The following is a 131,885-nucleotide window of genomic DNA, read 5'->3' on the forward strand; positions in this document are numbered from 1 at the left end:
AAGTCGTCATGTCAGGGCAGAAGCTCTCTGAGAAACCATACCGAGGCTTCAAAGGCGACATGGTAATTCTGCAGATATTCGATCAATCTCATTTAGCGGGAAAAAATCATCAACGTCAGCATGCAAACCTGCAAGTATAGTTGAAACCAAAAGATAATGAAATAACATTTTCCACTGGAAAATTCTATCAAAAGCCAACAATATTAAAAATTCTCCTAAAATTAGTGGTCTTTAATAATAATATTAGCATATAAAAAAATCTTCTCAACCAAAGGCCAATAATATTAGAAATTCCTTTCATGTCTTTCAATCAAAAGAAAACGCAATTTTAATTCAACTGCCTTCTAAAAATTCCCCAAATTTTGTTTTGAAAATTCGAAATTTTAATCCTGATTTTCCTAGCTTCTTATCGATACCGAGTATTTTGGCTGGTGATGGTAGAGGCAATTTTTTCTGCGTTATCTGAGGCGGACCCAGGCGTCAACACAGCTGGCAGCGGCGCCTATATATATCTTCTCAGCTCCTCACTATCTTCATGGTGTAAATGTTTGCTAGGAGGGAATGCCTCTAGCGGGCTACAATAATTCTTGAACTCTTTACTGAACCTTCACTGAATCATACAGTATCTTTAACTCAGGAGAAAACTGATCGTTATAGAACTGTTCAGTGAAAGTCATAGGTAAGTTCAAACACAAAGTAGTTTTACATCATTTTTACGGTCGGATTGTCGGTGATTATCCGTTATAGGATACAGGTTATGTCACTCATTCATGGTCAGATGCATTTTGCTTGAAATTTTGGTCATCAGCGCGTCAGTTAAGCTTAATTATAACTGGTTTCTGCTCAATACCGAGTAATCTAATGCAAAATAATATAAATTCTAACATTTTTTCGCCAGACATTGCTGTGCAAATCAAGATGACACGCAAATATAGCTGTTAAAAATATTCGTGGCTGAATTTACCAAGTCAAAGCTCATTTTTTTCACTTTTTGAGAACCTGATCTCAGAGTTCTACATTTTAACTTAGATGCATTGGTGTCTTAATGATTGATGTGACTGTTATTTATTATTTTATACATTTTGGTCCTTATGCCGAGTTAACAAAGAAATACTGAATTAACATTTTTGTCATTAATGGTTTTTCAGGAGGTGAAATTTTTTTTTCTTCTCGGTATAAACACGAATTAATTTTTTCCGAACATGACTGCAAAACTTGTTTAGTACGTGGGGAAAATTACGGAGAAGAGGCAATCGATATTTGATCTCATTATCGGTGCTATATAGATTATTTTATGGTGAACTACCCTCGCGTTTTCGTCACAATTTAAATAATATTTAGTAATATCCTCTAAATGTATATGCACTAGAAATAGAGTAGAGTGAATTGCTCACGTGTTTTCGTTACGCTCTAAATACTTTATAGCAATATCTTCTCTTGTTTTCATTGCGCAATAAACATTTTATAAAGACGCCTTCTCAGAGAATCTCTGCAGAGCGCTAGCAGCATGAGAGACGCAGACAGGTCATAAAAGATGGCGCCAGCGTAAAACTAACGCGAATTCCTCCTATACTACTTGCTAACAATATAGATATTTGTAATATCGTTATTTAAAAATTGTACAAATAATACTTTCGGCGTTCATTTATATGGTGTTTGTCAGGAGTGAATATACAATTTCATTTTGACATTACGGATCTAGGGGTATTATATTTGTATTGTCATCATGACGGGAACGTGACATAATGATTTGTGACACGATCGATGAATTACGTGTAATAGGTATATGATAAATGAGTTTATAAGAGGTTTAATTATATTATGTTGTTCATAGCCTGAAGTGAATATCGTTTACGTACACACGAGATTTTATTCGGAGAAAACGAAATTAGAAGGATATTCGCAGTCATCATTGGCTAATTTTGTATTCATATAAGTTCACCAGGAGTAGAAATCATTTTAATTAAAACGATGATGAGAACATTAAAATATTATCCAATGTAAAAATATAAGCACCATATTTTCAAATGTGGAAAATTGGCCGTGCTACAATACTCATTACAATGCTGGACTAGGACTCATGACTCTTGGCTACTATAATATCAATGTTACTCGATTCGAAAATTACGCAGCAATATAAAAACAAAAAATATGCCGCGCTTATTCAGTATATATTTATAGAAACATCAGTGGATCGATATCAGCGATCTATCGTTGTCAGTCAACAACACAAAAAATCTTCCAATATACTTGCCGTCAAATGACCTCTTTGAATAAAAATACTTTATTTATCATGTCCATCATAAAATTTTTGTTCATTATGGAAGCGATAAATTACATAAACATTTGGGTAAGAAAACGCGCGCTCACAAAGTTCAAGGGATGAAAACCATAGCCGTGAACAAGCTACACACTCCAAAAAACGAATTGGTCAATTTTCAAATAGTGACTCACATTCTTACCCGCAGGACGAGCAGAGACCAGAGGTAGCCCTGATACGCTTTTTTGCCTGCATGTATATACTGGGTCAGGATGACTCACATAGTGGGCATCGTTAGTGGGCATAGTTGGGGCGTTATTTAGTGGGCAACAGCATCGTTATTTTGTGGAAGACTCGGTCATTTTTTGAGAGCACGTGGTCGGATGAACTGCCAGACCAATTTGTGGCCACGCAAAACTCCTTACAGACTTTTTTCTCATTTGCTCGCAGATTTCAAAGAAGCGAACAAAGTTGACTTCTTCAGAGTGTTCTTAGTTACTCCTTTGGCATAATTTTGAGGTAGGAGTGAGAGACGGTGGAAGAGAAGAATGCTTTGCTAACTCAAGGTGCAATTAAATCATCTGGACTGGAAAAGGGTCATTAAAAGAATATGAAAAATTCGGTTACCGTTTTAAAACATATGAAAAAATTCTACATGTTCAAGAAAAATTTCAAATTTGGTTAAATTTTTATCATAGGAATTGAAAATTGAAAACTACAATAAAACTAAAATTGAAAACTGCAATACATATATGTTTTCATTAAAAATTTTTTTGACGTAAAGAATTGCATAAAAGGCTGAAACCTTCAGTGGTTTCTAACGCATCTTAATTTTCTATAATATTTACATATATTACTATTTACACCTACTAATTTATTTACATTTAATAATCAATAAATAATAATAAATTCTTAATAATTTATTACATTCTTCACCTACTAATTGTGCTTGTGCATTGAGGGGTTCAATGTAAATGCAAATATCATATGAATGAGTTGACGAGTAAGAATGTTGGTCAACCCCTCTTGTATACTTGGCATTAAAATAGCAACACACTCAACCCTTTAGCAGCAAATTTTTAGCAAGTGCAAAATACCACATTGCATCAATACGACATTGCAGCACCTATACCATCGCATTATCCATTACATAGAAAAGAATATTTCTTCTGGTGATAGCTCATTCTGAAATTAAAGGCGCTATATATGCATGTTCAATTGGACGAATAAGCTTCATACATAACCAAAAAACTCAGTACTCACAGCAGTGAGTGACAGAGAGCGCATTTTCTCACGACCGTCCGTCCGTACGGACGGACGGACATCACGGGCGGACATCACGGACGGACGGACATGACGAGCACAATAGCGCCGTTTTTCACTAAATGGGAAAATGCGCTAAAAATGCCATTTTTGAAATGCGACATATACTCGTAAGTAGGGTTAATTAAAACGTCATTGGGGGAAGAAGCGTTCCGGCATGACATCGTGTCACTGACACGCTAGTAAAAGTAACTTGATATTTCATACTTTACTTGTGAGGAATTCTTTTCGTTCTGCTTCTAAAATAATCTAATACCAAACTCAGATAATATATTCAGGTTTCTTCTACATGAGGAGTGTTTCTAAAACAAGAAGTGGCACAACTTTGCAATATATTTTAACCGAGTTCATCCAGAGCATCAGAAAGAGACGCAGCAATTCATTTGCTCGAATTTTGAGTTCACATCACTCAGATTGCTATTATTTTTATAAAATTTACAGTAAACAGTTGCAAGTAGTTAAATTAGTGACAGTTGACGCAAATGAAACCGTTTAATATTTTCGGTTATTTCTTTGCACGAGTGGTGAAAAATATTCATGTCAACCCAATTTAAAATTTTCGTGAAAAATTATGTAGTTAGTTCAATTATTGCGATATAACATTGAAAACTCTGTGATGTAAACACCTAATCAATCCACGAACTAATGTTCCACAAGATTGGCTAGATAATTTTGTTCACATTTGAAACTTTTTATTTTCTTAACATGAAACTATATGATGAGCATAATTAATTTTCTTGACATAAAACTATATGATGAGCATAGTAAATTTACAAGGACTTAGATACTGATGAATATCATGATAAAAATTCTAGAAATGCTAATCCAGGTGTATAATATTGAGTGTACATATGGTGCTTGCATTGAAAACAAAAAATTAATAAAACTTAACTAACATGAAATTATGAAGTAATACTCATTGTGTGTGTAATTTAATTCACTAATGACAAATTTAATACCGTCAAATGATCACCATATGAACAAAACTCTTAAAAACCGTCTCTTCAATGTCGCATTCTTCACGACTGTTTTGATTCCGCTGAAACATTCATTCAGCTAAACTACTTTCGAAATAAACGGCTGTGACGAACGAAAATTATTAAGTACTCTACTAATATTAACTGTAAAGTACTAATGTTAAGGAAGTAGACACCAAGTAGTGAATATGACAGTATTCAAGATACTCGACTCTGCGTACCCTCTACAATACTATGATTGTGTTAGAATGAATTCGCGAAGACGGTTAAAAATAAGTCGGGGCTCAGGTTACGAAGAAGAACGGGTATTTACACTCAGTAGAAGTGTACAAGCAGACGAGCTAGAGAAGAGATTCAAATTTCCGCAAGGACCATCGCTTGGTGCTCAAGGGCAGCTTGAAAAATTTCTTACATTGAAATTCAGTAGTCATTACCTTCTTTTCCTTGTATATCTAGAGGCGCTATAATATATGTAATAAGGTACTGTGCAAATTTCCCACCACTGACTATCATTCCGCAAAGATTAAGCAGGACCAGCTCTGACGTGGGCGTTAAATTTGTTGTGACCGTCAGATAAGCTGCTGATCCCGACTTGCCCACTGGTTCCTCTAAGAGGATTTTGACTCAGACGCCAGGTTGAGTTGCGTGCGATAGCGGTGAGATTTAATTAATTAGTAAAATATCGTGATTTTTGTAAATATAATGATTTGTTACGTGTAGGTATATACTTTCGGTTTTCTGTTCTAGGATAGTGCGTTTGTTCTCAATACTCTATGCTTTAGCTCTCACTCCCTGCATTTTAGCTCTCTCCCCTCATTTGACTTAAATTAGCTCTTGTATTCGATTTTCAATTATTCTTTAAGGGATCCTGTTTGTTAATTTGTTTAATTCTATGTTTCGCCCCCGTTGTATTTGATTTGCTTTAACATGCCGTTTATCTTCAATACATTGAATTAAGCTTGATTTTTTTGAGTTTCCATCCGTCCAGCCTAAGCCTTGCTGATATAAGCCAATTGGGAAGTATTTTTCAATTTACGGTTATTGTTAAGTGTGACAATTAAGACCATCCGAACTTTCAAGGGGACCCAATTGGTAATTTGGAAAGTTAAGGCTATTTCGTCACAAATTACAATTACTTGTGGTGTGACATTCAATTTTATTAATCAAAAAGTTACTATTGTGTCTTGCTTGTCTATAAAAATTCTCTCAAATGTAAGCAAGTCCTTCTTATTGAGTATTTTCTTCTATTGGAAGAAAACTACCAATCATAAAAACATTATTTTTCAGTCATGACGTCCAAAAATCAAAACTGGGAATCAGTTCCATGTTTACGGTGAAACTCCATCAGATTTATTTTATAACCGCAAACTTCAGAAGGTCAAGGAGACTTGCCAGAGATGAACGAGTGAAGTTCTCGTGAAAAATTCCTCGAGATGATGTAAAGATTTGGTGCTGGCGAGCAGCTAGGAAGTTCTTAAAGCTCTGGGACGAGAGCAAGAACCATGCTACGTTTCTGGTGTCAGGCGGAAGATGTAGGACTTGTTTCTCGTTCATAAAATAGAAATTTTAACACAGCTTGAAAAACTACTTGCTTCTATTGTAATATTAACTGGTAATGCAGAAATTCTAATTCTAGACAGATTAAAATGAGGGAATCAAAATCTTATTATGCGCAAGTTATCAGGATTAATTTTTGCTTTATTTTAAAGAAAAAAACAAGGAAATATAGTTAGGCATTTCTGTTGCACTGTTCTTAAATACTATTGTTTAGAGGCAACATGACACATTCAATTCATTACTATTTGCTCCAGGCGATAATGCAACGGTTAATTAGATTGTTTGGTAATGACATTAACGGAACTTAAATTGAATATTCGAAGCGATGGATTGTATAGAACCACTCGTCTCGTCACTATCTTGCATTAAATAAATCTCCATTTAGGCAGATTGCCGTTTACCAAATTTCAGTTATGGAGAAAGTGAATGAACAAATTGTAAATTATTTGTACTGGAAATGTTGTATTGAATTTGAAAATTTGATATTAAAATGTATTGCGAATTAGCAACAAGTTAATTATTAAAGGGAATACTAATTAACAATAGAATAATTGAAAATGATCAAGAACTTAGTAACGTAATGTACAGGTTATTATTCGTATGAAAAATTTCTTTCTTTTTCATATACACATTCGCATGATTGTTCAATTGTGTTCCATCGAATTTCTGACCACTAATTTCAAGATGCACTTCGTATAAATGTTACCAACTCTCCACTTATCTTTCTTTTAAGAGCCAGCTTGTTTTCAATTTTTTTTTACAAATTGCCTGAGACGGAAAAGCTAACAAAATTGAAGCTACCATCCTCGACATAAAATTTTTTCTGACAAAAAATCGTAATAGCATAAATTATCGATCGCAAGTTGGCACCAATAGGCTTTTATTTTCAATCGTTTTCGTCTTGTATTTAAACGTAAGGGAGAAAAAATTACATAAAGTAAAAAAGATTAGTAAGTACCATAAAAATTAGATAACTGTATTTCAGAATTCACGATCAGTCTCCGAAGTCAACCATATTGTCTGCTTCACTGCGTGCGTAACTCAATATATTAGTTCAGGCATTTGTGCCGTCGTGGGAGCTGCCGAACTGTCGGTAGTTTTTGACATCTTTTGCTGAGTGTGCCGCAGCTGTATCGTGGATTGTGCCTCAGCTGTACCGTGGATTGTGCCGCAGCTGTATCGTGGATTGTGCCTCAGCTGTACCGTGGATTGTGCCTCAGCTGTACCGTGGATTGTGCCTCAGCTGTACCGTGGATTGTGCCTCAGCTGTACCGTGGATTGTGCCTCAGCTGTACCGTGGATTGTGCCTCAGCTGTACCGTAGATTGTGCCTCGGCCGTACCGTGGATTTTGCCTCAGCTGTGTCGTGGATTGTGCCTCAGCTGTGCCGTGGACTGTGCCACAGCTGTACCGTGGATTGTGCCTCAGCTGTACCGTGGATTGTGCCTCAGCTGTACCGTGGACTGTGCCACAGCTGTACCGTGGATGGTGCCTCAGCTGTACCGTGGGTTGTGCCTCAGCTGTACCGTGCATTGTGCCTCAGCTGTACCGTGGATTGTGCCTCAGCTGTACCGTGGATTGTGCCTCAGCTGTACCCTGGATTGTGTCTCAGCTGTACCGTGGATTGCGCCAATAGTTTTATTAGTGTAAATTTTCGTTGCTCACAAACTAAAAATGTTACACGTATTAAACGAAATTAAATACCATTTGCCTGCAATAATGAAGTGCTACAAAACAAAAAATATGTTTTTGAGAAGATAATTTTATTCATAAAATAAATGTTCAAAATATCCTTCGTTCTCTGGCATAATATACAGAACGTTTATAAACCTGAAAACGTCGTGGCAGAAATCTATCGGGCAGCAAGCGCAGGTCGGTACCCAGGCATCTAAAATCATTCTCCTCTCACCTCGGAGCTCAGAAACAGTTTTACCAGCGCAGTTTAAACACGACGAGCCCGACAAAAGCGACTTACAAGGACATCTCCTCGTTTATTTGAGTGGTGCTGAGCAAAGAGCGGCTGCTGCAAATACAATTGTGATATAAGGCAGTTTGGAGCATTTCCTAAATTATATTTTTACTCGCAATAATGACCAGCTTTATGCTATGGAAACATTGTGCTTATAAAATTTTGATACTGAATCAGAAGCAACGAGTTTGACAATCCATTGAAAAGTTTTATGTTTTCAATCCATCGATGTTTTAAAACGACTGATAGTCAACGGTTTTAAGATGTTTATTTTTATTCTCATCAGCATTAATCACGATTGTTATCAGAGCTCGTATCGGAAGTCTAACAGCTAAAACTGCATCTGCCCAGGGAAGTGAAAATGAACTCGGAATTGGAAAACGAACGTATAGATTCCTATAAAATAGACTACTGATTTACGTAGGTCGTAGCGTGTGTTAATTAATTTTTGTCCACTCGTCACAGGGTTTTATTAATTTCTGTGTGGCGCAGATGAGAGTCGTGCTGTTGTCCAGCCTTGCCACTAATCTTCCCGAGAAGCATCGCAAAGTGACAGTGATGGTGGAGTGGGAGTGACAGCCGAGTGGAGTGCCATTTGTGTTTAGCAAGACAGATTAATAGTATATGTTTTAAATTCATAAATGCTTAAACAAATAAAGCAATGTAAAGGCTCCTATTGTGAAGTGCCGTTATTGACAACCTTCATCCGAACAATAATATTACTGTGGAAACTTATGAGTACAATAAGAATACTTATGAGTACAATAATGATACTTATGAGTACAATAAGAATACTTATGAGTACAATAATGATACTTATGTGTATAATAATGTTACTTATGATTACAATAATGATGCTTATTAGTACAATAGTAGCACGTGTCGTCATTTTGTAATTTATCCTTGTTGAACGTAGACCGCTGAACCATTTCTTCCGCTGCCATTACATGTTCTTTTCTAGAAATTTAAATTAAATTCGTTTGCGTTTGCAAAATGTAAATACCTTAATTTTTATTAGAATTCTATCAAAATAACGCCGCCCTGCACTCCTTGTGAAACAATGATAGAAACATTTTCTTAACCATCACAATTTTAAATTGTTTAAACCGATGTAAATTTTACCTCTAGAGGAGGTATCGATCTTTGATAAATAAAATTGACATTTTATGGACGTAAGAATTGACGTATAAAAGTTTAGAAGATATCGAGTTCTGCTAAGTAATGTTAAGCAGCGAAGTGCACAGGATAAGTAAGGAACACTTTAAAGTGAAACTTTTATGTCTTAGATAACCTGATTGGAGGAACGGAGTGGGCTTGGAGGTTTAAAAATTGCGTTGCGAGACTTGCTTTCAAAAATAATATGAAGAATTTAATTAAATTTTGCTTAATTTGAATTCATCTTCGTTCTGTCAAGATACATTGTTATTTATGACATTTTTAATTATTATAAAATGATGGAAGATCAAAGATCATCTCTCCATAGCAATAGAAAATTATTGATTTTTTTTTAATTTTTTAATGCTTAAAATTCACTTCGAAATCATCATTAATTGAAAAATGTATAACTGTAAGTTTAAAGAAACTTATAAATAATTTTTAGACGAGTACCTTTCTTAAAAATTTTTCAATTTTTAAGTTAAAATCTTTTACATTGCTTTCATTTTCAGCATTTCACCTTATTTAAAACCACTTCCCTCAAAAATTTTAAAAATCAAATTCCGTTTTACTGTGAACGAGATTATTGGTAGCCCTGGCTCCATGCCTCTGACTTTGAGATAATAACGGAGCAGCTGCAGAGGCTTTTTTAAGCTAAGCAGTGTAGAGATTAGGCCGATATCAAACATGATGTAGAGGTTTGGCCGATATCAAACATTACGCACGAGTTAGCATTGCCTCTGAAGCCACAATTCTAGGTGAGGAAACTGAATCAATTGTTGGAGTTGAGCTAAAGGATTTTCGATTATTTGGATTTGCGTATACGTAACTCGTAGATTGGAACTATAATTGGTTAAATATCAGTCCGGATTCATGAGATAAAGTTAAAAAATAACAATTAATTTGTTATTTAATCGAGAAATTGTTCATTTAAATTATCATTTATTACATTCTCAAGCGCACTGGAGAGAGTTCTAAGCTAAAGCCAGTGACTGCAATAACGCGTTTTTATAGCCGCCATTAATATTGAGTTTTATCCACGAAGTTTTTAGTGAGTATAAGGCCGCGCCATCTGTTCACCTGAACAGAGCGTCAGGACAGCCAGCACGCCAGGCTTCATGCAATGTTGAGTCCTCAATGCGTTTATTACTTTTACGAGTTAATTTAAGTTCACTACTCTGACAAGCCGACTAAAATTATTATCCACTCATAAATTTATTTATTTGTATTGGATTTATTTTATTTACGATCCAAATTTCGTTCCTGCTCTGTCAAACAAAATAAAATTGTAAGCCTATCATAAATTTTTACCGAACGAATTTTCCAATGAACAATTTTACCTTTAACTTGGTATCACACGGAGTAGTTTTAACTGCGCTCAACTTAATTTTTTCATTAGAGGATTAACTAAGAAATAGCTGAATCATTCCACGGCACTTAATATTTTTTCGTTTCTTGTTCTGAGCCAATCACCTCGTTTTTCATCATCAATCGGGACGTTCACTTTGATTACGAACCTCGCTTCAAAGACTTGAGATTAGCGGCAAGAAGCCGATTGCACCATGAAGGAGACTTGAAATTAGCTGCTTGATATTGAATGAGCTTGGAAAAAACTCGGGATAAGAGGTTTGATATTAATTGCATTAGGAAGAGAAGAGTAATTAGCTGCTCGATATTGATTGCGTAAGTAATAGACTATGACATCAGCCGAGTCAAATTTTTAGTGAAAAATGCCTCATTGATCTAAGCCTTCTGACGTTCTTGTCCATTTCGAACAGGATTTTCGCAGCAAATTACGAGTTACGAATCCCCAAATTGCTGTTTCAATCTTGATGATCTTCACCACTCAGTCACAATTAGCAAAAGACTATCTATCTATCTAAGGCGGCTACAGCTATTTTAAGGCTTAGCCATATATTCAGGGGGAATTTAAGGGTAATTCAAGGTTGATTTAAGGCTATTTTAAGGTTATTTAAGCTATTTTAAGGCCGCTTCAGCTATTTTAAGTCCAATTCAGCTTTTTTATGGCCGATTCAGCTATTTTAAAGCTGTTTAAGCTATTTTAAGGCCGATTATGCTATATTAAGGCCAATTAAGCTATTTTAAGGCCAATTAAGCTATTTTAAGGCCGAATAAGCTATTTTTAAGGCCGCTTAAGCTATTTTAAGTCCAATTCAGCTATTTTATGGGCGATTCAGCGATATGGGCTTGCCTCAACCCAGAAATGCAAACGAAATGGCTTAGGGAACCATAAGCAAGCCTCGGGTCATTGCTTATTTTTGAACGGCACGAAAAGTCCCGGTCAAAAAACGTCAAATCTGCAGTTTTGGACGTTGCTTGGTTTCCTTGCTATTATGCCCCGCTTATCAGGAGGCCGGGTAGTTTCCATCGGTTAAGTTTGTTACGGAGCAGCGCCTAGAAGAAAACTGTCAGGTTGGCAGACTCGAGAAATCGCATGTATTACAGTGGAAAAATTCTATCACTTTTAGATCGGAAAAATGCACGATTCGACACAAACTATTTTGTGTATAAGAAGGTTATCTTAACTTCTTGCAAACTATGCACTACCTTACCTGCTTCTTTCCAATTACTATTGATTCAAATTCAAAGCTAAAAATTGGATAAGCTAAGTACACTTGAAGCGGGCATCGTAAAAATCACCCACTAACGTCCACAAAAAGTCTTTTAAGTAAATCATTCATTTAATCATTTTTAACGTAATCATTTTTGTAAAAGTAGAAGTTCAGGCTGTCACAGAAGTAACACGTGGTCAGAAAAAAGTTAATAATGTGAAATCATTTTCTCTATATAATTTCCTCGAGTTTTAACGTTTTTTTAATCAAATGCCTGACGTCAACCGAGCTTGCATAGCCAAACAGTTAAAAGTTTCGTTTTTTTCCTTGTCATAAAATTTAGTTTCATTTATTCCTCCGCCTGAAAATTACATTTTGATTAGCCTTCGACATGGAAACTTTCATTTGAAACTCTCTTTCATTTCAAATGAAACTTTCATTTTTCGTTTCATTTATTCTTCATAAAATTCTGTTGATATTCACAGCTAAAATTTTGCATCCTATAAATGCTCTAACGGCATTCAAATCCCACTTGAGTCATGACGTTGTTTTTTACTCACCGCCGTTTAATGGTTTATTTCAACGAAATAGGCTCGTCAACAAATTCATATATTAGACTTCGCGTTTAGACATCGGCGTCCCATGGAGTTTTGTAGCCAATCTAGGGATAATTTGGGATGATGGATTCCCTTCAAGTCGAGGCTTTCACTCCTGTTATCAATTAATCTTGATCAGTTCATCCACGCTGGACTTTCTTAAAAGATTTCTAGAAGCGAGAGATTGAGCGACGAAATTTCAGCGGGCGAAATTTCTTGTTGGAAGTTCGAGAAAAATTTTAAGGGTGGTATGTGTGGTTTTGTGAGTTATGAGAACCGCTGTGGTTTTTTATCAAAATAAGTTGTTCTTATTTATCAAGATAGTTGGAAAAAAAGGTTGTCATCTCATTAAATTTGATACATTTTTAAAATCAAACCTGAATGCCTTCTAAGTTTTTCAATCAATGTTGTGATGTAAGAGTTATCCACGGCATTTTCAGCGAAAAATTTACCTTGACTTTGAATCAAAAGTGTTCAACATTGTAGAGATTATATACGAAACCTTGTTGCTCGTCAAATAAATAGAGTCAAATTGTAAGGAACCGAGACTTTCAATCAATATAGTTTATCATTCAAAACATCAATAAATCTTTCCTATTTCCTCGGTAAAACCAACAAAATTCATGACATTTTACGCACCAGTTTTATGCCGGACACAGCGGCGTAAAATTCTCACCGTAAAACTGGGCGCGAAATTTTACAGTTTATAGAATCAAACTGCTAATGAGCTTGCAGCAGCGGTGGCTGAATTATGGATGAGGAATAATAATTATGCTGGTGCCTATGAAAACAGCTCGGGAGGAATCTTCAATTAAGGCAAGGAAATCATTTTTTAAAATTCAAGGTTGGCTTCTCGTTCCAGAAAATTTTTGATGAAGACGACAATACTTTCTTTGATTTTTATTCCCAAGGCAATCCAAAAGAGAAACAAAGGATTTTGACTGGAATAATTTAAACTAATAATAAAGTTTTAAATTCTAATTTCAAGTCATATTTTCAATCCATAGATTAAAATTTTTACAAATAACACAAGACGTTGGTGTTAATTTTATTTATAACACATAAATGACCACCAGCTGCCCTATTTTCAAAACTCGCTAAGTGAACGTAAGTACTTACGCTCTATTTTCTTGTCTATGATTGGTGGATTTTGCTTGAAAGGCCGTCAATGATTGGCTGATGAACTTACGATATCTTGACTTTTTTGTAAGTATAGGCCCAGATACATAGGTGAGGCGGTAACGAAATTAAAAAGAGAGAAAGGCAGAGAAGAGTTCCATTGAAAAATTATCTCCAGATGCCTGCCATCTCCTCAATGCCTAGCAGTAAACGGAGTGCATGACCGTCTTGATTGTTGATTTGGCTTCATAGGTTCGTGCGCTGTAAGGCCTGAGGGCTCAAGTTTGGTGCTACGGACTCCTCTAATGAAGCTCGCTGCCTTTCATTGTCTGACTTCGGTTCATTGACGGCTGAATTCTGTTCAGTTAAGGCTGACTTCGGCTCATTTAAGGCTGACTTCTGCTCAGTTAAGGCTGACTTCGGCTCAGTTAAGGCTGACTTCGGCTCATTTAAGGCTGACACCGGCTCACTTAAGGCTGACTTCGGCTCATTTAAGGCTGACTTCGACTCAGTTGAGGTTGACCTCGGCTCATTTAAGGCTGATTTCGGCTCAGTCAAGGCTGACTGCAGATCAGTTAACGCTGACTTTGGCTTTGCAGTCTTTTGGAGTCTATGGTTCTAATGATTCGAGAAGGATCAATATGCGTATTTTTCAAAATTTTTATTTTGAATTGGTCAGTTTACTTAGAAGCGCACTGTTATACATTGTGCGTACAGTTCCTTAATTATACTGAATGGAGCTTACAATGCTATGGTGCGTTATATCTTAACTGAGGCGCTTTCAATTATTTTTATTTCTAGAATACTTATACCTTATTTTTAATGAGATCGTGTAATCTCGAATGACGAGAATAAAACCTGAAATCAACTTTTCATGCTCCATTTAGGGTTACGTGGAAGATACTCGGTACTGCTGTCGGTTCTTGGTTATCTCTGCAATATGTTGAATGCATAATAACTATTTATATTGTAGTTCTCTCATCCTCGTTGCCCACTACCATTGTGTGTCTCGAGTTGCTATACTCAGCTTCTAGACACTTCGAAAAAAGAGAGGCGGTCTTTTAACTTCTCGCAAGGACCGCCAAATTCGTTTTCATCTCCTGCGACCACTTGGTGTATATCACCGTACTGAGCGTAGTTTTCTCTCTAGGTTCCATTGGTTCAACATTACTGCATGGCCGAGCATTTCAGGGCCATTGCAATTGGGGGTTTAACCTCACTTGTTCTGCCGCGGGTGGCATTCATCACCCAACTGATAAAATCGACGCCCCAATATTTTTAAAGGTTTACCATACTTTTCCTACCTGATCTCTTACCTGCATGGCCGAGCATTTCAGGGCCATTGCAATTGGGGGTTTAACCTCACTTGTTCTGCCGCGGGTGGCATTCATCACCCAACTGATAAAATCGATGCCAAGTTTTATAATGTTATTCCTACCTAAACTCTTAGCTCGCCAAACTGTAAAGTGCTTTGACTATTTACCATTGGTCGCCAATTTTCACCGAGCAGCCCAACAATGTTTAGAGGTTTATAATGCAATTGCTACCTGAACTCTCAGCTAGCCAAGCTTTAACGGTTTTTTTGGCGCTCGTCGTTACCAAGCATCACCAAATCGCCCAATGCTACCAGCATTTCATTGTCTACAATGCAATTCCTACGTGCACTCTGCACAAGTCAAGCGGTAGAGTGTTTTCTCTATTAGCTCATGGTCACCATGCATCACCGAAACGCCCAATATTGTTTCTTGGTTCACAGGGCAATTCCTACGCACACCCTGAACTAGTGGAGCGGTAAAGGGATTATAGTGAGCTCCCCTTAGGGGGATATTGCTGCGCTTGCTCGCCCGTAGCCGGCGGTGCGATCAAACCCCTTTAATGCCAGGTAAAGGGGATGGAAGCCAGGCATTGCGTTACAGGTGGCAAGTGAGCGAAATTTTCATCATTTAACTTTTGCGATCAGATGCAAACGTTGGAAGTACATTAGGGAGATGTAGGATGCGTACAAATGTATTGATGTATATTTCTTGGTTTTTGCAAAGAAATACAGAAATGTTAGATTTGGCCATATATGAAAAATTACGGTTTAACGTCCAAATCGTTGGCAAATCGCCTGGCATTATATTTCAATAGTGATATAAATCATGTATGAGCAGCTAAAGCTAGGGTTTGCCGAGCAAAACTTACAGCTCACACTTCGTCGTGTGCAGTCTAACTTAGTGGATGCATACTTCAATATTTTAAAACCTTTCCCAAAAAAACACAAATTATGTTCATTTAACATCAACATTAGAAAATTATATGCATTTGATATAAGCTTGTTCCATTTGGCTCAAGCTCCATACGTAAAGTATAAAAATATTGTGCCAAATGTTCCAAAGTGGTTGGCTAAATTTATTACAAGCGGTGAGAATGTGATTAATTAATCAATTACTTAGGTAGTACAAATTACAAATGAATAAGTGTAACCAATCCATAATACAATGAATCATGTCTTCAAATACCATCAATGTCTATCATTCGTCTTCCACGCTGAATTGCACCTCCACTTCTTCCTCTGATTATCGTTACAGTTGCGGAGAGAAATTCTTCCATGAAGTTTGAGTTTTTTATGATTAATTTTAATTTTCTGGTTTTTATGATTAATTTTAATTTTCAATCTTAATGAAACAAATGAAAAATTCATTCATGTTCAATGAAACTCAACTACTGTATGAATACATTTAATCTTACGAAATATTGCGCTACAAATTTAGTATTCGGTATTGAAATTTATATGAATAATTTAAAAATTGCTTGTATACCCTTACAACTTCATCCATTTCCCCAATTTAGTTCAAAGACTCTATCTTATACAGAGCTCCCAATAATAACAAATTATTTTCATGATTTTAATTGAGAAATTTGTAGACGAAGAGGATTCAAAAGATTCATTTTTAAGATTTAAATGAAGAAATCTGTTGTCTAAGAGCATTCAAAAGATCCATTTTTTAAGATTTAAATGAAGAAATCTATTACCTGAGATGATTCAAAAGATTCATTTTCAAGATTTTAGTGAAAAAAAACGAAGAAAGCTGTTGTAGAAGAGGATTCAAATTATTCTTATCATGATGATATTAACAGTAACATTCTTTACATCTTAGCCCGAGATACGCAATCACATTTATCGTAGTCACCGCATAGTGGCAATTGCAAGGCCAGTGGCAGCATTAACGTGCAAATGGCAAGTCGCTCGAGTTACACAGCCTAATGGCCGTGCGTCGCTGTGGCTTGCACAGCCTGTGGAGTGCACGGCGCTGAGGGGTCTATCGCGTTTCCATTAACGTAACAATTGCATGTATGACTCATATTACGAGGTTCATGTAACTCAGCTGAATAAAATGCATGATATGTGAATATGAAAGACGCAACTGCACACAAAGATGTATTTTATTCCCATATGTAAAATTATTTGGAGATGAGAATGAAACAAAACAACATATAATGTAAACATTTCACGCGGGGATGAGAAACTGGTGAGCATTTCTAATGAGAAACTGTGCACAGGATTGCGCCAATTCTTAAGTTGAGTGTGATGCGGTCATATAGGCCTAGTGGCGTATATTTCATGTGATATGTTTGGTGTAAGCCGGCCTATGTTTGTCAGTACATGCTATTTTAAAAATTGTATATTCCACTCTAAATTACAGGCATAATTGAGATTCTTGTTTAAAAATATTTACGGGAAAAAATAATAAATATTTATCAGTATAATTTGATGTTTTGATAAGTTGTATCTCATACATTATTCTTCAAGTTAGTGATGAATTCAGCGAAACATTTCTTCTCACAAACGATATGCGAAAATTAACAACGCGAAAAGTATTTATCTAAAACTGGGTTCGAATTAGCTAAGAAAAATGTTATTTCCATCTTAAAATTTCGTCATTCTCTTGGCTTCATGATTACGACATATAAGAAATTTCCTGGATTTGTAGGATCAAAAGTTCTTCAATGTGATCGTTGAGCGAAAAGATCATTAGTCGTAACTTTTCGGAGCTGTTTTATCTTCTTTGATCCTCGACGTTCAATTTTTGGAACATTGCGACCAGAAATTTCATGGTGCGGTAGTTGATCCATGTAATTTAATTATATTGGAAACTAAATCTCATATTCATTACAGCTAAAGGGCTTAGTTCTTCCAGGGTATATATTAGTTTAATTTGTCATGGTATATATTCATTAAATAATTAAGGGTATATATTAGTTAGTTTAATGTGTGATGCCGCATTTTTGATCCTTTAAAATGATCTTGGTGATCATCCAGATTTACCGGTAATAAAATTAATTCCAGAAAAGAAGTCTTTGCCTCTGAGGCTAGCCACATTTTCCTGATGCACATTCACGACTGGTTTAAATTTATTTTTACTTGTGTGACGAGTAGTGCAGTGAAACTAAATTTAGTCAATTAAGAGTTTGCATTTTATATATATACACTTGCGTGGGATATATGTACACTTTCATTCTATGGATACATTAGCTGTACTCAGCTATTCGTATTCAAAGGCCCTATAACTAGAATTACAGCCTACCGACAAAGAATTAAAAGATAATTCCCAGTGTTTTTTTAAATTGCTTAATTGTACAATTTGGTTTAACAAGTGCGTGGTCTGTTGAGGCTTCAAAGCAATTTTGCAGCCCCTACAGCTGTAATACCGAGGCTATAGCCTCCCTGTTTCTGTGTAGAACACATGCATCACAGAGGCTAGCCTTCCAGCCTCCTTGCAGCACACATGCAACACCGAGGCTAGCCTCCCTGCCTCCTTGCAGCACACATGCAACACCGAGGCTAGCCTCCCTGCCTCCTTGCAGCACACATGCAACACTGAGGCTAGCCTTCCTGTCTCGGTGCGACACACATGCAACACTGAGGCTAGCCTTCCTGTCTCGGTGCGACACACATGCAACACTGAGGCTAGCCTCCCTGTCTCGGTGCGACACACATGCAACACTGAGGCTAGCCTCCCTGCCTCTTTGCTGCACGGAGGCTAGCCTGTGGCTAGCCTCTGCTGATGTGTGGCTCTGCTGCTGATAACTGTAACTGATGAAATAGCTGTAACAAGCCTGTATTTGTTGCATGAAAATCGGTACACTAGCGTAAATAATATCGAAATAATATGACATTTTCCCGCCGAGCTTCTCCATAAATTTATGACAACAAGAATATTATGGAACCACGGAACACATTTATATTCGTGGGATTGAATGTATGAATAGTTCAATATTTTGATTAGAATTTTTTAGCTTATGCTCAGTTAGTATTAAAAATTTTGTATGTAAACGAGATAGAAACTAAAAAGTTTTAAGGAGGTTAATTGTGGATATTTTTATTTCGTAAAGTTTAAATTATTGTGTTTCTACAGATTTAAATCCATGACAGGATTTTATGCTAGTTTGCTTTTCCAAGTAAAAATGAAAATATTTTGCGTGAAAAATGGAACGAGTTTGAAACCTGAAATGAAATTAAATTTTATTGCAGTTTACTATAAAATCGCATGGAATAAAATATGAAAAATTTTCTTAGTTAATAAACGAGAGAAAAATGAGAAACTGATCGCAAAAAGCATGGCAGATTGTATTATGGTTTTAATGGTGAAGATTTTGATTTAAAAATCGGATTTAATTTTGGTATTGACAGATATGTGAACAAATTTGGAAAAGTGTGCTACGCTTGTTTTGCTTTGTGAAAAAAGTGATTGAATAGAAATCATACTTTGATTACGCATTGACATATGGCGCACATTATGTAGTCTCAATGAGTTCCTGATCACAGTTTTCAATTCTCAACTATGTGAATAATCATCAGTTTTTGAATGTGAATTCAGTGGAGAGGCAGATAAATAAGGTTGAGTTTTATCAACTATTGAAGCATCAAGCGCCAAACTGTCTTCTTCCAAAGATTCCTCGTCATCCAAGCCAGCATTGCGCCACCTTCGTCAGCTGTGGCTCCAGAGAGCCATGGACGAAGGTGACGATGAGGCATCAAGGCCAGCAAGCGTCGACTCTTCGTCACAGGAACAGAAACCCACTGACATTCGTGGGTCTTCGTCTCCTGGCGATGTTAACACAATCCCGGTCACCCACAGCGTCAGTTTCGCCGCCGACGACACGGGTAATGATAATGGCTTGACGCCAATTGGACTTGAGGAATACATATCAAAAAATGGTGCACGCAACGCAGCGGAGTCCCTTTCTACTGACAGGGACTGTCCACTGCCCACTGACAGGAAATATCCAGTGTCCGCTGAAACCAACCCGCGACAGGACAGCGTTCGTAGCAGCAGGAGCGTTACCATTAGTTTGGCCGACAGCGTTGCAGAGGAAATCGATTCACGATGTCCGGGTGGTGGAGGTGGCAATTCTTCTTCTTACGGCTGGAGAACATCCGTTGTCGGATATCGAGGAACTTCTTCCACCGGTCGATCGCTGTGCAGTATTCAAGAAAACTCGGGTCCTTCAAGTTTAGACTCTTCGACGACCGTAAATCAGTTCCAAATGTCGGACGATGTGGAACAGGGGCGACGTGACACGATGTTCAGCCGAGACGTGCGCTACAAAGTTTCTTCTGCCAACCCCAACACGCAGCTATTGGCCGTCAACTACCCATCCGCGAATGCAGACGGGAAGAATAAAAATATTAAGGTTAGTGAAATATTTATTTCCTAGAGTAGTTTATAACTAACTTTAATAATTTAATGATATAAAATTGCCTCTGAAACGTCATGGTGGCTTAGATATTAAAACGTCGAAACAAAACGTCGAGGTGCGTTTTTATTTAAGCGATAACGTATTCGTAATGTCCTTCGATTTAATTGTGGTAGGATTAAACTATGCAGCAATTACAAGAACATGACGGACTGAAGGTAGGTAAAAAAATATTCAAATATACCATGAATGCTTTGAGGCCAGTTTATCAGAGTGAGATTCATCACGATATATTAAGCCGATCTGTGAATAGATATATGAAATTTATATGTTTTCCACATGAGCAATCAGAATAACGAAATTATTTTTCAAATATGCTTTCTAACCATAGTGAGTGCATGAGTAATCTTGAACAACCAATTGTAAGGTAAAAATCAGAGCTACTGATGTGGCTATTAAAATTCTTATTTCATGCATTCAAATTCCGGCCCTGGAATTGACTGACTAGGATAAACTATTACTGCAATTGAAAAATTCAGTGGTCGTCTTTTATTCTAGTATGAATAAAATGACATTGATCATATTAGGACTATTATTTTACGATAATTTTTTATTGGCCTATTGAATGTTCAGGCATAATAACTTTCAAGTCTTCAAAGCAGTCGCCGCATCACAGAGCTTACGCCGTCCGCCCGCACGCAAAAATTACGGCGACGTGTAAATATTTTGACTGCTGCTGAAAACGAGGAATTTTACTGCAAATTGAAGACGGAAGGAAACTAGCGCGAGGAGCAGGAGTTGACTCTGGCATCATTTTATGAGCTATTATAGATGGGGCTACGAAAATAAGTAAATGCTGCCTGCATACCTGAATCTAATGGTATGGACTATTAAATTATTTAAAGCATAACCCCCTATACCTTAAGCGTATATACAGTATATACAGACTAAAGCGTTAATCAAAAGCAGTCTAGACGAAGCTATGCAGGAGCATATGTTCAGTCCTAAAATGCCTAGCAAATTACGGACCAGGCTATAAGTCCAGCAGCTATCTCAATCAATTGTCGTTATGGAAAGATCGGGTTCCAAAGGCCGGATCCCTTGTGAATCAAGTCACGAAAAATTCAAGAATCGGCAACAGGCCATGGGCCTATTTCTTCAATGCCGACACTTCTATTCTATTCTATTCTATTCTATGATGCATATACCCGTATCAAGGAACATGGTTAACTCCTGAGGTTTTCAAAGCAATTTTATCATAAACTTTAGCGATAAAAAATTTTCCCACACGTTTTAATGCAATTAAAATTTTTAAATTTAATTATTTATCAGGCTTCTTAACAAGAAATCGTTTTATTTCATGTTGCACTTCTCCTGTCGGTATCCAGAAAGGCCAGTTTCTCTCAAGTATTGAGTGTATTGAAAATCACCCGTTTTCTGTCGAGATTATCCCGCGAGCAGATCCAACCGAAGAAAATCGAACATAATTATTTGATGGCAAACTTTTCTAATCGTAGATTCTACTAAATTCTACAAAATATATTAAATTTCAAAGGTGAGAACCGATTTTATTGTTTTCTTAAAAGAGAACGAGAAATAACGAACTGATTATTGGCAATAAATGTACAGATTCGCATAATATCTGATTCATCTGAACATGTTCGATAACAAAAAAGCTATAAATTCAAAAATAAATATGGAACTCGAAATTACTTTTCAGAACAAAACAGGCAGCGGTGGAATTGAATTTTCAATGTAGCACATGAAAAATAAAATGGATTTATAATGTGAGTTGAAAATGACGTAGACTTTTATTGATTTTCTAGCCTAGATCTAGATCTAACCTAACCTACTGGGCGTCGGAAGTGGCGACTCGGAATACAATTAAGGCACTTAATTCTGCATAGGATAAATTTATCAATCCTGCTAAGTAAACTAAGAATATTTCTTTTAAACGAACCGTGATCACCGGCCCCATGCTACGATATGCAGCGCTTTATCCATCATTCATCACTCACCATTCATTGCGTGTCATCACGAGGTTCTTATCAGACGTGCTACCGCCATACGCCGGGAAAGGCGTCGAGAAATGCTACCCGGGTGTTGCTGCCATAGTAAACGCTATATTTCAGAAATTTTATTATAACGCAGAACAATGTTCATCGTGATGCATTAGAGAAAATCGGATGGCATTCCTGCACTTCCTGGAAGTATATAAGAGTTGGTACATATTGACAACCCGCATATTGTTATGTACATTATCGTTTTATTATTGTCAACTTACATGTTCTTATGTAACAAGAATGTTACATATTATTACATAATAGTTGGGCAGGTACAAAATACTGGTATATACAAAATGAGTATTAAATCTCACGACGCACGTAATTTTCGAATAATTATAAGTATTTTCACAATATTTGTCTCGTTAACTGTTACACGAGTTATAAACATTGGAAATTTAGTTTTAGTGCTAATACGTAAATGGCTGGCTCGTCTTGTCAATATCAATGAGGTAGAAATATTCTAATTTATTGAATATTTTCCAGCGAGAAAGTTTTTTTGTGTTATGTTTTTTAGAAAGCAATGACACATTTTTACGAGAAGAATCCTTACATAAAAAATAGAAGATAATTTCTTTTCATTTTCGCCGATGGTTACTATATGGCTCTACAGTGAAACTTTCCATTGGAAGATGACAAAATAATTTGGATTTGATGGTGGCGGAAATTGTTAATGAACATTAAATCTCATACAGCAGGCGGTGCACTGAAGAAACCATAACTTGTTCATACAAAAATAGGATCTCTGAAGAAAAGCATCTTGCTGAATAGATACGATTATCTAATTCTGAATATTCAGAGGCAAATGATTTTGTCGCTTAAAAACTCTCAAAAATTATTTCGGTGTTGTCTTTGACCTTCGATGTTTCCCAGCGGTTGTAATGATTCCACATGTCAGTACATGCAGTTAAAAATAGATCAATTTAGAGTTGAAATTAATAAGCAATCACAGGGAATTGTCAAAAATTGTATAGATAACTTGTCAAAGTGCGAACCGAGTGTCTCGTATTTCTGGATTATACCGCTCAATCTCACTGGTCATTGAATTTCGTGTGTTATACTTTTAATTGCAGATAATTTTTACAACACTTCTCTTTAACTTCACTTCTTGTTTGTCTGTCTGTCTGCCTGCTACAAATATTATAAACGATATTTAACACACTTCTACTTATCCTATCGATCGAAAATTTTGCACACTTGCGTGAAGTTGGAGACAGTGCATGAATCAAATGACAAAATGAATAATTAAAAAATGTTTCAATATTAAAAAATTTAAAAAATAATTTTGTCAGCTACAAATCTTATAATTGATATTTGACACACTTTTACCTGTCCAATTGATCAGAAATTTTGCACACTTATGTGAAGCTGGAGACAATGCATGAATCAAATGACAAAATAAATAATTGTAAAATAATATTTTTTTCATTACCAAAAAATTGGAAAAAATAATTTTGTCAGCTACAAATCCTATAACTGACATATGACAAACTTTTACCTGTCCAATTGATCTGAAATTTTGCACACTTGTGTGAAGTCAGAGGCAATGCATGAATTAATTGACAGAATAAGTAATTTTGAAAAAAATTTATATTTTGAAAAATTGAAAATGCAATTTTTTTTAAATATTCGGAAATAAAATGAGAAATTCATTGTGCTTGTGTAACAGTGGAGACACTGGATTCTTAATAAGTGTTGTCTTTAAAAAGTAATTTTTAAACGAATATTTTTATATTGTCATTCCTACGATCTTTGTAATAAATGGCATCATGAGAATCTACAATACTGTTCTGATCGGCCGATGATCGAGCAACGAATAATGTTCATCAACTTATTCAACGTGTCATTAACGTGTTCAACGTATCATTAACGTGTTCAACTTTTCGTCAACGTGATTAATGTGCCATCAACGTGTCGTCATCGTGTCCGTAGATAATTGGTTGAATAGGCGAACAAGGTAGGTGACCAATTACGGGAAAATTGAATTGTGAAATCTATCATTTGTTGATGATTAATATAATCTATTGAAATCAAATAATAGGAGTTTTTAATAGTATGTTAGAGTTTCTATTTTGTTTGAGATTTGATTACAATCCTATTCAATAGTCAGTAAAGAATTTTCTCTTGATGTTCCAGATATAACATTAAGCTGTGTTTCAGTTTTGACCCGTAGAAGTGCAATTAGTACAAATTTGTATAATAAATACTAATTATTAGAGATATCAACTTGGACAATAAATAATTAAATCGAATTAACGGCTAAGCAGATAAGACAACAGCACGCAAAACGGACCAAAGCCTAAATAGCTCAGGGTAAGTTCAAAAGACTGACTTATGTTTATTTATCAGTCTTAATAAATGACCCTCGCTTTTCAAATGAAAAAATCAAGGACCAAATATGCGCTTCGCGAGAAGGTGCATTTATGAGAAGGTGCATTTCATCTAAGGGAGATGCCAAGTTCTAAGAATTCTGTCCCCCTTGCATTTGGCAACTAAACATGTGCTGTCGTAAAGTCCAATTAACTAATCTACGTCGGAAATTATCAAGTTTATTCCTCGAAAATCTTCGATCGACTCTGTCCAGGGTCAATGTCCGCTCCTCAGGGCCAAGAAACAAACCAAGAGCTCGAGGTTCCCTTCAAAGACGCCGGCAGGACTCAAGTTTAGTTGTGTCCTTTCTTTGCCGTAAATATGCCTTTGCAAGTCAAATAAAGGAGACGCTATTCGCACTGAATGAGCTTCATGATTCCCATAAACGGTAGGAAACAAAAGACCAAATGCTTTGGGGGGTACAAACGCACGCACGGCGGGTGCATGGTAAATTAGGCGAACTTGCATCGTCTCCGGTATTGTCGTCGTTCTTCGCTACTTGAGGGCGAAAGTACGGTACAGAAGTTTTTGACGAGGAATTTTGTGTTTGTCAGTAAGAAGCTTTTAGTAGTAGTAATAGTAGTAGTAGTAGTAGTAGTAGTAGTAGTAGTAGTAGTAGGAGAAGTAGTAAGTTTATCGTTCCTGTTAGGTTTCATATATAGGACAAGTAGTAAATATATTATCTCTGCTAAATTTCTAATGGTAGGTAGTTGTAAGGAAATCACTTCTGTTGGGTTCTAGGAGAAGCAGTAAGTATATCATTTCTGCTAGGTTTCTACGAGAAGTAGTAAGTAAATAATTCCTGTTAGGTTTCTAGGAGAAGTAGTAAGTATTTCGTTTCTGTTGGGTTCTAGAAGAAGTAGTAAGTATATCATACCTGTTAGGTTTCTAGGAGAAGTAGTAAGCCTATCATTACTGGTAGGTTTCTAGGAGTATTAGTAAGTAAATTATTCAACGATGGAACAATAATATTGACGAACTGCGCAGGCAACAAATTAAAAAGCTGTTTTAAGTTCATTCACATAAAAAATTCCCAATGCCTTAAATGTAATTCATTAACAGTATTTTTCATTGTGTTTTGACTGGCATTCACGAGATGTAGAAATGAAGCAACTAAGTGTAGACAACTTTTTTATGAGGGTTTCAATGCAAGATTGAGTTTAAGAGAGGAGCTTGAGTTTTTAAGATGAAAAATTTGGAAAAAAAACTAGTCGAAATTTAGCAGTGCTCGATAACACAATTATCAATAAGCTTACAGTTTTCACCATTGCTCTAGAAATCTTTTGCACCAAAGGAAAAGTTACATAGATTTTAGTTTCAATTCGTGAATTGTTTTTTGATGCCCTTTTTCCTCAACAGTTTCTATTGCTTGCCCTAATGGACTTCTTACGTACGATATTTCTCCTTGATTCATCGGCTTGTTGACTGCGCGTTTGATCCGTGTTTCTCAAAACAGAAGCCACTTCCGACCCGAAAACATTCGCTTGACAAACACCAAAACGAACCACATCGATCAAATGGAGGGCTTGTCAGGAGACCCTGATGAGATTTGGAACCTTTCCGCTAAAACTTTGGTTCTGTCGCTTCATGTTTATTTCCAAACTTCTCCGCAAACAATAAATTCTGAACAAAAAATTTTGCTTTCTTCAAACGCTTGAACTGTGAGAAACGTAATATTATTTTCGGCCCATAACAACTTCTCAAATTGTAAAGTACGTAGCATTAATTGCCATTCCAAAAAACTCTTGAAGTGTGAGAAATGTAACATTATTTCTCGCTTCTAACAACCAATTCATGAGTGGGAAGAACGGATATCTTACCATGATTTTCGTTCCTTAAAATTTTAAATTAGTGAGAGAAGATGTAATAATTTCATCTCATAAAAACTTTTTAAACTTTACGAAACGAATTATAAGTTTCCGCTCTTAATATATTTAATTCCAATTATTTTTCAAGTGTTTCGACTGTTAACTTTGAGTTGCCTCGCCTAAAGTTGATCAATACAAGACTAATTTCTCTATACAAGACTAAACTCGAATCCTCTCAGAGTTAAACGTGAAAAAGTAAAAGCAAACAGCGGAAGTTCTCTTGCAGCAAATAATATGTATTACGTGTAGGAAATGATGAAGAAAATTTTGAATATTTATGAATTATTATTTTACTATTACGGCAGTCATTCCTTATTTGATTATGCAACAAAATACTCGTTCAACTTTTTTAGCTGAAATTTGTGTCCTTGTTTTGTTTTTGAAGCTAATGTAAAAGCAACGATGGCTGCTTAATTTTTGATTGAATCGTCGCGCATATATTGTTAAGACCTGAGTACATTTGTTTTACCATGAGCATGTGGTGCATTACAAATACACATATATCATTGATGTTTCCTCATTTAATTAATATACAAAATTAGAAATAAGGAAAACTTGAACTTCTCTCAACTTAGTTTTATTTCAATATATATTTTTCTTCTTTGACTCCACAAACAGAAAGATATTTTTTTTCGACCATCTGAGACGGGCGTTATGTTTAAGAAGAAACTTCGATTTAGCTTTTAATTTTTTGTACAAAATTATCTATTAATCTACAAGTTTTTTTTACATTAATAGAATGAGAAAACATGTTTGAACAATAGACTATTATGAATAACGTCCCGATCGTTTTCATTCAACTGATAAGGTGAATTAATAGACTCAAAGAAATAAAATTAAAAAACGCACTTATGGCTTCTTCCGTTTGTTGCTCAGGTATTGGAAAAAAATGCTATAAAAATTTTTGTTAAGCCAATGTCACATTATTTAATATTTAGGGCATTTTTCCACTCTTTAATCTTACCTCGATAGGAATTAGGAAAACTCATGCTCTAAAAAAGATTTTAGTTATTTTTTTTTAAATCTTTGAACTTGATTGATTTGGTGATCCACATGAGTAATCCGTTACCTCATCTATATGTGTTTAATCCATTAGCCAATCTGTTTACAGAATTCACTACTCAATCTATGAACATTACTCGATCTCCTATCTAAGTGCATAACTCGCTACAAAAACTATGTACATAACTTGCTGTCCAAACTACATGCATGTCTCAACCGAAAATAAAGTGAAGGCAGCGTATCCCAGACTGTCAAGATGAGCCCTCTGTGCATCCTCGGGTTGTGAGGGCCCTGCCTCTCACAATGTTCGCGTGAGTGCCTCACAGTAGCCTCCATGTAGCCCATCACTCTTCGTTACCTCACAGGCTGACGGCACAACATCGCTCTACCTCACGGCGCGATTGCTGCCAATCTGGCTTCCGATGCGACTTACATACGATGTTGCAATTTTGTTCATGTTTCAATAATAGCATTTTTAGGCGGAAGTGAAATCTTAATCGAAGAAATAAATGCATTTTGATTGTGGAATATTTATGGAGTAAAGTTCAACAAAATTCAACAAATTATCAGGATCATGGCGGAAATTTGGAAAAAATGCTGTTAATGAATGATTTAACGAAAAATAGTGAAGTCATGGTAAGCGTGTTTTCTTTCAATCAACTAATGACCAAATTTGATCATTCTTTGGAAATTTTTGTTTGATTATCGGTCTTAAGTATTTTACTGAAATTTTGGTTCATATATTTTTAGTAATATCAATTGGCTTAACACAAAAGTGAATTTGTTATGTAAAATGGTAATTTCTTTGACGAAACGACTCTCATAGCCTCTTGTGCAATCGGAAACTGTTCAGGAAATCCAAATACATAGACAAATCCTCCTGCTTCATAACTTCCTTAAATGATAAAGTTTGTGGCTTCCCTTAATTTGAAGCTTTTAGGCGCCACGTCACATTTCGGGTAAGGAAAGAAAAATTGCGGAAAAGCAGACCATTAGAGACTCCCGTTGACCGAAAAAATATAAACAGAACCCATTTCCTAAAGAATGTTGCCTCTCTTCAGAGTTTCCTGTTTTGCTTCTGATGAAAAATGATCCAGAATTCGCGGCGTAAATGACGCGGTCTCTGTCAGAAGCAAAGCTCAGGATAGAAGCGAAAGATTCTTGATGTGTGGATAAATGGCTTTCTATATTGGTTTGAATTGGATTTTTATCGATAATTTGTGAATTTTTATATAAGATCTGTATTTTAAAGATATAAGATAAGATATAAGATCTGTTTCTTTTAAACTAATTATGATTTTTTGACTCTGGGACTAAGTTAAATATTAGTTGTTATTTCCGTAGACTTTAAACGTTGCGTCTATGTTAGGATAAGTACGTATATTTGATTGTAGTACTTGTGCAAATTAAAGCTATTTTCAATTTTAAAGTTCAATAAAATAAATGTGCGGGGCACAAACTTAATATACATAACTTGAAGCGATTAAATTCAAACCCTCCATTCTACTTTCATTCTCAGTATGATATCAGTTTTGCTTTATTAACGGCTGAGAGATTAACATAGTTTATCTCCTTCTGATAGCCAGAACGGTCGTTTAGCTTGTCACTTTTGTCCCTTGCAATGACATTTCGATATCGCAGAGGGCAAGACTCTGCCAGCAACGGCGTCATCGGCCGACGCTGTATCGGCGCTGGCGTAATCGCCGGGTAGCGAGTGAGGGACGAGGACGGGCTTTAGGAATCGAGGAATTGTTTGCTGGGCAAGCCGCTGCCTTGCAAAGATATGTCATTGACCGAAATAATACTTTCAATAATAATAATGGGTTTACTATTATCATTTGTAATTGTATTATTACTATTATTATTATTTTATTATTAATAATGTATGTGCAAATATTATCATGTTTAAAAAAACTTTTACGCCTAATTGGAACGTTTTTTTACTTATAACGTTTAAGTTTATTTTTTTCTGTATTATTTTGAAGTATAAAACGGAATGACTGATTAAAAAAGTCGGCATTTCAGCGCCACATTTATTTAGAACAAAGCGTTCAAAGTACACTCAAAATGGGAATTATGGCATTGTGATCACACAAAAGTCGGTTTAACGCCACTAAAAATGCCTGCTGAGGTCATTCGGAGTTCAGTGATGGCCTCCAAATGCTCGAAGTCAGCGACAAGGGCAGAGTGAGGGTAGGGAGAGAAGTACGCGAGGGAAGCTTCGCATCCTCCGAGGGAAAGACGTTCAGTACAGAACGAGCTGCGGTGGTGCGCGCACGATAGCTATGAGACGCTCCGCCAGACCCAAGTCGGCACACAGCCTCCATGACATACAGTAATGGCTTATTGTGACCGTGAAACAGGCTGCATTTGGTGGCTGGTGGTAAAAGAGTGCTTGTGTGTCGGATTATTATTTTATTGTGTGATTGTTTTTAGGAGGAATTACTGCAGTGTTTGAAGCACTCATCACCGAAATAAAATTGTGAGAAAGCGGTTTGCTGAAATTACAGATTATTCGAGGTTTCTCAAGGTCATGTAAGAATTATATTATTTTCAGCTTCAATTCGTTAGTAATCCTGTAATGTTTCGGTTTTAGTAATACTAGTGAACTTTTTTCCGACACTTTTTAAAATTCTTTCTTTGTGGTTTATGTAACTTCATCCCATATTCAACATTCACCGTAAATCTAATAAATGGTTTCCCAAGGTGGAGGGGGAGTTTTCATCATATCATTGTTTCAATCGAGTCATTAAATCATTAAGAATGAATAGTAATAATATAAATATGTTATGCATCTTCGTAACAATATAATGTTGCTCTTATAATTCAATTTTTGAATTTTCTAATCTTTGAATCATTACGAACAATTTTTGCGTAAGATGCGAGCTTGCGCTTCTTGAATAATTGTTGTATTTCCCGATGTATCTAACTACTTGTTTATCTAGTACAGCGACAGCAAAAATGAATGCGGTTAAATTATGCGATAAATAACTGAAAAAGGTTACGTTAAATTATGGTTTATTTGCCTGCCAATGATCGAGATATAATAGAAATGTTTTATAATTACCAAAAACTATTTAATGATCGGTCTGGTTCGGTCTTATTTCATGCACTTCAATTTCAGCATGAATAAAATTTAAAATTCGAATATCCAGTTCAAAACTTTGCATTTGGTTCAAAACTTTTCGACATAAGATCGGAGCTGATGGGAATAATGCGTTGTTTCCGATATTCAACAGCAGAACTCGAGTAAGGAATCGAGTTTGGGACCCGATGTATCTAACTACTTGTTTATCTAGTACAGCGACAGCAAAAATGAATGCGGTTAAATTATGCGATAAATAACTGAAAAAGGTTACGTTAAGTTATGTTTGATTTGCCTGCCAATGATCGAGATGTAATAGAAATGTTTTATAATTACCTAAAACTATTTATGATCGGTCTAGTTCGGTCTTATTTCATGCATTTCAATTGCAGCATGAATAAAATTTCAAATTCGAGTATCCAGTTCAAAACTTTGCATTTGGTTCAAAACTTCTCGACATAAGATCGGAGCTGATGGGAATAATGCGTTGTTTCCGATATTCAACAGCAGAACTCGAGTAAGGAATCGAGTTTGGGACAAGTTTGAAGCACTTTGTATATCCAAGTTTCTGGAGCGAAAGGCATCATTTTATATTGTATGATCAACAATGGAGAATATAAAAATAGTGCTATTGAAGAAACGACGGTGAACATACTTGTCTCGGGAAATAATGTTTAGGAAAGCTTGATTGTCACGAAGATTGGTTCTCTAAGCAAAATACTTAAAAATACAACTCAGAACTCACTGCAATGAGTGACAGAGAGCGCATTTTCTCGTCGACGATAATTTGAGGTCACGGACGGACGGACAGACGGACGGACAGACGGACAGACAGACAGACAGACAGACGGACATGGCGAGCACAATAGTGCATTTTTTCCATAAATGAGAAAATTGATTGTCACGAAGATTGGTTCTCTAAGCAAAATACTTAAAAATAGTGAATGACATTCTTATCAAAATTGGCCAAAGTTACGATCAGAAATGGTTGTCATATAATTAAATGGTAGTCTTCTAATTAAATGATAGTCTTCTAATTAAATTGTAGTCTTCTAATCAAATGGTAGTCTTCTAACTAAATGTACCCATCTAATTAAATGGAAGTCTTCTAATCAAATGGTAGTCCTCTAATTAAACGATAGTCTTCTAATTAAATCATAGTCTTCTGATTAAATTGTAGTCTTCTAATTAAATGGCAGTCTTTTAATTGAATGGTAGTCTTCTAATTAAATGTAAGTCTTAATGGTAAATTTTTTGGGTAGCCGGTAATTACCTGCCACAATTGCCTTAGTTTATGGTCATAATTCACGATGCGAAAAATAAAATCTGAAGTGCTAAAATAATATGAAAAGATTAGATATACACACATTTAATGTTTATTTATATAGAATGACTTCTCGATCATATACTTTCTATCGTCTCTTAGGTCAAAATTATATTTCAGTGCTCAAGACTGAGTATTGCAAGAAATTTCATTTAATGATTCTCTGTACTTCATCAAATATCTGTTGAAGAGTAAAATATTTGCAAAGTGTACCAACGTCAATGCAATATCCACTGCTTATGATGAGTAAAGTTGCAATATACACAATTCATGACGACCAAGATTGCATGCAATATACCTGACAATTTTGTAAATCCCTACACTTCACTCCCGATGTAAATTATTTATCTCCACTAAAAAATAAAGGAGAAGTGGATATTGAATTCTTTGAATTCATCGTCATTAAGATTGAAATAGAAGCCAATATTCTACCGCCATGGTATCAGTAAATTTATTTCGAAGTAAAATGAACATTATTGGTTTTAAATAAGCAGACAGCATACAGACTTTTGTCCCTTGCCTCGAACTTTTGCGCAAGTTTTTGGCCGATGTTAGTAATTAACATGCAGCTTCTTTCTGAACTATAGGTGCAAATGAAAAGTTCACGAAAAGTATTAGGCTTCAGATGAAGGAAAAACACACAAAAAATTATAAATACATGGGAAAGGACATTCATGTCCGTTTTAATCATGGTTTTACTTTAATCCCATACAATATAGATTAATCGAGCGCTACGAAACGCAAAGCAAATGATCAAATGTAATAATTAAGTATTTGATTCCTTATGCTTATCTATAAAACAAATTTGCACACTATTTACCACTAAATTATTAAAAAATTAAACTCAGTACTCACAGCAGTGAGTGACAGAGCGCCTTTTCTCGTCGACGAAAACTTGAGGTCACGGACGGACGGACAGACGGACAGACAGACGGACATGGCGAGCACAATAGTGCATTTTTCCCATAAATGAGAAAATGCGCTAAAAAGAATCACAACACGATAGTGAAAATATTTTATTTCTGACAGTGGGCCCAGCTGGGTACAGAAGTTTGAGACATTGCGGCCGCCATAGCCTCTCCCGACAGGTCGAAAAGTTACTCGTTGTCAGGACGCTGCCTTGATTAGAACGATCGGCTGAATTTATTGAAAATTGGGCTGGAGATCAGTTGAAAAAGATTATATTGCACCATTTGTCGCATCACATCCACATTATAATCTTCGTAACTGAATATTATATCGAACATTTTGTTTATTTTCTATTTTCACAAACAAATGACAATTAATTTCGTGTTTCAATCAATATTAGCTAGTATAGGTGCAGAATTTAAATGAAATTTAATGGAAGGAAATTAGAACACGTAATTTTTCAGCTTATGCATTTACTTGATAATCCCAGTAGTTTTTTTACGAAGGGGGATGATTCGATTAAATGTGATTGGGATTTACTCTGAATGCCTTTAAGTTGGTTACGAGAGTTTCTCGTCTTTATTGGTGATTGGAAATATGCGTGTTGAAATATTTATTTCGTTACAAACTATCGTTTTCGTCCGACCTCCTGAATGTCAACATTGACTTGTACAAGGGTGCGCAGTTTGAGTTTCAGTCTTAAGTTTGAGTTTCAAAACTCAAATCTTGTATTTCTCTTCTGAACGAAGGCTATATATCCCGCAAAATTCGTTAATTGTTATTTTCTAGTGTCAAACGCCGTTTTCTAGGGAGATTAAGTTGTTAACTTCTATGACGTTTCTATCGTATATATGGTGGCATATTTGAATATGATTATAGAGAATCTGTGGTCTTTGCACAAGTAAAAGTTTTTTATATAATTGTTTAATTGTCAATTTCATCTGTTGCGTTACAAATTCCTCCAACAAGTATATATTGTTTTCAATTTTCCTTTCGAGGCTGGAAGACATTGACCTTTTGCTGATTTAAAGACAATCGTGACGTGTTACGTAATCTTATTAACTACGAAATTTCAAGCGAGAAACATCGTCTGATGACCTTGACAAATATTGGAGCTCTCTTCAACTTGAAGAGCCAGGCACGTGTTGCCATTCTTCAACTTGAAGAGCCAGGCACGTGTTGCCATTCTTCAACTTGAAGAGCCAAGCTGGTGTTGCCATTCTCCCGTATCAACCAGAGGTCTCTCGTCGTTGAATGTCAGTCATCGTTACTTATATTAACAATCAAATTATCCGCATTAAGAAGAAATTTACATGAGTTTCAAAGACAGGAATTATTATCCGATTCAATCGATTTTGACCTCCTCCGATGCTAATACTCGCAATATTTAGCTTTGAGAGGGAGAACATCTGGTATAACTGGGAACCTTTTTTAGTACAGACTTTAAGTTAGATTTCAATTAACGCTTGCTTGTCAGGAATGCTTATTTACAATACAGGGTTGAGTTCTCGACGTCAAATTATTCTTCGAAATTGTGTTAATTTCTATGCCATTTAACACCGAGCACATTCAGGGAAGGCGTAAAGATGATTAATTGTGTGCAAGGAACTTCCCTATGAATAATTTTTGTTCTGCGGTTAATATTATATCCGTAAGAACACGTAAATCCAGTAAAACAAAGCATTAATGAAATAAAAGACGTGAATCAGATTTGAAAACAATTTGTGTAAAGATTAATGATTTATTAAACAATAATAATTAAAACAACGAACTCCTGTTCAACCTGCTCATACAAGTGCAAGAAAACTTGAATTACTTTTATTACTGTTTCCCCATAACCATCACGCTCAAGCGATGATGGAAATGCAAACTTGTCGCGTTGAATATGGCCAATTTTGTTTGAAAAGTTTCTACATCATCAAAGAAGCGACTGCCAGTCATTAGCTATGTTGTTCACGTTGGCTTTGGCTTTCAAATCACGGAATTTCAGGACCGAATCCCTCGCTACAGGAACTTGGCTTGAATAGGACAGGACTGGAAGCCTCACTTGCATGCAAAGAGACGCAAATTTGACGCTAAAGAAAACCTAATTTGTCTCGTAGTCTACTAAAGTTCAATGTGAAATATTTATTCTGCTTGACAGACGGCGCGTGTGAAATGAAGCTTAAAGCAGCAGCGCTCTCAAACAACGCTTTCCACGCTTTTAAGCAACGCTTTCAATTAGAATAGAGGAAAACACTTTCAAATAAAATTGAAGTACGCTCGTACAATAATAGTGAAATTATAGATCAAACTACTGTTGTAACGACTTGGAATGAAGAGTTAATAATACGGGAGCGCACCAATTTTGTGCACCAATAAGCCCTGAATGGAACGCCTCGATCAGATCTCTCCGGGCATCCACCAATCAGCCTTGAACCACTCAGCTTTGTCCTCCTCCAGCCTTGCATAGAACCTGCCGTGCACCACCAGGCCGCGGATCGAATATGACTTCGGGCATCGTTAAATTACGTAATTTTACGTTCACCGCATCTGAGGTTAGGTTTCAGATAGCATAGTTCTGTTCCAAAATTTATCGTCTTTCGACTAGTGGCCGCTCGACCGATGGCTGATTCGACGCACGGCCTAGATACGGACGGCTTGAAGTGTTAAAGGCTATGTTCCGGAAGGCAGGAATCATGATGGTCCATTACATCCGGGGCAGTGGTGGTCTTCGGCAGGCGACCGAAGACCACCGGCAGGCGACCGAAGACTTTATCGTGATTTATATAGGGATGGAAGCCGAATGGATTCAATGCCCGGTGGTAAAGATAGGGAAAAAGTTCCCTATTCGCGGGGCATCACGTGGAATGTTGCGTCGTGTACAGCGAAATAAATACATAACGTGAAATGGACCGTGGAATAGTTTATTTTCGAGCATATTCTCAAACACACATTGTTTTATGTGTATTAGAAAAGCATCCGAAGTTTATTCTAACCAAAATTACGTTCTTTCACTTCCTGTTAAAATTGGGTCATGTTGTGTTAACTTATTTCCTGATTTCAGTATGACAGGATATTCGCAATTATTATAACATAAAATTATCACTATAGTATAATTTCGTCGAAAAGCCTAGGAAAGGACCGGCTAGGCCTTTTCCACATAGACCATCTAAATTCGTGGAAAGGACCGCCTTGCATTCGACCGAATAGTCGCTGCTCTCGGCGCAAACTCATCCTGGATCTGCTTGGCCAGCAGATCGAAATTAGTTTCTGGTCAGAATCTACTTTCCAACTTTATGGTAGCCTGAGAGTATGACAAGAGTTGGCAGAGCCGAGTCATACCGCACTTTCAAGCTGCCCAGATGCTGCTCTTCTTACCCTGTGCCGAGGCGGATATAGAGAAGCTGATTTACGTACTACCCGAGTCCTAGGTCTAATTTAGAGTCGGAAACGTATCTAAATTTTGTTAGGAATTAATGCTAGTAGGAATGACTCAACACCATTACTTGATGGGCCAATTCAGCAGATTAGTTAGAAAATGTTTTATGGATTAGGCAGTGTCTATGAGATATAATCAATTGGCAGCTTAATTTTATGCTAAGTGATATTGCGCAAAGAAATTTAATATTCTGAAGCATAAGAGAAATTATATTGTATTTATCCGACTTAAATTTATTTATAAATGTTATAAATTGTCATAATATCTTTTAAAAAAATCACCATTTCACTTCATTTTTTTGCGTTTTAATTAACAAATTCTGGAGCAAAGAACACCATACAATGAAAAATATTGATTTCTGACGTTTTGGTAATAAAAAAGACATCAGTCGCGCCCAGGGGCATAAAAATAACTAATAAAATGCATTATTTTTTCCGGTGTCATTGTAAAGGTAACATGGATATGTACTTTATATTATGATTGTGCTTGCAATACCAAAAATAATTAACAATGACCTTAGAAACTTCGGTTAAAGTTAAATGTCGGTCAGAGAAACGCTTCAGCGGCAGTGTAGAGGGACGCCGAGCTCTCAGGTCAACTTATTTCATGAGTTGCCCATAAAAAGCCTTCGAGGAGCTCAGTCCGCTCCTACTATAATGAAACTCTCGGATTATAAAGCTGCTCAAGTGGCAAACAGCACTGGGTCTTAATTTCCGATTTACCGGACCGATACACAATTCCATCGTAGTTACGATGAAGGGAAATTGTTGCGCTATTTTCGAACAAAATTGAGATATTCGATTACTTGAGATTTCCGAGTGTGCAGATACTGAATAAACACAAAACAATTAAGTTTTAAATTTTGATGTATTAGACTAATGAATTTTATTTTGAACTTAGTAATATAAATATGAACAAAGCTTATTTTCTAAACACGATCATACAATTCAACGGAAAATTAAAAAAAATTAGTTAGGTCCGCTGACTTTTGTAATAAATTGATTTTTGCACAGCATCGTTCCCCTCAGATACATGTTAATTGATTAAATAATAACGATCGCTTCTCCATTCCATACTTAAAAGAAATTTTCCTTTTAACTGCTATTGGTATTGCTATTCGTGCTCATCTGAATAGCAATACCACCCGTCGTATATATAGCAATACCACTATTAGACGTATATTATTATATTAGACGTATTAGCAATACCGTATATATAGCAATAGCAAAATACCACTATATATATTTTACCAATCATGGAGGCCGAATCTCGCGCCGTGGTTTTGTCGGATAAACGAAAATTTCCATTAACGTAAAATGTAGGCCCGTGATAGTCCCTTTGAAAGCTTCAAGTTAAATTCTTGGCCTATGTGTCGAAGTTCGTTTGTAAAATTTGATCTTTCCGAAAGTTCGCTGAACATTTCAATCCATCCAGGTCCTGGAATGACGGCAGTCTTTTTTCCCCGGTCTCCTTTCTTTCCTTTGAGCAATAACTCATGTAGTCATTGGTTCTTATGAAATAATTTTCTTCTGGCGAAATTAATGCAGTCCCGCCTACAAATCACGGCACTTTTGACAATGGGCCGGATCTTCAGGAATTACATTAGTCATTGTGTGCGTACGAATATCTTATATTCAACTTGATTATCTTGGACTGGTGAGCTGAGATTAAAAAATGCTCAATGAATAGTCTAAAGAGTTGCGACATCGTAATTATCGTATGAATTTTGGTTCTAGGCTTAACTCAGATCAGAATCCGTAGATATTTTCTGAGGTTTTAATGTCAATTATGTTGTGAGGCGAATTTCTCATTGCTATCTTGAAATGAATTTAATTCAATGATATACTTTCATGGTACCTTGGCATTTTCAGGGGGTGTCGGTGTAATGCTTTGAACTCAAGATATTTTCCGATAAATGCTTATTTGTTCCATATCAAATTCTAAATATATTAGATCTGGAAATAGAAATTTTATTTAAAAACAAGAATCTGTTTGTGTAACTTTCAAAGGTAAATTTTGGTTCATAACGCACAAACTAACACATCATTATAAATCAGTTTCGGAATATTGAGAATATTAATAGTATTTCGGAATATTATTAATGGTATTAATAGTAATTAATGGTATTTCGGTATATCAATGGTATTCGTGTTTCAGAAAACTCGCTTTTTCTTTCATTTTCCGTCGCAGTTCTAAGCAGCTAAGTGAAGGATGTTAACGTCGCAGTTCTAAGCAGCTAAGTGAAGGATGTTAACCCCCTCTTAGTTTACATTCTATCCAGCATTTATAGTGTCATGCCAGGTAAACTGCACGCTTTATACTATAGCTTCATCAATTTTATTTAATTTAGTGGCAATTAACCATCAAGATTCATGCAGTCGCTTCATGGGAAGATCTAATATTTTTGATAAACGCGATATTTGATCCACTTCTAGTCCATTGATTAGCACATAAAAACCTCATCAATTAAAAATTTATCTGGTCGGGAAAATCGTCCATTGTTCGACCTGTTGTCTCAATTTACTTTTTTTCCAATTTTGAATTTTAATAAATGCATAAAACTAACTCAATTCATGCGCGAAATAGCGTTGCATCTTTGTACGAGGATTTTCGCTTGGATAAGCGGGAAATATAACGCTTCCTCACGGGCATGTAAATTCATTTGATGACATGGATGTATTAATCAAATCTGAAAAAATGTCCCCAGTTTTCAGAATTTTACGGTGGCTGAGGTCTTTTATGGCGAAGACTGCATTTGACAATTTATAAACTAGTGTGATGCAATCTTCCGAGACTTTATTTTGTTGTTGAAATTTGTTATATGAACATGAATATCATTCCGTCCTTTGAAACTAAAATGTTACTCAAGCAATTTGTACTACAAGATTAGGGAATAACTTGATTGCATACGACTCTTCAGAATTCAGTATAATATTCGGTGATCCTCATGCGCAAGAAATACAAGTCTTTTGTGGTGCACTTCAGCAATTTCTTCCTCGCATGTTCCCTTCATAAAATTTCAGGCGGTTCAACCTGCAACAAAGGAAGCGAGAAATTGGAAATTCTCAAGAATCATGGCATCTCTACCTTTGTCTCTGTCGAATTTTAGTGCTTCTTGGACTTGAAGTTGAGTGCGGACGAACTTGAAGTTGAGTGCGGACGAAACTTGTCTATGCTGTAGCTCCGCAATACCTTGTCTCGTTTCGGGCAAAACTTTCTTAACTTTTAATAAATTCGATCTCTCATTAATGATGATTGCCCGTGAAACGTCAACAAAAAGAAAAATAAGGTTAATAAACAATAATGTAAAATAATTATTTGAAAATTTGCATTCGGATTTCAAACTTTATTTAATAATGCAAGAGAAAAATATTGATGAATTTGGATGAATTACATGTGAGTTTTGAGGAATGAATCTCAATTTTTATATACGCCGTGACATCAACATTTTCAGTTATATGGCCAAGAAAGTTTATTTTAGAACAATGTTCAGCTGATGTAAACTTTATCAGAATTCTGAAATACATTTGTCCCTCTTCGAAATAACTCTACCGTTTTCATCTAGAGAACAACCGACCGATTTCTTCGACCGATTTTTGCCACAAATTTTCGCCTGGAAGCAGAATTTTCTGCATCAAAGCTGAATGAAGTGTTCTAAATCTGCTTTCAAGCAAGATGAATTGTTTCCTCACATTAGAAAATAATCCAAGTCGTCATGGAAAAACGGTGCAAAAACGTGCAAAGATGACTTTGTCATGGTGGATTCTCTGCTCGTGGTGAAGCTGGTGTTGATATTTAATAGCGTGCATTGAAAATGTCGATCTATCAGAGACGGGAGCAGTTTACGCAAGCCTTCGGTTGTGCGGTCAAAGTCGTCATAACTCCTGACTATGAAGAAGTCAAGGTGAGATTTGTTTTAATTATTATGCAGAGAAATATTAGAATATAAAACATTTAAATATTTTCGTTAGATACCAGCAAAAAAGCATGCACCTGAAAACTGGGTGTGCTTTATTCTATATATTTATTACTTCTCATGCAGTTCATTTTTCTAGCTAATAATTTGGATTTCACCGAACCGTTGAGTATTGTACGGTATCAGCCCCGGTGCAAGGAGCACACGAACACGTGATATAATTGACTGTGATGTGTATTATCGCGCATACAAGACACTCCAAATAATCATTTTGTTCAGATTATCACGGGAATTAGGGCCTTGAGATGCTTTGAAAAATTGTAGGAATCGAATAGTATAGAGCGAGATGAATTTTAATCATACTCATTTTGCCCATAATTTAAAAAATGCCTAAATTCTACGAAAAATTTATCTGATATTTTTCATTGTCGATAAAAATGATAGTAAAGGACGTAAAAGTATTATTCACGAAAAAAATGTTGCTCTTAGATAGGTCAAATAACGATGGTTGAGCAGTTTTATGTTCAGTATTGTCTGTCAATTCATGCCGCCTAACTCCTGATGAATAATTCAGAAGGCTGTGGTAACTACATTTTAAGATGTCATCTGGAGGCAACTTCACATTTTGAACTTTTAAACCTCAAGATGAATTTTTTTCTCGTCGAAAATACCGACCATTTTCTTCAATATAGTCTCTAAGTCAGAATTCATTGCTTGTTACGCCACTCTATTCGAAAAAATTCACTCTGAAGAATCTTAAAAGAGTTCATTAATTGCTTTATTGATTGGCTGTTACAGCGTCCTAATCGCGAACTCCATTGTCTCAGCCAAGTGGTAGATAGTCAATAAGACCAACTTTTTCTGAAAGAGTAATCTTATCCCTCTCTGTATCAATACATTAACCGTCATTTTTAGTGATATTCTTGAGGCATGGCAAATCAAGTTGAAGTGGGTAAACCTGGATGCATTTACCATAACAACCGTAACATTTTATAAGTCGATAAATATTTCTTGAAATACTTGTAATCGAATTTGAATCGCAATTCAGGGAAAGATAGATCCTTCGTTAGTCGAAATTTTGCGTTCGGAATTTTTCAGTTTTGTGCCACCAGCCAGGATGATTGCAATGGTTATCATAGCATCCTTGAAGGCTTTGATAGCTATTGTAACAAAAAGCTCATCTATCTTACAATAGTTCTGAACTCACTGAAGATTGTCACTATTGCGTGGGAGATTGACACTTCTAAGATTGATCACGGTCCAGAACAAAGATGTTGGAAGGAACAAAGGCAGGAAGCGGTATCGCTGTCTTGGTTATGACCTTGCATTTCAGTCAAGCTTTGAACTGGCCATTGCAATATTCAAGACACATGCAACGTAATTACTGGGACCTCTCTGTTTCATAGCGTTGTTGTGATTTATCATTTATCGCAAAAGTGTGGAGTCAATCGGTGAATATTATTGATTGTGATGCTTGTGGTTTTGCTGTCGTGTTGACAAGTTCCTCAAATTACTAGTTGCAGAGCAGAGCTGATGGTACTGCGGCCTAACTAACAAGACTGGTAAATGGATGGCAGAATTCCCCCCTTGGCCGAGCTTTCCCGATAATAGAGGCTCCGCAACGTCGTTTAGAAAACTTTTAATTCTGCTTAATCTGAATTAGTCAGCCGTGTGCGGAGAGCTTCGAAGTAAGAACATTTAACGGAGTATTATATATTTAAAGGGTAATGACCGGTTCAGAATGGATCGCTTGTTTTAAGAAGAGTGATGGGGGATTGATTTTTCTAGAGATACGGTCACTTTGTTTGCGTTTATTAAATATTAATTTAGCTGTAGGACTCGCAAGCAAACGTTTAATCAAATAATTTAATTTAAATTTAGCTATTATTAACAATGCAGCGAATATAACTCGGAAACCGTCAGGAAATTCATTATACTGAAGAATGCAGTCAGTTGCTGGATAACCTTTACGAGCTCACAGCTGGACTAACCCTTCAATGGTCAATTCCAAATTCTGCAAGTAAATTGATCTCAGTACGGTGCTCCTGATTACCACGGATGAAATTTAATCAAGTGATTCAAGTGATATAATTTAGTCCTATCAGAGGCTCTATCATCATTTTTTGTGTAATTTTCTAAACACGATGGTCATAGGTAATGACATTTAACTAGTTCATTAACACTATATTAATGGGAGCCTTCATTCGTCCTCATAATGAAAAGTGAGGAAATGATGTGCTGAACTCTTACATTGTCTGTTGATACATTATCAATAGACAAACATTATTCCTAAATCATTCTTATCCAAACCTTATTGACCCTAATTATTAGAATTACCGTCAGTAGGCTAAGGTTTGAGACACGAATTTCTTAAGCCCTCAATTTGTTCGAAATCTTACAGGCACAAACCGCATTGGTAGGACTTTGAGGCCGCCGAATGTTTGGCGTCTTTTCTAGCCAATTCAACCAATTCAAGTGCCAAGATATCCTCAACTCTAACAGCGTTGCTCGCATACAGCGCTGTTGAAGGCTTGAAACGCAACTCCAGTCCCAGGCTTTGGCGAAAACAAGGTTTCGAAATCCCGACAAAATCGTACAGATAGTCAATTCGTTATCCTATCTCTCTTTCTGGAGGACAATCAGTGTTTCCTCCTGTATAAATCAACATGTAGAAGCCATGTAAATGCATTGACACGGTTTTCTGCGAAACGCAATTGTGAGAATTCCTCAAAATTTCAGTACATTGCTGTCGATTTTATTTGTAACATTCCAACCACGAAGGCGGCGTCGAATAAATTTGAAATATTCTTTCATTTACATGTTCCAACAATTTTTTTTTCGGTTAAATTTGCATTTTTAGGTATTAAGTTCCTAGTCAATTCAAATTGGGAGATGGCGGAAAATTTGGAGCAATACTTTATTGCTTGATTCTGAGAAGTAGTTTTACCGTTTTTTGAAGTCGAGTGCGAGCTTTTGCTTTTTTTTACATTCGATAATGGTACTCGGAAAATATTTTTATGTGAATAGTATGCTTTCGATTGAAATTATATCCAATAATTACTAATCTCTCGGAGAATGTCACTCTTCTATACCTAGATTTCACGAATCTCATCTTGAAGTTTGTTGGTTGGAGTCCATCGTCAATGTCCCGAAGTTGCGAATGTGACTGAAAATTGTCTGCGCGGCTGGTATTTCACGTGACTGTCATGAAGCATCGAGTCAAGCCGTAAAGTTTGTTCGCGCGGCTGGAATTCAGTGATGCTGATTACAGAAGTTGCGCTGAAGGGCTGCCGCCGTGTTAAAGCCGATAGCGGCTGCAGCTCTGACCTCGACCAAGTCGTGAGCTGACTGTACAACTTAATGGCTAACCTAACACAATAACCATTTTGTTTACCGGTTCTATTTTGAATATGCAATAACCTTCAATCATACGTATATTCAATATCTTGTCTGTAATACAAAAGGATTGGCAATTAAAATGTCCTTCATTTGATGTCATGCAGTGCACAAGTTAAAATCACATATTTCTTTAACGTAAACTAAACGTCGCCACGACCAGCTTTTAAAAACCGCGGAAAATTCAATGGGGAAAAGCAGCTCGCTTGCACTTAGGCGAGTTGCGCTTTATTGGAAAAAACTCGCTGGCATTTTCAGGCAAGCGCAGCAAAGAAATTCAAGTTCAGCACGAAAGTTTTCAGAAGTTCCTCCCGCTAGCTAGTAAATGGCCTTTCGGTTTCTTACATCGTTAGAATTTTATTTGTATCATTAAAAATAATACTCCCGATGTTCTGAAACAATTTGATGAAGTTTTTAATAATATTGATCGAATTCATAAGAACCCTTATCGACTTACCGACGAATTATTATCGGTCAGTAAACTTAAGTACGTAAATGCCAACTAACAACGCCTTATTATTTGCATTGTTAGCAATTTTTAGGTCTTATAAAATATACTTGATTTTACAAGTTGATCCGACTAAAATGAGGACCAATTTGGGGAATGATTATTTTTGTCAATACGTTGCAGTCAACAGAGAAAACTTTACGTTTTCAAGTGTAGATAGACGTACGTGGGTTATTTTTTTCATAATTTCAGGCATATCTTATATTGAAAAAATGTGAATTGAAACGCTGTAAAAAAGTCAATAACTACTCTCTGAACTACTCTGGAAATAGTAAATCGCTAGGATTTTATATTCTTGTCGTACCCCTAGGACTAAGTTGTTCATAACTAGTCCTGTTTATTTCGATATAATGTTAGGTCTTGTTTAGGTTTTATGTCTGTCTTTGAATTTTGACTTTACTGGCATTTTCAGGCAAGCGCAGCAAAGAAATTCAAGTTCAGCACGAAAGTTTTCAGAAGTCCAACCCGCTAGCTAGTAAACGGCCCTTTGGTTTCTTACATAGTAAGAATTTTATTTGTATCAGGAAAAAATACACCCGATGTCCTGAAGCAATTTGATAATAATTTCAATAATATGGATTGAATTCATAAGAACCTTTATCGACTTGCCGACGATAAAATCGTCGACTTCATAACTACTCGTCATCCTTATCGACTTCAATAAATACTCTCTGATGGGGTGCCATGATGCATTTAAAGTCTTAACTCCATTTTGCAATATTATCAAGTAAGCAATAATTATTTATCCAAAAATTATTTATCAAGAAATTATTTATAAAAAAAGTTAAAAAAGCTTAGTACCTCAAATCTCCTGCCCCAGCACAGAACATCTGACGACTCCGATCACTGAACTTTATTTTTATTTTCTAAATGCCTTTATGCGAAGTTATTCTTTCTATATTTCTTCCAAGGAGCGCTCCGTGCTCAATATCCGAGCAGGGTCCGCCTCCAAGAAAAACCATTGTATTTTGTTCAAATTTTCCTTTGCTAAAAAACCGTAAAATTTGGAGAAGCAATTTCACGCGCTCGTTGTGATACTTTCTTTACATTTGAATAATTGATTGCTGCTAAGCGCCAGAATGTAGAATGAGAACTATAGGTGTTCCTCGCACTTGGTCAAATGACTGTGGAAGTTTCGTTTATTTTTCATGTTTGTGATGAAAGTGCATTAACCTATATTTTGGGCCATTATATTCTAATCAAGACCTTCAGTATGTTGTACTATGAATATTTGTCTGTTGAAAAGTTCAGGAATAAAGGTGCCTAGGTACAATGCTTTGCGTATTTATGAAAAAAATTCGCGTTTCGAAAAGTCGTCGAACGAATTTTCGAATGCACAGAACTCCATGTATCTTCTTCTCCAGGGCTCAAAATAAATTCTTAGAGGATTAAAAGTCGATTTTATAAACTTCCCATATTATGAAACTCTTGAAGCAATGAGTAACAATGTTTTATTGAAAATTTGTAGCACTGTTGGTTTCGCAGCGTAAGGTTAGATTGTTTAAGGTACGTAGCTTAATGTACGACTTTAATGATCAATCTCGTACCGTTTATTTTTTCAGCCAGCGTTCTTATCCTCTACTTACCCGGCATGTTTTCGAACTCGTTAGTGTCTCGAAACTAATTGGTTTATGTTTTGTATTGCACAGGAAATTTGCATCAGATTAATATATAGTAAGTTGGAAATGATTCGCATTCTCGGCCAATTTAGGTCATTATGGTAAAATACAGCTATTTGATTAGGGGACATTTTTACTCCAGCTGCTGGAAACATTAGTCTTACTACTAATCCGTGTACGAAAGTCAATCTCCACTGGCACGAGTTGCTGCACATACAAAACTTTTTCAGTAAATGAAGAAAGTGAACAGCATTCAATTCACACACCAGTTAACAAAGAGATACGCAACTTTCTAGGCGCTACAAAAAAAAAGATAATTGCCACGAAAAGAAGATGTTAAAAAAACTGGTGTGTCCTTTTCAGCAATAAAAAGTTGAAAGATTAAATTTTTGCTGCATGTAATAATTTTTTGTAAATAGATTAAAGGCAAATTATAGCACATAACTATATTTTACTAAATTTCAAATTTTATGACAATATTATCTGAAATCTCGGGCCATCTAATATTTCAAATATATTTAGTATACGGGAAAATATTCCGTCCATTTCCGTAAACCTCTACGAATTTCTCAGCCAGATAAATCGATCTCTATTCTGTAAATTGCCTCCAATATTCCACAATATTTGACCCTACCTTTGAATTGGAGCTTCGACGCAAAATTTCGTCATTTATGCGCAAGACAGCCGTCGTGTTCCCTCAAGTCTGCCTACATATAAAAATTTGCTGCATTTTTCTTCCACGCATATAAGCCAATAAAGAACTTGGAAAAGATTTATCAGGCCAGTTACATAAAATTTTTTAAAATTATCTGCAATAATGCTAGAAAAAAATATTAAAAATAATTCGGTTCCTTCTAATTATGACGAATGCGTCCGACAGTCAGCTATTTTTGCGGATGAATAAATTTTTGGATTTTTTTCAAGTGCTTTTTGTTTCTCGTTAACGCGTCGACGCTTAACAAACATTTATTCTATTACTTGAAATTGAAATTGATTTCATAGTTCTCACATCATAATTTGTTTTATACTATACGTTTATTTTATAATTAAACTGCGATTTTTATTTCCTCGTTTATTCATAAGTGCACGACTGCTATAATTTTGAAACGTATTGGCTGTCCCTAGCAAAGAGTCTAGAGCGTTGAACGAGTTGCCAGAGCCACGTTATTGTGTTGAGTGTACCTCACGACCTCTTCATAGCCTCTTATCTATCGCTTTTTAAATTCGAAGTTCACTTCACCCTCAGGGTTTAACCCATCGCTCAAAAGCTCATCGCATAATCATAATTTTGCCACCATTAATTTGGGGCAACAGTTTCCCGAGGGTAAACGAACTCTGCATTAATAAATTACAGGGCATAACAGCTCGGCTAAGATTCATAAATTGAAGCATAAAAGACGGAATGATCCACATTGCATCATCTATGGCTAATTAAAAAAAATAAATAAAACACAAAATAAAATTAGGACACTAAAATGGCGGCTATAAATTATGATACTTTTTAAGCAACGTGTGAAGTCGGATGGATTGCTCTGATTAACACAGGTCCGGAAAATTGAATTTTCTTAATTCTGTCGACAAGGAAAATTTGCTGACCCAATCTTTTCTTTCCGACGAGAAAACCAAGTCAACGAGGAACTATTAAAAGAATGAAACTTAATTCTGCGTCTGCAGAATCTGGTCGCATTCTGTTTGACAAGAATGATAAGCGGGCCTAAGCAATTTAACTTCTACAATATAAGCAATATTGAGAAATAAAAGTTTGTACAACTATGCCTTGAAAATAAATCGCAAGCAACATTGAATCGCGCATGTTGCATCTGTTGTCATTCATGCATGAATAGCATTTGCCTAGTGAAACTTTAAAAACCATCATTTTTATCACTTTTATTCACACACTTTTTAAATATTATAAAAGCTTCACGTCAATTTCACTTTAAATTTTATTCTATTGGGTGTTTCTGGGACAGGTGTGATCCCATATACTGTATATGAGATCTACTAAAGACTGTCATCCTAAGAATATAATATTATTTCGTTCGTGTAAACGAGACAGTTTACGGTTGACACGCGTTTATTTGACAGTCTTCTGTCGGGACTTTCACGTTTATACGGAAGTGAATTTTTTTGCTAGCGCCCAACTTTCCAGCTTTTGCTTGACTCCTAAACCGAGTAAAAACTTAGACTGCTTTTTCGTACTTCAATGTCATGTGGTTGAGAGGACCAGATTTTCTTCACAGTAGCTGAAGCGTAGCTTTTCCCAAAAGGCAATGATGTAATATATGAACTTTTTTCTTCAGTGGATGTCAAATGCCGAGAAAATGAAATATATTGTCATTGAAAATGGTTATGAGGCCAGCTCTATCATGAGTTAAAACTTGAAGAATATCAATTTTATTTGCTTGAAAGATACAACTAGAATCAATAAAACGACTTATTTTGCTATTATTAAATTAAGTATTATATTATTTGGATATTGTATTATTGAAGTCTTACCGAGAAGATGAAGCGGCTTTCCGAACCCTTTTCAATAAAAATTAAGCGAATTTGCTTAGGCGAATTTCTTTGTTTCGAAATGACGAAAATACACACTAATGATGAAGATACGTTGTTATAATATTGATTAGGTTTCACTTTGAGCTGATCAATTCGGTTTTATGTTTTTTGAAATTATATGTATAGCGTAGATTGTTGCTGCTGCGAGCAATAAGACTCGACTCAAAGTCAAAGATTTTTGTTAAAAAGCACCGTTTCTTTATAGAAGATTTTTTACAGATTTTATATAAAGATTCATTTTGATGTCGACAAAGCACCATTTCTTCATGTATTTATTACAAATTTCTTACAAAGATTTATTTTGATGTCGACAAAGCACTGTATCTTCATGTATTTCTTAAAAACTTTTTAGTTATTTTTATTAAATAAATACGGAATTGCCATGTGGCTGAACATGATGGTCAGGATGAGCTGACGATTTAGATAGTAAGAAAATCTCACACTTCACGAAAAAAAAATTGCTCATGATCTTGTCTAAATATTGAAACTTTATTAACCCCAGAAGCAGAATAAACCTGACTTTTACGCCATTTTGTCGGACCAAACTGGGTTAAGATGACAAGAGTATTAAGGGGAACGTTATTTGGACAAGGCATCTCTTATTTTTTTGAGTGTAGTGTGCAGCGTGAAATCCTCGTCCGCAAAACGTCCTGTTTTTGCTCACAATTTCCCCACTGTTGCTCAGACATGCAGGGAAAAAAAAACAGAAAAATTCCAACAGCCAGCCATTTTGAAATTACTCAGCACCGGTGCAATGGGCACTGAATTAAATGCAATTGATAGGAATGGGGTTATTTACGATCATTTTGTGATGATCTTCCGCTTGATATTTCGAGCAGTGGAAGGTTTATACCAATCTTCTTGAAAGAAAATAACAATTTGTTTGTATTCTGATGACAATACGGTATTTTTGTAAAATTCAATCGTTTCATTAATTCACTCGCTTCATATGCCAACAATTCATTTCGAACTTACCGTCGGGAATTCTCTTTTTTCAACGCTTTTAAACAAGTAGTCGTTTATTTCTGCTGAAAAATTGATGTAGGTATGTGAAGTTGGAGCTAAAACTCAGATATTAGAAAAATTTAGCACAATTATATAATTATTATCATTATTATTATTAGAATTATTTAGCAAAATTATATAGGAATTTGTGATATTGGCATTTCTGTGTCGTCTAAAAAAATTAGTCGCGCTTTCTTCCACATGTTGGTCACAAAAATTGTACCGTCAAAAATTGTATGTAAAATTCCGCACCTAAAATAAAAGATAATATTCCTGTCACTGAAGAGCAAGGGAAAAAGTGCAAGCTTTTATCAATAGAAATCATTTTCCCAAATGCTCTCATGTCAAAATAAGATGTCTATGCTGGAGAGAGTATGCGGAAACGTACAATTATTGTTTTTGTTAATAATATTCCATCATTCGACTGTAATCGTCATTAGACTGTAACCTCTCAAGGGATTTAACCTCTCGGCTACTGATGATCACTCTCGTTGCCAAGTCCTCATCAATACTATTTAGCATTGAAAACTAATAATCACAATAATAGCATTAATAAAGATAGTAATAATAGCAATAAAAATGTGTCGTGAATCGTAGATAAACGACTAAGACAGGGACGCCCAACGTTTAAGACTGGACCGCCATTATACTTGAGCGTGAAAAAAGGTACTGAAAAATAGGCTCTACGTATTCGTATGCGAGTATGCGTCACTTTATATCCTAAATAACGACTCGTTAGACGTGTGCATATGTTCCTGTTACACGAAAATGCGGATTCTCTATTCGTAATCATACGTATAGGGGGTATCTATTATACGTAATCATACGTATAGAGAGTACCAATATTATACGTAATCATACGTATAGAGAGTACCAATATTATACGTAATCATACGTATAAGCTTCTGCTTAATATTCTATTTAGGAATTGGCCACAGCTACAGGACAGATCAGGACACAGATCACTGTGCAGGATATTTTAGCAGACCTAGTTACTGAACCATGGAAGTTCAGAATTTTATGAAATTACATGTTTGCGTATCAAAATATTTTTGATCAAGCCAAAATATATGACTTTCAGTCTTTGGAACAGTGAGATTTCATACCTACCAAATGACGTGATTCACGGAAACGTCCTGTTTTGCAATGTCATTAAAAAATGGGTAAAGATATATATTGCAATATAAATTTAATAGAAAAAGACATTATCTGAAACTGCTCTCTTATTTTCCAGACTGCTCTCTTATTTTCCAGACTGCTCTCTTATTTTCCAGACTGCTCTCTTATTTTTCAGACTGCTCTCTTATTTTCTAGACTGCTCTCTCATTTTTCGGACTGCTCTTACATTTTTCGAACTGCTCTCTTATTTTCCAGGCTGCTCTCTTATTTTCCAGACCGCTCTCTTATTTTCCAGGCTGCTCTCTTATTTTCCACTCCGCTCTCTTGTTTTCCAGACTGCTCTCTTATTTTCCAGACTGCTCTCTTATTCTTCAGGCTGCTCTTTTATTTTCCAGACTGCTCTCATATTTTCCAGACTGCTCTCTTATTTTCCAGGCTGCTCTCTTATTTTCCAGACCGCTCTCTTATTTTCCAGACTCTCTCTTATTTTTCAGATTGCTCTCTTATTTTTCAGACTGCTCTCTTATTTTCCAGACTGCTCTCTTATTTTCCAGGCTGCTCTCATATTTTCCAGACCGCTCTCATATTTTCCAGACTGCTCTCTTATTTTTCAGACTGCTCTCTTATTGTATTATTTTGAAAACTTCTTAGTACGCAAGCCTGCTCTGTTTTTTTTATCTCTTCTCAAAACTAGTCAAATTCATTATCGCTTGTCTATAACGCGAGGGTGGACAACAGCGCGCTTGATTCCTTTTTTGTTGGAAGAACATTAAACTTTTTTCAACAAAGAACGCCTTTTGTTTCAAATTCAGAAACTCTCAAGCTTTTTCTGAAGAAAATGTCACGAGGAGTGCGAATGACACGAGGCAATGCTGTGTCAGCTAGAGGTTTTTAGCCGTATAAATTATGGCAATGATATCCTTTGCGCGTCGAGGCAAACATTTTCACTAACGTCCACTCTTGAGAAATTGGAATATTTTGTATTTCTTGTAATACAATAGTTTTGGTTGAGATTATTTTCGAAGTATTTAATTCTGCTCTACATGCACTAATTATTCCAGATGTTCTATCTCTGCGTGAAAACCTTTTTCCCCAAGTATTCGATCGAAACCAGTTTATTAATTATCATGATTACACAAATAACCTCTAAAGACTCACAAATTATAACTAATTATAAATCTAGACCAAGGAAAGTATAAATGGAAATTGTGTAAATAATAAGAGGTAAGAAATGTCAATAACAGCAACTGAAACTTTTTACCGGATCTTTTCGGTCCTGGAATGGAATTCTTTGACAATCGCACGTTGAAAAAATTAAGATTGAATTAAATGTGTGAAAAATCTGTGCTTATTGAAATAAATTAATATATTATAATTGCATTTACCGCGGGTAAAATTTTCCGCTTGGCTTACTTAATGACAGATTTACTACAATTGTTAAGTGAATGTCACGGGCGAGAGACTTCGGATCAAAAGTATTATTACTTACAGGAGTTACTGGGGACACGAATGCAAAAGTTCCCCTATTCAGGTTCCACATGAAAAACTTTTTGGCTTGAGTGCTGGTGATTCTCAAACTTGATAAGTTAAACCAACTCGTGATTTTGCCTTTTTACTTCAATTTTCTGTACTGAAAGAAGGAATTCATAAGCACTCCTTACATTCATGTCATTTGTGCGAGTTGAAGCCAAATAAGTCTAATTTCGATTACAAGTAAAGCTTAACCATTTTCTTTGCAACGATGGGAATAGTCAATAAACTCACTGTAAAAATTTCTAAAATTAGCAAGAACTGTAATTTATTATTCTAGATAATTTTTTACGTGAAGTTATGCCTGCCGATCTTCTCTGTAAAGCTTAAGTTTCCATTTATTGTTCGAGTGAGTTCTTAAAATTTAATGTTCAATACTTATATAATCAGGGAGCAAGATTAAGAATAGCTACGCGTTCACATTATGTCTACACCCAATGCTATATAATAAACAAACCCCATCTGTCGTTCGAAGATATTTTCGTACGATAGCCGAAATTCCATCGAGGGCAACAGAAGGTTCTTGAAATTGGCACAGTTGGCTTCAAATATTTGAAGGCAATTACGTGTCAACACTCGGAGGACTTGCGGGAATTCTATCGAGTCATTTGATGTGTTACGACGGAAACGCTGCGAGTGAGAGAAAGAGGAACTGCTCGTCTTGGCAGACGTCCATGGTCTCGCCACCGCAACTGCTTTCTTGCCATATACCTTCTTGGAAGTCGACTGACACAAGACATCATCGCCATCAGTTTCGAGGAGCTCAAAAAACCATGAATGCTTAAATGAATGGGCGTTTTTCCTGGCCAGATTTGTTAGCGAGCTCCAGGAGAGTCGAACTGCGTAGTACCCGAGGCTGGATGCCTGGCCTATGAGATTGAGGCAGTTTTAGTTCGTTGATTCAAATTTATCTCAAGGGAGTGATGGAAGTTCGGCGCTGGCCAAATGTTTTGCCAGGGTGGATTCTTGGCGTCAGGTTTAGTGGAATGGAAGTCGTTAGGAAAATACACACGGCATTTAATCCACCGAGCATGTACTGTGAGCCTCCGGTGAAGGCATTCGCCTTAACAAAGAATTTGGTCTTCGTCAAAGCTTCTCTGGAATGTGTATTTATGGCCGATAAAGCTTAGAGTTCCACGACGAGTTGTTCGAATGATGCATGCAATCGAACCGACACATGAAAGGTCGAAGACTCGAGTTGACTAGTCGAGTTTGTTTGCCTTCGTGAGCTACACGTTCCTGAAGCAAGTGAAACGGCAACGCCACCACGAGAAGCTTTTTGTTGTCGGCCCTCGCGCACTGAGGTTGTGGCTCAACGATTTTTATTCTCTGAGCAGCACGCACCTCTTCACAGCTGCTCAGAGCTGCGTCTCTAGGAGAGAACCACCTAAAGAGTTGAACACGGAAACGTGAATCACATGGATACCTTCCACCTAAAAAGAGTTGTTTGGAGGACATGTTGAAGATTAGTGATTTGATAAACGGGGCTGGATTCTTATTCATTTGTCCTCTGAACGGATTATTGAGTGACCAGGAATTCAGTTACGAATACATTTGTTTGACTGTTAGTATAAACATGCACGATAGGCATACAACATCAACGTTAACTCTAGGCACTCTTGTGTTATCCGATACAAATAGGTTTCATCGTAAATGATTGAAAATATTTTACGTGCATGCCACGAAAAATTTGTCACTAGAGATATTGAAAACCATTGTCTGGTGTACACTTTTCGTCGTATTTTCATTCCTTCTACAGCCGACGCTAGTCGGTCTCTCGATACGAAAAGCATTGACGGCAGTTAATTTATTCGTAAACGGAGGGTACCGGAAGGTATCGGAGGGAGAATACATAACTTAGTTCTTTGTCTGACGACCAACTATTAATTTCCATAAAATTTTGATAATTGGTTGGCTCTTTACAAACTTCAGCGCTAGGCTAAATTCAAAATTTTCTCCAATATTAATAAGTTGCTCAATTTGAAATAAAAATTGGCAATTTCTTGACGAAATGCATCAGTTCCTGTGAATCACCGCGAGGAAAATACCGACTGTAGACGAGGATCAGCAATCACGTGCCAAATTCTTGGAACAGTTCTCGTAAAATTTGCATCGCGCTCGGGAACGCTGCAGCTGGAGAGCTCGATAAGCACCGACCGTTACGGAGATGATCACGCGTTCCGGCAGCAGATCCGATGCATGGAAACTCCATCTTGAATATTGTTCCGAAGACGTGCATGGTTTTGTTTGTTATTGCAGCCTGCTAGCTGGAAAATTTCTGCAGTATTAGGGAAGTATAGAGTGTTCATGACAAGTTTTGTACAGGGTTATGGGCAGGCCATTAAAAAATATTGTTCCGAAGACGTGCATGGTTTTGTTTGTTATTGCAGCCTGCTAGCCGAAAATTTTTTTGCAGTATTAGGGAAGTATAGAGTGTTCATGACAAATTTGTACATGGTTATGGGCAGGCCATTCAAAGATGTCATAAATTTAACGGTGTCTTTATTCCCATTGATCGAGACACGAATAGTCTTTTCCTGTTCAATGTAAATCGTTCATTGAAATCATAAGTTTTTAACTGGCTACTTGTCTTTCTTATCAAATAAATGATGTTCTAGCTTTCCTGCTGCTCAGCAGTTTTGCATACACTAATTTTTTACATTTTTTTAGAATGCAAACATATACTTAACTAAAATTTTGGCATGAAGATTTCATGTTTTAGAGACGCGTGTTCGCAAACATTTTCTTATTCCCAAATTAAATTCCGCAAATCACCGAGTACCACTGCCAGAATAATTGATACGATCTACTAATTGTCGTAACCACATCTGGCATAGAACGTTTCCCATACAATTTAGTTTTGAATGCTACTTTTCACATATCAGAACATTTCTAGCATAAAAAACGCCAACTTATAATCATGCTACATTGCGGTTTCATACTTTTTACTGTTAGGAGTAATTTCAATATTCCTCGGCGAAAAGATCTTCGGGGTTTTACCATCCTGGGTAAGAATTTATCTGGCCTTTACTTGACTATAATTATGCGACCAGACGCTCATTTACGACCATTATTGGATACGCCAGAGTCATATATCACATGCATATCAATGCGCATAACGACGCATGCATTTATATGCCTGGAGAAAAAATGGTTTCCTCGTATTCGTGATATGTTATCCCAATTAAAGATATTCGTAAATGTATTATTGACCAAGTTTTGCCTAGGTCTGGAAAACCTTAGCTTGGTGAGTTCCTTAGATTTAAATTGTTAATTTGAAACTAGCATTCAACGATGGATAGTGGATGTGGATTGAAGCGAAAAAAGAGTTTGGTCATTTTATTTATTCGCTACAGATTTTAGCTAAATAGTCAATGAATAATTCAGAGTGCCTGTGAGTCTGAATTAAATTAATGGTAATGGTATTAACATGTTATCATTTATTTCCACCTTCAGCAACGTAACACGATAAATTCTATTCGATCGCTAAATCTGCTAGAATTTCATTTCAGCTATTAAAATGTTTCATATTTTGTCCTTTTGATGTTTGTTGAGTTCTGATCCGTCATTCTGCGGCTGTGAATTGCGATGCGTCACTGAATAAGACGACATTTTCATCTAATTTATAATCTTTTATATTCGAGTAGCTTAATTAAATGTTTAGTAATAGATGCCAAGAAATTTATTATTTGCCTTTTTTTAAATATTATTAAATGATGCCACCACGTTCGTCAAATAGACTCCCTTAATTTAAAATTCATTAATTGATGCCCACGTACACCAATATTGTCCATTGAAGACGAGCCTTAAGTAAATTCATTCTCTCTCTACCATGAAAAAAAAATTATTGAGGGAAGCCATCGTAACGTACTTATTTTTTCTCGGTGTTCCTTGACTCATTCATCGCGAGCTCGTAACAAAGCCTGTAAATAAAATTTCTTAGGAAGCTAAATTTTCAAAAACCTCGGACGCCAATTACGTAGATTTATTACTTCAATTTATCACTCGGTGACTCTTCTTAGAAACAGTCAGAAATAGATTAAGGAGTCGTTTGGTTGAATCGAGTCTTGTAGCCCTTTTTGTTGGTTGCAGTTAAGGTTTCAGTAGTAAGGGTTAAGTTTTAGGTGGCTGCGTGAGTAGAAATATCTTTCTTGAAGGAATAATGGTTGAAAATAGAGCAAAAATTAAAATTTAATACTTTCGTACTACTGCACTCAGTGAAACAAATCGGTTAAATTGTCCAAATTGTAATACACTTTCCACACGTAGCACTGATACGTCTTTTTGTCAGGTAATACCGAGTCTAGATTCCCACACACTGACAGAAAGTGCGTCACTATTAGGACACAGCGTCACTCAATTCCTGGAAATAGTGGGGCTTTGTCTTCCAATTAAAATTAGAAGCTGTATTTAATCAGATGACATTCTAGTTTGATCACGACAAACTTGTTGAGAACCATGGCACGGTCGGTCCCAGATTGACGACGCTACACATTTCCTGCACTTTACACGAATTCAAATCTTAACCCTCGCTACGGGAGGCCGGCATCTCCCATTTCTCGTCATTTTTGAGCCGCTTGCCGCTCATTGAAGTTATTTAGAGACCATTTGCATAAACGCTCTGCCCTCGCAATCTGAACTGCCGACAATAGCATCCAGTGAATCACCAGGCAAGAGTAGTTGAACGTATACAAATTTGAACATCACGATGTTGGATCATTGTGGGTGATGTTATTCATGTTACCTTTAGTATTGAATAATCGTGATTGATGTTACGCGCAGTTTGATCGATGCCCTGGGTGATATTACCCAGGTGACCAGCAGTTTGATCCATGTCATGGGTGATATTATACTAACGTTACCTACAGTTTGATCAGCATGGGGATGTTACCCCTTAATTGTTACCCACGTTATTGCATTGTTTGGGAGAGATGTTACCCATGTTTTACCCACGGTTGAAAAGCAACGCCGTCGGCACTGATGCAAGCAAAATTTTCTGCGCAGACGTAAAAGAATAATTAATACTCATAATTATTCATGAATGAAAAAAATTGCGAAATTTTGATCATTTATTGTTCAGGAATGTCAATTTGCCAATTCAGGAATGTCATCGTCTAAAGGTTAATTTTTGTGCATCTGAAAATTAAATTTATGCGGGCAATCTCCGTATGAATTCTGTTTCTTCTATTTGGTATAATGAACTATTTTTATCCTAATTATTTTTATTACAAAACACCTTGTATAATTGAGGGTATAGCGTCTAAAAAATTCCTTGAAATTTTCTACGTTGCCTAAGAAATTCAATTTACGGCGAGATTTCAGGCCAAGCCTGATCTCCGCGTTTCAATTTATATGAAACTGGAAAGCTTAGCTTTAACAAAGTGAAGAAGGTGCGCCAGGGTAGACGACTTTATCAGTTGAAATTTCGCTCACCTCGTGTGCCGAAATCAATTTAATTTAACGGTGATTTTCTATGACCTGATTTAGGGAGTAAATTCAATTTTATTTTACTAGCTACATTGTAAAGAATTTACTAACAGCATTGTACATTCTGGAAAGCCATAATCCCAAAACTTGAGTGAGAACATTGTATTCAGCATGAAATACCCCTCATATTGTTCCATGTCCTGCTTAAATTGCAACATGTTCCACTGAAAAAGCCTCGTGAATTTCTATCTAAATTGTATCATGAAATCCTACTTAAAATGCACCGTGAAATCATTAGTGGACATCAGATGTATCAAGCATACGTCATGGAATTCTCAAGGGAAAGTCGTTCATTGAAAATTGGCGTCTGGAGAATCTGTGTCGACAACTTAAACCTTTTGCATGAATATGAAAAAATCATTGATATTATGGCCATCAACGTGCAAAAATATTCCCAAGTACAGAAAAAAGTTTCCTTTAGTTGAATTTTACACTACATTTTCCCAAAATTCGAAATGATTAGCTACTGAAAATATGAACACTGACGTGATGGAGCTGCAAGCGGTTACCCACAGCCCCTCTGACGATGTTATCTGCCTTCTTTAATGATGAAGAGAATTTAGCCGCGGCGTAAACACGGCGTTACGGGGAATCAAGGCATGCGCTCCCCAGCCCAGAGTAATTTAATACACTGAGATGGGGACGGGTTCATCAAGCGAAGTAGGAAATACCGTACGGTAGGCTGAATCGGCAGAATTCCGTACGGTAGGCTGAATCGGCAGAATTACGTACGGTTGGCTGAATCAGCAGAATTCCGTACGTTAGGCTGAATCAGCAGAATTCCGTACGGTAGGCTGAATCGGCAGAATTCCGTACGGTAGGCTGAATCAGCAGAATTCCGACGGCAGAATTCCGTACGGTAGGCTGAATCGGCAGAATTCCGTATGGTAGGCTGAATCGGCAGAATTCCGTACGGTAGGCTGAATCGGCAGAATTCTGTACGGTAGGCTGAATCAGCAGAATTCCGTACGGTAGGCTGAATCAGCAGAATTCCGTACGGTAGGCTGAATCAGCAGAATTCTGTCGACGGGAGGTCTTGAGATGACGGAACGTTGTAAGTTAGCAGGTAGTGAAGCGTTGTAATTCTAGAGGTGGTGAAGCAATGTAAATCTATAGATTAAGCAACAATGTGAATCTATAGGTGTGGTGATGCTTTGTAAGTTTGCAGATAGTGAAACATTGTCATTTTTGGATGTGGTAAAGCGTTTAAAGTTAGAGGAGGTGGAGAGGCGTTGTAACTCTGGAACGAAAAATGCCGCGAGTTGTTAGGTTATGCTCGTGTGAAAATTTTCGTTGCATTTCTTGTCGCTTGATCTAAGACGAATTTATCAAGATATTCCGGATAACTTGCTATTTTTCCTTCCTTTATTGCAGGATTTTCTTGAGTGGTACTAAACCATGAACTGTGTTTACTCTCAAAAATTTCCTACATATGTGAATCGTTATCGTTTGATTCGTGAAATAAAATATTTCATTATAATAAAATTTTAAAATAGAATATTACATATTAAATGGCTCAGAAAATGAGTTCTTTTAATTAAATTGTCATAATTTATTGTAATCTTATTGTGTTTGCAGAGCCACAGCATCCATGGCATGGGTGAGGAGGACCGGCACAACAGACCCCACCAGGAGATGGGGCAGCTCACGCCTGAGGAGAAGAGGTTCCTGCTCGCCGTCGAGCGAGGAGACGTCGCTACTGTCCGCAGGTCAATTAAGTTCATTTTATGTTGGGATACTCTTGTCTTAAGGTCGAAGCACAGTTGGTTAATTTGACTTCGATAATTTCTCAACACAATCAGGGATGAGAAACAATCTCATCGCACAATCTGCAATCAGGGTTATTTTTACTTCAATAATGTCTTATCTTACGGTCATCGTCACAATCCACAACGTGAGTTAATTTTACAGCACTTCGATAATTTCTTTTCTTACGGTCTTCGTCTCAATACGCAACGTAGGTTGGTTTCGCTTCAATAATATCCTTTCCTACGGTCATCGTCACAATCCGCAACCAGTGTTAGTTTTACTGCGATAATTTATCTTACGGTCATCGTCACAATCCGATACGTGGGTTAGTTTTATTTCAATGATTTCTTTTCTTACGTTATTCGTCACAATCCCCAACGTACGTGGTTAAGTTTTACTTTAATAATTTCCTATCTTACGGTCTTCGTCACAATCCGATACGTGGGTTAGTTTTATTTCAATAATATCTCTTCTTACGCTATTCGTCACAGTAACCAATGGGAGTTTTTTTGACTTAGATAATTTCTAATTTTAAGGTCTTAGTCACGGTCTGGCGATGTGTAATTTCAATGTTATGCTTTCTGATCTTATGATCATCTTTATATGTGTCGCGGTCAGCTGATGTGCTATTTTTGTGTAATGATATTGCTATTGTCCGAAGGTTTTTTTCCAGTGTCCTCTGTTTGTGCACACTGCTTAGGTACTTAAAAATCTTGTCATTAACAACTTGTATTAATAATAATATTATACATTGTTATACTGCTAATTTTGAAAAATGAAAAACTCACTACGATTTTTTGTTCAAAGCCACTAACTCAAATCGGAGGTAAAAATTTTTTTTGACAGTCTAACATATAACATGACTTTCATAATAACAGGATTTTTTACCATGATTTCTCTTCGGCATCTCTGTTATTTTTGTATTTCACGGTTTTCAAATCCAATATTGTGTTTACATCCATGAATTTGACTTGCAAAACACAAGGGATAATTAGCATTCAAAAGATGGACGTTGAGAGCGAACTAATGGAACAAGCAGCAACGTGGTACATGCTGAACGCTCGAGCTCCGGCTTGTCGGGGCTTAATTGAATAGCCTTTTCTTTCTTATCGCTTATCCTGGTTTTAATTTATGACCGTTTAATTGCGCTGCTCTCCATAAAATTTTTCTTCGTTGTCGAGTGCCTCCTGGTTTATTAATTTATTTGTACGAATCGTCATACTTAGCGCTTCAATGGACTGAAAACCTAGTGTCTTTTAGCAAATCGTAAGTCACATTTTGATCCTAAAAATCTATGAAATTAAATCACAATAACGGCTCTGGAGAAGTTTTTTGAGAGACAATTTGTAGGCAGTTAAAAATTCAACACTACTCTTTTGCTTGTAAACAAACTTTGGCTATAGAACGAGGGCATTCAGAATGAAGCTAGGGAATTCGAGGCGACTGAACCTTCCACTCCTAAATAATGAACGAGTTACTTTGTGAGTAGCAGCAACTTTATCCATTCTTGAATTATTCTTGCGAAAGTTTCAGAAGATATATTCGATTTCGGAAGAAATTTTTTCATGAAGAATTGATCAGAATGGCTATCTGAGCTTCATGTGAGACTCTTCAACTTATGGTTTGACACCAAGCGTTTCATATAACACACGTTTTCCCATCATTGCTCTTTATTTTATTGCAGTGACAATTAATTTTGTTGGGGCGTCAATATAATGGCGTGTCATCGCTAAGTGACGCTGGAAGATGGGTCTAAGATGTCATCTCATGTCGTTTATGAACTAAGAACCACTTTTCAAACGAAAACTAAGAAAAATTCTTAAAGCATGAATCTCCTAAAAAATAAATAAATATTTAAATCTGAAGTAAAGCCCGCTTATTGGAACTAAACAATTTTGGATTAAGTTCTCTTCCATTTTAAAGTGTAAATAGACTTTTTTGATGAAAACGAGATCATGCTGAATATGTGTAATTTAAAATATGTGGAAAGTTGTCTGCATTAAGTTTGGCGAAGTTTGTACGAATGCTGCCGTTTCATCTCTATCTCTAATCCTGAAAATCCTGCACGGAATAATTTGTGACGTTTTGATCCTGGTTTAAATGAAAGTTCTGAAAATTTCTCGGTTGTGTCAAAAAACTGAGCTGCAATTCTTTCAGAAGCAATAGCGAAGATAAAACTTATTTCTTTTAAATAAATTTGGTCTTGCCACTTCTTCCAAAAAATTCTTTTCTACTCAAAAGAAATGTCTCTTGTCCAAACTCATCAAAACGGAGATTTTCATAGGATTTTGTTTTATGAAATTTGCGTAAAAGTTAAAAATGTCATTGGTCTCATTGAATGTCAAATGTCAAGGCCTCATTGAATCTGTATTATTTATAAATAAGACATAAAGTGAAGTCATGCCTATCAACTTGAAGGTCAAACTAAGAAGAGGGTGCAGAAGTTGGAAATAACTGACTTGATTAAAGTTATTTCCTTCAATTAATATATGCCGATCACCAAATTCTTCAAATGATACTTCATTGGTTATTCTAATCAGTAAACTCAACACCCAAATTTCATCAGAAAACATCTAAAAAATACTTTTAAAACGCTCGTGTAAAGTAAAGCAATTTAATAACCGTAACTTGCGCGGAAAAGTTTGTGGGAAAATTGTAGACTTTGTTCCATGGAATGAGCTCGGTAATTTATTGTATTTCTATACGAAACTTTGACCAGGAAACACCTTCGTTCTCCTAGTATGTAATTGCACCATAACTCAGAACTGAGGATGTATTTTGTTCAGTGAAGCAACGAGCCTGCCGTGATTTTTGACTTGGAGTGTACCTCGCCTATGTATATTTTTTCGAAGTAAAAGTTCCCTGGAGAAAATTTAGAACATCCTGCGGACGCTTGAATTTCTTCTAGAATTCATAATAATTGTATCGTGAAAGATCATCATACACGATTTTTAATGATTGATCTTACTTACACAAATGACTGCATGGAATTGTTGTTATCGAGTTGCATTGCCGTCGATAAACCATGTATGATTACACGATTAATTAAGTTGCGAATTTACAACAACAGTTTTGGCAATCAATAGCAATACAATATTGAAATAAACTGAATCTTTAAAGTAAAACGAGATTTTCCATTTGTTTTGTATTTTTATATGTTATGAAAGAATACATTTTTCCTAAATGTGCACATCAGTTTCCCGCTTCTCCACTCATAAGAAAAAAATCTCCAAATTTCCTCGAGATGAACAGAAACATTTTTTTTTTTGCCGTCGGCAAAACGTCGGCGAAAGTCTTTAACGTTACGCCATATGCGCACTGCTGCCCTAATATTCCGCCCTCTTTATATTTTTCCGGTACAATGACTCTGACTGTGGCATGCATTGGCAGAACAAAGCTTTTTTTTTGCATATTTTGATCTGCAATGCGTGTAGCCTTTTGTTCTTTCGTTTATTGCTTGGGTCTCTTTGATTGGCGTTTCTGGTATCAAGTTCACTTTTTGTACTGTATATGTACTAATAAAAATGCGGAACTTATCATTGAATAAAAATGGTAATTTTAAAAAATTTTACTCAAAGAAAGTTGAACCAATAACAGCTTTCACAGATCACCAATTAATTTTGTTCGATTGAATTCCACCTAATTTACTTTGAAGACACCGGTAATTTCCCACTTAAAATCTGAGCAAAACAGATGAAGCGATCAATAATCTCTAATTTACTGGCAATGTTGATTTTTTTTCTCCACTTGGCATGAAGAGAAGCAATCAGAGTCTCATGGCTTGAAGATGAGGCACGGCCTTTGATTCGGTAATTTGTTTCAGCATCGAGCGCCCTAGACCGGAGACGACTGGGAATCAACAACGACTGGAAAACGTCTTAGCTTTCTACGTCAATTCCATGCGAGCACGTGGCGTATAAAAGTATACGAGCACTCAGAGTGAAAAAAATTGCGAGCCTTTGGCGTATAGTTCAATAAGAACATGTGTCGAATAGTCCTATACGAATGCCATCCGCGTAAAATGCTAATTAATGCTATACGAGCACGTGTATATTATAGTAAACGAGTAGTTAATGTTTAATAGCTAATTGTTCCTGAAATAAGTTTACAATTAAACTATTAACAAAGAGTGTATTATGGAACAAAATTGATGGTTTGACTGCAATATTTTGCCAGGATGTTGGTGCACTCACAAGAGACGGGCTGTATCAATATCAACTGCGTGGACCCACTGGGCCGGTCGGCGCTACTCATGGCCATTGACAACGAAAACCTCGAGATGGTCGAACTGCTCATTGAACACAAGGTGAATAATTCGAGATAATCATATAGAAACGTACAATTGTTAATGTAATTGAATAATTGTAACTAAGAAACCAATATATATGCATGTATTTAAATCATAGTTTTAGTGGTGATTAAGAGACGTTGGCCTGTGGCTGATTCTTAGCGTAGCGGCTTAGTTGCGGGTTTTGAACCCCCAACTCGCAGCCACAATCTTGGCGATCGCAGTCTATCGGCCACCACAAGCTGGTGATGAAAATAGCAAAGAGATGAAATTGCTACGATAATTAGTTGGATTCCAATTATAATCTCGGCGTCATGTGTCAGGTAAATAGGTTGGAAACAGAGACATTATGATGAGTGAAATATATATCGCTTGCGATATATATTTCGCTTGCGATATATATATGTATACAATAAAATTAACTTTCGATGAAGTGACTAAATCTTCAATGAATTTGAGTTACGACGGTGATAAAAAACTTGACTTTGGTCATAATCGATACCCAAACCTCTGAGATAACTTACGGCATTTCCTTTGCTTGGCATATTAAAAAAATTTTCCTGTTCCAATATGCATGCACTTCAACATAAGAGTTCATTCGCATCATTATTCATTATCAACTGTTAAATTAATTAAAATTTCAATCACACTTTGTAGGTAATTTATATAAAATCTCTTCGTCCTTCCAATATCGGCTCTTTTTCGCGCATGCGTCGTATGCAAAAACCAAGGAAATTTTTAAATTTCTGCCACGATGAAGGCGACGAACATTCGGAGAAATTGCCTCCTGGCCGTCGGGATATTTACGGCGTGCAGATCGCGCCATGATTCACAGTCCACTAGGCTTGTACTTACGACGTATTTCTTTGCATTTTCTTGTGATTTGAGTGCCTTGAGAGTAGGAAATTTACGACCGGGCCGAACAAACTAGGTCTCTTGCCGCTTTCCAGACCATGACATGGCTATTCCCACAAAAAATACGTTATCAGTAATATTTCTTATCAGTATTATTTCGGTATAGTCTTAGTTTCCCAAATTTTCTTTAACACTGAGAGTTCTTGTTGAACGAAATTGCGTTTTATGAATTATCGTGGATTCAGAGATGAATCAACAGCACCGCTGAACTTAAATTGTTTTATTACTTAATCGAAGAAATGCTGCCGTATGGTAATGAGCACCTCGAAATCTCCCATTACCTTATCCCCTTTACAAATTTTTTCATTTTTATACTTTTTGGTTAATTGTAAGCAAATTCATGTTTCGAAGTAGCATGAGCCTCAGCGCCATTTTTTTTGGAGAAATTCAATGCAAATTAATTGCCGTCCGAATGATCTGGAAATATTTATTTCTTTTTTTTTGCAACAAAAATTTACGCATTTTTCAAAAATCTTGCTTTTGGTCAATGGTTGTCACCAAAACCCACGCATTTAAGATCGAGACATCAGGTATCTAAATTGAAGTAATTATTCATAGAAGTAGGTATAATTATATTTCGGTGTTCAGGTGGAGACAAAAGATGCTTTGCTCCACGCCATCAACGAGGAGTATGTGGAGGCCGTGGAGGTGCTTCTGGAGCAAGAGGAGCAAGTCCACAAGCCTGGAGAGCCCCACGTATGTATAAAATATTGTTTAGGGAAAGTTGGTGAAATATCGATTGCAAGATTTGATCATCACAGACACGAAAGCGAGCTAAGAAAAACGTGGTAATAAAATGAAATGAAGTCAGAAATTTGGAAGCAATCTTTCTTTCTACTCTTGACTAAAAACCGAGTAAGAGGCAACAAATTATTCTTTTAATACGACTATAGTCATTTGTCAATTAGTCATTATTATTTCTTCTGTTAGTATTACTTCCATTATTATTGTTTTTATTAATTATTATGAATTTCGTTTATTTTCCATTTAATCATCAATCTAAGATAGTGTTTGAAATATGTATTACAGCCAAGGCGACCCATCACCTACCATTCCGTGAAGAGCTCTATAGTGATGTAAGGCAGGGAGTGATGTTACATACTGACTAAAGTTCGAACATTCGATGGAGATAATGTTTCTGAAGTTGGGGATAACAGCTAAAGAATGAGTTGCTGGAACTTTATTGAAGCTTTCATGGCAGCGTCATTCCTTGCCAGTGGAGCTTGATAGATTCATCTTACTGCAAATATTAGGGCGTATACTGTTAATAAAGTTGATGAGCTTTTAATGTGGGAATTTCATTCTTAATCAGATTCCAACTTTCTGTTGATTTTGTATTTTTATGATCATGAATAAACTTTAGTAATACTAATGAGTAGCAGTAAATTGAATACTATTAACTTTTATGAATGAATTTTAATACTTGCATTGGTGGATTTATTTACAATATAGTTAAAAGTAACTTCTAATTCCTTTCGCGAATCAAATTTTCCTTTTTCGACGAACGTCATCCACGGTGAGTGGCATGTGCATCTTAAGGCAGAGGCTCCCTTGCCATGAAATTGTTATACCATTAGTGTCTGTTAGTGCATGCAACTTCTCGTTGAAAAATTAATATTATGCGCGAACGTGTTTTCTAATAAGATCATAGCCGCTCTCAAAACAACCTGGAATCAGCTATAAAAAGTCGATGCGAGTTGCAACTAATTAGCTTTTGATATACTCGTTATTATATGATAAACTATCTCCCATTCGATACAATTATTTTGTTTTTTTTTTTACTATTCAATTGACATTTTTTTGACAAAGCAATAAATTGCCTGGACGCTAAACGAATGTAAATTTTGTGCATGGTGAGCAAATATAGCGGCCGTTTATTTCTATTGCCTGGCGTGCTGAAAGACTTTCGGCTTTGAATTCAGCAATTTTCCAGATTTAAAAGTAAATGAAGTGCCGTGTCAGAGAGTCACTTATGCCCAGTCACGCACACAGCGTAATTTTTTCTCAGCAACTACTCCGAAGAAGTTGAAGAATGGCAATGTACAATACCTAAACTGAATGTTTTTATACAGAAACGTTATTATATTTTTTCTCGGTACGTTTCGGTGCTTCGCTTGTAGAATTCATCCAAACCCCTAAGTATTTTGAGAACTATCTTCAAATTTCAAGTTTCCACTTTGAGTTGATTGTACATTGGAGGAAGTAAGATGATCAAAATGGCTAACATCCGCCTCTATGGCAGTCGAAAAGACCCTCGAGATAATTGTTGAGGTATTAACTGCTAGGAAATGATATCGGGCAACATTAGAGGGCCAACTTAATTGACAAGAAGGCGATTTTTCTCTCTCACTTAACCCCTTGTTCATCAAACTCGCGGATAAATGAAATGCCGGTGATAAATTATCTCGTATTCCTTAAGTTAAGTCTTTGCTCCAATTGCCCAGCATGTGATATGATTTTCAGTAATATTTTACTTATTCAGTTTTTAATGTCTATATTCAATATTTCTATTTCCCTGCTTTATGTGTTAACAAAGCGATCGATAATTTCTAATGGATTCGATGCTCATGATGATCATTGCCTGCTGGATCTTTAAATTTCTCTTAAGATCTTTACTTCAAACTTACTCTACACTAATAACTAACCGGCACACCCGTTGTTTTGCCTGCTATGAACAACGCATGTTATTTTTTTCCCCCTCTGATGTTTTGTGTTTCGGTCTTGTGCAGAAATATCCTAATAGGTGTAATGAATGTGTTCTTGAGCCTCGACCGCCATTGCCACCTGACCAGGTGAGATCACATAGCAGGCAACTTATTAGCTTGTTCGTCCTGCGTGTCTCTTCTGCTTATTTCCTAAATTTTGTTTCCCATTAAACGAGAAATCCCAGAATTGTTTATATTTATTACATTCTTTATACGGTCACAATTTTTTATTGAGCATGTTTGTTTTTTTATTATTCCGTGGGCTTTATTACATTTTTTCTTTCATTGAGATATCGACAATTGCTAGAGTCTAATGATGGATGCGCGAGCTTGTAAACCAGATAAGTAATCTGGTGTATAATCTTGGATATAATTAAGTAAGTCTTTGTTCAAAAATGACGCACTTTTATGCGCGTGTGGGTGGACCTGACCCAATTTGGAAAACTACCAAAAATTGTGATTGTGTAACGTGCTACATGGAAGATAATTTCTAGTTGCACAATATTAATTTTCTCACTAGAAATAATCAGAAACCTTACAAAGCTTAAATTTTTCACCTCATTTGGGGTAAATTTGCATTCAATATTTTTGGCATTCTTAGGGTAACTTCACTATTAATTATGTGTGACATAACATTAAAATGTTCAATATTGTAGACTATAATGTATACTAATACTTTCAACTATTAGGTGCATGTGCAAATGTTGAAGTCGCAATTTCTCTGTTGGTACATTGACTAGGCGAATAATTACTGAACAATATCACAATGTGCTGCCATAATTGTCAGGGAAACATATTTTTTGTTGTAAGGACCTAAAGAAATATCATGGGTCTGAGCCAGCGTTTTAGGTGTGAGAACAAACATGATGCAACGCCGAGGTGACAGCCGCGGGTAACACTCCACCAACTAACAGCAGTGCTGTTAGTCGGTGCAAACAAGGCCTCAATTAATGTGATTAATGAGAAGACGAGACTAGCCTTGTGAGAGCGATTGATGTAACGAGCTTATCAATGTGAAAGAGAATGATATTGTTAGCTTATCATCACGATGAAGAGGGATGAGATAAACTCTGTAAGCATTTACGCTTCTATGTAACGAGAGAAGTTGATGGTCCACTTAGAAATTATATCATCCTTTCTTCTGCAAAGCAAGACATTTTTAGTCAGTATTTAGCGAAGTTTTCTAAGTGAGAGTTTCAGGGAATTTTATATCTTTATCATTGATATTGCTCAATTAAATAGCTGATTTTTCTCGAACAAAAAACAAATGTAAAAGCTGACTCAAAGTAAGCCATATCGTTCTAGCAGTTTAATCATAAAATTCATGTTTAAAATATGTCTTGATCAAACAAACTTGAAATTTCCTGCATGCGAAACGTCCGCAGAAATGTTGAATATGAACCTATGTAAAATCCTCGATGTCAGCTCGCTGCCAACTTTTTCAACTACGATGAAAAAATGCAAGATCTAACTTCCCAAGCTATTCTTCATATTCAAATATGCTCTGGCAACCGTGAAATTCACTTTGACAATAAAAATCGAAGATAAGAAAGACGAGAAGAGAGACACTTCCCAAAAAAGCCGCAAGAGACCAGATTTCTGAAGTTGGCGGATGTCTCTTCATTCTATTTTACTAATCTTTAATTATTTTACGGGGCAAAAGATTTTAATAATTAAAAGGATTTCATTGGCAATTTCGCGTTGATGCCACCGGGTACAGGGTTTATGAGGTGCTTATGAAATTCAACTAAGTGAAGTCCTAATAATTTAATTTGCTGCTCGTTTCAAATGCATTTTCGAACCTGGATTCACATATGCATGTCATATAACTACTCTCAGCCTATTGACATTGATTAATTTATTTTCCTTTTAAACATTACTCCCAAAAAATTATTTGACAACCACCACAAACTAATCAATTTTAAGACTTAAAAGTTCCAATACTCAGCCATGAATTTCTTATACAGGCATATCATAATATCAACATAAAATTAATATTTAAAAATGGGACGCATGACACCTGGACGGTTCCTTCTGAGGCCATTCCATAAAGAATAGTTAGGGATTCGTAACTTTATCAGCTAATCACTGACGGTTTTTTCAAGCTAAACACACCAATCACAGCCGAGAAATCGGCCGGTACGTGTATACTAAGGTCCCGACTTGTATACTTAGGTCTCAACGAGTGTACTTAGGTCGCGACGTGTATACTTAGGTCGCGACATGTACTTGATCCGACGTTTGTACTTATAGTTAGACCGCTATGTGCACTTGAACCGTTTCGTGCTCCTAGGCCACTAAGTGTACCTGAGCAAATTTTGATAGTACGTCTCTGGTTGTGTTGCAGAGTTGGGAAGCGATCCCTCCAGAGACCGCGACCTTCACCAGAGACATCACTCCTCTCATCCTGGCTGCTCACAGAGACAACTACGAGATCATCAAAATCCTGCTCGATCGTGGGGCTACTCTGCCCATGCCACACGACCTACGGTCAGGGAATTATTCGTCATTATTCAATATTTTGATACCGAACTTCTAAATATTTCATTGACGCTCTCCTGGTGGATCTTCAATATTTCAAAAAACATCTTCAATATTTTCAGAGCACCTATATACTCATTGTATATTTAATGCATGTTCAATATTTTATTAACGCTTTCTCATTGTACAAGCGGTTGTCAAAAACATTCCTTCAATGCTTTTTAATTCTACGGGGAGCATTTTTCAAACTTCAATTTCAATGCTTAAAGATTGCAAAATGTTTGCATTAAACATCCTAATTACAGTAACAGTAATAATACAAATTATATATTATGTATGTATACAATTGTATTGTACAATTATAAAGTACTTAATATGTATGTATACAATAATAATACAAATACATGACATAAGAAAAATTATAATTTGTCTAATGTCATGCGCAACGTGCGAGTTGAGCATGTCTGGCAGGTTCTAAAACTGTGCATTTTCATTGTGGGCGATTTCATTCTATATAACACGATCAAGTTATTGCTCTTGGCATCATAAATCAATTTCTGATACATATGTTGCTAGACACATTGCTTACCAAAACTGTAATCAAAAAGGACGGTTCTAGGCGGATACCATCAACGAGCTAGAATCTACTTATACAAGTTTCATCTTCAAAACGTTCTTAGTTTTTTATTTATTAACAAATTAAAAGGTTTACTTAATTCTGAAACACCCTGTATAATCTTATGCTGGAAAATTGTCGCGGCTAAGTAACAAAATAATTAAACTTAATTTATGCATTAAATTTTTGCACCAAAAGCGGTTCAATTGTTCTTTGGGGAACAAGGCAACATTGTCAGTGTAGCGTCCGTTTTCAGGCGATATTCTCTGGTCATATTGGGAGTCTCTCGAAGCTCTCGGCAAATGCTGACTCAGCTCTTTGGGCGAAACTGACCGTGTTGCTAACCTTCTTTACTATGTCGGTTAGTTGAATAAACGTGTGAAAGCTTTATATCTAACATCAGCTCGATGGTTCTTTAGAATTTGTCAGTATTGATAAACTCGTTCGGGCGCAAACTAAATTCAATTTATTTTGACTTGGAAACAAATACTTGTCCAAAAAATATTAGCACATGCACAATTCACTCGTTTAATTCACGAGTGAATTGTGTATTCACATTCACAATTCACTCGTTTAATTAAAAGCAGTTGTTTCGAGAATGCCTAGAGAATCCATTTGTCAACGTCGAAAACTTTGAAATTCGATTAAATTTTGGTGTGTCTGTTTACTGTGCACATGAGTAGGCATTTGGTTTTGCAATGTATAATCTTTTCTACGGAAGTTATTAGAACTTTTGTCTATTCACTTTACTCCGCTCCAAATGTCGACCGTTGTAAAAAATTTGGCTGTAAATCGCTTTATGTCATACATTGCATTGTACATCCCTTGATCAATAATTACTCAAACAATCAATTAGCTCCGTACACCTCCAGTTGCGGTTCATTCTGAGTTTCCATTATTAACAAATGCAATGAATGTCAATATCTAGAATAGATATTAGAATATTCTATGCACAGTTTTTGTAGAAGACGTAACCTATTCGTTATAGTTTAAATGTATTATTATCCTCCGTTTGTCGGTATTTAATATTGAATATAGGAATAGGATATTCAGTTTCCACGATCTTGCTCAAAAAATGAACCTAGTTCTATCAAATGCATCTAAAATTACGGTCTCATAATATCATGAACATTCCATCCTATTCTCTCCGTGCATGCCATGCACGAAGAATGTGCATGTCATGCATGAATGATTTTTACGACACGCATTGCTAATGGGAATAGCAGGCTAATTTACTGGTAAGCCATACAAGAAGCACAGGAAGCATATAGTTCCTCTTGTCGATATACCCGAAGACGGCATCAAAGTTCAGCGTCACTAAAGTCAAACACAGCAACATTGAAACTTTCAACTTGCATTATTTTGAATTATTCTACAGACAAATTCAAATGCTAATGAACGTTGAACAAGGAAACTTGTTTTGACCAGCCTCATCCTCCGAGGGCGGATGTTTGGATGCTTTAAATCAGTCGTTGCGAGAAGAAGGGGTCATTGAGCTCTTAAAATTTGGATGAGGTCCAACTTTGTTGAAAACCACGGGGGCTCGACCAGATGCCATAGAAATTCTCACAAACTAAAGGAAATGAGCGCTTAACTCGAACATGCCTTGTTCTTCGATGGCTTCAGAAGCTGTTTCCTGGCAAAACAGACGCTTCTCTTTTTTCCGACTTAGAAAACTCAAGAATAACAAAGAAATCTATTTGCCGATGATCCGTGGCATCCAATCAGCCCATACCGACTCATCCGGCTCAGATAGACGAAAGCAAAGTGATGAACCATTTTTCTCCTACTACGTAAAGTAATTTTCTGGATTCTGAGAAATTCGTCACTATCTCTCGCCATATTTTTTTCCGTTTAATATTGTAATTTCTGCCCAAAGTTTATCGATTAATTAATCCGTTATCCCTGACCTTATAGAGTTGAACGTGATACAAAGTCTTTATTTTAAGGCAATTCTGTGTTTTCGCCGCGGGCTCAACCCAAAAACGGTGAGTAAATTCAAACGTCATTACGAATTCCTTCAATGTTAACTCTTCTTCTCACCAGAATAACAAAAAGACTACATTTCTTCGCGCCAATGCAATCATGTCTCTCCCTAATCACGTTAAAGGCTTTCCGTGAACATTACTTTGCCCTAAGCCATTGACCCCTGGAGTGAGAATCGCTACCGTCGTGTGCGCAAACTACAATATGTGTTATCCTTCTGCTGCGAATTTTCCACTTTTTTAGTGACAGTGCTTAGGTAATGTCATGTGCTAAGAATTTGGGCTACTGACTCATCCTAGAACAGGCACAGGAACACAATGTTTTTAATTATGTTACCGTGTGTTTTAGAACTGATACAGGAACGCAATTTTTAATAATGTTACCGTGTGTTTTAGAACAGATACAGGAACACAATGTTTAATAATGTTACCGTGTGTTTTAGAACAGATACAGGAACACAATGTTTAATAATGTTGCCGTGTGGACAGGTGTGGGTGTGAGGACTGCGTTACGTCGCGTTTCAACGACTCGTTACGCCACAGCCGCAGCCGCATTAACGCATACCGCGCGCTGGCGTCACCGTCACTCATTGCGCTGTCGTCCAAAGACCCAATCCTGACAGCCTTTGAGCTCAGCTGGGAGCTCCGGAGGCTCTCCTTCATGGAGCATGAGTTCCGGAGTGAATACCAGGCGAGTATTGCGTGGAGCATGAGTTCCGGAGTGAATACCATGCGAGTATTGCGTGGAGAATGAGTTCCGGAGTGAATACCAGGCGAGTATTGCGTGGAGCATGAGTTCCGGAGTGAATACCAGGCGAGTATTGCATGGAGCATGAGTTCAGGAGTGAATACCAGGCGAGTATTGCGTGGAGCATGAGTTCAGGAGTGAATACCAGGCGAGTATTGCGCGGAGCATGAGTTCCGGGGTTAATTCGAGGAATGTATTGCTTGCAAATTGAAAAGTTTACCAATTTCATATATTCATATTAACAACTCTCGCTTAAGATCCTCTTAAACGAATTATATGACATCAAAATTATGATTTGTTCGACGAACAGTAAATTATTAATCAGTTGTCATTAATTTGCCTATAAAATATTTGATTGGAAAAACATTCCGAAATTACCGTGGCAGTTGCGACATTTTTTACCTCGAGTAAAAGGCTTATGAACGTTATGTTATATCCTGCAAACATTTTTAGCGATTTAGTAAAACATTATTCCTTAACACATCACCCCTTAAACTCTTTAATTATTTCTAGTGAATTAATTTCTTGCTAATAAATTTCATTTTGCCCTTACGAAAATTAACAGGGCATATGCATGACGCACAACGCATGTGGCGCAGGAGACAAAATATCCATGTTCATTTTGGATATATAGTAATTTTTAAAATTTATTCATTGATAAAACTTATAAATTGGGATAATTTTCCTGTTGAATTAATTAATTTTATTTACAGGAGCTGCGGAAGCAATGCCAGAACTTCGCGACGGCGCTGCTGGACCACACGCGTACTTCCTTCGAGCTCGAGGTGCTGCTGAACCACGACCCTGCGGGCCCGCCTCACGAGCACGGCGGGCGTATGAACCTCAACAGGCTCAAGCTCGCCATCAAACTTAAGCAGAAGAAGGTAGTTAATTGCTCTTATTTTAATTAGCGAACTATTTAAAATAATAGGAAGTAGTGTAAGATAATCGTGCTCGCCATCAATTTAAGCAGAAGAAGGTACTTAATTGCTCTTATTTTAATAAACGAACTATTTGAAAATAATAGGTAGTAGTGTAAGGTGATCCAGCTCGCCATCAAACTTAAGCAGAAGGTATTTAATTGCTCTTATTTTGATCAACGGACTATTAAAAATAATAGGAAGTAGTGTAAGGTAATCGAGCTCACCATCAAGCTTAAATAGAAGAAGGGATTTAATTGCTCTTAATTTGATTATAGAAGAATTAACGAGACCGGCAAAAATGTTGCAGTCTTTTATATTCCCTCAAGCTCCTCAAAAAGCTCAAGCAGGAGAAGTTATTTATGATTCAGGTAATTGCAATCAAACTGTAATCGTAGGTTATCAAATCAAAATTGTAGGTAATCACAATCATTAAAGATTTACACTTATATATAAAAATATAAGTCTGTAATTCAAACCAGATATAAGGGATGGAGTGCGATGTCTGATGTTTCTGACTAAAAGCTAAAGATTTTTTGTGCTCATTCTAAAACTTCAATATCCAGGAAAATAGTACGAATACCATGTCTAATATTTTTTGTTCTTTGATTCGAGCAGGAAATGCATCATAAGTTCAGAATTTTAAAGTTTAGAACGATAGGAATACAATATGCATATTTAGTATTGAGGACGTTGCTACTTGATTTTAATTTTTGTTTATTTTCTTGTTCTAAATAACAAAGAAAACGCTAATGTACAATGTTTCTTCTGCTATGTTAGAAACTGGGACTTTATTTATTCAACCCCAACTAAAGAAAAATTGTTAATTTTTAAAAAGAGGATAATTATAGATGTTGAAATGATAAAAAAGGATAATTTTAGCATCAATTTCAACATAGCTTCCATATTCTTGATGTTCGAAGGCAGCTTCAGTGAAATTATATGATTCTACCCGTCGACACCACGAGAAGAATAACATAGAAACAGCAAGAAAAAAAAATAATAGAAAAAAAATTTGCTGATCTTGATAGAAGAAAAATAATTTTGAAGCAAGAATTAATTAATTAAAAAGGTTTGGACCGACCTGCCTTCGCAGCAAATATTTGAGTCTTTCGGGGCCAGTGGCGAATAATACTTGCGTGGCCGACTGCCCGTGACGATCCTCCTTTCTTGATAACATTTTTTTTTGTGTGGACATTTGTAGTTTGATAATAGTTGTTCTCTTTAGTTTTCCGCTAAAGAGTAAATTTTTGCGACGGTCTTTGTAAAATTGCATAAAAACTTATTGAGTTACTATTTAGGTCATACATTTATAATTTCATTTGAAATTTTTTTCGGAGTAATTTGTTCTAAAATAATGAGACTGGCATGAGTATATCTCTACGATATATTGCTTTCCATCTTTGATCCAATTAACATCCATTTAGCAATCATTGTTCTTAAAAAATGTTCTGTTTGTGTAGTTCGTGGCGCATCCTAACGTCCAGCAGCTACTGGCATCCATCTGGTATGAAGGACTGCCAGGATTCAGAAGAAAAAACATGGTCCTGCAAGCTCTGGAAATTGTTAAAATAGGGTTTCTGTTTCCTATTTTTGCGATTGTCTACATCCTAGCCCCACACACGTCGATTGGTCAGACGATGAGAAAACCCTTCATAAAGTTCATCTGTCATTCGACTTCTTACTTCACTTTCTTGGGTAAGCCACTTAGCTCCTGAGGTTTTATGTAACATTTTATCTCTAGATTTTTGAAAATTTATTTCCTATGTATTTTTTGATTAGGACGTATTTTCTTGGACTTTATCCTAAATTTGAAGAAAGCGATTATGCATTAATAATTATGCTATCAGATTGGGCGATGCTACATTTAGAAAATTAGTAGTTTATAATCGTTGCAAATAAACAATAAACGGATTTACGGATTTTCACTGTAATTTTGAATAACTTTTTGCTGGTGATAAGGCAAAAATCAAGCTGATCCTGGCACCGCAGTGCATCAAAACAGAATGTTGTATAAACTAGCATTTTTTTGAAACGTATCAAACTATTCTAAACTAATGTAATCAAAACTGTAATAAACAAATTAGTTGCTTTTGTTTCCCTGAAGTGCTGCTGATCCTGGCGTCGCAGCGCATAGAGACAGAGCTTGTGAACACCCTCATGCCGAGCCTTAAGAAGTTCGTTGCGACCGACGTGACAAGACGAGGGTCTCCGCCCAGCCTCATCGAGTGGCTCATACTGGCTTGGGTGTCCGGTAATTGAATTATTAAAACATCATTGTTCGTCTGGCTCTTGGATAAAACCTTTTTAATATTTTATAATTATATTGTTCCATGTTTTACAGAAGACCAGATTTTGTGATGGTGTTTTATTGTGAAATACCTTAAGACTTTGTTGTCCCAGTTTGCGGCCAGGGTCTGAGTTTCAGGGCGGATACTGATTGATACTTTCTCTAGTCTAAAAGTTTATTGAGCTTTGAAATGAAGAAAAAGTTCATGTGGATATTTCCTAAATCCTTGCTTGATTGCCAGGCCTGATACGAGTGGATAATCCTTATTTATTTTCTAGGCCTGATATGGTCCGAGATCAAGCAGTTGTGGGACGTGGGCCTGAGGGAGTACGTAGGCGACATGTGGAACGTCATCGACTTCATCACGAACGCGTTGTATGTCGCCACGGTGGCACTCAGGATAGTCTCTTTTTATCAGGTATTTCAAATTAATACATTGTGATGTTATTCACTAATCCTTCTATTTTGCATTGTTTTCTTTGCATTTGGACACCAAAAGTAGCATCCATTCCATCTTCATGAATTAAAAACAGTGTGATTACAGTGTGAACAGTGATTCTTTCCTATATAAAAAATATTTAGGAAAGAATCGTTTACAGTTATTCATTTGTTTACTGGTAAAATTAAATGGTTGTGATAAAATTGAATTCACTGCGCTAAAATTTAATTACTTGTGATAAAATTTTATTACTTGAATCTAAAGAGATACACTGAAGGATTAAACAGCATATTCTGTTTGCAGGTTGAGCGAGAACAGGCTGCTCACGTGGTACAGTCTAACAGCCTGTCCCGAGACCAATGGGACACGTGGGACCCAATGCTCATCGCTGAAGGACTTTTTGCCGCAGCCAATATCTTCAGGTAAAAGTTATATTGAGCCCCTAAAATTGTTTCCTAATACAGTATAAATGTTGCGATCACTGGGACCCAAAGCTCATCCCTGAGGGACTTTTTACAGCACTTAATATTTTCTTGTAGCGGTTACTCTGATATCCTCCTATAATATTCCCTAAACTTTTATAAAGAATTGCGACCAATAAGACACCGGGACCGGATGCTCATGCCAAGTGACTTTTTGCAGCAGCCAATATCTTCAGATTGAAGATCATTATTTTTTTCGACTCTGATTAAAACTCTGGTGCTGCATAAAATATCGCTATAAAAAGGTGAATGATTGTTTTATTCATGTTTATTATCCCCTTGTGTGTACATAACTGAGCGATGAGAAATGTAAATTACAGTGAAGAATATTAGGAACGCTAGAATGAAATGAATCACATTGATGAATGTTTAAGGAAACACCACTGTTATGGAATATAAAAAGCTGTATTCAATTATGGAGAGAATATGGGGAAAATATGCACCGTTGGAAATTAATCATGCAAATTAAATAATCGATTTTGATATTTTATCAGAGAAGTATTTTCTGCATTGAATTTTTCTGCATTGAAATTTATATTAAGCACAATATTGGAAAAAATTGAGTCATAAACGTATTTCTCATCACTGAATAGAAAATATTATCTTTCTTTTAGGAGACATAAATTAAAAAATTCGAAATAATTAGCTTCATTGGAAAATTTCTCGCTAAAACCATTCTTTTTATTGCAGTTCGCTGAAGCTCGTGTATATCTTCAGCGTGAACCCCTACCTCGGTCCGCTGCAGGTCTCCCTGTCCAGGATGGTCGTGGACATCCTCAAGTTCGCCTTCTTGTACCTGCTCACTCTCTTCGCTTTCTCTTGCGGTGAACTAACTTATCTTCAACAGCCGCTCAAATTACGATGATGCAATCATGCAGAATATATGAAGACTCTGACCTATCGCCCAATTTGCAGAAAATCGTGCAATCGTGCAGACAATATGACCGATTAAGAATTTAATTTTAAAGAGACGTATTGGTTACGGATAAAAAACTTTTATGTGTACAAGATCAAGGTTATAAGGTCGTTTCGCACTGTCGAAAAGTTTGAATACGACTGAGTCAAAGATGCAAGAATTTCGTCATATTGCGATGAGGGTGACGATATGAGAATTAAACAATAATGCTCCTGCTGTTATTCTGCGAAGAAATATAAATAACATTATATTGATAGTTTCCTGCTCAACAGGCATGAACCAGCTCTTGTGGTTCTACGCGGACTTGGAGCGAACTGACTGCGAGAATTTGACACATCTCGGGGCGACAACTCTGGGCGACAACATCACGGCGCTCGCTAATGGTTCTGAACCTGAACGCGACTACTGCGTCGTTAAGAGATGGCGTCGCTTCTCCAAGTAATCAAAAATAAAAACTATTCATTATTCTAAATCATCAGGAAACGTAATTTTATTTCAAGCTTTAATTTTCAATTGTTGATGAGATAATCCTCAGGACTCACACCTCCCGAAACATTTTGCAATGCACAAATTTTTTCCGGAGTAGTGACCTGATGACTGGACTGATGAAGGAGAGACACATTGTCAAACGAACTACTTATGAATCATTCATATTATTTAACTTAGTTTTTTGGCTATTTCTGCATCGGAGGCAGTTTTTATATGAAATGCCCGCATATTTAATAGACAAACTAAAAATGTTGTTCAATGCAATGATGGCCATCGTGAGCATCAGAGTTAAAGCGCGAGGTCGCATATTGTTGAAGAAATGATTTGGTCAAAACCAAACAATCAATGGTGATTGTTTGGTTTACAACATCACGAATTTGATCTACTATCAACAATCATTTTTTCTTATATTTATCTTTGATGAAAAATATTCAATGAATACTTCAGCCGTACAATGACTAGTATAAGTATTAGATATCTTATCTCAATTTTAGTAGCACTATATATATTAGTGCTTCAAATGTTTAACTAATATCAAATTTTTTTAATAATATCTGCATTAAATAAACAGAATTGCAGCGCCCGTGAATTTATGCCTAGTTCTTAATTCAAAATCTTAATGCTGTTTTTATCTATACTATGATTGATAAGTTGACGCTGATAGAACTGCTTGTTATGATCTTTAGTACCTAGACATGACATGTATTCCAATTATTATACTCTAATTATTAGTTATTTTGCTGCTGTTGTTACTCGTGAATATCTATTTAAACAGTCGTACAGTCACGGTACTAGATATCAATGAATTTTATTAATATTTTGGTATTGTTGAACTTCTATTGATGATCTCACTACACCGAAAGTATATCTTTCGTAATAATTTTCTTATACTGAAGTCTGTCTTTTGTTTCAGCTTGTTCGAGACTCTGCAGACGCTATTTTGGGCGGCGTTCGGCCTGATCGACCTGACCAGCTTCGACTTAAAGGGAATCAAATACTTCACAAGATTTTGGGGGATGTTTATGTTCGGGACATACTCGGTCATAAACGTCATAGTTCTTCTTAATCTTTTGATAGCAATGATGAACCATTCCTACCAACTGGTCTCAGTAAGTTCTGTAAGTGTAAATGATCCAAAACAGTAAGTTTTGTGGCACTAAACCGGTGTGAGGCTTCACTAAGGATACCGTCTGCTCCTTGTTTGCTTCTCAGTTCGGCGAATTTCGGCACTAAATAAAAGTGTTTGTATATTAACAAATTGAGTGAACGTTAACTTGTTTTACGCAAGTATTTATGTGGATTTTTAAAACTGTTGTCACTGAAATTGTGATGCTTCAATTGGGAATTTTTAATTAATAAGCTGTTGAATGTAGATTTGACATTATATTATCCAACAGAAATCTTCATTAAACAAAAAAATGTACAGTCATTCAGGAATTCAGCCATTTGAATTTCATACTCAATTTCTTGATAAGCACATTTCAAGGCATATGTTGCCCCTCAATAATGGCTGAGTGCAGAAATCTTTATTGATTATCGGTACTAGAAATTCATGTTTCTCACCCCTTACTAGAGTTACTCTGAATCTTGGTGGTCGAAAAAGACAAGATGAGTCTCTTTTGAATCCTCATGCCGCTTGTCACTTATATTCACTTCAGTTGTCGTTTTTATATTCATCTGTAATGAATGTGCGTCGTGTGTAAGTTATGTGTGTAATGGGTCCAAGTATTGCCTGTTATTTGAAGTACTCGTAAAAATCTGAGTAAATTTAAACTCTCTAGTGCATTTCATTAAAATTAAAATAAAAATCTATCCGAGGATAAAATTTTGATGCTAAAATGCAAAAATTAAATAATTTTATTACACTTAGTTGAAATGACTCGTAAAATATTGATAAAACATTAATAAGAAGGAGATTTTTCGTGTTTCATTCTTATGTTTCAGTTATTTATAACCGATTTAGATGTTAAAAAGATAATGAGCTAAATATTAGCTATCTATATCCAAGACTTCATGTTCCTTTAAATTCCTTGATTGCTATTGTTTCTTTTCTCTCCAATTCTACCCTCCTTTATGTAGTTGCATGTCATGGTATTAATTTCAGTATTGTCTATAGTATTCATAATTTTCATCACTTATTTATTTACCGAATACTCTTAAAAAATTTTGACGTTCCCCAGAAGCTAGAAAAGTGCGTATAAATATCAAAACCATTTAATTAATTTCGTATTATATTTAGATTGATACTGTTTTGTATGATAGCTTTGTGATTCCCTCATTTTATGCATGCATATTTAAAAATTCTCAAATGACCTCTAAAAATCAGTTTCTTCCACCAATACGGAGGAAAATATAAAAATGTCGACTTTTTATGATTAGTAAGTACAATAAAAAACTTATGATTATATCAATTCGTAATTTACGCATGCTGTTGTAACCTTAATTCATATGAAAGGTTTGCTTTATTTGGTTCACAGAATTTACACCTTATACATTTTAGGTAAATTGTAGCAGTAGTCCTAACAAGAAAATCTTGTTATAAAATTATAGGTTCTTTTTTTCTTTTGGTATTAAGGAGGTATCATTTGGTAGTAAATCAAGTTGGACAACTTTAGCATCTCTTTCATGATAAATATTTTGACCGGTTTCGGAATGCTTATTTCTGACTTTTTATCAACAAACTGAAAACACGTTTTGTTCTTCTCTCTAAGCAGGGCAAACACGGCTTTAAGGTAAACCTGAGTGCTTCCTACCTCAACGCATTTATGGCCGTGGCGATGCCACTGCTTTCAATGAAATGGAAATTTTTGAGTAGAGTAGAAGCTGCTGCCGCTTTTTTCCTCGCCGAACGGGGTTTCAATTTCAGGATTTCGATGGCCGAGTGCGCAGAGCGGGACGACAAGGACATTTTCTCATTCTTTCGACCGGGACTTATCATACTAATAAAATAACTCATTTATTGATTTGTAATTTAGAAACGACTAATATTTGTTGAGATAAAAGTTCTCTAGAAATTTTACTTAAGACGCATAACTCAATATTTTTCAGCATATTTTATTTAAATATGAACATTGGTGATATTAGAGACAGATTAATCTTTTAAGTATCCGTCGGACTTCTTTTTTTCTCTAGAATATCGATCGATCAGCTACAACTTTAGAATTATATTGCGTTAATGATAAGGTTCAATAGATTTGATTCCATTTGAAATCTAAACCATCCAGAACATGTGTCAATAGAAACAGCCTATTTTAATCGCGAACGTCATGGGATCCGATACAAGAAGAAGCTCCGATTACTTTGTGTGAGGTTATGTTGGTGTATAAATTATGTCTCATTCCAAAGAGTAAAGGCCTAGGATTGCAAAAACCTTGAGTAAACTAATATTTTCGTCGCTAAATGACTAATGAGAAATATCTTACGACTCAAACAATTATGCTACATGTTTGTAGTGACAAGCCGCTTCTTCTGCCGACTTTATTTTTTTCCTTATCATCCTGCCTCAACGTTCACATGAATTTATCTCACCTTCACATAATTCTTTTATAGATACTTTATCGTGTAATGTTTAGACGAATATTCATTCAGCGTGGAGAATCAGCTTTTAAGTGTGACGATTTTTTCCAATGTGTAAATATATGTCCCCGATATTACCGATGACAATTATTCGGCTTGAATACGCATGCATATTTTTGTGTAGAAGTAGTGGAATGTGTGGTAATTAATTTTTCTGAAACTGTATTTTATGTGAAATATTTCTGGTGTATACTTTTTCATATTTTCGGCTCAATGTCGCATATTCTGTATTTTATAAAAGTTAGACCATATGCGATTAGTATTAACGGCCACCTAAATTATGGATTTATCATAATGGCAATATTTCGAATTTTTAATATATTTTCAATTACTTTCAACAGTAAAAATAAGTTAGATGAAAGGTAAAGAAAATTTACTACCGTTCATTTTTGCTGTGATTTTTTACTTTTTGATAACTGCGGTAAAATTCTATTTCTCTAAATTCCCATCTAAGGTGTCCCAACACCAAGCCAAAAAAAGCAAAGGGATATCCATTTTGCAATAAAATTTTGGGATAAAAACTGAAATGAAGTTGCTTATTTTTGATTCGACGCAGATTTATTTCGTATGTCTGAGTTTAATTGATTGATTTTAGGCATTGTGATCGCATTAATTTTGAACTGCAAGGTGTTTAGAAAATAATTTAAGCTGAAGTATTTAACTGACATTACACACCCCTAATCATTGATGATATTCTACTAAACATAAACTATACATGAAAATCGTTCCTTTATAATGTACACCGTTCCAGGAACGCGCGGACGTCGAGTGGAAGTTTGCCAGAAGCAAACTCTGGATCAGTTATTTTGAAGAAGGCGAAACTTGCCCGCCGCCGTTCAATATCATCATTGCTCCAAAAAGTGTTTACTACTTTTTCAGGTATTCATCACTTGACATTTCGCTCAGTTATTCTAAAAAAATTCATATAGTCGCGTACGAGCTATTTTCGTGCTTATATTTAGGTTGAAATGCCTGGCAAAATACGGAGAAAAACTGGTTTAAAAATGTTTTCGATGGATTTTTTCTGTTGGCAAATTAATGTTGGTAAAGTTATTGACCAGCAAATAGTTGAATTTAAATTTATATAACTGAAAATAAAAAACCCTGTCATGCATTTCCTCACGTTTTTCTACAAGCCATTTATTTCTAACATTTAAAAAAATAGCGCCGAAGGTACATAATGGAAGGTAAATATTTTTGGATCAGGTACAGTTAGTTTTTTTTTCAGGTGGTTCCACAGGAAATTCTGCCGCAGGACGAAAGCTGCAAAGAAGGAACACATGAAAACTATTCGGGTAAATATTTTTTTTGTCAAATCTGAAAATTAACGAAGTTGGTTGAGTCAGAATGAACAATGGGTCACTTCACAATAGAAGGCATGAGTATCCAAATAACTTCACTTTACATCTCGCTTATCTTTAATGTTAAAATGTGCAAAAGTGTCACTGTTTTCAACTGTGATTATTTTTTTGTGTTTTTCTCATTGCAGAGGAAGGCTAAGCAAGCAAGTGAGAGAGAGCTGCGTTACCAGGTGAACCTTTTTTGGAACTGTCTTTTTCCTTCATGAATTTAATATTAAAAATTTTGCCTTCAATTTTAATATCATTCGAAAATTGTTCATAATTTCAATTTCCATTACAATAACTAGTCTTAATGTTTTAAGAAGCGTAAAGAACATGGAAAGAGCCCGTGGGATTCATGAGGAAACTGCATGCACTAGATTCATGCTTTATCGAGCGTGAATTGAATTATTAAATTTATTTTAATCGTTATTATAACGTACAATGATCAAGCAATCAAATTTTCAAAAAAAAAGGAATGTTATGACTGAAATTGAAAAATTTGGTGTAAAAAGCAAGCTGACGTAAACACGACAGGGTTAAACAGTTAACAGCCTCATTGTGGTCGAAATATCTTTTTATTGGGATAACAACAATTCATGATTTGCCATCCAATAGTTGGTCTTGATCATTACACTTTTACTTTTCTTGGAATGAACTTGAGTCATTAAGATATCATTATGCACGAGTAGCATAGAATTTTGGTTCGTTATCGATTTCATGAAAACGATAACGAACGATGATGTGTTAACGATAACGAATGGTAACGAATTTGATGAAAACGATTTGGTACGTCATCGATTTGATTTTTTAATCACGCTCTGAGTTCTGCTGTAAATGAAAACTTAGATTTAAATGCTTGTTTAATTTTTGCACAAGTTACCAACGTTTGTGCAGAGCATCATGCGTAACTTGGTACGTCGCTACGTTACCGTGGAGCAGAGGAAGGCGGAGAATCAAGGCGTCACAGAAGACGACGTTAACGAAATAAAGCAGGATATTTCGGCCTTCAGATGCGAGCTCGTTGAGATCCTCAAGGACTCTGGCATGAACACTTCGACCGCCAACACATCAGGGCAAGGTATTCGGCCACGAGGGAGTAAGTGCCATCATAAGAACTTTCAAGTTTTGGTATTTAAAGTAAATGCTTCTCTAAGCTCTGGTCTGTGGAAATGGTGGTGCCTCTCTCTGATTTATTTCCTGTAGAATAAAATGTGAATATATTTTGTAAGCAGGTACCACCATTATACTGTGACAGAGCGCTTCAATGTCGAAGCTATTAAAAATCATTGGCAAGCAAAGGTATGATGAAAACTGAATCTGTTGGTTCCCACTGATAATTAATTCGCCAATGATTTTTAATGACATTTGCTCATAGCTCTCTCAGTGTCACGCACTCTCCCGCACGCTTTAAAACGTCTCCAATGTATGGCACGATCTCCTTTAATATAAATGAAGTAAATGTGTATACTACATAAATCAAAGTACCCTATTATTTTTTTATTTTAATGCTACAATATAAACCATATATCATTAGATTATAAATGAATCCGCTTCGAAATATTTAAGGTGAGATAAATGATTTTTCTGGTGAATTGGTTCAATGTTACAAAAGAATTCACATCAACAGCTTCATAAATCTTCGCGCATATTTTGAACACCGTTTGATCCAATTCCAATTGTTAAATAGGAAAAAATTATAAAAAAATCTACGATCTTGACTACATGACAGACATTACTCGGTGATTATTCAATAATGAATTTGTATATTATATATGTAAAAAATTTTTCATTATCCCAGTGGCATTAAAAACAGCAGCTTCCTAAGCTCCCAAGCTTATACTATTGTACCATCTCTTCAATAAATAAATTTTTAAAACCATTTCGTTCAAATTCTAAAGTCATGCATGCCGTGAGAGTAGCCTCGTCCCTAATATTATCCCTCGCAATGCATGCAAAATAAATGTCAGTTTTTCCGTCAAAATATACAATAATTCAGTTTAATCCATTGTCACCATGAAAATGTTGAATGATTAATGCCTAAAGTGGAAGAAAGAACCTAAGATTATTTGTTATTTATTGATCCATTTAAACGTTCTAGTAGAGAGAAGTAAGTCTTTGCATGCACCTTAAACATATCAACGTTTATTTTAGTGATTTATTTAAAAAAATATATCCAGGAGACTTGAATTTAATTTTCAGAACAAAATAATTTTGTTGTGCATAATGCAATCGAAACAATTGCGAATTAATTTGATTTGGTCAGAATTTCATAGTTAACTCATAATTATGAGTTACTTTGCAACATTAGATAATTTAGGTTACAATTTAAAAGTTGTTTTACAATTTAAAAATTACTTTACAACACAAACTTCGCGCCAATTTGTTCTCCAGTGAATGTAATCAAAACACAAATCATCCTGTCTTGCAATCTATCTCACCAATGATTGCTACCTAATTTAATACTGTAAATTAATACCTTATTTAGGATTTGAACTACGAAAAGGAATGTATAGGCATTTTTCTATTGATAAGTGCACCGCTTGCGATGGTCGTCATGCGACCAGTTATTTTCGATTTTTGAAACATACCGACTCCCTTTCACGCCATAGAAATATTTACCTTTCACAAAAGTCAAGAAAATGAATTTTTTTTAATTTACTCCGAACTTGTCAATCTAGAAATGATTATTGGTATGTTATTGGTCCATGGCTATTTTCTTATATCTATCAATTATATAACAATCTGGAATGTGTATATGTCAAAAGTATACGGACTTTGCAACCAGTATTCGAGTAACTCACATATACAGTTGGTTGGTGATATATCGACAGCATGTTGAAGTGTCAAATTTTTTCTCGTACATCACATTAAACTTGAAATGGAAAATTATAATTTTTCATCTTCAATTTTGCTACTACCTACGTATGTTAGTTCCTCTAGAGTCTAGACAATAAAAGTAGTAGAGAAAAACATTTAATTTATAATATTGGTGATGATATTGGCCTCCAGAATTTCTGTCACTTTACAAAATAAAGTACAGATCTTTGCAGTGGTGAAGTTTTCTATTACAATATTCCGAAGAAAATGTTCTTTATTGGATGTACTAAATTAATTTAAAAATTGTAGCCAATTGATTGGGATAATTTACGTCAATTCGCATAATTTGAAAAATTATTTCATGGAATCCTTAATCAATTCCCGAACGATGCATGATCATCTTGAGGTGTTTTTTGCTGCTTAAGATGGTTTTCTTTTTTCGTATTATAAGTTTTCTTTATTTGCAATTTTTACAACGAAAAGAGAGCCCTACCGTGGCTCCCTCATAACTTCTCAAGTTTCAATTTTAGAAAATAATCAATCGTTTTAAAGAAGGCAGGAAATGCATCAAACAAGTTGACACTTTTAAAATCTATAAAGTGTAGAAATAAAATTTCATATCTCCCCAAGTTTTCTCAAATAAAAGAAAGTGTTGACTTCGAACTATTATGTGCCTAAGGAAAAATTTGCAACTTGCACTTCAACGTTTAGTGACTATTTTGGTTCCAGGTTCAGACGTGAAAAGGAACCGTCACAAGGAACGCCGCCTGATGAAAGGCTTCAATTTATTTATATTTCAAACAAATACCTTTAGATGCCTTAACATTCTAGGTTCCGGCGGGAAAAAGAATCGCCAGAAGGAACGTCGTCTGATGAAGGGCTTCAATATCGGGGTGGGTTCTCTCTCCAACCCTCTGGCCAACTCCGTAACAACGACGGGAACATCTTTGAATGAGGCAAGTCCAATACTGAAAATTTATTGCATCTAAAAGGTGTAAATCGAATTTTTTATACATCAATTAAAATTGTATCGTTGCACCGCTTCACTTATTTATAGCAATAATTATTTATTTATTGCCAAGTGAAGATTGTAAATGAATTTCTCCCCTAAAGAAAATTAGGTTCCCTAATTTTTAACTAATATGAAGTTTCTTGTGAAATTATTGAAAATCATCAATCAATAGATGCCATAACGTTTGTTCTAGAGAAAAATAAAAGTTTATTTGTCGTCACTATATGGTGGTTCGCTTATTCATATCTTTTCTGTGCATTAGCCGCTGATGTTGTTTATGAATATGCATTAGTAAGCAATTTAGTAGCTAAACATGCTTACTTAGCTTAGTGAGCGAATTGAATAGTGTTCTTATCCTGAATCTGTCATTTCGCGTAATATCGTTCACCATTTCATGCTATTTATTTTTTAATTTTCACGTACACGAATTTTTGTGGGGATGAACTGGGTTGTCATCGTATGGATAAATTGCTGATACTTTTGTAATTTCGAACGACAAAAATCAGTCATTTATGCAATATTAAGCCTGGAATAATCGAAATCATCTAAAGTTCTCCACATTTGTGACTTTTAATTTATATAAATTAATATATCCCCATGCGCCTATTGAAGCACGGCGCGCATGTAAATGATTTTTTAATAAAAGTAAGCAGTTTTTTCATTCAAAAATCTAACCGGTAATCTCAAAAGAGATCAAGTTTCATTGGCAAACATTTTACTTCAGTTTCAAGTAAATCTATGGAATTTTATTATGCCAAGTACTGTTTGAGTGATACTTTTACTTTAATTAATCCACATTATTGCTATCAGTTGGTTACCCAAAGTGATTAATGTATATTATTGGAATACACATTATCAACTTAATGAGGGGAAGACTGAACAATTTGTTGCTCATCTCACTACATTTATGTCTTTCCTTGCCTTACCCTAGCATTATTTCTTTAACAAAATTTCCCTTGACGATCATGTAGAAAATTTCATATCTATATTTCATAACATAAATTTCTTCTTCCATTTCCTCGTTTAGTATACCAGTGTATAATATTGTGTATTGTAGGTCATATTCTGTAATTCATTGTTTATTGTCTGAATCTCTTACAGAGTAAGCTCACATCACTGTAGGCTGTAAGTAGATTGGCTCACTGTTCATCGTAACTACAATTTGTTCTCATATATCTGTCCCTTCATCCTTTATCAAGAATGTACAATTTCCGAAACATTTCAGAATTAAAACTACCAGGACTCCGCTCAAAAATTTCAACGAAAAATAAACCTAAGTAGTAATTTCTAAATTCCATATACACTGCACCCAAAATTAAATGATAAACTGCGGAACCCTTTTCAAAATCCTGGATGAACTCACTTGTTTCCTCATTTTCCAAAAAGGCTACCATAATCGTATCCACGCCTAGCGCAATGCAACCTTTATACTATGTGTTGTGAATTTTGACCCTTGTAACCTATTTTACCTTATATACACTCCAGCATTTTGCAAGATGCTTCTCCAGCTCTCGAAAATAAATCGTATCTTCCGTAAACTCGTTCTCCCACAGCTTTAAATTGGCAGTGACTTTAGCACCTCCCGCTCATCTTCCATGTAGCTACGAGAATGGTTGTACCCTTTACCGATAATTTATTTTATATACTAATAACAAAGTTTAATCGGGAGTACGTAGCGTCGTGTAGCGGGTAATCTTTTCGTCTTTCGAACACACAATTCTTTCTAAATTTACTTCTCTGACGCACGATTATCATCTAATGAAAATTCCCAAAATCATGTTTGTATTGGGCATTTCGAGTCCTAATCCAGTTGTTGTTTGCATGTCAGCGTGGTTTCATTCATTATGTGTAGTATTTTTCTAGCAACGCTTCCTCGAGAAACGACAGCGTAAAGTCAATGGAAAAGTAGAGGAAAATGCATCTGAGATTAATTGGGAAACTAATGGTTTTCCAATTTACGGTCCACAGAAAGTATTCAAAATATAGTTTGATACTCAAGTTTTTTTTTAGCTGATCATAATTTGCCGGCTCCACTCATGGTCAAGTTTGGTCTAATTAAAAAATTATAAAAGTTAGCAAGGTACATCAATTTATCCGCTCACCATCTAACTTCAATTAAAAAATTAGACCTCTCGAGTAGCAATGCTGTAGAAGGTAACAAAAAATTAGGGACGCGTATTTACGAGATTTGCAATACAGGAACCCGTCGATACTATGAACGCGGCGGCCAGCAGCGTTGGGGCGGTCAGTCGGGCGCTGCAGCAGCGGTCGCCAGCAAGCAAGCTGGCAAGGCTTGCTAGGCTTGCAGAGTCTAAACTGGGGCGACCGAACAACAAGAAACGCTGGGGTACTCTCGTCGAGGCTGCCAAGAGCGCCAAAGTCACCAAAATGCTCTCCAAGTCTCGGTCGGATGAGTCCATGTCGTCGGGGAACGAGTGTGAACAAGAACAAGAGCCTCTGCAGGATGATGACCGCTCCCCAGATGATGGATTGAGTACTCATGGAGGTCAAGAAATGGAAAATCGCATTAGTGTTTCTGGGATTTTACGTCCAAATAATGGAACAGGCGGAGGTTTGTCTCTCGACCCCGCCGCTTTGGCAGCCAGACACTTGACAGAAAAATTTCGCACGAGACGACCACCGAAAACCAGCGTAAGTTTCGATGAGAACGCCCCAGGCAATGAAAACGCGAATACAAACCAGGAGTCGAGTTTGAACAATCTTGTTGAATCGGTGGACCATGTTCACCCAGCGGGCTGCTCATCATCTGTGGACAGCAGAAGTATTTCCCCGTCCCTTGTCGCCAGTGAATCTTGTGAACCCCTTATGCTATTCCAGAACCGCAGCATCGCCAATCAAAATGCCCCGCTAAATCGTTTAAGCCCCAGCAGCAGTGAACCTCCCTCGGACATTCCCTCCTCAGGCCGACCGGCGAACGGGTCACTGCAAGCCTCCCACCTACCAGGCGTACAGACCACCAACCAGCAGGTGGCGGGCGGGTGGCTCTGATCCCGTCGGACTGGGTCTCAGGTAACTCATTTCCCGTAATTTTTATCACTTAACTTATTAACACTATCGTGAATGAAATAACCAGAATTGATTAAATTATCTCTTGGTAACACTTACGTAATTTTTCGAGACGCGTTGGATCAATTATCGCAAGGCTGAAGGTTATTACCCCCTTCATCAGCATAGACATCTTGCATAGACTTGTTATCATCAACCTAATATGCTTTTTTTGGTCCTGAGTCCTTCTTCGGTTGCCTGTTTGCGGCTGATATGCAACACCTTTCATCCATGTTTGAATTTTAGACTAAAATATAAATTAAGTAGCATTTAATTGCAATTATTTCCTTTATTGCAGGACGAATGTACCGAAGACCCTCCTCGTCGTCTCATATGTAAATATCGTTCATCCCCCACCATCAGCCACACGGTCACCATCACCAGGTCCTACTCACATCTCTGATGATTCATATTTCACACAATGTCTTTTTCCATCAAGTTTTAGTTATACCCTCTTGAAGTATTACGAAAACTATGTATGTAAAAGCTCGATACGATACATTTTTCTTTTACTGGTTATTCGCTCACTGGCCTGTGTATTTTGACAGTTTCCTGAAACCAGGTTGTCGTTGCGAGATATATTCAAGTATGAACATTATAAGTACTTTTTGATAGATTTTTAACAAAGTTTGAGAACTCAACGTCGAGATAAACAAATTTTGAAAATTGAAGGTTTCTCTACCAAGTAATCCTCATACATGTCAAAAATATGTCAAAAGGGGAATTTCATTACCATCTGTTCAGTGATTTCCTTATCTACATGTTGAAAATTATTTTGTCTGATTTCTTTGGATTATTTGAAAACAATCTGATTCGTTCAACAGTAAATATGTGTTCCAAATTAGCTCATTTCCTTATGGGCAATATGAAACGCTTATAATTGATGGGTAGGAGTATATTGGAGCTCGACTAGGATATATATTTTGAGGAGGTGGATATATAAACGAGAATTTTGTTAAGATACTTTGTTGGATATTCGAACCAATTTTTGAATCTTTGTTTATAGTTTGTTAGATGAACCTTTTCAAGTAAGTATCTTAATCATTACTTGCATATCATTTGCATCAGAAATACTCCTTTGTTGATGATATTTTCTGGAAGAAAAGATTCAATTTAGATTGCTAACAATTATTTAAAAAATTTTGCCATCTATAGGGGTGCGAGCAATCTTCCGAGCTAATGCGATGCATTTCATAGCATCAAAAAAGTTTATAGAAAGAATGTGGCTGGAAAGTTACTAAATTCTGAACATTCTAAACATCCTTGTTCTAATAGTTACGCATAAAATAGCTTAATACTATCAGGTCAGGAACCACTGATGCTGAAAACTTTTAAATTCAAAGTTAATGCTAATGTAATAATTAACTTTCTACTAAGGTGGAAAGCTTTCGCACAAATATTTATTCACTTCTAGATTAATTTCTATTTTAGAATATAACATAAGAAACTGTTATTTTCCTCGATACATCTGCATTTCGTCTCAGGACCTATCTCCTTAACGAGACCGAGCATGAGTAAAAGGGATGATGCATGTTAACAGTTGAATGATACGCTTAAAAATTGCTAAGGCCGCATTGTTCAGATCTCAGGTAGTTTATAATCATTGAATTTGTTCAGTAAACACGAATGTACATTCTTGATTAATTGATTAAGAGATATGAAATATAAATCTATGTCAATCCTGCGATCCGAATGCATCAATATGTAAAAACCGCTAAATATTTTATAGCTGACTTTGTTTCTTTAAGTCCCGTTGTTTGGAAACATAGTGCAATTCCCCTTAACAACTGAAAACTTGAGAAAACTACCCTAAGAAAATTCTTGTGAGCGGCTAACGCAGTTTTCCTCGAGCAAACGAGACCTGTAGAGAATGTAGAGTATTTCGAAATATTATTAAGGAAGCATTGGCTATATTAATCCTTATGTGCATACTTCATATTATTTAAACGATTGAAGTTTTAATCCTATTTACAATTCTCCAGTAATTCTAATGTTCACACATGTGTAGTCGTAAGCCTGACCGATCCTGCTTATTGAGCTTACGTAAGCTATGACACTTCAGTTCAGTTATCACTATCATCATCGTCGTCACTTTCCATTTACATCACATTATTAGCCGATGCCTAGAACCCGCTTTCAAGTTTGGTCATTGAATCAAATCAAATGGAAATTAGTTACGGTTAACTGAATGGTTGATGTCAGAAATTACTTTTTGTCCCATAGTTCTGTAAATATTTGTAAACGTATCGGTATTTATTGTGAGCCTGATCTCGCTGTAATGACCATTTTACATGTTTTTTGCCGCCGTACAAGATTTATCATTGACATTGCCATTTACAATGACCATCGCTCTCATGGCCATTGAAAAAAATTATTAGGTAGAACTGCTTACTTTTACAGCACTCGAGATGTCATCGTGGGGAGACTATGACATCTTCTGGGTTATTCTAGTAAGCAGAAAAAATATGTTTGTAATGCTGTTATTCACTTAGTGAAATTTTATAATTAGAAGAAATTTACATACATAACTTCGCATATGAAATAAAGCTTCGAATAATGTTAAACCGGTGCTATAAATGACTGCTGCTGTATTCTGCTTCAATTTCGTACATTGGTTGTTCTATTTATAAAGAAACTATATTTTAAAAACTTTGCATTGATATCTGTTAATTGTTCACTGCTGCAGTTTTGCTACGACGTAGTAACTAGGATCTATAACAAATAAAACGTAATCTAGTCAATGTGAGTCCGTCAATCTGCATAGCTGAAGGTGAAACTGCGTCGCCTTTTTATTTATAAAATTTTAAAGGCTGATATATATTCACAGTAAAGCTGTTCACTGAGTAAACAGCACAAGTCACGTATTTTATATACCGTTTATAGTCAAACTATAAACGGTATAACTGTCAGAGTATGAACCTAAGTTGAAGAGTTGTGCCCTTTCAACATGTGTCCAACTTGTATAGTTCATTGCTGTTCAAACTGCAGTAGACATCGTCTTTCACTAGAAAAATGAACAAATTTAGTTCATTAAAAAATAGAAACCCAATTAGACACGTTTTGAATGCTAGAAGCTGAATTTTAAAAATCCTGTTGGTATAATTTTTACACTATCTTCTTCGGTGAGCTGCACTTTTGGAGATTATGAATTAAGAAATGAGCCTCCTATAAAACTACACACATCGCTTACGAGACTAAAACTTGATATTTATAAATACTTATAAATGTATTAATTTGACATTGGTCTGCAAATGCATATATATAAAAATATCTTATAATAATAATTGCAATTGGCTAAACTTAATTAATTTTCATCAATTTCATGTGCAGGCATCATGTATAAAGCCAATGAAATTGTGCCTTCACTGCGGTTGAAGTTTGCATAGAAGAACGGTAACTGATGTGTTTAGAGACAAAACTCGTGTCAAGGCAGCTCTAAATTTACAAATAAATCTATAGTCTGTAATTTGCTGCGAGCATTCATTCAAATAATAGTAAAATTTATACTTGTACAGTAAACATTTTATATCCTTACTATGCTTTGAATGAGTACGAGGGTAAAGAAGAGAAATTAAAATTATCAGTCAATGACAAAATGATAACTAACACATAGACAGAAATATATAAAAATTGATTTACTTACTCGCCAATTGGGCAGTACACATAACGATTATCCTGAAATCAGCGCGTCTATTCAGTGATTGATACTAGAACGTCTATAAATTAACTAAATTATCGGCTTCCCTTGTGATGATCGGGCGGCAAAGTCAACATTATTATCATTTAACACAATCTATCCCACTTTATTCCTTCAAAGTTAAAAATTCTGATAGCACTCACCTAGTGAACCTTGAGATTAGCAATCGCCTTTATTTGTGATAAATAACTCAACATTTGCCTCTTTCGCTATAATATTTATGTTCAATTTAAAAGAAAACAGCTCCCAGGACAGGCATGAACGACCATTCAATCCCTGCTGTCTGCTCAGCTGCTCGATATTGCTCTTCTTGCCTTCACTGATTAGCGTCGAGATTGCGATGCCTCACAATTGATTGCCAGTCCCAGACATCGAAATTGGAATCATATTCCCTGAATCTGTCCTACCTGAAACTTCTATGTTCGGTCGTCGAACTACCAGCAATGAACTTTCCGAAGCGAAATAGTATTTATGAGTTTATTTTTGAAGTGGAGTGCCGATCGTAGCGTTCCGGTTTTATATCTCCACGTATACATCAGAAAATCAAATGCTAAAATCAGATAATTATTTGCAAGCTTTGCACAAATTCTGGATTCGATTTCGTCTTCTACCTCCAACAATGTTCAGTGTATTCCGAAGAAAAAAACTCATCACTCGAGCGCATTTGTGAGGTGTGAGGTGGATATCGAGTGCTCGGTAAAAGTTTCGGGCTGAGCCGGCGAAGCGCAGCTTAGAATATTCATGCAGCGGCGGTTCTTTAAATTACATGACCGCGCGCTGGTGAGCGAGAGCTGCCCCGTGGATCCTGTCTGCATCGCCCAAGTCTCGTACCAGCAGCACAATAACACCCGGCTTGTCAGGACAAGCCTCGTATCATGACTACACAACACCCGGCTTGTCAGGACAAGCCTCGTATTATGGCTACATAACACCCGGCTTGTCAGGACAAGCCTGGTATCATGGCTACATAACACCCGGCTTGTCAGGACAAGCCTTGTATCATGGCTACATAACACCCGGCTTGTCAGGACAAGCCTCGTATCATGGCTACACAACACCCGGCTTCTCAGGACAAGCCTCGTATCATGGCTACATAACACCCGGCTTGTCAGGACAAGCCTGGTATCATGGCTACATAACACCCGGCTTGTCAGGACAAGCCTGGTATCATGGCTACACAACACCCGGCTTGTCAGGACAAGCCTCGTATCATGGCTACACAACACCCGGCTTGTCAGGACAAGCCTCGTATCATGGCTACACAACACCTGGCTTGTCAGGACAAGCCTCGTACCCAACACCCGGCTTGCAATTTTTCTAATCAGTTTTTCATCGTCATGATGCAAATGGTAGGAAAGTTTCAACATTTGAACATGGATTTCCATCTCATTTAGAATAAATGAGGGATGAAGTGAACTAAGGGTGTGGCTAATACATGAATATATATTTGAATGAATTAATTTACTACCGCCATATAAACATGATTACCGGGTGAATCTTGAATTCATGATCATGAGTAATTGTGTAAAAAAACATTGTATTAATGTAGCACGCATCCTAAAAAAATTATTTCTCTGTCATTAAAACCGAACAATTGAGGTTATAATTATTAATTATAATGCGATCCATTCAATTTGTGCAGCATTTGACCGTGCTACGACTTGTTGTAGAGCTCTACCTATATACATATATGCATTAGAATATAGGACAGTGAAGGAGGCTAATTCGATTAGCGAAGCCTCGAAATGTTTAGTCAGGAAACAGAGATGAAGAGACCTACTTTGGAATTCCCATTTGATGAAAGAGCTTTGGACGACCGCTTCCATGAGACCGTGGCTCGAAGTGGTGGATTAAAACGCGGGAAACTCAACTAAATCTGAATAAGTGGACCGGAGACCACATACAGAACTCCTACTCACAAGGTGCAAGGAGTTAAATCCCGATAGATTCTGCATTTATGAACTATTAAAGGCTTTTTAATGTCCGAATAAATTTTCCTTCAGAAATGATCGTTGTCGCCCTGGTTCTGGTTTAAATTATTTGATAAAATACGAATTACCGTGTTAAAACCTTGAACTAAGTTTTGAAAAATTTTCCAAAAATTTGATATCGTATGTTAATTGATGCTGACTTATGTGAATGTGTCGCATAGTTCGATGTGAAATGTAGCGTTATATTCAAAATTCAAACTGATGACCAAGTTGTTTGGGTGTTGTGCATATCCCATTCACCGCGCTGCAGGACGCGACCAGAGCCACTGTATGCTGCAGAGGGATGCTTTGGTCTTAAGGTTGGAATTTTATTTCAGATATTTTTAACATGAAATAAATAATTATGCGTTTTGGATAATTGTTTACAAAAATTAGTACAAAAAATGTAAATTTGAAACGAAAGTGTCAAATTATTTCCTTGAAAAATCGAAATTTTGTATAAAAAGTTATTTAACTCAATCTCCGAACAACGTCTGGAAAATTGAAAGTTTGGCAGCAATTGAACATGCTTTTACACAAAAACATTTTGCACCTATCCTTAAAATATTTGCCCACTTTTTAAATACGGTAAGTAAAGTAATATTTATATTGAGCATCAAGAGAATTCTCACTATTTTGCTGGTACAAATATTCTAATTCTTCAGACTAAAAAAATCTATATATATATATATATTCACTATTTCACGTCAACCTAAATATTCAATAATGTCAAACCTCATGCTATTTTTGAATTACACGAATGAATATTACGTATTATGCAGTGAGCAGCTGCACTTGTATGGATTATTCACCAGTGGCAAAAATGATTTATCATTAATAGCGCAGCCGAGGGCTGGATAAGGGGAACAGTTTTGCAATACACTTAAAGGGAAGTTGCTCATCAGTTGGAGCAGGCACAACTTGCATGTTGTATTTAAACGTGTCCAGTCCGCAAATATTAATTCAAACAAAACATTAACAACAAAGTTGAAAATAGCCGCGTAGGTTTCTTGTTATATAAAAATGTTTTCACACAACGGATTACTTCAAGCAAAACATTTACTATAAAGTTGAACGAAGCAGCGCATCTTCCATGAAAATTCAAGACGTTTTCATACAACAAAGATGAGATCAAATAATACAATAAGCAACAATAAAGGCGATTAAAGAAAAGATAAACCCAAAGAAAAGAAAACATTCTGAATTTAGATTAATTTTGAGGGCGTTGCAGTTTAAAGAAGGGAAAGTAGTTCTGTTTATTCTTCAAATTGACTGAACTTTTACGCGATAGTCTTCCTCTCTATTAATACAACACTCCACGTGAATAAATATGTAGAGAAATCCAGAATGAACTTCATGTATTTACAGGAATAAATAATACGCAGTTATCAACCTTGTTGCGGATTATCACGGAATAAATATTCAATTTATAACTACATTGCTTAGTCGTAGATACACAAGTGATATATTTTTCTTGAGAGTTTCTCGAAGTGGGATCACGAAATTGTTGGACATCTAGACCATTAAAATAATTTACCAACCTATAAGTATATAAAAAATTGTTCCCATTTTCCTCCTGACTACCTTTTTTGTACACAAAATGTCTTGTTACCTTTGCAGTTAGTTTCATTACACGTGAACCGATTCCACATTCTATTGTAATCGGTTTCACTGGAATAATCATTCAGACGATCAATTCCATTTACAGTTTGTCCAGACCTTAAGCCAGTATCTACGGGGCCGAAATTCGGTATTCTCTACAATGGGGTTTGGACACGAGTCTTAATCGAAGAACGACGAACTTGACTGAAAATTGTATTTGATTACCCCGAAACTGGAAAAAAATTGTCGGCAAGGCCACCTGTTTCAAAGTTTTGGATCATAAATACCGTCTTTTCGGGACTTGTCGAGCTGTTTTCCAATTAAATTCAAGATCAAACCGACTCTTTAAGAGTTAGAGACGCCGGTCGATTAAGGGGAATTTGGGTATAATGAGATACGTCAGTTATTTTAGCTGGTAAAGGGTACTACACCACCCCCAACCATATCAATAAATGCACTGACTTGTATGCCATTTCTTCCCCTATCTGCTCTAAAAGTTTACCCTCAAGTAAATAAAATAATTAACAGTAATTGACAAATAATTGTCCCTCAGACTTTACTCCAGCTTCCCAATGGGCATCAACTAAATTTTTGTTGTTTGGCGTTGATAAAAGAAATTATAATTATGAGAATTATTTCTAAAAACGCGTTACTTGTCTCCCAAAATCTATTGCCGAATATTCCCAAATGCAGTGAAAGCAATAAAACTTGTTTCCATATGTTCTTTGTAGGATGATAACTATAGCTAATCTTTATTGGAACAATTAATTGTAGGTAAAACAATATTGCAGCAAAGGTTGACGTATGCTCCACAAGCTAACCAAGAAAAGCCTTGGACGTGATTTATAAATAACTATGAGTTGAGACGTGACATGTGCTGAAAAACATGACTTACGTGGCTCAAGGGAACAAAATTAGGGCAAAATGACAATTCTGAGGATCGTGAAATTTTATTTGTAGCTTAATTATATTTTCACGGCCATCGTGACCACCACAGGAACTTTCTCATAACGGCCAACGGCCTCAGCGGTAACCATAACGATAACGACTGAAATGGTCGCTCGTCCCCCAAAATTGAACTAGACTGCCAGCACAGAATTTCTAATGTTGAACAAACAAATAAGGATAAAAATGAAGAATTATAATTTCCACCCAGGCATTTCGGTTGACCAGAAAATGTATGAAATTGTATGCAAAATGAAAGGTATGGTTATGATGTAATTGGTTGGTTTGAACCTGAGGAAAACGTTATAATAAATTATACTAATAAACTGGAAAAAACTTATTGGTTCTACATTGTAGTCTGAATTTTGGCAAAATTGAAGTACTAGTACAAACATTTGGTTCACGGAAAAGATTTAGATGAACTATAAGCAACACTAGTACGCAAACAGAAATATAAAAACAACTGTGTTTCGAGAAAATCAATCATGGAGGAGCATAAATAAGAGAGGGTTTGACTAAGTCGAAATCTGCAGTCGAAGGAAGCCTGGGTACGAAGCTTCTGCAATAAATAAACCTAAATTTATGTTGAGCCGTATAGGTTTGTTCCTAGAAACAGGATTATCTGCTTCTTGTGCAACAGCAAAGAAGGATCTTGAAGCCAGCCTTCAAGGAGATTTTCAGTTTTGTGTTCAGTAATGGGGATACATACTAAAAATTTTATCTTCAGTGCTAGGAGTTGAAATTAGTCTATTTATCTATCAGGTTTGAGAGATCTATGGAGTATGCAACATTTACCGTTTAATTGAGTAATTTGGTAAAAAGTGCAATAATAAATTTGCAGTTATTACCGTCACTGCCCACAGTTGAAATAAATTTATTCTCTTAAAATTTGACGGTAAGTAGTTTCTGAAATATAATCAATATTGATTACTTCAATCATTTAACTGGAAATTTTATCTAACCCTGCAGTTTGTTTATTTTACAACCGCAGAAATACTGTTTAAATTTCATGAGTACCTGGCAGTCGTTTCTGAAATACAAATAAATGAACCCATAAACCTGCAATTATTTCCATCACCGCCCTGAGTTGAAATTAACATAATTACCGAGTTTGAAGGAGCTTTACGGGAATTTGCTCGCGACTGTTATCGGTCAACTGAATATTTGTTATAAGAATTTAATTGTACGTTAGAAAAACTCATGATTGCCTTCCGATATCATAAATATTCTTCAAAATATACTGAAAAGTCATTACAGTAGACTAAACTATCTTTTTTATCTCCAAAACATTCCTTGACATTCCAAAACATTCTCAAAAACATTCCTCCATCTGCACATACCAATAAATATCATAAACATTCATCCCGAAATCCCTTGTATTCCTATTAATAACCTGAAAATTCATAAGGGCAACCTAAACGTTATATACAATTTCTTCAAATAAGATATACTCACGATTAATTGCTTTTAAGATCATGTTTGTGAGAAGTTGAGCTCGGATTCAGTGCGAGAGATTGATATTATTACAGAGATTGATATTACAGATTGATATTACAGAGATATTACAGAGATTGATAGTTAAGTTATAACTGTCGAATAACGAATGAGAGCGCAGAGAAATTTTCAAATGGCACGAACGCCATTAAATCAAATCTCGGAAAAAAGTTTAAAACATAAAATTTTAAGAATTTCAGTATTTTTTTAGGGGAAACACAGCGGAACAACTTTACCGGGCAGTTCCGGATGAGGAATTGAGATGGAAAAAAACTGAATGAACAAAAACAATGCGATTTGCATTGATTTCGACTTTAATAAGATTCCATGTGACTCATTTATGTGGATTCAACTAAAATCAATATTAATTTAACTATAATGTTTTCCTTCATTTACAGTTATACGTTACATAATGTAATTCATTTTCCCTTCAAATTTTTATGAACATACATTTATGAGTAAACAAAATATGAATATAAAAATACGTGAGTAAAAGATATGAATACTAGCGCTGAATCATCTTAGTTCAGCACTAACAAAAGTGAATGTCAGGGAGGATATGTTAGGGTCAAAAAATAAAAATTTTAACCCTTAATTACTTAAATAACCTTTAATTTAGTGCTTAATTTTAGTCTAGAACAAATCATTTAACATATTTCTAAATAAAAATCTGACTATCGTTCAATGGTAGAAATTTAATACAAACAAGTAAATGAATACCATTTTTCAATAATATACATTTAAAAATTACTTCTTAGAGACAACACTTCTAATAATATACGTTTAAAAATTACTTTCCAAAGACAACACTTCTAAAGAGTCCATTGTCTCCAATGTTACAGATGTACAATGAATTTCTCATTTTATTTTCGAATATTAAAAAAATAAAATTTTCAATTTTTTATATATAAAATTTTTTTTCAAAATTATTTATTCTGTCAATTGATTCGTGCCTTGCCTCCGACTTCACAAAAGTGTGCAAAATTTCAAATAAATGTGACAGGTAAAAGTGTGCCAAATATCAGTTAAAAGATTTGTAGCTGACAAAATAATTTTTTCAATTTTTTAATATTAAAAACATTATTTTTGAAATCATTTATTTTGTTATTTGATTCTTGCATTGTCTCCAACTTTATGCAAGTGTGCAAAATTTCAGATCGATAGGATAAGTAGAAGTGTGTCAAATTTCGATTACAAGATTAATTTTTGTAGCCGACAGACAGACAGACAAACAAGAAGTGAAGTTAAAGAGAAGTGTTGTAAAAAATCCAGTGTCTCCAATGTAAAACATGTACAATGAATTTCTAATTTTAATTTCGAATATTAAAAAAATAATTTGTAATTATTTTAATACATAAAAGAAATTAAGTTTTCAAAATTACTTATTCTGTCAACTGATTATGCTTTGTCTCTGACTTTATGCAATCGTGCAAATTTTTAGATCGATTGGACAGGTAAAATTGTATCATATATGGATTATAAGATTTATAGAAGACTAAATAATTCTTAAAAAAATTTTCAAAAGAAAAAAAATTAATTTATAAAATTATTCATTCTGCCAATTGATTCATGCATTGTCCCCAATTTTACGCCAGTGCGCAAAATTTCTGATCAATTGGACTGGTAGAAGTGTGGCAAATATCGAAAATAAAATTTGTAGCTGACAAAATTATTTTTAATTGTTTTAATATTAAAAAAAATTATTTTGAAAATTATTTATTATGTCACTTGATTCATACATTGTCTACAACTTTATGCAAGTGTGCAAATTTCAAATCGATTGGACAGGTGGAAGTGTGTTAAATATCGATTATAAGATTTGTAGCAGACAGACAGACAAACAAACAACAAGTGAAGTTAAAGAGAAGTGTTGTAAAAATAGCTATTGTTTTCTGAATTAAAAGCAGAATTTTTGAAATTAGTTGATTGAGTACGGATGCATGCATGACCCTTTAGCGATGCAAATTATTAAAATATTTTAAATGAAAATAAATTCTCCTTGCAATTTTTTTACATTTTATTACATGATTGGAAATTTTGAAATGCCCACAACTGTGACAGGAATTGTAACTATTTTCGAGTCAGTAAAAACTTAGGAGCAAATAAAACGACTCTTGAATTCACTATAGACCTTCTATTTATAACGCCAAGTTTTATTGCTCAATATTGAACAACCAGTTTATAACAGGGACCAATTTCAAAGGTCAAACGTATAGACCATATAGAAAGAGTCAGTTGTTTGTTTTTCAGTGAAGCTTCAAGGTTTGAAAAGCGTGGGGAGGGCAGGACTCGAGTGCTTGCCAAGCACAAACACATCTGAGAACGCATACTGAATCGCAGCAGCCACAATGAACACAAGAGCTACGATTCATTATATATGCTTTGAACTTCGTCTCAAATATTTAGCACCCAGTTAAGCCTCGGAATAGAAATGTAAACTAACTTATTAATGAGATTTAATGGCAACATTGGGATAATTTTTTTATTACGTAAGATATAATCCAATAAACTTCTTTGACTTGACATCAACATTCATTTCATTCGGATTTGGAATGTTAGTAAGTTGAGCAAAGGCTACGTAAATTTACAAATTTGAACTCAGTTTGTTTGTTTTACTCAAGCAATTAAACCAGATGGGCTCGTAAAAGCTTTCTTTCCAGATTGGCGTTCTTGAATAGATGTGTATATTTTAGCAACAGTTGCAAAATTCATTCTGGCTAACTTCATGGCAGTTACTATTATAATAATGTAAGAAGACATAATAAAAAAGAATTTTGGAAGACAAGGAAATGGAAATAAAAGTTACTATTGTAATAATATAAGAAGACACAATAAAAGGGAATTTTAAAAGACAATAAAAGGAAAATAAAAGCTACTATTGTAATAATATAAGAATACACAATAGGAGGGAATTGACGTCTAAACTAAATTCTAGCAAATTTTAGCTGTACTTTCATGTCGGCAGGAAATCGATAACAATGTTTTATAGTTTAACTAATTCCGCACATCTAAACCTGTTAGTTATTTAGTTAGATATTTTAACACCTATACCGTAATGCCGAACATCTATACTGTATTGGCAATCCATAATCTTCATACAAAATTTTCTCTCCTTCCAATAAAGCTCCTCAGATGAAAATTACCCGATTAAGATACGAAGAAAAAAATTTTCTTCAGCGACTGAACATATATTCTCCTTACAACTTACCGAGGCTCAATGGCTGCTAGTCATTTTTCTTCTGAAATTTTCAAGCACAAAGGCTATCGGAATGACCTGGAGGCGTGCGTGCTCTTTTTTTTTTTTGCAGCTAGCGGTTAAATTTCCTGAACCATTCGGCCACTCATGGGTAAGGAAAAGATTGTTTTTAGGGTCCCTCGTAAATGGAGAGTAGCTTTGGTTCGATTCGGCCGTGACCACTAAAAATTTGCCGAGACTTTCATGCCTTCCAGACAAAAACATTGAATTGCGAACTGAAATTTAAATTACATATTTTTCACATTCAGACTAATAATATTATTTTTTTCAACATGAATGTTCGACTTTGAAGTGAGAATAACCGTTAGTGAATTCTAGGTAAATAAGATCTCTATTTCATCTCATTTCGACTCACGAATAGCACGGGAACAAAATTCATAAGCCCCTTGGATAGAACCTTGAGATAATTTTTCAAGGCCAGAACCCTTATAAATTCTCTAAGAAAAGTTTAGAATGGCCCGCAAGTTCCGACAACGGAACCTAAGGTCAGCCGCCACCTGAGTCGGAGCGAAGGGTGTGGTCAGGACGGCATTTCGGCCGGCGGTGTTTGGCTGCTATTTGGGTCGTGGTGGGCAATTCTCTGCTTGCTGCCCATGGGAGCCCCAAACATTTCTGCTATCGTGGTGCTGCCTGCGCTTCCATTGGCCATCCACGTGATATAAGATCATGAAAACGGAATGAACGACTCTGTGGCGTGACCGTATCCCTCAACACAACGTGTCTGTTCTATAACACTGCAAACAACGCAGCAATATAAGAACACGTATATCTGGAATGCGTATTCTTATAACACTGCAAATCTGCAAATAGCGCAACAATATAGGAACACGTACAACTGGAATTCGTATTCTTATAACGCTGCAAACAACGCAGCAGTATAAGAACACGTACAACTGGAATTCGTATTTTTATAACACTGCAAACAACGCAGCAATATAAGAACACGAACATCTGGAATTCACATTTTTATAACACTGCAAACAACGCAGCAATATAAGAACACGTATTCCAGTTGTACGTGTTTCCAGTTGAATTATATCCATGTAAGTTGTACAATTTTTGCCCGTACATGCATGTGTATTTTATTTTTAAAAGCAATATTAATGTTCAGCGCGTCGCAAAAACCATTTTAATTCTGTTCACAGATAAATTTGCATCTTATCTGATCGAAATAGAAACTTTATACTCATACTTGTAATTAGCTGGTGTATTGTTGTTTTCTGGCTGCAAAAATAAGTCACGTTTCCATTACAAATTGTTTGAAATGAGAGCAGTTGCGGTGAAATTTCAATATCAGTCTCAGCCTCATAAACAATATGCTTAATTTAATGACGCCCAAACATAATTTGTTATTCCGCACAAGCTACGGTAAATCGAGTTCCAATTATACCATTCCCTGGTGAAGTTGGTCACATAGCTTGCATTCTCGATCTCACCCGCCGCCTTGACCGAGGGTTCATTGTAGATCTTACACGGACGGAAGATCAGTGACCGGAATTACCGTGACCTCTTGGTAATTAATTCCAGTCCTGTTGCTCATTTACAGGCTAAACGAGGCAGTGAAGCCTGCCGTCCAGAAACTGTTTACGTTTAAATGGCTTGCCTTTTAATTACGTACCAATCGTTAGAGAATTAGCATTTAGATTTAGGCCAAAGCAAACACCAGTGAAAAGAGTACTATTTTATTTTTAGTGAGAGTTTTTTGAGCGAGCCTTTTTTGAAGAGACAGCGAGACAAGAATTGGTTGTGAAATTTACACGAAGAACTCGCACTAGTATCTTTAGTAAAAATACTCTTTAGTGAAACAATGACCGAATGATAATCACATATGACCGTTATGCGTCATATGTGATACTTATAAAATCGCACATTTTATTGAAGAAGATATAAATATTAATATTGCACGCATCATACATTCGAGTGTCCTCCTTTTAAATTTCTTCCTTAAATTCATAGAAGTTGTTTTCAATAACAACTTGATCAGGATTTTATATTTTCATTCCATATTCATGGCAATGCCATTTTTACTATAAACAGCCTCCCGCATTGAATTTTATCGTTAAAATTCTCTTTCTTCATCTCCGCTCAATTGGGCAACAATTGTCATGCTCTTTGAGACCGGAGTTAAGCTCATCAGCCTCCAAGTCTCATTGATCGAAGTTCCCGCCGAATAATCCAAGTTTCAACAGTCAACTGAAGCTAGGAAGGAAGTCCCCCGACACAATAAAGCTAATGCGTTCAGCCTGTCCCAAGTTGCTATCACTCACCTGGGCCCATGGGAAGAAAGCTTGCGATTATCAATCTGACTTTTGGCTCATTTTGATCGGTCGCGGAAGTGCGGTTCGTGGGTTCATCAATCCTAGGACGCCTGGGGCCGAACTGAAACTCTATCATCAGCAGATTCAAAATTTGCTTCCTGTTGAAGGGTTGCAGGTCATCATGAAAATTAAAAATCGGCAAATGGTCACTTTTTCCAGAAGAACACCAAGGGCTTACAAGCAAACCAAAAGGCTAATGAGTGAGCGGAATATTCATGCATATTAAATTTTCAGCATTCAATTCAACTTTTGAAAATGGCAAATAAATTGTTTTTAGCTTGAAAAAAAAAAAAAACACATAGAACCCTTTTGTTTTAAACATGATTTCCATTTGCGGAGAAATGCATAATTTTAAAACGAAATTTTTTTGAAATGTGTCACACATTTCATCAGAACACAAGCTTAAACGGTGGGCAGCTGAACTGACGTCAGATTGATCTTTCTACAATGTTAATCGGCCGTAGTAAATATTTGATCTGGACGGAGTGATTTTCAGTTCAACACAAATTTTTTCTTACATATTCGCTATCTCGACAAATTCTCTCCTAATCGAAAGTTAAAGAAGAAATTAATTCATTTATAACCATTTCTCTATTTTGCTGCGCTTCTATTCTTTTCATAAGGCAAGATGGAATGTTGGTAAGAGAACAATAGTACCACTGATAAGCAATATTTTATTGCTATAATTAATTGATGTATATTGAAGATACTTTGTTGAGTAAAATATAAACAATACTTCCCGACTCTGAAGATAGATGAAAGTAAGGCAGGCAAATTTTTTATATTATTATAACTTCTAATCCATAAAATCGAGTCTTCTTTAGATCGATAACATTTGTTACTTACTTGCAAATGCAGCCAGCCGTCAAAGTTAACTGACAATTTACGATGCAAGAATAATTTACCGTTAATGAAACTCAATGATGAAAAGATTTATAAGGAGAAATTTCGCGATGAATTTAATAATTTCTTACAAATTTGAATGCACAAGTGAAAGATTACTCGAGATTTTGGCCGGGCACTATTAGGTATAGTACTAAATTTCTTGTTTTTCCTCAGTACACGTGTCATTTTCTGCAAAAAATTCAAATTTAAAAAGAAATGGAAAAATCTAAACCTGAATCATGAGTTGTTAGCAGAAGATTCTGTCAACTTTTATTCTTAAATAATTTTTAACGAAATTCTCCTTCCTTCCTTTAATGTAGTGCTAGGGCCGTGCTATCCCAACTCACTTTAGTTCCTCTTGTGGCCTAAGAGCATGTAACGGTCGATATCTCCTCTGTGATTGGTGGGTTAAGCTCGAAAAGCCATCATTGATTGGGTGATGGAGTTACCAATTCTTGAATATTTTCGATAGTATGGACCTTTGACTTTGCAGACCCAGGCTGCGCTGGTACGCCTGAAGGAAAAAATTACTCCTAAAGAAATAAAAATATATAAAATATATTTATATATTTATACATATTAATATTTATATATATGAAAATTGATAAAAATAACGCAAAGCCTCCAGTTGTCTCACCGTGCTATAAAAGGACCAGGAAGTTGTTGAGAAGAACCTGACCTTTCCGGGCGAAATTTTTATTTCTTCTGTTTCTCTTCCCGAGCTTTGCATGACAAACGAAGAGAACTTAATTACGGCTCGGCAGCCATGACGACTACACGTCGAACTTTCCGATCAAGTTTCCGAGATATTCAGTTACACTTTTTTCTGAAATATTTTGCGCCAAATTTGGATTCCTTCATTCAAATGTCCTAATTCATTCACAGTATAGTTAATTACTTACCTGTATCTTATTATAGCGATAGCAGACATTCACGATGTCATGTTCTGAACTAAGAAATCAGTGAACAGGAAACTAAATTTTCTTGTTTTCGAAGCTAAAGCCGCATGAGTTTACAGAGCTCGTTATAACGGTGAACCTCAGTTAGTTCACAAGTTTTCTTACCTAAAACTTTATTAATAAAATAGAGAACTTCAATCGGTGCCCATTTTTCTTTGCCTGCAATCTGGAACGCCGATCAAAAATTCCAGGGATTAAATTAGCTGGAGAGGAAAGCAATCTGATGTGGAGCTTAAAGGGCCTCTTTTCCGGACGAGTGCAGGAGTCAAGCATCGGAAATTGAAAAAAAGTCCCTTTTATGGCCGACTGAATTGGGGCACTCGGTCCCATTTCGGTCCAACTGTTCGCAAAAACTCCATGCTCCATCACATCCATCACAGGCTACCAAAACTTTGGAATTAAATATTTAACTTAGTATTAAGTGCGCGGAAACGAGGGGATTTTGTATTTTACTTGTGTTTTTTTCAAGTTTATTATTTTGTAAGTTTTTTATAATAATTTCATATAGACATAAAATCTTGTTTCGTAAAGTAATTTAACTCTAAAATTTTGAAATGAATTGTAATGACAATTCCGTTTGCAAAATTGCAACCGGTATCACTCAAAATTTCGAGTCTCAACAACTTTGACCGTTTTTCATTTCGCTAAATTTTTTATTTTTCAACAACGCAAGGACGGGGTTATACGAGGCTTTAAACAATTTCAAAATAGAAATTGTCCCAAACTGAATCTTAAATCATTCTTAGCGAACACCATTAAGCATTTTTAATATTCATGTCTGAGATAATGATTCCAATTTCAGGCAAAAGTTTATCTGGAATGTTTTTTCCATCAGACGAGATACAGCTCATCGTTAACTCTTGTAAATTTCAGGGAATTTTTTTTTTCCGCAATTAAGAGACGCTTAGAAGTGTGTCGTAATTTAGGAACTTAATCTTCCCAAAATACAGACAAAAATTATTTCAGTAACTCAATCATTTCTCTTTCAGGAGATCAGGTTCAGTGTTATGGTGATCGCTCTCAAATCTCCGTTTCCGATTTTCTGAATTTTTCGGCCCTTCTTAGAAGAGAAAAATTAGTTGAATTGAATCTTTAGTGACTAAGAATTTAAGAGCAGATAAACTTCCACCTAGCGGCCAAGCAATTCATGCTGGTACCGTAATACAATTATTGGAAACTAAATTTATAACGGTAATATACTAGTTACAAAATTATGGCATAGCCCTAGCTTTTTAATTATAACATTTATGAATTATCGTACAATTATAATTTTATAATAATTAGAACAGGTGAAATGTTGGTAATTTTCTAGTGAATTCTCTACTTAACGGTTTTTATTGAACCATTGACGATAATTTACAAAATCATGTCGTAATTATTGGGCGTGATAGTTGACAACGCCCCTGAGATTAGAAGTGTTAGATGGAACACATATTTTTATACGCTAAAACAGACATTGCTTCGCCTAATTCGTTGAGAAATTCACAAACTAACATTATGTTATAAATTTATATGTTTTCGTATATTATATATTTATCACACTATATATTCATTCAACAGAAGTTCTTATTTGATTTATACATATAAAATCGTCCTGAAAGCAATTCGAATAGTGCGCACGTTTCTGGATGAGAGATAAAGATTGTGAAGCAAAAGAAAACAGTTGCGAATAAAAATTAGTCATTTTGAAATTAAACAGCAATGAGAATAAAGTTTTGTAAAATAAATGAATTAATAAATCTATCATCCAATTCGTATTAATAAAATTCATTGCGATGAATATCGTGGCACGATCTCTTTTTCTTTTGGTGAATTTATTCAAACTTTATTTTGCCCCCGAAATGTATCGCTCAAACTTCTCATAATTGGCATCCCGATCAAATTTCTAATAGTATTTCGTACTGAAATTCACACCTCAACAAAGTTATTAAACTCGAAATTATCTTCAGAAATCAACGCCCCGCCATAATTTCTGACACTTTTCAGGTATTTTTTAATATTATAGATATATGAATTATATCATCTTTTACAGAATTCAAGTATTTTATCACTGAGAGGCGGCAACCCTCGCGGCTCTCGATGACAAAGCAAACAAGACGAGGACGCTGCAGAGAACACGACAATAACACGGCCAAGCGAGGGGAGACTTGAACAATGATACATAATCCCTAACAAAATTTAGAGTCGCCCCAGCTTCTGGTAATCTAAATCAGAAGCTGCTCTGTAAATTTTCACTGGAATGGTGCTCTGCCTGCCAAATGATCTTTCAATTGAGAATATTTATACATTTATTAAAAATAACCTCACTAAAATGGATATTTTTAAAATGAAAATATCCTTAATGTTGGGGCTATTTTCATTTCAAATCCGAGATCCGCTAAAATATTATAGAACTACCTGGAACTGCGCTGAAATGTAAAAAAAGTTTTTTCAAGATTCAATTAAAGATGTCGGGGAAATCCTGCATGAAAATGTCAAACGTGCGATGAAAATCTCAAATCAAATTTAGGTTAACATTTATCGGGACTATGATTTCATGAATTACATCCTTGAAATCCCGATAAGCAAGAATGAAAATAACTCTTTTCAGTACAAAATCATTGTAAATAATTCATTGAAATGTCTGAATTTTATTAAATCATACACAAAATTTCATAAAAAGTTTACCGACAAATGCATTTTCATGTCTCTGAATGTCTCCTGCAAGCATTGAAATCAAAACAGATGCCAATGACTGAGGGCATCATCATATAGAAACAAATTTTTGCCCTCGGAGTATTTTTCCAGGTTTACTGATACGACGCAAAAATTCCCCCGGCTTACTGATAATACGCAAAAATATTCCCGGCTTACAGATAATACGCAAAAATGTTCCCGGCTTACTGATAATACGCAAAAATGTTCCCGGTTTACTGATAATACGCAAAAATGTTCCAGGTTTACTGATAAAACGTAAGATTTCCACGATTTACTGATAAGACACAAAATTTTCCCGGCTTACTGATAAGACGCAAAAATGTTCCTGATTTACTGATAAAACGCAAAAATTTCCCCGGTTTACTGATAACACGCAAAAATTTCCCGGTTTACCGATAAGACTCGAACCATCGAGACGCCCTAACGAGACCTCCAGTTCCAAATGAAGCTCATGGCCTGTAAGGGAGTGCCCTCAAGCACCGAAAGATTCACGGCACTGTCACCCTCCCTCAAGCAAGCACATTTTGTACCCCGATTCAAATAATCCCCCACCCCTACCTAGCTCCGTTCCTCTTTCTTGCACCAAATTTAATTTTTAGCTCTTTCCCTCTCTCCCTCTCTTTCCCTCTAGCCCTCTCTTCATTCTAAGCCCCGCCCATGGAACTATGTCTCCAGGAATACCCGCCAATCAGTTTCTAAGGTCATTAACCTTATATCAGACATATAAACCACTAATAAACTTCCCAATATTTCATATCCTTTAGTGTATTAACAACAATAATAATGGATAGACATATTATTTAACACAGTTTCTCCTCTTAACGTAGGGGGAAGAGGCGCGTGGATCACGAGGTGCTGTCATGACCACATCCTCTCTGTCTGGCGGCAATCGATAGGGCGGCTCCTCTCGACAAGCAAATTGAGGGAGCAGCAGACAAGAAATTGAGGGAGCAGAAGACAAGAAATTGAGGGAGCAAGAGACAAGGAATTGAGGGAGCAAGAGACAAGAAATTGAGGGAGCAGCAGACAAGAAATTAAGGGAGCAGCAGACGAGAAATTGAGGGAGCAAGAGACAAGAAATTGAGGGAGCAAGAGACAAGAAGTTGAGGGAGCAGCAGACAAGAAATTGAGGGAGCAAAACAAGAAATTGAGGGAGCAGCAGATAAGAAATTGAGGGAGTAGCAGACAAATAATTGATCGAGCAGCAGATAAGAAATTAAGGTAGCAGCAGACATGAAATTGAGGGAGCTGAAGACAAGAAATTGAGGGAGCCGCAGACAAAAAGATTGAGGGAGCAGCAGACAAGAAATTGAGGGAGAAGCAGACAAATAATTGAGAGAGCAGCAGATAAGAAATTGAGGTAGCAGCAGACAAATAATTGAGGGAGCAGCAGACAAGAGTTTGAGGGAGTAGCAGACAAATAATTGAGAGAGCAGCAGATAAGAAATTAAGGTAGCAGCAAACAAGAAATTGAGGGAGCAGCAGACAAGAAATTGAGGGAGAAGAACAAGAAATTGAGGGAGCAGCAGACAAGAAATTGAGGGAGCAAGAGAAAAGAAATTGAAGGAGCTGCAGACAAGAAATTGAGGGATCAGCAGACAAGAAATCGAAGGAGCAGCAGACAAGAAATTGAGGGAGCAGCAGACAAATAATTGAGGGAGTAGCAGACAAGAAATTGAGGGAGCAGCAGATAAGAAATTGAGGATGCAGCACACAAGAAATTGAGGAAGTAGCACACAAGAAATTGAAGGAGCAGCAGACAAGAAATTGACGCAGCAGCAGACAAGAAATTGAGGGAGCAGCAGATAAGAAATTGAGGGAGCAAGAGACAAAAAATAGAAGCAGCAGCTGGCAATAAATTTAAGACGCGAGAGACAATAAATTCAGGAGCAGTAGACTGAAGTTTTAGAATTGTGAGACTAGAAAGATCTTTCGTAGAAAAGAAAACATCGAAATTGAAAGAAGGTCTGCAAATCATGAAATGAAGAATAAAAATCGAAAAAATATGAAGAACAAAAGTTGGAAAACTGCAAGAAGAAAGTCAGGTATTTCAGGGAACATTAGTCTATAAACTGAGTCTCTGATGCTAAGAAATTGTCTTGAAACTGTTAAATGCAAGGGTACAAATGTCAAAAACTGAACGAACGAAACTAAAAAATCTGAGTGGACGACAGTAAAGAAAATGAAGTGAGTCCTGCTTGGAAGTTATGGGAATATTAGCAAAATAAAATCAATTAAACTATATATTTTTCTTTTATTTTTTGCCGATTGACGGGGTAAGAACAAAATAAGTCAATGGATTTGAATTCTACACAATTTAGTGACGAGAGCGTACTAATTTGCGAGAAATTAATCACTTAATCAACCATTTCGCGCGCGAAATGTTGAAATCTGATTTAAACAAATTTCTGATGGTCCACATTTTTTCGATTGTCAGTTAACCTCGAGGGTAAGGGTTCAAATAAACAAAGTTGCAAACTTTGGGCAAGTGATAGTGATATAATAGTAATGCGATTTTCACCACTAAATTTTCGGCTGAGTGATACTGCAATGGTAATGTCTCGAGAAATATTGAAATCCTATATTATTCATCTCAATGCGAGACTGGAAAAAAACTTTTAATAAAAAAATCAAAATAGAAATATTTATTGTTCAGTACATAAGTAATGTTAATGAACTTAGAATTTCGACAATAATTCCCATTTCATAGCATTTGTTGTATGGGGAGATCCTTAACGCCATACATTTTTACTGATCTGTTAGCAATCAGTAGCAATCAATCAACTTTTGTGGCAATCAATCCTCGTCGTATTTTGCTTGCTCAACTTGGTGGGCGAATATTTTCTTTTTTGTCAATTATACAAAGCTGATAGCTGGTCGAAAATGTTTCGCAAAAATTGATTTAATATCCCGGGTCTCGTTCCTGTATGTATTTTTGTAATTTATTTCCAATAGTAGAGGCTAAATGACCTGAACTGCCGTATGTCCGAGAAAACTTATGCAGATCACAACGTAAAAGTCAAAATAAACGTTAAAATTGAACTGTTTAGTGATCGTCTTCGGTTATTAGAACAGATGTCGTTCATGACCTAAATGTCAAATGCTAAAAATGTCAAAATTTCAGAAGCATAGCAGATTTTTTTGCGACGTACAAGTGCTTATCTTTCAGGTTTTCTTTCTCTTCAGAAGACAGCAATTCTGGGCGTCTCTTAGAGAACAAACTCATTTGTCAGACTGTCACTTAACTGGTGGCCTGGTTCGCCTGGAGCCAGGTCACTCTGGGACACTTCCCATTGTTGGCAAGTTGCCCATCCATCCAAAACAAAACATACACAACCACTTAGAAAACACATTGTGATACATAGCAGATATATTTGGTAAAAATATTCATATTTTCAAACGTGGATCTAGATAATTATTATGAACTTTCCCTTGGTTAATTTGGAATAGCCGTAAAATAATCCGAGTGACAATACAGAAGAAGTTTTTTGCCCGTCAGATTCCTGAATCTGTTACAGGAACACAGAGCCGCAAGGATCTAGTGTCTTGAATCTTGAACGTAACCAAGTGATTTTTAAGACTCGTGCCTTTGGTGTGTCCAGGTTTAGCAGGTGTACGACAGCCTGGAGACGGTTGAGTTTCCCTTCCATTAAGCTTCATTTACAATTTAAAACAGTCCCCCCGGCGCCTCTCGAGCGTGTACGGCCACACACTGCAGCCCTCGGCTCCTCGAGTTTAACTTATTGCTTGTCCACGGACTAAAACTTCTTCCTTTCGAGGTCAATGTTCCCAATGTTATATTCATGAACTCTTGGAGAAGTTATTCTGGGTTCATGGATGAAATTATATTCTTCAGATGTCCGATAAGCATTTTTTAGGAACTACGATTCTACAATAGTTTCAATAGGAAGAGAAAGTGTGGCAAATAGATATAATTTAAAAGTTTGTAGTTTTTAGCTGGCGATTGAAGTTTGCAAGCTCTGTGCTCATTATCATCAGATCCAAGCGCCGGAGGTCAGAAGCAGAGCTATTTTTTAATAATATGCATTTAATGCATGCTTTTTATAGTGTCTGTCCACAAGGACTTACTGCTTTACACGAGAAAGAAGAAATGCTATAACCAAGCCTAAATAAAAAGTTTATATGTGTTGACAAACTATTGAAAATATTGAATAGCGAATGACAAGTAATGAACTTGCCATTGTTTTCAATAAAGAAATACGCGTACTTCCGTGTCATAGGCCCGGAAAAAAACTAGCAATACTTCTACTAAAACACATAAAAATTTATGGCGCCTGTTTTTTATATTCATGAAAACCACGAAGAGGCGTAAAATGCGTCACCATAAAAATTCAGCTCGTCTTTCCATCTCTTCTTGTGAACGATTTTATGTGTTATTTTATATCCGTATGACGATGTCTGTATTTGCATGAGAGTTCTGATGCATTTTGTGTCGCTTGAAACGACCTGCCATTACTCAGCGTCTCTACTGGCGTCATTTAACTCAAGAAAAATGGTTAGTATAGTAACCAGCAGGACAGTAATCTTTGACCGAACATTGATTACCGTTAAGTGAAAGTCAAACAAATTAATAAAGTTATTTCTGAACATCAAATAAAAGTGTTTATTTTTAAAATAACCGTAATCATGCAGAAACAGTATAAATTTTATACTGAAAATTAATGCAATCTAGGATGCAATTTATCCAACTTTTTAAAAAATTGTTCATATATTTTGCATACTGCACTTCAGAGATTAATTCGAAAATTTTAATATAAAGGGGAATTGCGGGCATGAAAGCAGAAAATATAGGGTAGGAATTTTTCCCGAGGGGACGGAGTGCTTTTGATATGCAAATCATCATGCGGCGTCCATCGAAATCTGGCTTCTTTTAGAGGCTCTAAGTCTCCAAGATATCGTGCAAATTCCAAGAATTTGGGCTCTCAACTAATTGGAACCACTTTAAATTGAACACAAGGCTCCTGATAGTCCGGCAAACGGTCGAGCATAAATATATATATTTTGATTACATTATTTCTGTCTTGACCTTCACTATGAAACTTGCTCCTGAACATTTTTTTATCACCGATTCACGGAAAAATCTCTGAAAATGCAAGCACTGCAATATGACGTTGAACAACAAAATACCATCTTTGATGAGATGAAATGGAGCTCTTTCCTCATATGAAATTTTGCCTAAAAATATGCAAAAATCTATTATACTCTCCATGATCAGCCATATTTTCAGGCTTATGCTAAAAAATTAGGCACAACTCATTAATATGACAATGATTTTTGGTAGCATTTAATTGGCAAACCTCAATGTGCAGAACAATATTAATGGCAATAGACATTTTTCCTTACGAACTAATGTATTCCTTACTTCATATCATTTCGTAAAGTTTAATTCTATGGTGAGAAAAGACTCATCATTAGGAGCTATTATGATATGAATGATGAAAAATTGTATGTTCTTAATGACGTAACCTGTGAATCAGTTAAGCTGCCTTGCAACCCATTCCAAGCGTCTCGGTGTCACCTCCATTTACAGCTCCGAGAAAAAATGTCCGCGCTTGAACCGATCGCCAATTAAAATCCAATTCCTTAAATGCCATCGACGTTATCGGGGCCAATATTTAGGCGACGAGTGAGGGTTGGCATTGAGGCTTTTAGGAACTGAGCTTCAAGTCAAGGTATTTTATCAAGTCTTTTTAGCTTCAAGTCAAGATATTTTATCAAGTCTTTTAGCTTCAAGTCAAGATATTTTAATGGCTTACACCAACACGGCACCTGCCTACTCCTCCAACGAAGGAAACTGTATGAACAAATTCGTATGATTTAATTTGAATGAGCGAATTTGTAAATGAGTCTTTGGGTTGGCATTTATGTTGCGTATTACGCATTGTCCATATTCATATAGCTTCAAGTCAAGATATTTTAATGGCTTACACATACTCCTCCAACGAAGGAAACTGTATGAACAAATTCGTATGATTTAATTTGAATGAGCGAATTTGTAAATGAGTCTTTGGGTTGGCGTTTATGTTGCGTTTTACGTGCACTGAATGCAATATTCACGTTGTAATGCAGTATTAATAAATTTCATTAGTTTTAATATGTATCAGCCTCCTAAATATCTGCCAACAGTATAAATATTTATCAATTTATCAGCATCAATACTGTGCATCAATAATATTATTATGGATGAATTATGTTTCACTGCTTCGATTCATAACAGCCTGTATAGGACAGTCTCACTTAAAACACAATGTCCTAATCGATCTCAATGTTTAACTAAATCATCATATTTGACTCGATAAATTCAGAACAAATATTCGTCAAACCGAACATTTGATATTTAGATATTAGAACATTAAAAACTCCATATTTCTTATGGGGAGAAAACTGGGCCATATGAGAAGGTTCAATTTACCCAAGGCTGAGGCAAATTGATAATAAATGGAAAGCCAGGTCTATCACCACGATGCAAAATGCCCTTCCCTTGCTTGTAAGATTGTTGTTTTCGTTCTGTGATTGTGTCAAGTCATTTAATGCAGCAAAGCAGCTCGGATAAATGAGTCACATGACAGTTTAAATGTGAATTATTTTATTATTACATCATTTCCAGGAAAATAAACTAAATTTATCAACTTATCGGGAATTGGGCTGAGTACAGAAATAAGATCTATTTCGAACGCATTTCTTTAACGTTACCATTTGCATCAATTGTTCAAAGATTTTAAATATTTGTTTAACGGAATTACTTTTCCGTTAAGTGATTCAATTAATGTTAACATTAACGAGATAAACAAATGGAATAATGCTGAAAGTTACCATTTATTTCTTTCTGATTTATTTTTAAGATTTTTAATTTGAGAAAGATTTTCTCTGACTTGCGTATCCATCCGCGTAGCTATTCAACGACGATTAACTGCAAGTCTGACTGCCAATATTGCTAAGATTGTTAGTTCTGTACACTTATAACATAAAAAACTTATGAAAGAACTCATAAACTAAATTTCTATTCGCTGCACTCCATTAATTATAAAGTTATTGGTCAGGTTCACATAGATTAATAATATTATGACCAACCTCACAATCCTGGCACAACGGTCATAAGATAAACAGGCATCCTGAATCTCCTTTAATATCACATGTTATGATGAAATTCACAGCCATGTTCTGCACATCCATCAAAGCCAAGCCTAAACATAGCCCTGCTGCCGCGGGGAATGAGATACTCGTAAGTGGCTTATAAATCCAAATTAGATGCGTGAAGCCCAAAGCAGTTATTCATTTATGGTTGATTTGTATCAGACTTAGACGATTCAGGGCTTGAATCAGCATAAAGTAAATCATAAGCAGCTCTTCAGAAGACCGTATGTGAATTTTACATTGTGCATATATGACCCAAATTCAGCCGTATAAAATATTTTTCGATTTCCTAGGAGTTAATTTCATTCATAAATTGCGAGCAAAATAACGATGTTATTGTGACGTCAGTCGTAGTTGAAGCTCGGGCGCCTCTGTAACTACTCCAGCGTAACGGTCACACTTGTCTTGTAGGCTGTCTTGTTGTTTACCAGAACTCTGCGCCTGGCTAATTGACAATTAACTGATCACATTTTTAAAGCCAATTAGTAACTTTGTTGAGACAGGAGACTGAATTGAGCGCAGTGTGCTGATTGTTAAGACATTTTCAATTTTATTTTTTTAAGAGTAGTTGCGAAGTGAATGACAATTGAATAATAGTATTCTATTTCAAAATTATTTCAGAAACTTAGATTTCATAAAGACCATTCAATGATTACATTTTTATGTGCTCCACATATGTGGTGCAATATGGTAGATAAAATTAAATTATTATATTCATTGATTACAAATTTTATATACCTTATAACAGACAAACTATCGTGTCAAAGTTTACAACAAGTGGATGCAAATATTTTTACCGTTATTTAAATAGAACGCCTAAAGTATATCAATATTATTAAGGAGAGTAGAAGACAATGTGATCATTAAAACTAATGTATGTTCCTAGAATTGAATACAATCCGGAATTCAGGACGGGAAAGGAAGATTTACGATCCCTGCATAACTGCAAAACATATCCTGTCACTGATTGCATTTTAGGCGGAAGGAATCATTCGTTTTGTTCTGCAGAAGACATGAAAATTTACAGCCCAAGTCCGTAGGATTATTCCAGTGTGATGGATGACCGCTATCGCCCAATGCTTCGTGAGGATCATTGGCTTATCGCCGCGGCTCTATAGAACGATCTTTGGGCCGACAGCTTTATTTATTGCACCTCACGCGTGCAAGAGACAATTTCTCAAAAATTCAATCCGATGGCCGGGACACGGACCGACTATATTTAAAATAAAATTTCGTATGCAGGATATTTTGTAATTATGCTTTTCCAAGGTAGATTCTATTAATATAGCCTCCATGGTCTGTCAGAGGTGAAAATAAATGTGTTACACCTGGCAATTATATGAAAACATTCTAACGTTTATTCAAGAAGTTCAAATTCAACTCTAATATAAATCGTAATCTAAATTCCAATATCGCTGCTTTCATCGAATTGAATCGTATATCAGACTGTTACTAAACTGTACCGAGCAAAAGAAATGGCTGGTTTTGAATCGGGTGAAGCCTAATCAACGAAGAATAAAAAATGTAAAGTGAATGGGCGACTTTGACTATAAATTTATGCACTGATATAAACATATAATTAAATTTAACAACCTCTCATTCATGAAGGATACGCCTAACGAGAGGACCTCGCCTTAATTAGGCTGTGAATCATGTCTACTTTAGGATGCATCGCGCATCGTGTCTCTACTTTAGGACGCTTTAAGTTGTTCGAGCGCTAACAATAAAGTGTAAGCAGGAGCCGTAAAAGCAAAAACACGCTCGGTATCAATTAGGAGCAAAGGTCATGCCAGCAACTTGCAAGCAGCAGTCGGCAGTTGGGAGGCAATCTAGAAAGTTGCAAAGGCGCAATTAATTCGTAGTGCCCTGGTGGGGCTTTGGCGTCCTACGACAAATTCCGGATTTCCGCCTTTGCAATTGGCTTCCCGAGACCGAAATTGGAAGACTTCCCAATTATCGGTCACTAAAGCTTCATCGACATAGATGTGAACGTTGACTTCAATTTGGAATTGTGTCAATGTGAAGAATTTAGTTTCAATTTCAAATCTAACATAACCCTGAATTCTACAGCGTTTGAATTTATTTGCACGAGATTTTGTCACTCATTTAACACAGTTGTGCGCTCGCCGCTCATTTAAGACATTTCTACGATCGCCGAGATGACCGAATTTCAGAGATCAAAAACATCCAGGAATGTTTCATCGAAGTTGCAACATGAAGTGCATTCTACAATACGCCAATTTACCTCGAACTTTGTAGCTTTGCATCTTCTATAATCTATATTAACGCACAAGGATTGTGATGGTGCAATATTGGTTATTAATCTGGCATTAAGTCAGTCAAATCTGCGTGCGCCTTCATACCGAATTAAGGTATGACAAAACAAAAGAGAATATGTGCACAGTTCAGCAGGTGTTCAAAGTCTTTCAAAGAGAAAATCTTCCTTCCAATGCGCTATAACAATAGTTTTTTGTTCGCAATTCTAAAGCGCAGTCGCGCATCCGTTTATTTTCTGAAGGCTATGAAGATCACTGAACGTAGTGAAGCGTCCAACCGAATAAAGATTTGTCGCAAACTGGAGTCTTTCTTTGATTTCCTTAGAGACTTTGTAGCATAAACGAGTTTTTTGGTGGAGCTCCCTAGAGCACAGGCATGTGTGAAGCCTGCAGCCGACGCAATGAGCACGAGTTTCAGGAGTTGTTATCACAAATGAATCTTAAGCCACGTTTTTGGTCCCAACTTGCTGCTCTCGAAGTGCTGCTCAAACATTAATGCTGTATCGTTGATGTTTTATTACGAATGAAACGTGTTACAAATACCGAAACATCGGGCGTTCCGGAGTTCTTCCATGCAGGACCAGTTCCATGATCACAAGCGCATTTGTTCAAAATTTCTGCGGATTATTTCGTGACCTGTGCAGCTGAGCAATACAATCAGAGATGGAGTTAAAAGACATTCAAGCAAAAGCTTGTAATCGAAGAATTTTTCTGTTCAACACTTCACAATAATGGCTTGTGAGGGATAGAGAGCGTGGAAAGTAAAGATTAGGGTATTCTATCCAGCATGTATTTCAAGTCGGTAAGCCGTATCGATCCAAATAAATATCCACAATGTCAATAACAACCAGACAAGTTCTAAAGCCCTTTATATCATATAGTTGCGTAGTTGTGACCAGGAAGAAGGTACAGACTCAGAACTCTGGTCCCAAAACATGAAAATGGTGATTAAAATATTTAACGAGAAGAAGTGAGCGACGTTGTTCATTATTTCTGCCCGACACTCTTTGTGTTTTTTTACATCATTAGAACGAATCAATATAAACGTGATTGGAAAAAAGTCATTTGATAGCAAAAGCTCGGCGTTGCCCGAACGCATGTTGTCGCTAAAATAAGTACTCTAAATCTTAAACAAAATCTTATCATAGTCGTTTTTTCCTTGTTATGAACACGTTTATGGTTAACAAGAAAATAGTACAAAAGCAGCTTTGCGTTCAATTTTCTACATTGAATATATTTTTCGAAGAGACCATTTCTCTTAGACCATTTCTCTTGAAATGGAGACCATTTCACTTGAAATAACTACTTGTTAATTGTGTTATTGCCAAAGGATTGAAATATGTGAAGAAAAGTGACAGTTTTACAGTAGCGGTACACTAACAAAAATCATCAAACCGACTACTTCATTTGAACGCCGTCAAAAAGTGTGGAGATTTTCTAGCAGCTTATGAGGCGTCCTTCAAGTTTAAGTCATTCCCTTTGATGCAGGGGCTTAAAAGTGAACGACTTTATTCAAACAAAAGGTCTGGTGCGTGTTAAGTGTTCAGTGAGCGACATTAATACGTCCCTGGAGCAGCGAGGCGGCACTGCTAAAAAATCTTTGTCGGTCTTTGCAGGAAATGTTCAATGGATTTTATTTCTGTGGGCCCCGGTCCGTAATTAAGCTCTTCACAATGAGCCTTCGTCTCGGTAAAATTAACGTCCAGAGAGTTAAATAAGACTTTGGGTTGGGTTTCATTAGGCTTTATTATTAAATTTACGCGATATATGCAAGTTCAGATAGTAACTCACACACTTGTCTGGAATAATAATACTATTTTTTATTCCTGAGTTTCCCAAAAACTTCATTAATGTATGAGAATAAACAGCTCACTATTTGTTGTGATGTTTTTTACCCTAATTTTAAAGATATTTTTTTTATATAATTGTCAATGACCATCTGAGTCATTTAGAATGAAATTATACGGTGATTTAAGCCCCGAATAGAAACAAATAATTTAGGCGTTTACACGCAAAATTTCAACTGTGTTACAAAGATTCTGCATATCCTCCATAATTGGATGCTTTGAAGGCGGCCTATCTTCTAGATTTCTGAAGCTTTATAAATATTTAATTTACCCTATTTTTTTACCTAATTTGACCGATACTAGCTGCGGTCTATGTCCAAACCAGTTAGTCCTGGCATAAGTCATTCTGATTAAGCTGACTGATTTTCTTAATTATTTGTTTAATTTACTTACAATAAGAATGGCCCCCGCTGGCTCCTTTCTAATTTTCAAGTATTCCTCTCATGATGGCATTTCTCCTATTATCTTAAAATGAAACATGAATCCATTAAATTAGCTATGCAGCTTAAAGTCAATTGCAGTTTGTCATTTCTAGTAACCAAATTTACCGGATGCTTTCAGCCTTCAGTTTTCAAAAAGTTGACTCTCAATTGGTCAAAAGTTCGGCGGAACACCAAGGCAAAAGTTTTCGTTCAGAAAATTAACTCTGCTATGCGCCTTCACTATGAACAGTGCAACAAACTTGTGTCTGAGACGAATTCACACACCTTATATTCAACGCCCGATATTTAAAGTTTGACGTACGAATTTGTGAGTATTTTTAGGAGAATGAACGAACTATAAATAACGGCTCCTGTTTTTACCTTCTTGGGATTTTTAATCGATAAGTTTTCACGTTCCACCGGCGGTTATATCGCTATTTAGATTTTTTCGCTCCAGTGTAAATCTTGACCATTTATGTATTTATTGCTCTTTTATTCCTGAAGCGATGGACCGTTGATGAAAGTCGCTCCCAAAACGGTCTTTTATGAAATATGGTGAATTTTCTTTACATTTATTTGCATCTAAATGCTTGATTCATTCGGAATTAATTTAGTATACATTTTAATTGTTTAATATGAGAAAAATATATTTAGTGGTAATTCAAGCATTATAGGACCATTTTAGTCAAACTTTGTTTATTCGCAAACGTTCCTGTTATTTTCCAAAATCAGACTTGGTGTTTAGTAACGCAGCATTTTTCTTTTTCTTTATTTTTTCTCTTTTTGTAACTTTCACTTTCAATCTCGACAGAATGTTCATGATAATTTTCACGATAAAAAATATCAGAAATAGTATCCTTGTGTAGCTCGTAGCACGTGCAGCAGGTGCCAAGCATTCTTGTCACGTTCCCATCATAACCATTAGCATAAACAACATTCACCTGTGCTACCCCATCGTTGAAGGAGAAAGCCTCCCCCCTCCACCGCCACTGCACAGGATTTTTACCGACATGTTCCCTTCAGGTTTCAATTCCGAGAAAGGATCTTCGTGTTAACGGAGAAATGGAGCGACACGGAGGCTCGAGCGTTGCGACGACTGCGACCGAACTCAATCCAGTCACATTACTTGCTTCCGTTCTGGTTATTGAATAAATATTTCGGTTTCTTTTAGTCTCGTACGAGATTAATATCTACCAGGATTATATTATTAAAATTCAAGTTTGATAGTTGGTTCACATAATAATAATATGTGTTAATACTTTATTATTTGTCCTGATTTTGGGTGAAGTATACAGTTGAATGCATTCCAATGGAAGAAGAGCTTTATTACTCATGAAACAATTTAGCTTGATTTTCATTTCTTTAATTTGTAATTTTATTTAATATTTGATTCGGTTTGGTCTAAATTGATTCTAATTAATGTTATTGTATTACTGAGGATGTTCACGTTAATCTTATCGGCATTCTAGCCACGCTTACATTCACAACAGATAAATTGACGATTTGATTTGTTGAATATATTGAATAAAAACTATATGAAAATGTGAATAAATAAAAAAACAGAAGGAAGATATTTCTCCTTCACTGCGTCTCCAGTGGCCAAGTCACCGGAAAAATTTATGGAGAGTTTCTAGAAACTTCAAGAACGCATCAAAAAGAATTTGCATTCTATTCTGCGACTGCCCAGAATCTCAGTCCTGCATGGATCCACCGTGCAAGAGGAAGTTATTGCAGTTACAGCCCTCAACTTGAAACATTCCCTTAGGGATGATCTTTAGCTGTAAAATGAGTTATGAATAAATAAATAATGCTTGAAACTTCCTGGCTACAGAATATGTTGACCGCTTTGTTTTATAAAATTACACATTTCTTTATAATGCTTAGTGAAAACAAATATTATTGGGCAAAAAAACTTTAACTAAAAATTGTTACGAATGCTAATTTTCTTATATACAATTTTTTACTATGAAATGAAATCTTACAACGTTTTTACTCAAATCTTAAATGTTTTATTTAAAAGCTACTATCAACGTCGCACAGCCAATCATTTCTGGATGAACATAAGTATCATGTTTATAAACTGGTATTCACCTGATTACAGATCTCTTTTGCTTCCTTAAGATAGGTCTCTATTGTTTGTGATAAATGATTTGAAACAATACAAATTTTTAGAAGGTGAAAGAATAGATCTAAAGTATTTTTGTTTTAGGCACGACAAAATTTCAATGCATCTATTACATTAAGAATTTCTAATTCATTCGATGTATTTCTTAATCTCAATCGCTGATAGCCAAGCATTATCATGTAATAATTAATAAAAAGGACGATGTGCAGATAATTTATTTCCAAGTTTATCTTGCAGTTTAAATCTATTTCAGCAAGGTTCTCCTCTCCCTGCCCGGTATATTTGCTGCTCCACCTCCTAAACATTGCAAGCAGCACTTGACTCCAAACTTCCAAACTCTTCTGAAATTTGAAGTGAAGAGGAACAAAAATTTTGTATCCTACAAACGTCACTATAAGAAGTAGTAAAAGCTAAGTTCGTGCGCCTGAAGCCGATAAAGAAATTATCACGACGAAGTTTGCAATATTTAAGTCCCCCAAGAGGATCAATTCCGCACCAAAGAGCAAAAAACGCATTCAAAACTCAGAAGACTCGAGTTGTAAAAACACAGAGCTAAGTCATTGCATTTTCATGTAAATATACGTAAATTTACGTTCACTATATAGATTGGAGTCGCCACATGAAGATGCAATTTATCCCGATCAGTGATCTTTCTCGAAGGAGATCCCTCAGTTTATCTTCTGTAAGGGGAACTTCGTTCGAAGAATTTAATGCGTTTATTTCCTCTCGAGGCAGCTCAAACTTTTCAAAACTTAAAAAATGTATAATTCTTAGCTGCATGCTAGGAGACGTATCATGGATTTAAAGTGGAACATTATCACTGTCTATCTTAATAAAGATATATTATTAACAGAAAAATAACTCGTAAATACTTAAGAATGTGTTACATATCAATGGACTGGAAATAGTCTGAAAAGCAATCACACAACTCGTGAAACTTCATCATTCAAATCACTAATTGAACTTTTCCACAATCAATCACTTTTTTCCAACGTGAAGCTACTTTCATCCCCCGCCAATGGTCGAATTAATTATTATTATATTGCTGTAAAAGCTCGCGTTATGGTCTATCTTTGCTGTAAAATTCAGTTCTCTCGTTGAGCGGACGCTGGACATTGAAAATGCAGCGGACTGCTTGTCTTATTTTGCATAATCACCGAGCGACCGGGGCTCAGCTGAGGAATAAATTACTGAAGCTTTCATCAAGCGAATATCGCTTTAGAACTGGTCAGGTGGAACAGTCCTAGAGGTGGTCAGATGGCACAGTGCTAGAGGTAGTCACATGGCACAGCGCTAGAGGTGGTCAGATGGCACAGTGCTAGAGGTGGTCAGACGGCACAGTGCTAGAGGTAGTCAGATGGCACAGTGCTAGAGGTGGTCAGAAGCACAGTGCTAGAGGTAGTCACATGGCACAGCGCTAGAGGTGGTCTGAAGGCACAGCGCTAGAGGTGGTCTGAAGGCACAGCGCTAGAGGTGGTCAGATGGCACAGTGCTAGAGGTGTTCAGAAGGCACAGTGCTAGAGGTGGTCTGAAGGAACAGCGCTAGAGGTGGTCAGATGGCACAGCGCTAGAGGTGTTCAAATGGCACAGCGCTAGAGGTGTTCAGAAGGCACAGTGCTAGAGGTGGTCTGAAGGCACAGTGCTAGAGGTGGTCAGATGGCACAGCGCTAGAGGTGTTCAGATGGCACCGTGCTAGAGGTGTTCAGAAGGCACAGTGCTAGAGGTGGTCTGAAGGCACAGCGCTAGAGGTGGTCAGATGGCACAGCGCTAGAGGTGTTCAGATGGCACAGCGCTAGAGGTGTTCAGATGGCACCGTGCTAGAGGTGTTCAGATGGCACAGACGCTAGAGGTGGTCTGAAGGCACAGTGCTAGAGGTGGTCTGAAGGCACAGTGCTAGAGGTGGTCAGACGGCACAGCGCTAGAGGTAGTCAGACGGCACAGCGCTAGAGGTGGTCAGATGGCTTTGATGCAAGCAAAATGATCATTTTCGCTTAATTAAGGTTTCTGTTTTGTGATGATGTTAAAATAATCCCGGAATCGAAGACAATCCAAAGTTCAAGTTAGCCGTCTTCCAACCTTCGAGACGTTTAAATTTCTGTTTGAATTAGCCTACCAAATATTTTTTTTACCTTTGTACGTATGTATTTTCAGTTCCGTTCAAGGGAAAAACCACGGTATGATTACACGCTATGAATAATTCACTTTTCTATGATATTCTAGTATATTGGCTCTTAACCATGATTGCAAGATTTCATGTTTCAACTTAAATAAAATTACGAGGATTCGTGCCTCCATCTTCTCTCAAGTCATCGAAATCTTTGATACCCGACTGAAGTTTTAATGGCTGGGCATCTAGAGACGGCATCAAAGGTGGCCATTCTTCGAATATTTTAAGCTTCTGGGACCCCGGGCATCGGCTGCTTCGATCCAACCTGGGTTGGTCCTGGCTTGACCAAGGAAGGCATCCGGGCAAACTTTCCAACTGATTTAAACTTAACTTTATTTACGTTCTGACATTTTATAAGCAAAAACGGTGAAAGATATTTTAGGATATTAATTTATTATATAATTATTTCGGGATCCAGGATAGTTGCCAAATCAAGCGATATGTTTATTTCTACGTTGTTAGCATTGTAAAAGAATTTGCACTAATTTGACCGATCAAAGCAATATATAGTGAAATATTCATGAGCCGTGAAAAAACAGAATACTGCAATAACTTTCCCACAAGTTGGCATAATACTTAAAGGTAATATAATAAGTGCAGCTCATATGCATGTTCTAACATAATAACTAATATACCGTTCAAACATGTTTAATATGACGTCGCCTCATCCGAACAATTACTTTTGCAACTCTATGACTCTAAATTACATCATTTGGCGATGACATTAGTCATATTTTTATTTAATTGCATTCAACGTTTCCCATTTTCCTGTAGGTTACAATTCCAGCGGCAATATAACTTGATACGTGGCATAGAGATTTGTACAACAATTTTTTATTCTAAGTTATTCTAGTCGATCTAAAATTTTTTGATCAAGTTATGTCTGAGTGGCCAATGAACCACGGGGATAAAAACTTACCAACTAAAATGATCACATACACTTATTGCAAGTATGCCTATATTTTCCTTTACATGGTGAGATTCTGACCCTGTTTATGATTTCAGATTCTCTCACCTATAACTATTTTCAAATAACGAAACTCCATATCCTAACATGCTCAATCACGTTCAATTGCTCACCATTAAACGAAGTCACCGCTCACATCATCATCAACTGTGTTTGCATAACGAAGGTAAACATTAATGCAACTCAGTGAGCTAAAGTTACGGTATGTTGTTTACACGCAACCTCGCTGTCAGGAAAGGTCTAGGCCATGCGTGTCACATTTTTAGATCGTGAATTGACGCGCATCCAAGTTTACACTAGCTCATAAATGTGAGAAGAGAGTTTCACATGAAAAATTATTGGCGGAGGTTGTTAGAGCCAGATGCAAATGAGTTGAAAAATACTGAAAAGAATTGTTGTCTGACAGATCAATATTATTTTACAAAATTATTATAATATGATTGAATTACTCCCATCTTACAATTTATTTGCGTCGGAATAACATAATTATGATTTAAATTTAGATTGTTGATATCTGTGATCTCCACCATGTGATTAGTGCCCATCAGTGGAATTGAACTTCACGGCCTTAATTGAAGTCAATGATATTTAATATCTTTAATTTCCATGAAACAGCAAGAAATTCTTAACGAAATTCAAGATAAAGTCGCAGGAAAAAAAATAAATCAATCATTCATAAAATAAAAATGAATTGTTAAAAATATTGTTTGCTACACATAGAAGTCGGTACACAAGGATGATCAGTTTCTAATAACAAAATCCACTGATCAACATTCATCACTGTCATAGTTGGTCAAGAAACAAATTCAACGATCACACATAATTGTATATTAATATTTCCACGGTCAAAGAGCCAAAACAAACTATGGCTTTATCACAGTCTAAAAATTAGCATGGAAAATTCAAATCTCAATTCCAATTTCCGTCTTTGGTGTCGATAAACGGGACAAGGTGCCGCCACGACGCCAAAATCACAACAATGCTGCATTTGCCGAGGCTTCCAAGCCTGCAACTTGAGCTTGGAACAACAAGCTCAGAAGAGGAAGCTCAAGATGCACTCAGCTATGGCTTTGGTAACACAGTAGCAGCATCGTCATTCATGGCTTGAACTTGTTTGATTCTACGAGAGGTTGGCGATAGAGCTTTGCGGCTTAACTTTTGTCTCGGGTAGGTAGTATCGATAACTTAAATTATTCAAGTTTGAATATAAAATTCGTATATTATTGCGCAGAAAACTATTAAAAGATGTAAAGATCCTACTGATAATTAATTTTTATGGGTTGAAATAATAGGTGTTATTCACCCAAATCGTAATTTGTAACTCATACACATAGTGGTTCCAAAGTCTTAAAGTCGGATGTACAGGAGGATTGATGTATAATTTGCTAATCACCTTTGAAATAAATGGATATTTTAGAATAATATCGATTAAATTTAATCATTGATAATCATATTGAACAATAACTGCTAAAGATAGGTTAGAATTTTACGGACTTTATGTTTTGGCAATTTCCTGGTTATATTCATTTGATATATTATTATTCTACCAAGCAACTATCGTGGCGTCTGGTTCAGACGAACTTCGAGGGCACTTTATACGTGAGTTTAATAGCAAGCGAAAAATAACTAAACATGAGAAAGGATGAGAACGGATAGAAATCACTAAGCACTTGATCCATAGGGTCTACGAAATAGTTCCGTCTCTAGCCTTCGAAAAAATAGCGGCAAAATATGCATATGTTAAAATAAGGGCTGCTCAGCGCAATTGTACATTACCGATCAGAGAAATATATGTGTAAACATTTTCTATGTAATATGTGCGTGCTTTTCTATGCGAACTGATTTTTCTCTATGGTAATACTCAAGTCGGGTGACATACCTAGTCCTCATCATAGAGAAAATATTCGAATAATAATTAATCAATTCAAGCCGACATGTGGGACGCCACTCTTCTATGAAATACGTATATCCACGGATACCAGTTTGAAATGAACACAATTTTCGAACTGTTAGTCGTGAACTAACATTGTAAACAGCCAATATTGGCACATGACGGGCATAAAGCAAGCTTTTAAAGTTCACTTTGCCAGATCACGAGCTCCCATTTGCCAAAGTTTGAAGTGCAGGTCTTTAAATTGCTCACCGTAATAGGCTTGGGTATGGCTTTGAGCTGGCAGCGAAATTTGCATAATCGATGATTCAAACTTAAAAGGCCATCTCATCTGTCACGGTGGTTTTTTCCTCTGCTTGCGGCCAATAAATTGCATACTATATACATACGGTCGTGCTGGGAGAGCTCAATGAGCGCTTAATTCGCCATTAAGCTATTGACATTCTAGACTGTGCAATTCTTTCCATAATCAAAATTTAAAGGTCTTCAAAATCCTGCGTTTTGGCATTTGATGCTCGCAGTTATTTTTTCATGATCACGATTGCATAATGCCGAGCAAAGTTACATTTATGAACCAATTCAAATTCAGAATTTGTTCCCTGAAAAATTAGTTGGCAAATGAATTTTTATCTTAGTTCATCCTACATACATTGAAAATCAAATTGGATAATTCACCCATTATATAATTCAGAAACATGAATGGTAGTGCGTTGCATTAAGCCATCTTTTACCACTCACTGCTCGCCCAAATTACCAGCAATCTTGAGCAGGATTTCAAGCGGTATCCATTAAAACGAGACTCAGCGGTCTGGAGGTACTTAGTTTTCGAACACTGGTAAGGAGGGAAAACAGCGTTAAATAGAGAGAGTCAGTCTCTGCCAAGACGACTAACGAGGTCCATTGAGAGTCTGGGCGTTGACGACGCCGCTAGAACAACAGACGGAGAAGAAAGCTGACAGCGCAAACCTTCCTTCCTTGCCGCTCTAGCGTAAATTCTAAGAAATTAAGCAAAAGTTACGTACAATAGCAGTAGTTCAATAATTTATCAGGTAAATATAGAGATAAAATTTAACCAAGTATAGGATTCGCACTTTTTTAGTTCTTTTCGAATTCTTGTTCTCCGTTTTCCAATTTGGTCGAGTCAGGTTTAAATTTTCTCCTTAGCTTGTCAATCTCGAAAAATTTTAGACAACCGGAGACATCAGTGTGGATTCGAGTTACATTTTAGTAATCAACTACAACAAAATCGCCGAAAACTTTAGTGAATTTGTCTTGTAAATGTTACTAGATACGATTTATTCATAATTGACACGTATTAAAATCATTTAATCATAAGTGCCATATCTCAAAATCATTTTCTCATAAGTGACATTTATCAAAATCATTTAAAATAATCAATGGAATATTCTGTGAAACCTTGAGCCATCATCCTCTAGTTATGTGCTTTGGCGAAACAAATTTGGAATTATTTGGTACATGCATTCAGACTTGCATGTTCTGGTCCTCAATCTGCTTTTCATTTATCGTATTTTTTACTATATTCCCTAACTTCACATGAAATGGTTTCAGCGAACATGGGACTACTATACTGAATTTTTCAACTTGTAGCCCAGTGTGCAATGGAGATTGAATATTTCAATGCTGAACCGCTTCACAAAATTGCCCTCAAAAGGAACTCCTACCGTCCCTAATAATAAATTTATTAAAAATCCACCTCATTGAAATAATATTTAACGAATTAATTTCGTATGTTTCAATAAGCTTGAAACATTTTATAATTATATATGATTCTGCAATTGTACTGTATTTTATGAATTAATCAGACACTTAGGCCTATATCTTTAACCTTTATTTAATTTCTAATTTGTTGTCGACCCTTCAGTCGATGTTCGTCGTGACTGTAGCTGAATTAAACGACCTTCTGTGTTTAGCCTCAACGATGTGCCGCGTGCTCTGCACGACTCGGGCAACTTGTAGGACAAACAAGCAACGTCTCATCGAAGTTTTTGTCTCCCAAAGAAACTATCGAAATTTGTTCCCCGGTTCCGAGCGAAAAGTTCTTCTTTTTGGCAGCAGATATCGAAGACTTTAATCAGCAGAAAGCACCTAATTTCAAGTTTATGCAGAGTCCAAGAGACTTTATAGTGACAGAGCAAAATTTAATCTTTAATAAACTTAGCGGGAACTAATATTAAAGAATGAGTGGACGATATTTTTTTCTCATTCCGCTAATTTCATCTTCTCATGTGACCTCTTAATAAAAAAGTTTATTCCTGCTCTACGTCTTTTGAATCGTTGTTTAGTAATTTTCTTGCAAAAAACGCGATTTCTTGTCTTTCAAAGATAACGATTGAATTTAATTTGATTTGCAATCAAAACATCGCACCCGTTCAATTAATGTTTTTTCGAACAAAATTTGTGAGATAATTATAACTAATATATGAAACATTTCAACTTTTACACAGAGCACAAAATTAATAAAACAAATGGACGAAAAAACTATGATTGAGTACATGAATTATGGTGGCAATAACTTCTAAGCTTTTTAATAATTATAAATAAAATTACATTGAAAATAAAATAAATATAAATAAATTACACTGAATATATTAGCAAGTCAAATTTAAAACATGGTTATTCATATAATCTGCTTGCAGGAAAATGGTGAACAATAAGTACTATTAAACTATTACAACAAGTACCTAAAATAGGATATTACTGAGTACAATAGCTCAAATGCACATTTTTGGTCAGAAAATTCGTCCTAAGCTAATAATTCCCTCCCTTAGTTTCCGGTAGCCAGGCTGGGCAGCATAAGCCCTCGGAATAAGAGAGGTTAAGCAAGGGTTGACCATGGAGGCGTGCCGGCCTCCGAGGGCTGTGAGGGATGGGAATAAAATCGCTGGGAGAATAAGGCGAGGGAAGGATATGGCTGGGTATGGCTACGGTCGGTCAACTTATGGCTGATAGGAGCTTACCTTATGTATG

The 131,885-nt window shown here is 36.0% G+C and overlaps 1 protein-coding gene across 1 annotated transcript; it reads left to right on the forward strand.

Moving 5' to 3' along the window:
* The first annotated feature begins 19,423 nt into the window (after window positions 1-19,423).
* On the forward strand, window positions 19,424-91,909 carry LOC108673878 (transient receptor potential-gamma protein). The gene is made up of 23 exons (XM_047882369.1): window positions 19,424-20,206; window positions 58,966-59,096; window positions 63,313-63,442; window positions 64,928-65,035; window positions 67,069-67,131; window positions 69,392-69,534; window positions 72,616-72,817; window positions 73,588-73,758; window positions 75,258-75,492; window positions 75,902-76,048; window positions 76,363-76,502; window positions 76,827-76,945; window positions 77,696-77,829; window positions 78,194-78,359; window positions 79,324-79,528; window positions 81,125-81,142; window positions 82,738-82,865; window positions 83,215-83,281; window positions 83,476-83,517; window positions 84,224-84,425; window positions 86,978-87,102; window positions 89,358-90,188; window positions 90,523-91,909. Exons 1-22 carry the CDS (start codon window positions 19,523-19,525, stop codon window positions 90,165-90,167), a joined length of 4,170 nt encoding a protein of 1,389 aa, XP_047738325.1. The 5' UTR covers window positions 19,424-19,522; the 3' UTR covers window positions 90,168-90,188; window positions 90,523-91,909.
* The last annotated feature ends 39,976 nt before the right edge of the window (window positions 91,910-131,885 follow it).

Source organism: Hyalella azteca, unplaced genomic scaffold (assembly GCF_000764305.2).
Source record: "Hyalella azteca isolate HAZT.00-mixed unplaced genomic scaffold, Hazt_2.0.2 contig10305, whole genome shotgun sequence".
In the NCBI taxonomy this organism is placed as follows: domain Eukaryota; kingdom Metazoa; phylum Arthropoda; class Malacostraca; order Amphipoda; family Hyalellidae; genus Hyalella; species Hyalella azteca.

Excerpts from the sequence above, each read along its gene's own strand:
- LOC108673878 (XM_047882369.1), top strand. The coding sequence starts at position 19,523 with ATGGACGAAGGTGACGATGAGGCATCAAGGCCAGCAAGCGTCGACTCT. Across the intron at positions 69,535-72,615 it reads CCCATGCCACACGACCTACG|GTGTGGGTGTGAGGACTGCG; the intron begins GTCAGGGAATTA and ends CCGTGTGGACAG. Across the intron at positions 76,503-76,826 it reads GGATAGTCTCTTTTTATCAG|GTTGAGCGAGAACAGGCTGC; the intron begins GTATTTCAAATT and ends TTCTGTTTGCAG.